The 122,135-nt window shown below is 48.2% G+C and overlaps 7 protein-coding genes across 23 annotated transcripts; 5 read left to right on the top strand and 2 right to left on the bottom strand.

Moving 5' to 3' along the window:
• Positions 1 to 13,042: 13,042 nt before the first annotated feature.
• On the top strand, positions 13,043 to 14,026 carry LOC138434556 (olfactory receptor 2S2-like). Its single transcript, XM_069579375.1, has one exon. It carries the CDS (start codon positions 13,043 to 13,045, stop codon positions 14,024 to 14,026), a length of 984 nt encoding a protein of 327 aa, XP_069435476.1.
• A 10,134-nt stretch (positions 14,027 to 24,160) lies between these two features.
• LOC138434557 (olfactory receptor 13C4-like) lies at positions 24,161 to 25,144 on the top strand. Its single transcript, XM_069579376.1, has one exon. The coding sequence runs from the start codon at positions 24,161 to 24,163 to the stop codon at positions 25,142 to 25,144; it is 984 nt and encodes a 327-aa protein (XP_069435477.1).
• Positions 25,145 to 27,503: 2,359 nt separating this feature from the next.
• TMEM8B (transmembrane protein 8B) lies at positions 27,504 to 52,513 on the bottom strand. Of its 6 annotated transcripts, none has more exons than XM_069576204.1 (13): positions 51,744 to 52,513; positions 47,254 to 47,443; positions 46,681 to 46,888; positions 39,880 to 40,013; positions 39,323 to 39,488; positions 38,399 to 38,724; positions 35,334 to 35,427; positions 35,055 to 35,178; positions 34,837 to 34,979; positions 34,457 to 34,635; positions 29,384 to 29,530; positions 29,135 to 29,251; positions 27,504 to 28,905 (listed from the first exon to the last, which is right to left on the bottom strand). In XM_069576204.1, the coding sequence occupies exons 6-13, from the start codon at positions 38,675 to 38,677 to the stop codon at positions 28,570 to 28,572; spliced, it is 1,419 nt and encodes a 472-aa protein (XP_069432305.1). In that variant the 5' UTR covers positions 38,678 to 38,724; positions 39,323 to 39,488; positions 39,880 to 40,013; positions 46,681 to 46,888; positions 47,254 to 47,443; positions 51,744 to 52,513; the 3' UTR covers positions 27,504 to 28,569. The 6 variants fall into 6 exon arrangements, 4 of the variants coding, with proteins under 4 accessions (XP_069432305.1, XP_069432302.1, XP_069432303.1 ...); XM_069576201.1 differs by having other exon boundaries at positions 27,504 to 28,901; positions 39,323 to 39,591; positions 51,744 to 52,499; XM_069576202.1 differs by having other exon boundaries at positions 39,323 to 39,591; positions 51,744 to 52,499.
• Positions 51,650 to 61,654, top strand: FAM221B (family with sequence similarity 221 member B). 6 transcript variants are annotated; one of them, XM_069576214.1, is made up of 8 exons: positions 51,650 to 51,838; positions 52,883 to 53,302; positions 55,352 to 55,994; positions 56,143 to 56,286; positions 60,475 to 60,585; positions 60,715 to 60,912; positions 61,103 to 61,222; positions 61,366 to 61,654. In XM_069576214.1, the coding sequence occupies exons 3-8, from the start codon at positions 55,352 to 55,354 to the stop codon at positions 61,545 to 61,547; spliced, it is 1,398 nt and encodes a 465-aa protein (XP_069432315.1). In that variant the 5' UTR covers positions 51,650 to 51,838; positions 52,883 to 53,302; the 3' UTR covers positions 61,548 to 61,654. The 6 variants fall into 6 exon arrangements, with proteins under 6 accessions (XP_069432315.1, XP_069432317.1, XP_069432314.1 ...); XM_069576213.1 differs by lacking the exon at positions 51,650 to 51,838 and adding an exon at positions 53,606 to 53,676 and having other exon boundaries at positions 53,219 to 53,302; XM_069576216.1 differs by lacking the exon at positions 51,650 to 51,838 and having other exon boundaries at positions 52,470 to 53,302; positions 61,578 to 61,654.
• Positions 61,655 to 65,064: 3,410 nt separating this feature from the next.
• HINT2 (histidine triad nucleotide binding protein 2) lies at positions 65,065 to 67,676 on the top strand. Of its 2 annotated transcripts, none has more exons than XM_069576251.1 (5): positions 65,065 to 65,499; positions 66,850 to 66,990; positions 67,088 to 67,192; positions 67,297 to 67,369; positions 67,491 to 67,676. In XM_069576251.1, the coding sequence occupies exons 1-5, from the start codon at positions 65,392 to 65,394 to the stop codon at positions 67,580 to 67,582; spliced, it is 519 nt and encodes a 172-aa protein (XP_069432352.1). In that variant the 5' UTR covers positions 65,065 to 65,391; the 3' UTR covers positions 67,583 to 67,676. The 2 variants fall into 2 exon arrangements, with proteins under 2 accessions (XP_069432352.1, XP_069432353.1); XM_069576252.1 differs by having other exon boundaries at positions 65,081 to 65,608.
• A 558-nt stretch (positions 67,677 to 68,234) lies between these two features.
• SPAG8 (sperm associated antigen 8) lies at positions 68,235 to 70,772 on the top strand. Of its 3 annotated transcripts, XM_069576208.1 has the most exons (7): positions 68,235 to 68,497; positions 68,601 to 69,444; positions 69,547 to 69,721; positions 69,906 to 69,951; positions 70,036 to 70,150; positions 70,289 to 70,351; positions 70,460 to 70,772. In XM_069576208.1, exons 1-7 carry the CDS (start codon positions 68,460 to 68,462, stop codon positions 70,634 to 70,636), a joined length of 1,458 nt encoding a protein of 485 aa, XP_069432309.1. In that variant the 5' UTR covers positions 68,235 to 68,459; the 3' UTR covers positions 70,637 to 70,772. The 3 variants fall into 3 exon arrangements, with proteins under 3 accessions (XP_069432309.1, XP_069432308.1, XP_069432310.1); XM_069576207.1 differs by having other exon boundaries at positions 70,289 to 70,772; XM_069576209.1 differs by lacking the exon at positions 70,036 to 70,150 and having other exon boundaries at positions 70,190 to 70,351.
• A 94-nt stretch (positions 70,773 to 70,866) lies between these two features.
• On the bottom strand, positions 70,867 to 89,343 carry NPR2 (natriuretic peptide receptor 2). 4 transcript variants are annotated; one of them, XM_069576196.1, is made up of 23 exons: positions 87,819 to 89,311; positions 87,349 to 87,450; positions 86,771 to 86,976; positions 80,839 to 80,952; positions 80,410 to 80,545; positions 80,072 to 80,166; positions 79,701 to 79,833; positions 79,385 to 79,469; positions 78,680 to 78,800; positions 78,443 to 78,517; positions 78,154 to 78,231; positions 77,818 to 77,922; positions 77,629 to 77,700; positions 74,876 to 75,035; positions 74,546 to 74,701; positions 74,301 to 74,469; positions 73,991 to 74,137; positions 73,378 to 73,501; positions 73,120 to 73,188; positions 71,869 to 72,043; positions 71,699 to 71,797; positions 71,339 to 71,430; positions 70,867 to 71,208 (listed from the first exon to the last, which is right to left on the bottom strand). In XM_069576196.1, the coding sequence occupies exons 1-23, from the start codon at positions 88,483 to 88,485 to the stop codon at positions 71,143 to 71,145; spliced, it is 3,246 nt and encodes a 1,081-aa protein (XP_069432297.1). In that variant the 5' UTR covers positions 88,486 to 89,311; the 3' UTR covers positions 70,867 to 71,142. The 4 variants fall into 4 exon arrangements, with proteins under 4 accessions (XP_069432297.1, XP_069432299.1, XP_069432298.1 ...); XM_069576198.1 differs by lacking the exon at positions 87,349 to 87,450 and having other exon boundaries at positions 87,819 to 89,343; XM_069576197.1 differs by lacking the exon at positions 78,443 to 78,517 and having other exon boundaries at positions 87,819 to 89,305.
• Positions 89,344 to 122,135: the final 32,792 nt, after the last annotated feature.

Here is a 122,135-nt window from a genome sequence, read left to right on the forward strand (position 1 = left end):
CTGATGCTCTTCTGCTTTGTGTCCACAATATTTCATAACAATGTGGGTGCCTCGAGGGCAGGACTCTTTAGAGGCTTTTCTCTACAGCTCCACAGAGCTTTCCCAACTGGTTATTGAACTATCACTCAAATACAGAGATGACACCACCCTATTGGCAGAAATTGAAGAGGAACTAAAGAGCCTCTTGATGGTGAAAGAGGAGAGTGAAAAAGCTAGTTTAAAACTCAACATTCAAAAAACAAAGATCATGGCATCCAATCCAATTACTTCATGGCAAACAAACGAGGAAACAATGGAAACAGTGACAGACTATTTTCTTGGGCTCCAAAAATCACTGTATATGGTGACACAGCCATGAAATTAAAAGATACTTTGCTACTTGGAAGAAAAATTATGACAAGCCTAGACAGCATATTAAAAAGCAGACACATTACTTTGCCAACAAAGGTCTGTCTAGTCAAAGCTGTGGTTTTTCCAGTAGTCATGTATGGATGTGAGAGTTGTGCCATAAAGAAAGTTGAGCAACGAAGAATTGATGCTTTTGAACTGTGGTGTTGGAGAAGACTCTTGCGAGTCCCTTGGACAGCAAGGAGTTCAAACGAATCAATCCTAAAGGCAATCAATCCTGAATATTCATTGGAAGAACTGATACTGAACCTGAAGCTCCAATATTTTGGCCACATGATGCGAAGAACTGACTCATTGGAAAAGACACTGCTGCTGGGAAAGGTTGGAGGCAGGAGGAGAAGGGGAAGACAGAGGATGAGATGGTTGGATGGCATCACCAACTCAGTGGACATGAGTTTGAGTGAGCTCTGGGAGTTAGTGTTGGGTGGGGAAGCCTGGCCTGCCACAGTCCATGGGGTCACAACAGTTGGACACGACTGAGAAACTGAACTGAACTGAACTGAACTGAACTGAACTGTCACTCAGAAGCCCTCACATGTCACACCTGGGGACCTGATCCTGTGCTGCTCCAGGCAGTCAGGGGCTTAGTCTGAACATGTGGACAGACACAAGTGAGGAGCAGAAGTATCTTGTGGCCACAGCCCTGCCTTCTAGGAAGTCACTGAAACAAGTCAGGAGACAGCCAAGGACCACCATTTGGGGAGCCAGGAGACCAGGGTTCCAGACCTGGATCAGCTGCTCTCGCCGGCAAGGTCTTCCTGCTGGCCCTTCCCCTCCAGGAACACAAAAGGCACATCATGCTTAAAGTGCCCACAGCTGAACTCATCCCTCTGCCCCCAAAGGTCTGTAACCCTCTCAGGGAACAGCACCAACACTTCCTAAGTCACCAGCCAGAAACCGGGCAGTCATCAGAGGCGTATATATCTCACACTCACCACCCTACACATTCAGTCCATCACCAGGGCCCAGAGCAGCCACCTCACAGCCACTCCTGGTCAGTCGTCTCCTTTCTCTGATACCGCCATCACCTTCTCTCTCTCTCAGATAGTGCAACAGCTGTGCCAGACTCTAAAATCCATCCTCTGCACTAACTAAAAACAAACAAACAAACAAAAACCTGTCTGAAAAAAAAGAAAACAAAAAAATCACACCAATCTGATCATACTACTCACCTGCTTAAATCTCTCCAATGTCACCTTTGCTCATCTCCCCTAGGATAAAACCCAGATCCCCTCTACTGACTCAACCTCATCACTGCTTGCTTATTTCCACCACACTCCATCCGCACACCCATTCCAGACACATGGAACTAGTCCCAGTTTCCCCATGAACATCATGCCCCTTCCTGCGCCTCTGTCTCCCCCTTGCTGTTGCCTCTCATGTCCAGACACCTCTGGCCCTTTAGCTAACTTACACTGGACACTTATCACACACCATCCTGGGCACTATGCTGGGTTCTCAGGGCTTTACTGGCTGGGGACCAGAGGGGATGATGCAAACCTCAGGTGAGGAGTGCAGTATGCACACTAGGGCCAGAGAGACCACCTCCCCAGCATCATGGCATTACGGGAATTCACTCAGTCCTCACCCGGTGCCCACACCCACCCCCTTCCCGAAAGCCCCTCTGATCCCTCCTTCCTGGGCGGGGTCTGTCTCAGCTCTGTCTCCTTCTTCAGGGCCTTCTGTGCTCTGCTGACTGTGTCCTGAATCCCAGCTATTTAAGTTATGGGTACCAAGATAACATAGTCAAAAGCAGAGATATTACTTTACCGACTGAGGTCCGTCTAGTCAAGGCTATGGTTTTTCCTGTGGTCATGTATGGTTGTGAGAGTTGGACTGTGAAGAAGCCTGAGCGCCATAGAATTAATGTATTTGAAGTATGCTGTTGGAGAAGACTCTTGAGAGTCTCTTGGACTGCAAGGAGACTCAATCTGTCCATCCTGAAGGAGATCAGCCCTGGGATTTCTTTGGAAGGAATAATGCTAAAGCTGAAACTCCAGTACTTTGGCCACCTCATGTGAAGAGTTGACTCATTGGAAAAGACTTTGATGCTGGGAGGAATTGGGGGCAGGAGGAGAAGGGGACGACCGAGGATGAGATGGCTGGATGGCATCACTGTCTCGATGGACGCGAGTGCGAGTGAACTCTGGGAGTTGGTGATGGACAGGGAGGCCTGGTGTGCTGCGATTCATGGGGTCGCAAAGAGTCAGACACAACTGAATGACTGAACTGAACTGATGAATCAAGAGATTTCAAAATATCAAACCTTCTCACCCAACCCCTATTTCTAGGAATTACTCTGAGAAAATTACTAGAGGTGTAAATATTTATATATGGGTATTAATCTGAGGGTTATTTGTGGCTAAAAAAAAAAAATTGTAAAACTCTTCAAGCACAATCATAGCAGAATGTTTAAATAAATCCTGATGGAGCCCAGTGATAGATGGTGAAACAGCCATTAGAAATCTTATCTTTTGAAGAATATTTGATGATTTTAAATGCTCACACTATAATTAACAGAAAAAAAAACAGAACAAATAAGTTTGTATTCAGTATAATCCAAGTTTTTAAAGGTATTTTTCTTATGGATATAAAAATGTCTATAGAGAATTATGGAAAACTATAAAAAAACATTAGCCAACAGTTGATTCTCTGGGAGATGGGATTAGAGAAAAAAATACTCTTTTCTTGATTATTCTTTCCAATAATGGTCAATACTTCTAAAATGAACATTATTTTGAATTTTTAAAAATATTATCTTTGAGAAATGGAATATCACGTGGCTTTAGATAGAGCACAGAGTAGAAAGGCCCCCGCCCAAGGGCAGAAAGTGAGGAAGCACAGATGGGGCCTGACTCAGGTGGGCAGTCAGGCAAAGAGGGTGGAGCTGAGAAACCTTGGGGACAGTCAACTGATGGCAGAGGTGGCTGAGGGAGAAGGGGACTGTAGGGCCGTGACAGGCTTCTGGGTTATTTGGGTGGATAGTGCTCTACCCTGAGAGACACCCTGAGAGACTGGGAAGATAAGAGAAGTAGGCTGGAGGGTGAGGGAGTGCTGTCAAGAGCTCGTTTGGATGTTTGTGGGCATCCATGGGGTGCCAAGATGGGCCTGGTCCTGAGCAGCTGGAAAATAAGTGGTGACGAATGCTAAGATTTTATTTGACCTGTGTTTTGACAAAAAAAAAAAAATCCAAGAGAAAAATCATAGTAAATGGGAAGTTTGCAATTGCTGCAGTGGTACTTAAGGCTGCTCTTTAAGCCCTGAGCTGAGTCAAGTTATCATTGTTCCATGAGAAGGAAAGAGAATGGCACAGGAAGGGAAAAAGGAAAGGGGACCCGCAGAAACTCACCCACCCCCTCAGTCCCTGACTTCACATCCCCAACAAGTGTCTAGCGCTGCACCCCCTACAGCAGTTCACTGTCCTTAACCTTTCATGAGTGCAGGTCCCCACAGCACTCTTGCCAGGAGACACCCAGGACACCCAGGCCGAGGCCACAGAGTCACAGCCCTCGAGCCTCAGGTCCAGGGGGCAGGACTGGAGTGAGACCCAGTCTTCAGATTCCTGTCCAGGGTCTCTCCTCTACCCACCTCACCCAGCCAGGCCCTTCGGGGGCAGCACAGGGAACCTTGGGTCTCTGAAGCCCCATCATGCCAAGTCTGCAAACTTGTGTCATTGCAGAATCTGAACTTTAAATTGGGCAGGGACTGCGAGGTCCTCGAGGGCAGGGAGCAGGAGAGATGGCTACGTGGCAGGGGACCAGGAGGCTGGGCCTCAGGGGCTCGGGGCCTCGATCCTGCCCACCCCAGCACAGTGTGTCTTCTGGTAATGAACTCAGCACTCCCTCACCCTGCTCTCCCAAGCCTCAGGTCACCTTACCTGGCAGCAGCTCAGCTACCTGCCTGCGCTAATGTCATTGCACAACAGGTAGGAGGCAAGGAGAATCCATCTAGCATGTTGACTATTCTCATGAAATCTTTTTTAAACTTACTGAAACCAGAATATCTACTTGGAGAAGGGAACATAATGATATTAATAATATCAGTTGCCACTTACTGAATATTCACCCTGTGCCAAGCTCTGTGCTAAGACCTTTCACTGGATCCTCAAAATCATCCCATAAGGAAATGCTACTCTTATTTCTACGGATAAGGAGGCCTAGGCTGAGAAAGCCATTAGCATGTGGCAGGTCTCAGACTTGGGCTTAGTGGTCTGACTCCAAAGCCCACACTCACCGCCTCTGCCATCATAGTGAGGAGGAGAGACGCGGGAATCCAGATGCAGGCACTTCTGGGACATTGTAACAGGAGCTTCTTCTTGTGCCACTCACCTTCCTTTAAAATCATTTCTGAAGCTTAAAATAAGAATGAAATATTTCAAACTAGGATTACCAGCCAATGAAATGGACAAAATATTTACCTGGGTTGGAAGTTGCTACAAAGGTGAGGGAATGTTTTGATGATGGTACAGAGTACCAGAGGTCACATAGTGAATGGCTCCACTTCACACAAGGAGAAACTCAACCAAGGTTGTGCAGAAGAAAGGGAACAAGGGCAAGAATCAAACCTGGATCCCTCACTCTCAGCCTGGGGCTTCTTCCATGGCATCACCCTGCCTCTCAGGAGGAGTAAAACTGAGGAGAGAATTAGACAGTGATTCTCAGAGACACTCAGTCTCCTATCACTCTGTAAACCTGATTTCCCAAGGCATGATGGAATGAGAGACCTGTCAGACAGAAGCTAGAGTGGTTTCCTGAGTCTACTGCAAAACACCACTGCACCAAAATGCTCTGCAGCATGTCTGGTGCTCTGCCTCTGGGCATTTGTAGGATTACACAGGGCAGCAGGCTGTGGACAGATGGGACACCTCTCGCTTCTGTGTCAGAGCATGACCTGTCAGTGTGAGACGCTCTGCTGGGTTCTTCTCCAGCTGTAAGAACTGGTGATGTCCCAGAGGGTGGAGCCAGGGTCTCTGAGGATGAGAGACCTAACCTGGAACAGAGTCCCCTGAAAACCTGCAATCTACATGAAGGGTGAGAAATAAACCTCTGTCCTGGTAAGGCACTAAAATCGTGAGGCTGTGTGTTACTGCAGCAAGACTCTGCTCATCTTTTGTTTTTTCTCACTGTAAGATCTTTTTTATTTTAAACTTTAAGCTTTTTATTTTGTATTGGGGTATAAACTGATGAAAATATTGAGGTAGTTTCAGGTGAACAGGGAAGGTACTGAGTCATTCGCCCCCTACCCCTCTGCACCACCCAGGCTGGCACATAACATTGGGTAGCGTTCCACGTGTTGTGCAATATGTCCTTGTTGGTTATCCATTTTGCAAATAGCAAAAACTCAGTTCATCTTAATTGATGGACCAAGAGAACTACAGTTGCTGTCTGTAGCGCCAGCCTGAGCCCATGTTGCCTTTCCAAGCTGGCAGTAACTGGGTAGCATGGTGTTTTCTAGACACAGCCTTATTTCTTTGAGGTCACAAGCTTACAGCTTTATGGGCTGTTCCTGATTTCCATGAAAATGTTCTGATCAGGTGCTTAAATTACATAGAAACCCACCTGTGTCCTCATTTAGCTCTTGAGAGAGAGCAGTTGTTCTTGCATAAAGAAAATGGAACCCCCAAATCTCTCGTCCCTGTAGTCACATCCTGTGTGTGCATGGGGGAAAAGGGAACGAGGGTGATTTCAAGGTAGGAAATCCGGGATCAGGATTTTAGCAGAAGGAAAGCACCACCTCAAATGGCAGCTCCTGTGAACAGTGCTGGAGGGGTTGGGGGTAAATTGCACACAGCCCTGTGATTTCTGCAGCTCAGAGTGTGAGAGAGAATGACACACACACACAACAAATTAATCGTGCTAACAGCTGTGAGCATCACGTTGTCAGGATGGTCAGTGCTGAGGAGACGTCTGAGAAGGTGACCCCACAGAGGAGGTGGGTGTGAGCTGAGCCTTGGAAGATGGATCAGAGAGAAAGGTGCTCCGGCCTGAGGAAAGCATGAGAAGAGGGAGGAACAGGAGCCTGTGGGGTTTGTCCACCAGCGGGCAGTGGTCTGCTGAGGCTGGAGTAGGCCACCACAACGGGATGTGTAGCAGGTGAGGGTAGGCACAGGCCACGGCCGGATGACAAAGGCCTCCGATGTCCATGCCATTCCCACCTAGTCTCCCTGATGGAGACGAGGGTGTTGAAGAAAAAGCAGAGTCAGGTGGTATCCTGCCTTTTATCTCCCTAAAAACTCTCCCCATTCCTGTATCCGGGGTCGCTGTTGGAGGTTACCAGTTCTTTTTGCAGCAACACACCAACAAAGACCAAGTTCTTATAATTGAATCTTAACTTAAGCAGCAGGATTAATCAAGCCAGCCACATAAAGTCATGACCTAGGCACCCTTTTAACTTCTGCTTCCCAGACCTCAGGTTTTATTTTGTCTTCACATCCTAGACTCAAAGAGAATCTAGAGGTTTCTAAAGCCCAGAGAGAGGAAGGGATATGACCAAGGTCCCCAAGGGACAAGGGGATGACTATAAACAGTGCAAGGGCAGAAGGCCCTATTTGCCTCTGCTGTGCTCCCAGCACCCAGCGCATAGGCGGTGCTCAATAATAATTTGCTGGATGTGTGGATGAATGAGCCATTGTACTCAGGCAGTTCTTCACCTTTTTTGCCAGACTTCGGCAGGAGGATTCCTACCTTTAATGTTTACATGGATAAGATTTATGGTCAATGATTGACCCAGATTAAACAACTACCCTTGTATGTTTCATAAACTCTCTTAACAATCATGCTGATTTAGGCTGGAGGAAGGAAAATCAGCATTGCCTCTGGGGAGAGAGAGGGTCATGGCAGATGCTGGAGCTCTTGTCCTGGAGGCAGGGAGCACAGGTTCAGCAGGCATCAATAGCTGAAGGTGCAATCTCTGATGGAGCCTTGCTGCTGGGTGGATCAGCAGCCTTTTTCTTTGTGAGTCTCATCTGCACTACACAGAATCCCCCCCTTTTTTTTTTCAGAAGGAAATTGAGTCTCAAATTCTAGTGACTTGGTCAACATCACACAGTTAGGCTGGTGATGAAGCTGTCATGCAATGATGGTTTTTTCTTAAGTATTTTTTTATTGAAGGATAATTGCTTTACAGAATTTTGTTGTTTTCCGTCAAACCTCGACATGAATCAGATATAGGTATGCATATATCTCCTCCTTTTTGAACCTCCCTCTCATCACCCTCCCCATCCCATCCCTCTAGGTTGATACACAGCTCCTGCTTGAGTTTTCTGAGCCATACAGCAAATTCCTGTTAGGCATCTATTTTACACATGGTTATGTAAGTTTCCATGTTACTCTCTCCATACATCTCACCCTCTCCTCCCCTCTCCCCATGTCCATACATCTATTCTCTCTGTCTGTTTCTCTACTGCTGCTCTGTACATAAATTCTGCAGTACCATTTTTCTAGATTCCGTATATATGTGTTAGAACACGATATTTATCTTTCTCTTTCTGACTTCCTTCACTCTGTATAATAGGTTCAAGGTTCACCCACCTCATTAGGACTGACTCAAATGCATTCCTTTTTATGGCTGAGTAACATGTTCTTTGGAAGGACCAATGTTGAAGCTGAAACTCCAGTACTTTGGCCACCTGATGCAAAGAGCTGACTCATTTGAAAAATCCCTGATGCTGGGAAAGATTGAGGGCAGGAGGAGAAGGGGATGACAGAGGATGAGATGGTTGGATGGCATCACCAGCTCAATGGACATGAGTTTGGGTAAAACTCCGGTAGTTGGTGATGGACAGGAAGGCCTGGCATGCTGCGGTTCTTGGGGTCGCAAAGAGTCAGACACGACTGAGTGACTGAACTGAACTGAACTGAATATTCCTTTGTGTATGTGTACCGCAACTTCTTTATCCATTCGTCTGTCAATGGACATCTAGGTTGCTTCCATCTTCTAGCTATTGTAAATAGTGCTGCAATGATCAATGGGATATGTGTGTCTTTTTCAGTTTTGGTTTCCTCAAGGTATATGCCTAAGAGTGGGATTGTTGGGTCACTTGGTGGTACTATTCCTAGTTTTTTAAGGAATCTTCTTACCATTTTCCATAGTGGCTGTATCAATTTACATTCCCACCAACAGTGCAAGAGCATTCCCTCTTCTCCACACCCTCTCTAGATTTGTTGTTTGTAGCCTTTTTGATGATGGCCATTTTGACCGGTATGGGCTGATATCTCATTGTAGTTTTTTTTTTTTATGAATAATAATACTTTTATTTTCATTTTAGAACTGATATATGGAACCTTCATCAGAAGACTTACCTGCAGAGATAATATACCACCACTAAAATTACAAAAATAAAAATCACTGCACTGGTTTTCCAAATGTAGTAAAGATTTTATCAACTCAACAGCTTCACTTAAGCATTAAATGAACATAAAATATTTTACTGACAAGTTAGAATTCACTTATGAAAGGGGAGATGACATTCATGGAGGTCTACTCTTCTAGTCTAAGGAGTGAGAGATTTATTTCAAAGTTATACAAATAAGCAACAAAGAAATGAAATTTCTAGAAGCAGTAGTGGTATCAAATTAGCAAAAACAAGATGAATAGAATGTTAAAATTTTAGACAGGAAACCTACATATAAAAAAATTCTATTTCTAAAATTGGGAAATAAGGCTATAGGTCCTACATGACTACATAAAAAGTGACTAGACATGCAGATGTCCTAAAGAAGGACCTGCAGGAAGTGAATAGGAGACTATATTTCTTTTCGGTGAAAGTCAAAGTGAAGTCACTCAGTCGTGTCCGACTCTTTGTGACCCCATGGACTGTAGCCTATCAGGCTCCTCCATCCATGGGATTCTCCAGGCAGGAATACTGGAGTGGGTTGCCATTTCCTTCTCCACTCATTGTAGTTTTGATTTGCATTTCTCTAATAATGAGCAATGTTGAGCATCTTTTGATGTGTTTGTTAGCCATCTGTATGTCTTCTTTGGAGAAATGTCTGTTTAGTCTTTTTCTTACTTTTTGATTGGGTTGTTTGTTTTCCTGGTATTGAGTTGTATGCATGGCTTGTATATTTTGGAAATTAATCCTTTATCGGTTGTTTCATTTGCTATCATTTCCTCACATTCTGAGGGTTGTCTTTTCACCTTGCTTATAGTTTCCTTTGCTGTGCAAAAGCTTTCAAGTTTAATCAAGTTCACTTGTTTACTTTCGTTTTCATTTCTGTTACTCTAGGAGGTGGGTCATAGAGGATCTTGCTTTGATTTATGTCATCGAGTGTTCTGCCTGTGTTTTCCTCTAAGAATTTTATAGTTTCTGGTCTTATATTTAGATCTTTAATCCATTTTGAGTTTATCATTGTGTATGGTGTTAGGAAGTATTCTAATTTCATTCTTTTACATGTAGCTGTCCAGTTTTCCCAGCACCAATTAATGAAGAGGCTGTCTTTGCTCCATTGTATATTCTTGCCTCCTTTGTCAAAAATAAGGTACCCATAGGTGCATGGGTTTATTTCTGGGCTTTCTATCTTGTTCCATTGGTCTATATTTCTGATTTTGTGCCAGTACCATACTGTCTTGATGATTGTAGCTTTCTAGTATAATATGAAGCCAGGAAGCTTGATTCCTCCTGCTCCAAGCTACTTCCTCAAGACTGCTTTGGCTATTTGGGGTCTTTTGTGTTTCCATATGAATTGTGAGATTTTTTGTTCTAGTTCTATGAAAAATGCTATTGGTAATTTGACAGGGATCACACTGAATCCGTAGATTGCATTTGGTAGTATTGTAATTTTCAAAATATTGATTCTTCCTACCCAGGAACATGGACTATCTCTCCATCTGTCCACGTCATCTTTGATTTCTTTCATCAGTGTCTTATAATTTTCTGTGTACAGTTCTTTCCTCTCCTTAGGTAAGTTTATACCTAGATATTTAATTCTTTTACTTACTGTGGTGAATGGGATTGATTCCTTAATTTCTCTTTCCGATTTTTCATTGCTAGTATATCAGTATCAGTATCAGTTCAGTTGCTCAGTCGTGTCCGACTCTTTGCAACCCCATGAATCGCAGCACGCCAGGCCTCCCTCTCCATCACCATCTCCCAGAGTTCAATCAGACTAATGTCCATCGAGTCCGTGATGCCATCCAGCCATCTCATCCTCAGTCATCCCTTTCTCCTACTGCCCCCAATCCCTCCCAGCATCAGAGTCTTTTCCAATGAGTCAACTCTTCACATGAGGTGGCCAAAGTACTGGAGTTTCAGCTTCAGCATCATTCCCTCCAAAGAAATCCCAGGGTTGATCTTCAGAATGGACTGGTTGGATCTCCTTGCAGTCCAAGGGACTCTCAAGAGTCTTCTCCAACACCACAGTTCAAAAACATCAATTCTACGGCGCTCAGCCTTCTTCACAGTCCAACTCTCACATCCATACATGACCACTAGAAAAACCATAGCCTTGACTAGACGGACCTTAGTCGGCAAAGTAATGTCCCTGCTTTTGAATATGCTATCTAGGTTGGTCATAACTTTTCTTCCAAGGAGTAAGCGTCTTTTAATTTCATGGCTGCAGTCACCATCTGCAGTGATTTTGGAGCCCCCCAAAATAAAGTCTGACACTGTTTCCACTGTTTCCCCATCTATTTCCCATGAAGTGATGGGACCAGATGCCATGATCTTCGTTTTCTGAATGTTGAGCTTTAAGCCAACTTTTTCACTCTTCTCTTTCACTTTCATCAAGAGGCTTTTCAGCTCCTCTTCACTTTCTGCCATAAGGGTGGTGTCATCTGCATATCTGAGGTTATTGATATTTCTTCCGGCAATCTTGATTCCAGCTTGTGTTTCTTCCAGTCCAGTATTTCTCAAGATGTACTCTGCATATAAGTTAAATACCCAGGGTGACAATATACAGCCTTGACATACTCCTTTTCCTATTTGGAACCAGTCTGTTGTTCCATACCAACATGTTCCATGTTAGTATATAGAAACGCAAGTGATTTCTGTATTGATTGTATATCCTGAAACTTTGCTAAATTCACTGATAGGCTCTAGTAATTTTCTGATACTATCTTTAGGGTTTTCTATGTCAACAATGGGTTTTTGAATCGTGTGTTGACTATCTGTTGTGGGAATGCCATTGGCAGCACTCGCTTTATGAAACACAGGAGGGAGGTAGACAGACAGATCTGCTCTCCGGAGTGGCAGAGGAGACAGGTGTGCAGCATAGGAACAGGGAGGATGGCCAAGGGCTGTGGGAGGAAGAAGGGAGCAGGTAACTCTGCAGGGGGCAGGTGGGAGAGGAAGAGAGATGAACTGGGTTCTGAAGAGGAGGAGACCCCCTAATGGGGAAGCAAGGAAGGACATGCTTTCAAAAGGAAACTTCATGTGCAAAGATGTAGCTCTGGGAAAAGGCATGATTTATTCAGAAAAGGGTGGGCCCACTGGCCTATATTATTTGATAGATACATTCTAGCAGGAGAATTCAGGAATATAGCCAGTCCTGAAGGAGAGACCGGGCTTTAATGTTTTCACAGGACACCGGCCTTAATCATCTAGGTGTGAAGGTATGGAGGGAAGAGTAATTATATCTTCTGAAAGATTAAGATTCACTTTATCAGTTCCCATTCCTCCCCTGGAACAGGCATCACATGGGCCACAAGACAGCTTTCATCTGACACTTGACACTTGGCTCCCTCCAGACACTGGCATTTCCCAGGGGGCTGAGACCAGCTCAGAAAAGCCATGGAGGCTCCTGGGCTAAGACTGTGGCCGCTTTCCACCTTCCCTTTATAGAGCTGGTCAATGACCCAGGACATCTCTGCCAGATTAGAACCTGCCTTTCCCTCCTGTGAAATATTATTATCAACATCATTTATTCTAAAAACGGAGGCCAAGAGGAGACTCACTTGCCTTTAGGACCAGGATTAAATGTTTTGACCAATGGCTCTACTGGGATACATATGTTCTTATATACTCTTTAAAAATCAATGCATGGTCTCTGATCTTAAGGAGAGACACCTGAATAAGGCTTGTACAACCTATGCCATAGAAATGTTCACCCTTTATGCCCAAAGGAATGGGGTGACCATCACTCATCACCCACCTGCCTTCCCAAGCTCATCCACCTTAATTTGAGAAAGAGGAGCAACACTTATTACAAATGTGGCGTGTTTTGGTCCACGTAGTTTTCTTACTGCTATAGCCCAGCACCTAAACAACACCCAGCACAAGGTAGACACTCAACAAATCCTCAGTGAGTGAATGAATCTGAAATCCTACTAGAGTCATTAGCCATGAGAAGTCCTAACCTAGAAAACGTGCTTCCTCTTAAAAGCCAAGAACACTGCAGATTCAAAAAGAGCTCGAGAAACATGAATTTATTCTCTTGTCTCCCCTAGGTCAGCCTGGGGAGAAGAGAGAAGAGCTTAGGAGATTAGAATGGACCCCATCTCATGAAAGTTACACCAGAACGACAGAACTGAGGGGGCTGGCTTGCAGACCTGAAGTCCACTCTCATTGTACTGATGGTGAAACTAGTTCCAGAGGCAGGGCTGACTCACCCCAGGTAACACATCCACGTTGCTTGGCTCCCAGGCCCACTGGTGCTTCATCCAACATCTTCGTGGTGCAGATGGGAAAAGAGGGAGAATGAGATGGATGGAGATTGAGATGAATGGGGCAAACCAGACGATCGTGACAGAGTTTGTCCTGCTGGGGCTACACGACCACCACAACCTAGAGATGGTGCTGTTTGTGCTCTGCCTGGGCATCTACTCTGTGAATGTGCTGGGGAACGCCCTCCTCATCGGGCTGAACGTGCTGGACTCCCGCCTGCACACCCCCATGTACTTCTTCCTCAGCAACCTCGCCCTCATGGACATCTGTGGCACATCCTCCTTCGTGCCTCTCATGCTGGCCAACTTCCTGGAAACTCAAAGCACCATCTCCTTCCCTGGCTGTGCCCTGCAGATGTACCTGACCCTGGCGCTGGGCTCCACAGAGTGCGTGCTCTTGGCCATGATGGCGTGTGACCGGTACATGGCCATCTGCCAGCCGCTTCGCTACTCAGAGCTCATGAGCTGGCACACGAGCATGTGGATGGCGGCGCTGAGCTGGGGAGCAGGCTTTGCCAACTCCCTTCTCCATTCCAATCTCACCTGGAGCCTCCCCTTCTGTGGCCACAATATCATCAACCACTTCTTCTGTGAGATCTTGGCGGTGCTAAAACTAGCCTGTGGGGACATCTCTCTCAACACGCTGCTAACAGTGGTGTCTGCAGCTGTCCTGACTCTGGCCCCGCTGCTGCTCATCTTCCTGTCCTATGTGTTCATCCTCACTGCCATCCTGAGGGTGCCCTCTGCTGCCGGCCGGCACAAAGCCTTCTCTACCTGCTCTGCCCACCTCACAGTGGTGGTGATTTTCTATGGAACTCTCTCCTTCATGTACTTCAAGCCCAAAGCCAAGGAACTCAACTTGGATAAGCTTATTGCATTGTTCTACGGGATCGTGACCCCCTCATTGAACCCCATCATCTACAGCCTAAGGAATGCAGAGGTGAAAGCTGCCGCCATAGCTCTGCTGAGGGGAGATCTCCTCTCCAGGAAGATGGCCCACTTTCCTGTTGTTCTCTAAGTCCATCAGGCAGGTGTGTGTGTGCTGAGTCGCTTTGCTACTGCTGCTAAGTCGCTTCAGTCGTGTCCGACTCTGTGTGACCCCATAGATGGCACCCCACTAGCCTCTTCCGTCCCTGGGATTCTCCAGGCAAGAATACTGGAGTGGGTTGCCATTTCCTTCTCCAATGCATGAAAGTGAAAGTGAAGTCGCTCAGTCGTGCCCGACTCTTAGCGACCCCATGTACTGCAGCCCACCAGGCTCCTCTGTCCATGGGGAGTCGCTTTAGTCCTGTCCAAATCTTTGGGAACCTATGGACTCTAGCCTGCCAGGCTTTGTCCATGGCATTCTCCTGCCAGGAATACTCAAGTGGGTTTCTGTGTCCTCCTCCAGAGGATCTTCCTGACCCAGGTATCAAACCAGGGTCTCCTATGTCTCCTGTATTGGCAGGGGGATTCTTTACCACTAGCGCCACCTGGGGAACTAGATATTCTGTGGCGTAACTTCATAACTGCAGAGGCTTAAAAATACAAAGGTTCATTTTCTTGCTCACTCTCCAGGTCCATCAGAGATGGATGGGGGATCTACTTCATCTTTTTCATCCTTTGGGCCTCAGATGACAAAGTATCTGCCATATGGCACACTGCTGGTGAAATGGCAAAAGAAGAAGAGAAGATGACAGAGCCTGTGTGGATTCCTGCAGCTTCCACTCAGAAATGGCCTCTTACTTCCACTTCCACTTCATTGCCCAATGTGAGGTACAGGCCAGCGCTGACACCAAGGGTTGGGGATGCCCACCTACCCCACATCTGGAAAGAGGGGGAGGAATGAGGAATTCCTGAAGAGGCTGGTGACAATGCCACTAACCTACAGTCACCCCAGGAGCTACTGGAGATTTCTAGAGCTTCCATTCTCTGGCCAGCTCTGCTTCACTGGCTGCTTCCAGGTTAATCACCCCAGGGAGCACTGGTTAGCTGGCTTGTGTGACTCTGGACTGGAGTATCCAGCTAGGTTTCAACCGGCCCTCCAAGAGTTTTCCTCTCAGGTTCTGCATTCAGGTTGAGCACGAGAGAATCTGGAAGGGATGAGAAGGTGGAGGCAAGGCCATGCTGAGGTGGTGGAGCCCTCACTTGCTGTCTGTGCAGCCCCTCTGGCTCCTGCCAGGCCACCTGCAGCTGCTCTGAGGCCCGAACGAAGGGAGCTCCAATGCAGAGAGTGCCGGCTCCTCCTGCGGGTCACCAGTGTCCCTGAGTCCAAGACAGTGAGGGACAGACACGGGTTCCAGCGTGTCCTCCTGGGCGCTGGTCTGTCCTCACCTGCCCCTTCACACCACCCAAGAGCAGCTTCAGACCCGACACCAAGCACAGAGGCTGAGCGTGGCACAGGCTTCTCCTACAGCTCCCACAAATGACAGCGCTGTTCTCCACAACAAAGCCTTACATCGCTCACACTGGTCCTGCTACTTCGACCAGATCCTGGCTGATTCACCGGCTCTGCACCCTGTCAGCCCGACACCCCATTCACCTCTGCACACAGTCGACCCCTCACTAGTGTCCATACTGTGTCGCATCCTGGTTTGTTGCTCGTGCTGTTCTCTGGGGAGACCTGGGACTTTTTTCAAGCAGCTTAGACACCATCTTTCTGACATAGCCTTTCCTGGCCTTTTAAAGGGGTTCTCTCTTTTGCGTCCCACAGCACTTTGTTGGAACCTTTCCCTTGGTATCTGTCCCTGTCTCCTTTGCACCCATGATATTTCACAACATATCATGGGCATCTCAAGGGCAGGACTCTGTGGGGACCTGTTTCCTCAGGTCCTATGAGCTTTCCTGATAGAGCGTTACTGAACTGAACTGAACTGTGACTCAGAAGCCGTCACATGTCACACCTGGGGATTGGATCCTGTGCTGCTCCAGGCACTCAGGGGCTTAGTCTGAACGTGTGGACAGACACGAGTGGGGAGCAGAAGTATCTCCCGCTTTCCAGGAAGTCACCGAAACAAGTCAGGAGGCAGCAAAGAACCACCGTGTGGGGAGCCAGGAGACCAGGGTTCCAGACCTGGTTCAGTTGCTCTCCCAGCAAGGTCTTCCAGCTGGCCCTTCCCTTCAGGAACCCCAAAGGCACCTCACACTTAAACTACCCACAGCTGAACTCATCCCTCTGCTCCCAAAGTTCTGTCACCCTCTCAGGGAACAGCAGCAACACTCCCTAAGTCACCCAGCCAGAAACCGGGCAGTCATCAGAGGCATATATATCTCACGCTCACCACCCCACACATCCAATAGGTCACCACAGCCCAGAGCGGCCACCTCACAGCTGCTCCTGGTCACTCCTCTCCTTACTCTGATGCCACTGTCACCTCCTGTCTCTCTCAGATCGTGCAACAGCTGTGCCAGACTCTAAAATCCATCCCCTACACTAACTAAAAAAAAAAAGAAAAGAAAGAAACCTGTCTGAGAAAAGAAAACAAAAAACCACACCAATCCAATATTACTACTCATCTGCTTAAATCCCTCAAATGTCACCATTGCTCATCTCCCCTAGGATAAAAGCCAGATCCCATCTACCTGCCCAGCCTCATCACTGGCTGCTTATCTCCACCCCACTCTACCCACAGACACCTTCCAGACACAGTTCCCCACGAATATCAGTCTTTCCTGCCCCTCTGTCTCCCCCTTGCTATTGCCTCTTACGTCCAAACACCTCTGGATCATTAGGTAACATATATTAGACACTTATCACACACCAGGCTGGGCACTATGCTAGAGTTCTGAGAGCTTTACTGGCTGGGGATCAGTTGGGGTGATGGAAATCACAGGTGAGGAATGCAATATGGACATGGGACCATAGAGACCAGTCCCCCAGCATCATGATAGCATCATGATAACTCATTCAATCCTCACTCAATGCCTCCACCCCACCCCCCTTCCAGAAAGCCCCTTCTGATCCCTCCTTCCTAAGTGGGGTCTGTCTCAGTTCTGTCTCCCTCTTCAGGGCTTTCTGTGCTCAGCTAACTGTGTCCTGAATCCCAGCTATTTAAATTATGGGTATGAATCAAGACATTTTAAATTTCATACCTTTTGACATAACACCTTACTTCTAGGAATTACTTTGAGAAAATTACTAGAGGTGCAAAGATTTATGTAAAGCATATATATGGATGTTAATCATAGAGTTGTTTGTGGTAACAAAAATTGGTAACTCTTAAAGGGCAACCATAGAGGAATGTTTAAATAAATCCTGATGGAGCCCAATGATAGACTGTGACACAGCCATTAGAAATCTTACTTTTTGAAGAAAATTTGATAATTTGAAATGCTCATGCTGTGATTAACAGAAAAAGGTAGTACATGTAACTTTATACTCAGTATAATCCTAATTTTAAAGGTATTTTTCTTAGGATATATGAATACATATGTATATAGAAAATCCTAGAAAAATAGGACAAAATATTCGCTGACAGTTATTTCCTCTGGGAGATGCGATTACAGATAAATACCATTTTCTTAATTATTCTTTCCAACATTGCTCAATACTTCTAAAATGAACATGACTTTGAACTTAAAAGATAGTATTGTTTTTGAGAAATGGAAGATCACGTAGCTCCAGATAGAGCACAGAGGAGAAGGGCCCATGCCCAAGGGCAGGAAGTGAGGAAGCACCCATGGAGCCTGACCCAGGTGGGTGGTCAGGCAGAGAACGTGGAGCTGAGACCTCCTGGGGACATTGGGCTGATGGCAGATATGGCTGAGGAAGGAGGAGACTTTTTGGTTTGGTGCTTGAACTTCTGGGTTATTTGGGTGGATATTACATCACCGTGAGAGACACTCTGAGAGATGGGCAAGATGAGACAAGCAGGTTGGAGGAGGTGGGAGGACTGGAGAGAGCTTGTTTGGGGCATCCACAGGGTGGCAAGACAGCCCCAGTCCTGAGCACCTGGAGAATAAGTGGTGACAATTTTCCAATATTTTATTTTGATCTGTGCCCTTTAAAAAATATTCCAAGAGACAAATCATAGTATAATGGGAAAATTTGCAACTGCTGCTGTGTTATTTAAAGCTGTTCTTTAGTCCCTGAGCTGTGTCAAGTTGTCATTGTTTCTTGTGAAGGAAAGAGAATGGCATGGGAAGGGAAACAGAAAAGGGGACCTGCAGAAACTCACACAACCAGCTAAACCCCTGACTTCACGTCTGTCACAAGTCTCCAGGCCTCACCCCGTACAGCAATTCACTTTCCTTAACCTTCCCCGCTGGTTCAGTGGTGAAGAACCCGCCTGCCAGTGCAGGAGACACAGATTCGATCCCTGCATTGGGAAGATCCCCTGGAGAAGGAAGCAGCAACTCAATCCAGTATTTCTGTGTAGGAAATCCCATGGACAGAGTAGCCTGGTGGGCTACAGTCCATGGGTCCCATAAGAGTCAGACACAACTTAGCAACTAAAGTATAACAACAACCTTTCATGAGTGCAGGTTCCCACAGCACTCTTGCGAGGAGACACCCCATTTCATAGTCCAGGACTCCCACCTGAAGGACACAGGGTCACAGCCCCTGAGCCTCAGGTCCAAGGAGCAGGGCTGCAGTGAGACCCAGTCTTCATATTCCTGTCCAGGGTCTCTTCTGTGCCGACCTCACCCAGCCAAGTCCTTCTGGGGCAGCACAGGGAACCTGGGGTCTCTGAAGCCTCATCATGCCAAGTCTGCAAACTTGTGTCATTGCAGAATCTGAACTTTAAATTGGGCAGGGACTGCAAGGTCCCTGAGGGCAGGGAGCAGGAGAGATGTCTACGTGACAGGGGACCAGGAGGCTGGGCCTCAGGGGCTTGGGGCCTCGATCCTGGCCCAGCCCAGCACAGTGTGTCTGCTGGTAATGAACTCAGCACTCCCTCATCCTGCCCTCCCAAGCCTTGGGTCACCACACCTGTCATCTGCTCAGCCACCAGCTGATACCAAGGTCACTGGGTCAACAGGTAGGAGGCAAGGAGAATCCACCTAGCATGTTGACTATTCTCATGAAATCTTTTCTCAACATACAGAAACCAGAATATCTGCTTGGAGAAGGGAACATAATGATATTAACAATATCAGTCGCCACTTACTGAATATTCACCCTGTGCCAAGCTCTGTGCTAAGACCTTTCACTGGATCCTCAAAATCATCCCATAAGGAAATGCTGCTCTTATTTCTATAGGTAAGGAGGCTGAGGCTGAGAAAGCCGTTAGCAAGTGGCAGATCTCAGACTTGGGCTTGGTGGTCTGACTCCAAAGCCCACATTCACCGGCTCTGCCAGTGAGGAGGAGTGACATAGAAATCCAGATATGGGCACTTCTGGGACATTGTAACAAGAGCCTCTTCTTGTGTCCCTCACCTTCCTTTTAAAATCATGTCTGAAGCTTAAAATTAGTATTAAATTGTTCAAACTAGATTTACCAGCCAACGAAACTGACATGATATTTACCTGGGTTGGAAGTTCCTAGAAAGATGAGGGAATGTTTTGGAGATGGTACAGAGTACCAGAGATCATATATATTGAATGGCTCCATTTCACACAAGGAGAAACTCAACCAAGGTCAAACAGGAAAAACGGAACAAGGGCAAGAATCAAACCTGGATCCTCACTCCCAGGCCAGGGCTCCTTCCATGGCATCACCTGCCTCTCAGGAGTAAAACTGGGGAGAGAATTAGTGATTCTCAGAGACACGCAATCTCCTATCACTCTGTAAACCTGATTGTCCAGGATTTGATGGAGTGTAAGACCTGGCAGACAGACGTAAGAGTAGTTTCCTGAGTCTAGTGCAAAACACCATCGTACCCAAACGCCCTGCAGTGTGTCTGGTCTTCCTCTGGGTGTGCAGTAGGATTATACAGGGCAGTGGGCTGTGGACAGATGGGATGCATCTCGCTTCTGGGTCAGCGCAGTGATCTGCTGGTGTGAGATGTTCTGCTGGGTTCTTCCCCAGCCGTGAGAACCAGTGATGCCCCAGAAGTTGGAGCCAGGGTCTCTGAGGATGACAACCGGGGAGAGAGCCCCCTGAAAACCTGCAATGGTACAAAGGGTGAGAACTAAACCTCTGTCCTGGTAAGTCACTAAAATCATGAGGTTGTGTGTTACACAGGAAAACTCTGCTCATCTTTTTTTTCTCCTCTGTAAAATCTTTTTTTTATTTTCAGACCTTAAACTTCTGTATAGGGGTATAGCCGATAAACAATATTATGGTAGTTTCAGGTGAACAGGGAAGTGACTCAGCCATATGTACACATGTAGCCACTCACCCCCAACCCCTTCCTGTCATCCAGGCTGTCACATAACATTGAGTAGAGTTCCATGTACTGTGCAATATGTCCTTGTCGGTTATCCGTTTTTAATATAGACAAAACTCAGCTCATCTTAATTGATGGACTAAATGAACTACAGCTGCTCTCCCAGACTGAGCCCATGTTGTAGTCCAAGCTGTCAGTAACCTGGAAGCATGGTATTTCCTAAACACAGTGTCTCATTTCTTTGGGGTCATAAGCCCATTGACTCATGGGCTGTTCCTAATTTCTGAATGAATGTGTTCTGATAAGACTCTTAAATTGCAAGGAAACCCACTGCTCTCATTTAGCTCTTCAGAGAGAAGTTCTTGCATGCAGGAGAGGGCACCCCCATGGCTGTGACCCTGTGACCTCCACATGGGCATCCTGGGCTCTGAAATGGGGTGTATCCTGGCAACAGTGCTGCGGGAACCTACACTCATGAAAGGTTGTTGTTTTAGTCCTCCCAGCAATCACATCCTGTGTGTGCATGTGGGGAAAAGGAAAGGAGGGTGATCTTAAGGTAAGAAATCTGGGATCAGGATTTTAGCAGAAGCAAAGTACTGGATCTCGGACGGCAGCTCCTGTGTGGGGCACTGGAGAGGTTGGGGGTAAACTGGACACAGCCCTTTGATTTCCGTGGCTCACAGTGCTCACGTGATTTCACAGTGGCTCGCAGGAGCGAAACACACAACAAGCCAACTGTGCTAACGGCTGTGTGAGCGTCACGGTGTCAGGGTGGTCAGTGCTGTGGAGATGCCTGAGAAGGCTGCACCGTGGAGGAGGTGTATATGAGCTGGGCCTCAGAAGACGGGTGGGAGAGAAAGGGTGCTCCAGCCTGAGGAAAGCAGGAGAAAAGGGAGGGGCAGGAGTCTGTGGGGTTCGTCCACCAGCAGGGAGTGGTCTGCTGTGGCTGGAGCAGGCCAGCACAATGGGGTGTGTAAGAGGTGAGGGCAGGCACAGGCCAGAGCCTGATGACAAAGCCCTCTGTTGTCCATGCCATTCCCACCTGGTCTCTCTGATGGAGACAAGGGTGGGGAAGAGAAAAGCAGAGTCAGGTGGTATTCCGCCTTTGATCTGCCTGAAAACTCTCCCCACACCTGTATCCAGGGTCACAATTGGAGGTTGCCAGTTCTGTCAGAGAAGGCAATGACAACCCACTCCAGTACTCTTGCCTGGAAAATCCCATGAACGGAGGAGCCTGATGGGCTGCAGTCCATGGGGTCGCTAAGAGTTGGACATGACTGAGTGACTTCACTTTCACTTTTCACTTTCATGCATTGGAGAAGGAAATGGCAACCCACTCCAGTGTTCTTGCCTGGAGAATCCCAGGGATGGAGGAGCCTGTGGGCTGCCGTCTATGGGGTCGCACAGAGTCGGACACGACTGAAGCAACTTAGCAGTAGCAGCAGTTCTTTCTGTAGCAACACACTCAATAAACACCAAGTTCTTATAATGAAATCTTAAATTAAGCTGCAGGCTTAATCCAGGCACATGAAGTCATGACCTAGGAGAGATACTTCCTTTTAACTTCTGCTTTCCTGACCTCAAGTTTTATTTTGTCTTTATATGCCAGGTTCAAAGAAAATCTAGAAGTTTCTAAAGCCCAGAGAGAGGGATATGACCAAGGTCACCAAGAGACAACGGGATGACTGTAAACACTGAGGACTGTAAACTTCGGAGGGCAGAAGGCACATCTGCCTCTGCTGTGTTCCCAGCACCCAGCACATAGTAGGTACTCAATAATAATTTCCTGAATGAGTGAATGAATAAGCCATCACACTCAGGCAGTTACTTACCTTTTGGCCAAACTTCAGCAAGAGAATCCCTACCTTAAAATGTTTACATGGATTAGATCTATGGTTAATGACTGACCCAGATTAATCAACTACCCTTGTATGTTTCATAAACTCCCTTAACAATGATCTCGATTTACGCTGGAGAGGAAGAAACAGCACAGGCTCTGGGGAGAAGGGGGTCATGACAGATGGCTGGAGGTCTTGTCTGGAAGGCGGGGAGACGGATCCAGCATGTGCCCCTGGTTGAAGGTGTAGTCTCTGATCTGCAGCATTGCTCGGAGACTCATCAGACCTTTCCTCTGTGAGTCTCATCTGGACTACACAGAATCCCCATTTTTCTAAAGGAAACTGAATCTCAAAGCCCAAGTGACTTGGTCAACATCACACATCTGGTTAGTGCGGAACCTGTTATGCAATGCTGGGTTTTTGAATCATGTGTGGACTATCTGTTGAGGGACTGCCCTTGGCAGCACTCACTGTGTGAGATGCTAGAAGGAAGGTGACAGAGTCTGCTCCAAGTGTGGCAGAGGGGACAGGTGTGCAGCACAGGAATAAGGACGGTGGCCAAGGGCTGTGGGAGGAAGAAGGGAGAGCTAACTCGGCAGGGCTCATGAGGCAGAGGAGAGATGAACCACGCTCTGAAGAGGAGAAGCAGCACCTCCACTGGGTAAGAGATGGGTACCTGCCTGCAGAAGGGAACTTCTTGGGCAAAGATGTAGCTCTGGGAAGACATGGTTTCTTCAGAAGAGGGTGAGCCCATCGGCCCCTACAATGATAGATGCAACTGAGCAAGAGGAATGAAGGGGAGCTAGAGTAGGAAATGGCAACCTGCTCCAGCATTCTTGCCTGGAAAATCCCATGGACAGAGGAGCTTGGTGGGCTACAGTCCACGGGGTCACAAGGAGTCGGACACAACTGAATGACAGCACGCACGAGGGGGAAAGATCCAGCACCAAGAACAGTAGGACTCTACTGCTTACGGGACACTGGCCTCACAGGCAGTGTAGCTGTGAAGGGACTGAGGGAGGGGTGATCTGATCTTCTGACAAGTTAAAGTTTACCATCAGCTCCTGTTTGTCCCTCAGACCAGGGATCACAGGGGCCACAAGACAGCTTTCCATCTAACACTTGACACTTGGCTCTCTCCTGACACTGGCATTTCCCAGGGGGCTGAGACCAGCTCAGAAGAGCCATGGAGGCTCCTGGGCAAAGACTGTGGTCTCTTCCCACCCTCCCTTTATAGAGCTGGTTAGTGACCCAGGACACCTCTGCCAGATTAGAACCTGCCCTTCCCTTCTGTGTAATATTATTGTCAATATCATTTATGCTAAAAAGCTATATGGAGGCCAAGAGGAGACCAACTTGGCTTTTAGGACCACGGTTAAATGTTGTGACCTGTGGCTCTATTGGCATATGTATATTGTTGTATATTATTTTAAAAATCAATGCATGGTCTCTGATCTTAAGGAGGGATACAAGAATAAGGCTTGTACATCCTATGCAGTAGAAATGTTCAACCTTTATGCCCAAAGGAATGAGGTGACCATCACTCATCACCCATCTGCCTTCCCAAGTTCATCCCACTTGAGAAAGAGGAGCAGCACTTGTCACAATTGTGGCATCTTTTTGTCCACGTATTTTTCTTACTGCTATAGCCCAACATCTAAACAACACCCAGCGCAAGGCAGGCACTCAACAAATCTGCAGTGAGTGAATGAATCTGAAATCCTATGGGCATCATTCAGTCACATGAAGGCATAACCTAGTAAACGTGCTTCCTCTTAACAGCCAAGAATCCCGTTCTATTGTCTCCACAGAGCCCTCCTGGGGAAAAGAGAAGAGCCTAGGTGATTAGAATGGACCCCATCTCCTGTAAGTTACACCAGAACTACAGAACTGAGGGGGCTGGCTTGCAGACCTGAAGTCCACTCTCTCATTGTACTGATGGTGAAACTGAGCTCCAGAGGCAGGGCTGACTCACCGCAGGCAACACATCCACGTTGCTTGGCTCCCAGGCCCACTGGTGCTTAATTCAACATCTTCGTGGTGCAGATGGGAAAAGAGGGAGAATGAGATGGATGGAGAGTGAGACTAATGGGGCAAACCAGACGCTCGTGACAGAGTTTGTTCTGCTGGGGCTACATGACCACCACAACCTAGAGATGGTGCTATTTGTGCTCTGCCTGGGCATCTACTCTGTGAATGTGCTGGGGAACGCCCTTCTCATTGGGCTGAACGTGCTGGACCCCCGCCTGCACACCCCCATGTACTTCTTCCTCAGCAACCTCGCCCTCATGGACATCTGTGGCACATCCTCCTTCGTGCCTCTCATGCTGGTCAACTTCCTGGAAACTCAAAGCACCATCTCCTTCCCTGGCTGTGCCCTGCAGATGTACCTGACCCTGGCGCTGGGCTCCACGGAGTGCGTGCTCTTGGCCATGATGGCGTGTGACCGGTACGTGGCCATCTGCCAGCCGCTTCGCTATTCAGAGCTCATGAACCGGCAGACATGCGTGTGGATGGCAGCACTGAGCTGGGGGGCAGCCTTTGCCAACTCCCTTCTCCAATCCATTCTCACCTGGAGCCTCCCCTTCTGTGGCCACAATATCATCAACCACTTCTTCTGTGAGATCTTGGCGGTGCTAAAACTAGCCTGTGGGGACATCTCTCTCAATGCACTGCTAATAATGGTGGCTTCAGCTGTCCTGACGCTGGTCCCACTGCTGCTCATCTTCCTGTCCTACGTGTTCATCCTCACTGCCATCCTGAGGGTGCCCTCCGCTGCCAGCCGGCACAAAGCCTTCTCTACCTGCTCTGCCCACCTCACAGTGGTGGTGATTTTCTATGGGACCATCTCCTTCATGTACTTCAAGCCCAAGGCCGAGGACCTCTACTTGGACAAGCTTCTTGCATTGTTCTATGGGGTCGTGACCCCCTCGCTGAACCCCATCATCTACAGTCTGAGGAATGCAGAGGTGAAAGCTGCTGCCATAGCTCTGCTGAGTGGAGATCTCCTCTCCAGGAAGATGGCCCGCTTTCCTGTTGTTCTCTAAGTCCGTCACGCGGGACAGGCTAGTTACACTGTGGTCACGACTTCAAAATTTCAGTGGCTTAAAACCACAAAGGTTTTTCTTCTTGCTTACGCTGCAGGTCCTCAGAGGTTGGTTAGGGGATCTAACTCATCTTCTTCATCCTTTGGGCCTTAGGATGATAAAGTAGCTACCACATTACTGGTCAAAATGGCAAAAAGGAAGGGAAAAATGACAAGGCCTGGGAGGATTCTTAAAGCTTCCACTCAGAAGTGAGGTGTTACTTCAACTTCCACTGCATAGGCCAATGCAAGGCACAGGCCAGGGAGGATCACAAGGGAAGGGGATGCCCACCTACCCCATATATCTGGAAGGAGAGGAAAGACTATGGAATTTCTGAAGGGGCTGGTGAGGACCCCAAACCCTACAGTTCACCCAGGAGCTACTAGAGATTTCTAGAGCTTCCATTTCCGACCAGTTGTCCCTCACTGGCTGCTGTCAAGTTAATCATCCCAGAGAGTGCTGGTAAGCAGGCATGTGGAGACTCTGGATTGGGGCATTCTAACCAGGTCAGATCCAGGCCTCACAGAGCTTTCTTTGCTCTCAGGTTCTGGGTTCGGGTTGAGCACGAGAGACTCTGGAAGAGATGGGAAGGCAGAGGCAAGGCTGCGCTGAGGTGGTGGAGCCCTCACTTGCTGCCAGTGCAGCCCCTCTGGCTCCTGCCAGGCCACCTGCAGCTGCTCTGAGGCCTGAGCGACGGGAGCTCCAATGCAGAGAGTGCCGGCTCCTCCTGCGGGTCACCAGTGTCCCTGAGTCCAAGACAGTGAGGGCCAGACACGGGTTCCAGCGTGTCCTCCTGGGCGCTAGTCTGTCCTCACCTTCCCCTTCACGCCACCCGAGAGCAGCTTCAGACCCGACACCAAGCACAGAGGCCGAGCGTGGCACTGATTCTCCTGCAGCTCCCACAAATGACAGCACTGTTCTCCACAACAAAGCCTTACATCGCTCACACTGGTCCTGCTACTTTGGCTAGATCCTGGCTGATTCACCACTCAAGAACCTATGTTTGCCCCCCATTATTGGAGCAGGAAGCCCAGATTCTTCAACTGAGTCCTCAGAACTGGAAAACCCGGCTCTGCACCCTGTCAGCCCGACACCCCATTCACCTCTGCACACAGTCGACCCCTCACTAGTGTCCATACTGTGTCACATCCTGGTTTGTTGCTCGTGCTGTTCTCTGGGGAGACCTGGGACTTTTTTCAAGCAGCTTAGACACCATCTTTCTGACATAGCCTTTCCTGGCCTTTTAAAGGGGTTCTCTTCTTTGCGTCCCACAGCACTTTGTTGGAACCTTTCCCTTGGTATCTATCCCTGTCTCCTTTGCATCCATATTTCACAACATATCATGGGGGCCTCAAGGGCAGGACTCTGTGGGGAGCTGTCTCAGCTCACACAGAGCTTTCCCAACAGAGGGTTACTGAACTGAACTGTCACTCAGAAGCCGTCACATGTCACACCTGGGGACTGGATCCTGTGCTGCTCCAGGCACTCAGGGGCTTAGTCTGAACGTGTGGACAGACACGAGTGGGGAGCAGCAGTATCTTGTGGTCATGGCCCTGCCTTCCAGGAAGTCACCAAAACAAGTCAGGATACAGCAAACAACCCCCATTTGGGGAGCCAGGAGACCAGGATTCCAGACCTGGTTCAACTGCTCTGTCCGGCAAGGTCTTCCTGCTGGCCCTTCCCCTCCCTAAAGACACCTCACATTTAAACTACCCACAGCTGAACTCATCCCTCTGCCCCCAAATGTGTGTTACCCTCTCAGGGAACAGCACCAACACCCCAAGTCACCCAGACATAAACCAGGCAGTTATCAGAGGCGTCCTCTCACCCTCACTGCCCCACACATCTGATCCATCACCATGGCCCAGAGCGTCCACCTCACAGCTGCTCCCAGGTCAGTCCTCTCCTTCCTCTAACGCCACCATCACCTTCTTTCTCTGAGTGTACAACAGTTGTGCCAAACTCTCTAAAATCCATCCTCTGCACTACTAAAAAAAAAAAAAAACCTGTCTGAAAAAAGAAAACAGAAAACCACACCAATCTGATCATGCTACTCATCTGATTAAACCCCTCCAATGACACCATTACCCATCTCTCCTAGGATAAAGGCCAGATCCCATCTACCTGCCCAAACTCATCACTGACTGCTCATCTCCACCCCACTCCACCCACAGACACCTTCCAGACACAGTTCCCCATGAGTATCAGTCTTTCCTGCCCCTCTGTCTCCCCCTTGCTGTTGCCTCTCATGTCCAAACACCTCTGGATCTTTAGCTAACATATATTAGACACTTATCACACACCAGGCTAGGCACTATACTAGTGTTCTGAAAGCTTTACTGGCTGGGGATCAGATGGGTGATGAAATCTCAGGGGATGTATGGGATATGCACACTTCTGACCAGAGAGGACACCCTTTCTACATCTCAGCATTATACAAAACCCTTGGGACTTGGCTGTGACCTTTGTGGAAAGAGAAAAATATCCAAAATGATAAAAGATTGTTTCTGGCACTGGGGCAAAATGGGGGTTACAGTCTTGTGATATTTCTTGCACATCTGACATTCGTACCAGCTCATCCCATCTCCTGAGCCCTCAGCTTCCCTCCGTTGGGTGTGGGCACCACAAAGGAGGTCTGTCTCACTGATTAGTATCATCTCATCAAGTATACACACACACACTCACAACTCCGTACTCCAAGCTGGTACAGCCTGACATAATAGGGCAAAAGCCTCAGGCAGCTGCTCCAGCAGCTCATGCCAGCTGGGCTGCGTCACCCATGCCCCTCTCCTCAGGGTCCATCTCTCCCTCCTCTTCCCCACACCCTTGCCCGCAGGAAAAAGAGCAGCACAGAACCGGGAAATTCTTCATTGGAGACACACCAGACTCCATCTGTATCACACCAGGGTACCGGCGCCCCCAGCGCAGCCCCGCCCTGCCTGTCCTGCACCCCCTCGCAGTGCAGCACGGCCCTGACACTGCCCCCGGGAAGGAAGCCAAGGCCAGAGAGGCTGCGCTGCTGGGAGATGGGGGACTCAGTTTCCCCAAGATGGGCTCCATCTCCTTAGGGACACGGCTGTGTCCTGTCAGGGCTGTCTCCATGTTCTCAGCGGGTTCCACACCCTGGGCAGGGCCCCTCGGTCCTGAAGGGGCTCGGTGGCCCTGCACAGGCTCCAGTCCTGAAGATGCTAGAGGTCTCCTGGCCCTCAGGAAGTTGCCAGGTCCCCAGAAGAGTTCCGTGTCCTTAAGAAAGACTCCATGTCCTCAAGAAACACAACTTGTCTCTTAGCCCTGAGAGGACTCCATGCTCCCAGGAGGAACCCCAGGAAGGGCTCTGTGCCCTGAGGAAGGGTTCCAGTTCTCCCAGGGCCGGCCCTAAGCCCCTCTCAGCTGGCACAGATGCTGCTGACAGTGGCCCCTCCCGGGCCCACAAGGCCCAGCTCCTCCTGCTCATTGATGCACAGCTGGTACCCACAGCCCCGAGCCCGAGCTCCGGAGGGGACCCGGCGGTCAGTTTTGGCACGAGGAGGCAGCAGGAAGCCCACACTGCCAGCGATGAGCATGTGCCAGATGCTGTGAATGTAGAAGTAGTTGTCTCGGGTCTCCACGAAAGCATACAGCAGGATGGCACTGCCCGCGATGAGGCTGCCCGGGCACAGGCAGAAGAGCCAGCGGCGCCACGTGGGCGGGTAGCAGTGTCGGCGGCGGACGCTGCGTACTGTCTGGGGGAGGCAGAGAAGGGAGGCTCAGGAACGACTCCGGAACCCAGGCCAGAGCCGGTCGCTCTCAGGTGTCCCCTGAGCCCTGGTGGTGACCCTCGGCGTCTGCCGAGACGAGTTCGGCCCTGTGAGCAGCACAGTGATGACAACAGGGTCTGGGCCCACCTTAAACTGGAAAGCGGATACCCAAGTCCTGCTGGGACCTCCCCTCCCCCAGCCCTCCCAGCCTTACCCAGGCTGTGGCCAAGATCCCCAGAGCAAAGAGACTCGGTCCAAGCAGGTTCCAGAGTCCATGCCGGTCAAGCTGCAGAGCCATGGACAGCAGCATCGCCCCCAGCAAGTATAGCACCTAGAGAAAGAGGTCTCCAGGGGCTGGGCCAGAGTGGTGAGGGTGCTTGGCCATGCCCCCGGGAGAGGTTGGGAAGTGAATTTCAAATAGATTTGGGCAATGGTTGTCCCCCAGGGCCCTCTCCAGACTGACCTGCTTGACCACAGGCTGTAAGCGAGCCATGGCAATGACAGTGACCCACACGGACATTAAGGAGCCTAGGAAGTCACAGAACTGCAGCACATCATAGTCCATGATGCAGAAAACCACAATGCCAGGCTGGTCACAGGCATGGTAGAACTGGAGGAAGAAAGGACAAGCATTGAGAGAACTCAGGGCAGAGGGCCAGTCTACAAAGCTGGAGAAACAGGCCATGGGGTGGAATGCTGTTGTCAGAAAAGCAGAGGGCAGAGGGTACCAACTGAGCAGAAATGGGAAATGCCTGACTCCCCACCCCTGAGAGTATGGTAAAGAGGCCCAGTCTGTGTCCTACTTTGTATGTACCCGGCAGCCCTGAACCTCGGCCTCACCTTCCTAATCTTCCTGCTTCCAGAATGTCCTGCGAGTGCACCAGGCCTGGGGAGGCCAGGACTCTCAAGCTCAGGCCAATCCTTGCCTATATCTCCTTGAGCTCACACAGGGTCCCACATGTAATCCTCAGCCTGACCCAAGCTCTGGGGCTGGACTGTGACCTCTTGGCCAATCCAAACCCCAAGCCTCATTTGATAGCTCAGACTCTTATTATGTTTCACCTTCAGATCTTGGACTAACTGGTCCTCTGCATCCTTTCCCACCCAGTAACATGGAGGCAGGAGGCAGTAATAAAAAAGGCAGTCTCTAAAGCCATGGAGAAGAGCATGGCACTTTACACCCTGGGGAAGGGACAGTGTTCACCTACCCTACACTGTGGAAACACAGCAAAGAATAGAGTACTAAGGAGTTTAAGAGGGGAGCATGCTGGGGACACAAGGAGAACTGGAATAAGCTCTCTAATATTCTATGACTGATCTATGACTGATCCAAGTATACTAAAAGGTCAAAGAGATTGTTTAAGTTGCAGAAAACCCACAGGGGTAGACTTAAATTAAAGCTTCAGGGTGAGGTGAACAACATGATCCACATTTCACCAGTCCTGACCAGGCCACCGTCACCTCTCAATGCCCACAATGCCATCAGTAAAGCCCATCACGGACTCCACCATGCAGCACAGTTTGTTAGAGGAACAAGCCAATAACTTGTGGCAGCTCACTTTATTAAAACTCCTCAACCTAGAGGAGACAGCATCTTGTCATCATATATTCTAGGCATATATCTGTCTCTTCTACCTGCAGGGCTTCAGCCTGGTTTGTTATTCATGGAGCAGAATCCATTATCAATTGCCATCGCACCCATTCACTGCCACCTCTAACCAGGAGACACAATTTATAGTAAATAAAGTTAAGCAAACTTCACTGGTATAACCATTTACTCATCACCTAGAAGCAACTAGCTGTACCAAATATTGGAATGAGCTATAGCATTCAAAAAACTAAGATCATAGCATTGGTCCCATCACTTCATGGCAAATAGATGAGGAAACAATGGAAACAGTGGCAGACTTAATTTTCTTGGGCTCTAAAATCGCTGCAGATGGTGACTGCAGCCATAAAATTAAAAGATGTTTGCTCCTTGGAGGAAAAGCTGTGACCAATCTAGACAGCATATTAAAAAGCAGAGACATTACTTTGCCGACAAAGGTCCATCTAATCAAAGCTATGGTTTTCCAGTAGTCATGTATGGATGTGAGAGTTGGACCATAAAGATAGCTGAGTCCTGAAGAATTGATGCTTTTGAACTGTGGTGCTGGAGAAGACTCTTGAGAGTCCCTTGGACAGCAGGAGATCAAACCAGTCAATCCTAAAGATCAGTCCTGAACATTCGTGGAAAGGACTGATGCTGAAGCTGAAATGCCAATACTCTGGCCACCTGATGTGAAGAGCTGACTCATTGGAAAAGACCCTGATGCTGGGAAAGACTGAAGGCAGGAGGAGAAGGGGACGACAGAGGATGAGGTGGTTTGATGCCATCACCGACTCGATGGACATGAGTTTGAGCAAGCTCCGGGAGTTGGTGATGGACAGGGAAACCTGGCATGCTGCAGTCCATGAGATCACAAAGAGTTGGACACGACTGAGTGACTGAACTGAAGGCTGGGTTATGTATGGTGGCACCTGGGAAAGACTACCTGAAAGTCTGGAATACTCTCCTATATATTTGGCACACAGTATGTGCTCAATAAATGTTAGTCATCTTATACTTTATATCATGCATATTCATGGGATAATATCCCCACACTAACAGACTTTCCCCTATAAAAAATATATATATATATAGTCTCACAGAAAATTGTGGACTAATTTTTGGTTAGTATTCCTTTTGCATTACCAATAAAAAGAAGTGGTAGAAATAACACAGAAAGACTGGGAGATTTAAGAAAACAAATTCAGACTACAAACTGGCTCCCATCAGTATAATCTAATTTGACATCTTCCTCAATTTTGGCCATTTGTTTACTTATAAGGTAATTTTGGAAAATTACCCTAAATTGTTCTTTCTTTGGAATTTTATATTTTCATAACATAACTCTATAGCTCATCTAACGCTCCAAATAGAGTACCCTGGCACTACAGAATTTTAAATTGAAGATGCAAATATATTCAATCTGTACGAAGACTGGAATATTTGTACTCAGGATAGACTGAAACTTACTGCTGTTCTCTTATTTTCTGCTTCTGTTTCCTCTTGGAAACATCATGGCATTTTGCCAAGGGCCACTGAGAATGATTGTGCTGATGTGAGGAATAGGAGAGGAGGTGGAACAATGAGGAGGTGGGCTTGCAGCCAGGATCTCAGTAATCAGCAAGGAAGGCTGCCGGGGCCCCAGAATGCCAGCTCTGTCTGGGTCTTACCGGATCCAATTATGAGGTCTCTAGCACTGGGAAGGACACATCGCATGAGCTGTATGAGCAAGATGTACAACCTCCATGTCTTATACATTTTCCCTGTCCTTTCTAATATGTGGCTTGGACGTAATTTCTGACCTTTTGGCTGGCTCTCCTTTAAGAGTTTAAGAACTACTAACCTGAGGTCGTTAGTATCTCCACATACTCCTGGGCTTCTGAGATGCTAAATTCAGGTTGGGAATGTATGCACGCATGCTCATTGCCTGGGGCAAGGAGAGCCCTACAGCTCAGTGAAGACATGAGAGGGACCAAGAGGCAGGCTGAATGACAAGTCCGGTTCCTCCACTCACCTCAGGCCTTAACCAGAGTATTTAAACTTTCCTCATCTGCAAAAAAAGGATGATAATAATAATAGCAATACTTCTCCATTGTTACAGTGCTATGGGAAGGATTCAATGAGCAGTGTCTAACACAGAGCCTGTATCAGCAGATGCGGTTTTTCTGTTATCGTTATCTGAACTATCAGTTCAGTTCAGTCGCTTAGTCGTGTCCGACTCTTTGCAACCCCATGAACCGTAGCACGTGAGGCCTCCCTGTCCATCACCAACTCCCGGAGTCTACCCAAACCCATGTCCCTTGAGTCAATGATGCCATCCCACCATCTTATCCTCTGTTGTCCCCTTCTCCTCCTGCCCTCAATCTTTCCCAGCATCAGGACTATCAGCTACATACAAAATCAAGTGCTGGGTTTGTAGCCTGTTTCGTTTTTTTTTTAAACACATTTACATTTTGCATTTTAAACTCCTGGGTAACAAAGCTACTGTCTGCTTCCAGGCCCTGGACAGGAATCAACACACTACTCCCAGGTGCAGACTGTCCTGGATTTAGGACGGGAGAAGACTGCCGCCTCCGGTGCTGGTGCTGACACCTGCAGTAGGACCGATGGGTCCTTATGCGGAGACTGCTGAGGAATGAATGAAGTCTACGCTAAATAAAGAACAGGAAAGAGGGATAACAGGGATCCTGCCTGGGAAAATGGAATCACAAGTAGCTGTACACTTTGGCACACATGGGAAAAGAACAGGAGTTAGAGCAGGACTTTAGGTAACCCCTCAGAGCCTGTATCTTCTCTGTGATCATTTGCTTACTGCTTTATTTACAAAAGTGGAGGCATTGTACCTGGGACCAGGCACTTTTGGCTCCCACAGTGTTCCTACTAGGGGAAGGTATTTTCTTTTCAGGATGATATGCCATCAAACCCAGATGATGAGGAGTCATCTGGTACTGAACACCCTGGGGCCAATTTTCAGGATGCCTCGTGAAGTGCAGGAGACTGGATAAACTCTCCTCACATGATCTAGGCTCCTGACTCATTTAGATATTCTTACTAATTGTGAACCACATTATGTCTGCACACAACTAAGAATATACTGGTGAAACCGCTGTTGCTAGAGGATTTGGTGAGCAACAGTATAAAGGACATCTGGCAATAAAAAAGAAAGAGGAGAATATTGAATATAAAAGTATAATGGAGCATTGTCAGAACCGGTCTAAAAGGGAGGCATTCAGACAAAAATGGGGTGTGCTGTTCTCATGCAGCTTAAGGGGCCAAGGCCTCACTGCATGGCACAGTTATAACCACTGTTCCTCACCTGTGGAGAAGTATCCAGGACCTCAGAACATGCCCCCCCCAGTCCCCACTTCCTCCTAAGATGAGAGGTAGAATTTTTGTGATTTGGACAGAGGTCTGATCTATTAATACTGGACAACAGGGAGGCATGTACTGGTTTCTGTGATATTCTTGTTCCTAAGAAACATGGAAGTGTGAATCCATCTAAGACGTTTGCGGTTCTCATAGGCAGGCACTGTACATCACACGATGCCAAGAGCCCACGGATGAGATGAACAGATCCCTAGATGTAAGCATCTCAGGGGAATTGTGTAGACACAGTTCCGTATTGTAGGTCTGAGCTTCTGGGCTGGCGTGTTGAGGTAAAGGTCCCCTCAGCCCTTAAAGTGGACAGGTAGGGTGCAGGATGCTGAAGACCCCATGCTGCCTGCAGTGGCATCATCTTAAGTGGCAAGCAGCCTTGTTCATTTATTCCCATGTGTCTTATTAAAATGATCGTGCTCTATACATGCCATGATGGGAAGCGGCGGGGAAGCCCTGCTGCAGAGGACAGCGAAGAGCGACAGCTCTAAACCCGGGAGGCCGGTGGTGGAAACACAGACCCTCACCCCCCACCGCGAAGGACTGGGTGCAGACACTGACGGCACCGCATACCGTGGAGAAGAACATGGTGAAGGTGTAGACAGCTGCTTCCAGCACATATCGACTCCGAATGGCCAGGACCACCGGTGGCAAAAACATGAGGTTGCTCAGGCAGAGCAGTAGTGTGGACAGCAGCTGGAACCCGTAGGTGAGCGCATCCGCACTGTCCGTGCAGCCCCAGCCCCGCCATCCTGCAATGGGACGGGCACAGGGTGGAAGATGTCAGAAGGCAGCCCAGGGTTCAGCAGACACTCCTGCTGGCCCTCCTGGTCAGGCCCTACTTCACTGCCAGGGAAGGGCACCCTGACCCCGCACCACCCTCTCCAAACCCTGCTACACAGGTTACCACCTCGCGCCCCAGGTGGACTCCCTCACCAGCCCAGCCTGCTCACCGGCCTTGCACTCGCAGGCCGCGTACAGGTAGTTGTGCGTGCGCAGCAGCTTGCACTGGCCGTAGGGCCCGCAGTCATCTACACACGGGGACAGGAAAGTTCGCAGCCGCACCTCCGCCGTCGCGTTTCGGCATCGCACGAACCTGTGCACAAATTCGCGGTCACCTGGCACTCAGGCGCATCCTTCCCGGCCGCCACTGAGGCCCCGCCCTGCTCACCGAGGCCCCACCCCGCACAGGGAGCGCAGGGTCAGGAACCAGGTCCCCGTCTGCGGAAACGGGATTCTCAGCCTGGCCACTCTGGAGGCGGCACTGACCGTGAGCAGGAAGCCAGCCAGGGACTCTGAGGGGACAAGGGAGAAGCCAGTGTGGGGTCAGGGCCTAAGGAACCCTCACCCACCTGCCCCCAGTTCCCAGACGCCCTAGCCCATCTTTCCTCCATACCCTACCCCTGCCCTGGTCTTCCAGCCCCTCTTCTTCCCCTGTTCCTCCCCCTACCTTTGGAACAGGTCACTGCGGCATCCCCCAGGCTCAAGGGCACCTCATGAGTCAGGCATCCAAACACTGTCACATTTTCCTGGCGCAGGGAGCTCTGGGCCGGCAGATACAAACATGAGGCTGTCACATCCTCTAGGTCTTCCCACCACCACCCCCAGATTCCTCCACCTCTTAACCCTTCCCTAGAAACTCCTCCAGGCCCTCACCTAACACCCCTGGTCCTATAGGTGCTCCCACAGGAAGCACACCCACCCCCTTCATTCTTACAACCAAAAAATGGGGAAACACCATCATAGAGATCATAGCAGAGATCTTTCAAAGACTGATGAGAAGCCAAGGCCACTTCCAAACCCTTTCTTTGGGCAGAATTGTTTAAATTCTGTCTAGGCAAGAGACAGCACCCACTTTTTCAGTCCTACCTAGCTTTTTGGGGGGTGGGGGGAGAGGAAGAGCACTGTTGCTGGATGTAGAAACTAGCTGTGAAAAAGGTCTGCAATTGTGTGGCTCATCAATCATCATCACATCTTCACATAAGCCTGAAAGCAGGTGTGTAAAGATATGCACGCTTCCTCAGGTGAAACGATTCTATGTACTAGTGGTAAGAGAACACCTGTAGGATTAAATGTAGCAACCTGGCTGGGATTAAAAGAAACTGGATACCCACAGGACTAAATGAAAAGGGTTGTCTACAAGAATAAAGGTAACAGGATCCCATAAGCTCACCTCATTCGAGAAGGATTTGGGGCAGCTTATTAAATACAAATAACGGGACAGAATCAATGCATGAGGGAAATTTATACATCAGGATAAGAAAAGAAAGTCTGTACCTAGATGTGGGCCATATATTTGACACTGACTTTCAAGCAACCAAAGCAAGGAAACATGAGTTACCACGTTTGTGAGTCCACGCAATAAGTTAATCAGGGTCTTGGGAGAAGCACTGCACCCAAAGGGATGGTTCTCAGTTAAATTCATATCAAAGCAGCACTGTGTGCTGCCCTGTCTCCAATGCTTAGCTGCAAGAGTGAACTTCATGCAACTTGCTCCTAATTTCCCTCAACGCAAGCCCAGAACACACCAAAGTTTTATTCAGCAAAAGCCATTCTGGTGGGAACCAGAAAATGTCCTCTAGGTGTGCAGTTCTCTGTTCCAAATGCCCAGTTCTTGATGCAAGGGAAAACATCAAAATGCTTGGAGGGAAAGATCAGAGTAGGTGTGCCAATATACCTCTCAGAATAAACAGAACAGGTGCTCTGAGGTATGTAGCAGTGTCACAGCATGCAGATGATAGAATGTAAGCAAATGCCCTTTAGAGAAAATAAACAAGAATGCAGAGAGTGACAGGGCAAGACAGTAGGGGAGGCAGGCCTCTCCTTTCCAGAGACAGAGGAAGAGAATGCATGTGGCTGGGCTCTGACACAGACTCTACAGTTTCAAGGCCAAATCAAGGCTTCACTGTCATTGCCCAAAGGCATGGCAATAAGCAAACACAAAATATGTAGTCTTAGCCAGAACACCATCAGAGAAAATTTGAGTATGAAAATAAGGAATGTCTTGGGGTTGAAGAATCAGCTCTGTCCTAACCAGCAGGATCACTAGAAAGCTCTGAGCCATGTCCCACAAAATACCACCTCAAGTCACAAACCAGGTATCAGATGGACTGATAGGAAAATGGTCCCTGCCCCAGAGCTGAGGAATAGTAAAGTTAAAATGATTCATGATTCTTGGCTCAGGGAACAGTAGATAAATAATTAGATCAATGCCAACCCAAGACAGTTGCCAAAGGCTTGAAAGGGCTCTGCTCTCAGCCCAGTCTTGTTCAGTGCTGAAAATAATGACTAAGAGTTTAGAAGTGTGTGAATTACACAAAGTAGTAAAGACCCACAGTTCAAACCAATGTTAGGCAATGCCTCAAAGATGAACATAAATTCTTCCACTCAGGTTAAAAAGTGCACTGCAAAAATACAAGATAGGAATTGGCAGCTGTTCACATGAACCATGCTCAGAGCATGAAAATGTGTGTGGTCCTTGGTTACAACTAGATAAACACATCAGTTACTGTGGATAAGGACTAGGACATATAACGAAAAAGCTAAGCAGTTGTGTTACGGGGGCATCTTCCTCTATTTTCCAAAGCTTTTATATGTGATCCTATCATTTTTATAATAAAAAAGCAAATGTATGTAACTGTTTTGAAGCAAAAAAAAAAGGAAGAAAAACGATCCAGAGGTCTTAGTCTACCATGAGCCTCAGGTGAGGCAGCAGCTGAAAGAGGCACCTTGCTCTCAGGCTGCACAAACGCTGCCTGCCACCCAGGTCAGACCGCCTGGGATCACTTGTTTCAGAGGCATGATAGCCAGAAGCATGGCCAGAGGGGACAGCAGAGGAAGAGGGGCCTCGGATGTGGAGGCTGCTCAGCTTTGGCAAGGCTGAGAGGCACCTGAAAGGCTGGGCAGGGGTGCAGCAAATGTACCACACTAATATAAAACGGAAGTAAAAGGGGAGACTGCGTGGGGAGAGGGGAGGACTCAACTTACTTTCCTTGATTTTCCTGTAAGCCTGAAACTACTCTGGAAAATAAAGTCTTATTTTTTTTATAAAAGGACAGGAGTAGACTACTGGATATAGCTTCTAGGACAAAACAAAGATCAGTGGGTAAAAATCCACAGAGACAAATTTTGATGGAATGCCAAGAATGCCTCTAGCGATCAGAGCTGTCTAAACATGGACTGCATGGCCTCAGTGAGTGGTAAGCTCCCCATAACAAGCAATACGTGAGAAGCAACGAACACCTGCCACGGAGAGAGGCCTTTAGGGAGTGGCAGGTAAGCCTATAAAACTAGGGAAGTCTGAATCCCTCTGCGCTGCCCTGGCTGACCCAGCCCATTTGCAATAAATGCTCAGAGCGCATGTGTTGACCAGAAGTGGGCTGAGGGATAGTCTCTAACCATAAACTGGAAGCAACCTGGACGGGCTTCCTGGAGGAGGTAAGGGCCTTTCACCCCTGACATCGTCTCCTTCAGGTTCCCCCACAGGGTGACCTCCCTGCCCTCCACAAAGAGTACCACGTTGAGCTGGAGCTCCAGGCTGAGCACACCTCCGCTGTCCAGCACTGGCAGCAGCCTCAGGGCAAACACAGCCGGGCGCTCGGGAGGGAGGGCCACGCTGGGGCCAAAGAAGACGTAGAAGTGGACGGAGAAGGTGTCCAGTTCATTGCGCAGCGTCGGGCGTACCGGCCAGCAGTGCTCAGGTGGGGACGTGGCCCCAGGCCCCTCGGCAGGGGTCCCGAGGGATGGTGGCTCTGGGGGCAGCGGCTGGTTGCCCAGTGACTGGGGCATGTTCATGGCAGCTCCGGGGACCAGGGCACGGGACAGGCTGGGCTGTGGGCACTCTGTGGGGCAGAAGAAATCTGAGCTGTGGCCTGCCGCCCTCCCAGTCCTGCAGCCCCACCACACACTGGATCTGAGCCACATAGGGTTTAAGAGAGGGTGGGGTGGGAGAGGACTTGAAGCAAATATCCCTGTGGTGTTTGCCATCTAAAGTCACAGGACTGGGTCCAGGCACTTCCTAGAGGTCACAGCTAGTGGAATGTCATGTTGGAGGGACTGAAGGTCATCTCTCTCTCCCCAGTGGCAGCGAGGGCACTGCTGAAACAGAAGATGGACCCTCTCACTGACCTGCAAGGGCTCTGGCAAGAACCATGTCCCAAAGGTCCTAGCTGTCCCTGCCTGCCCCATTACACTGGGAGGTTAGATCAAGGAGAGTAAGTCCTTTAGTAAGCCTAAGTCAGGTACCAAAAGTGACCTGAAGGCCTTCTCATGACGTGAAGCTCCAGGTGGGAAGGCTTTGGGGAATAAGGGAGCCGGATGGTGCTGGGGAGGTCATAGGGACATGGCCGAGGACCAATGGGCACAGCCATCATGCCTAACTCTTCCCAGTCACGATGTCAGCACAAGCCAGGTGGCTGGGGCAGGTGCAGGGCTTCTGACCTTGCAGCCACACGCACAGCTGGAAGCGGACGGTCCTGCCGGGGCCCCGGGATGGTGTCTCCACACGCACGTAGACCCAGTGCCCCCAGGGGGGCAGTGCCAGCTCCAGCTGGCATACTGAGGCTCCTCCACAGGCCACAGAGCTTGAGTTGTGCAGGGGTGGGGCCTTGGGACGTAGGCGCAGTGTCAGGGGGCAGGTGGATGCCCCACGGCCCCCTACACACACCAACTGTGCTGAAACCCTGTAAGTGAAGCTGGGCACGAAGACCCTGGGCAGAGGGGAGGGTGGAAATGAGAAAAGACAGGGTACAGAGAGGTGAGAGGGACACAGGATGAGGGGAGCACTGGGAATAATGGAGGGTAGGGGACAGAGGAGAACAGGAGGCCTTTTCTGGTCTTCCCCTCCATGCTAGGAGAGAGGGAGGGGTCAGACCCCCCCTGGGGTTCTGGGTGGCCCAGCAGTCTAGGCTGGCCAGGGGGAGCGCAGGATCAGCAGGCAAACTGAGGCCAGGGAGAGAAGATGGGAAGGGCCCCAGGTGGGGGAGCACTCGACTTACTTGTACAGGGCTGAGCGATTGTGGGCGGAGAGGGTCTGCTCAGAGGGTCTCCCAGGCACCAGCACGGCCACATCCAGCAGACGCCGGACAATCAGCTGCGGCTGGAGGAGGTACTGACACTCATCCTGGAGACCCTGAGGCACAAGCAGGGGTGGCAGGAGGGGAGAGACCACAATGCTCTACTAAAGCGAGGCCAACAGCCTGCGGAGGTGGGACAGACCTCCTCTGGCCCTCCTGCTTCTGGGGCTGTGACTACGGTCTCTCTAAGCTCTGGGTCCTTCCTCGGTCTGCAGGGTCTGCTATGATCCTCAGCATTGGCTGAGGATTGGGGTTTTGAGGGCCTCAAACCCCATTGAGGTTTGGGGGCTCAAATTCAAGCCCCTCCTGACAGGCCCTGCCTGCCCCTCCTTCAGTAATCCCTCCTGCACACCCCCAGACAGCCCATCAAGGTCATTTCAAACCAGCCCATTCCCCTACCAAGGCCACAGGAACTAACACTCTTTGGGCACTAGCATGCCCCCAAATAAAGTTCCTTAAAGGCCTCCAGTCCAAACCTCCCCACTTCCCCCATCTGAATCTCTCATTTCCTTTATTTTCCACCTGCCCTTCCCAAGTGTCAATACCTGTCCAGCCTCTGCTTTAATACCCCCAGGGAAGAGTCACCCTACCTCCCCAGGCAAACTCCAGACTACGGGTAACTTGAAAACAGAAACCTGGTCTTATTTTTGCTCCTCCAGACACAAAGCCTAATGTAAAGTGCACACCTCACAAATGAATGTTTGCCGAATAAATGAGTAAGTGAATTAACCCAGCTGGGGCAGCTGTGACTTTTCTGAAGCCAAAGCCTATCTTCTGTCTCCCCATATTGCTCTGCCTCAGGGGCCCTGGATACATCCGCTCCTTCTGTCTAAGCCTGGGTTCCTTCTGTCACTGGGGGAGAACCACCACGTCTCCCCGAGCAGCTCTTCTGGATAAAATCACTAACACTTCTCTACTCAGGGGACACCACCTGGGCCCAGGCAGCTGCACCATCTCCAGTGAGGACGGGCTTGTTAGTTCCAGCATCTGCACCTCTCTGGCCCTCAGTCCCAGCAGTTCAGGGGAGCAGGGTGGAGAGGTGGGGGGGCCTTACTAGGTTTCTCTCATCTTCTGGACAAATTGCCTTACACTAGCCCAATAAACTAGAGGCGACGGTTCACTTTTGTGGTTCTTCTGACCAAGACATACCATTAGCCTTGATCTGGGACAAGAATTCCAGGCTCTGACATCCCACTGAGTCCCTTGTCATGGAACAAGCCAGCCAAGGCTTGTTTGTTGACTTGTAGCAAAGTACTCTTGCCTGGAAAATCCCATGGACGGAGGAGCCTGGTAGGCTGCAGTCCATGGGGTCGCTAAGAGTTGGACATGACTGAGCTACTTCACTTTCGCTTTTCACTTTCATGCACTGGAGAAGGAAATGGCAACCCACTCCAGTATTCTTGCCTGGAGAATCCCAGAGACAGAGGAGCCTAGTGGACTGCCATCTCTGGGGTCGCACAGAGTCAGACACGACTGAAGTGACTTAGCAGCAGCAGCAGCAGCAGCAGCAAAGCTCCACAAGGCTGGAAGGGGGACTTGATGGGTGCCAGTCCAGAACATCTTCTTACCCTCTGCCTGGAATTTTCCTGTGCCTTTTTTATCACTTCATTCCCAACAACTATCACACCCCCCAGCACATACTAGGTGCTAGAAAATATCTGCTGAGTTAAAGAACAAGTGTCAAAAGAAGTCCCTTCAGAAAGCTCCTAAACCAACCTTGTTGCTCAGAAACCTCCATCTCTGATATACAAAGCAGATGTCCCTCATCTTTGGTGAGGACCAGAAATACTCTCATGAGTTATTTTACTGACCCCACTTCCTAAGGTAGGAATCACCACCATAATAATCTTGCGGTTAATGAACCTGAGGGTGGGGACTCACACTCAGGAGATAGCCCGCATCCTTACTAGACGGTCCAGAAGGAGGAAACACCTTGTTCCATGTCTTGCTTGCTGTTGGCCTAACAAAGGATCAGTGGACATGACCTCTCTGGTTAAGATGTGCTTCTTCCTGAAACTGTATCATGTGCATGTCTAACACCTCCCTTATTGTGTGGATTCAAGTGTTCAATCAGTGGAAACCAGGGAAGGTGCACAAACTTTCACCCTGACACAGAACCACAGAAAGGGCACCAGAAATCAGGTCTCAAGAGCTGCCGAGACAAAAGTCAAGCGAGAGCATCCAAACTCTATCAACAGCAGCAGTCATGGAAGGAATCAGGCCAAAGCGAGGCAGGCTGAGAAACCAGGAGGGCCCAAAGTGAGGAGTGGAGTGAGAAGTGATCTGAAAGAAGCTGGCGTGGAAGACCTTCAGTTGATTCCTAGATTGTACTAGTACAGGTGGGCTAAGTTTCTATAGAAGCACCTGAGCCTCTGGGTGAGGCTTGCAGGCTGAAGATGCCCAAAGATCTTGGTCTCTGTGGCCATCTCTGTGGGAATATTCCAGCGTTCGGGACAGCTCCAGCCCACAGTTAGCTGGCACCAACCAACATGGAAGCAAATGAGGGCTGGACACATGGCAGGGGGCAGGAGTGGAAGCAAAAAGGCCACTGAGGAGGTTACTGTGACGGCCCAGCAGATGGCTGAGGGAAGGTGCTAAGAGTGAACAGAGAAGTAGATGTATCCAGGACATGCTTTAGAAAGACAGTCTCAAGACTTTTTCTTTATGGATTAGTTGTGTGAAAATAAGGAAAAAGAAGAATCAAGTATGACCCCTAAATGTGGGGCTTTGAGCAACTGGTGACTGACTGGTTGTGCCATTTACTGAGAAGATTAGAGAATGAAGAGGCTCAGACTTGGGAGACATGAATTAGGACTTCAAGAGATTCTTGACTTCAGGCTTTGTTTGGATGTGTACTTGTTAAGTTTGAGACAGGTCTTAGACATCGGAGATGTCAAGTAAGCCACTGGGGATAAAATCTGAGAATCAAATAAATTAGGGCTCGCTTAAAACTCTTGGAAGACATGAACTTATAGATGGTATTTAAAATGACTGTGCTGGAGACACTTAGTAAGAGAATGGAGAAATAAAAAGGAGTTATCCCAGGACCAAGCTTTGGGTACCACAACACAAACAGATCAAGCAGAGGAGAAGACAGGAAGGGAGACAGAGGAGGGAGTGGTGGGCAGGAAGAAAACCAGGACGGTTCTGTAAAGTCACAAAGGACAAGAGGAGAAAATATTTCAAGAGGAAAGAGGTACTAGGTAACAGCTAGTTACTAGTTAACTCTGGAGAGAGAACATGGGGACTGAAAGGGGATGAAGGGAAGAGGAAGACTTACTTTTCACTGTATGCCTTTTGTACCTTTTGAAAGTTGTACCAGGTGCATATATTACCTATTTGAAATACAAACAAAATAATTTAGAAGGAGGAGGAAGAGCAGAAGGAAGACGGTTCACAGATCTGAACCCCTTCAGTTGAGAGGCTGAGTGAGCCACACTTAAGTCCGAGCTGGTTGAGTCAACTGAATCTGCTCCTTTCTTTTCCTTATGGTTGTTTTCATTATTTTATCTGCTTTCACTTGCTTTCAAATCTTGGAGCTGGGAAGAGGAAGCATTCAAGGAGAACTGTGCCCCAGGCATTTGGAGAACTTCTCCTAATAAGGCACTTGGATGCCAGATGTTACCCAAAACCCAAAGGCCAGCCTTTCAGGACAGACTGGCAGCTGGACACCACAGGATGAATACATGCTCCAACACAAGACAGGCAAGGAGATGGAAGGCAGAGGTTAAGACAGAAGAGGTTGACGGAAGGAAGGATGAATGATACCGGTTTCAGAAACATGAGTTTGAGAAGATGGCAGAAGGGCAACAAATATTTGCCAAGCCCCTACTATGTGCCAGGCTCTGTGCTGGGTGCTAGGAACACAGTAACACAGTAACAAAGTAAAACTAACACACACAAAGGGCCACAGAAGTATGGGACCAGAGCCCAGGAGAGTGGCCTGGGCTAGATAAGTCACCTTCCTTTTACAACATGTTAAGGCTCCCTATCGCTCTCAGGATAAAGCTCTAACTTCTAGACCCTTCCTGATCTGGCCCCTGTTCACCACTCCAGCTCCCTCACTCACCCTCACACTGAACCACTTCAGCTCTCCCTTCTCACCTTCAGCCCATGCTACTCTCAGCACCTGGAATGACCCCTTCCCTGCTTTCTCAACATCAGATCTCACTTCCTAACAGTTTCTTAAAAGCTAAAACCACCTCTCCACCACACCACCCAGCTGAGTTATAAACCTCTCCTTTGTCCTCTTAAAATGCCTTCCATATCTCACTAATATACATCTTATTTATCTGTGTCTCTAGCACCCAACCCAAGGCCAGTGATAAAGCCGGTGCGCAAAGACTAAGGTCTAAAGGGAGCTCATCCCCAAAGCTGAGGAACACTGCTGCCTTCTTATTGCTGGCACCCTTCAGTTCCCACCCAAGGATATCCCTGAACCCACATAATTTCCTGGGGTTGCTAAGCCTCATGGGAAGTCAGGACCATGGGACAAGGAGGAGGCAAGGCAAGAAGTTGGAGTTCTAGAGGAATGCTCTGGACAACCCTCCAATAGGCTTGCTTCTAGAGAATTAACCAGAGAACTTAAGAATCCTTACAGGCCCAGGACTTCCCTGGTGGTCCAATGGATAAGAATCCACCTGCCAATGCAGAGGACATGGGTTCAATCTGGTCCACATGCCTCAGAGCAACTACTCCTGTGCACAACTACTGAGCCCAAGAGCCACAACTACCGAAGTCTGTGATCTGCAGCAAGATAAGCCACCACAGTGAGAGAGGCCCACGCACAGCAACAAAGTGTAGCCTCCACTCATTGCAACTAGAGAAAGCCCGTGTGCAGCAGCCAAGACCCAGCACAACCAAAATAAATAAATTTTTTTAAAAATACACTTTAAAAAAAAGAATCCTACAGGCCCATATGAGATTCCAAAAGATAATCAAATTTTTAGAGGAAACATAAAGAAGATCCTTGCCTCTCTTCCCCCAACCTCTAAAACAGGGCTGACTGGAGAGCTCCAGCTGTCATGGGGTCCACTCACAGCTGCCACTCCCTGGCAAGGTATAACTGTGCCCATTCTCTCTCACCTCACCACACCCAGAGATCTCTCCTGGCTAGGACTCCGGCTTGCAGTACCAAGCTCCTCAGGCCCCACTGGCTATATCTAGATGCACATGGGCACATCAGACCTGGTTCTGATCTTACCTAACCAGGCTTCAGCTCCCATAATCGCAGCCCAGGCCTAGACGCCAGGTTCCTCTGGTTTAATCAGAAAGGTTGTTGGGTAATTACAGCATGGCTCCTGAAGGATTTTCTCGTCTCACAGAGAGAGTCAAGGATCACAGCTGGGATCACAAACAAGCTCTCTGGGATTTGGCCAAAGACTTAAGAAGATATTCCTCCTAATATAAGAGACCTTGGATCTGACGGGAGTCAAGAACCTAAAGCCCAGAGCCACTTCCGGGCAAGTTCCCAGCCTGTTCTCACCCAGAGGGCTGCCAGGCCTGGAGAGGAAGTTCTCCTGTCCTTCACTCTCAGGAAAACCTATCACTGAGGGCTCAGCCTGAGTTCCCATCAGCGTGAGTTCCCATCTCTGGCAACAGCAGGGCCAGCACACTTGTCCCTGTGTAATTCTCAGCTCATTCAAAAGCACTATAAAACCTCTGAACGCCGGGCCTCAGCGGAAGGGGAAGGGGAGTTTGACACAGTCCAGAGCGCCTGTCCTCGAGGAACTCACCCTGGAGAGAGACATCTGGTCGAATCCTCACCTGACTGGGGATTTCTGTTCCTCCCAGTTCTCAGAGGCCAAAGCCCACTCACTTTCTTGTTCTGTGTCCTGTTCTTTAAATCCTGCTCAGCTCACACTTGTGCTAGGTCCTCTGCCGTTACCGCTGGCACCACACACCTGGCCATCCCACTCTGACATGGCCACCGTGTCCCAACCTCCCTTCCTGCTAACAGACAGGAAGAAATCCTCTCCCTGTGATGAAGAGGGCCAGCCTGCCCAGTATCTGAGAGTGGCAGGAAAACTCAGCAGCATTTCCTTCCCTTCAAACCAGAACACAGAAGCAACCTGACCTTGACCCCACAATACTGGAGACCTTTAAGAAGCTCTGATCTATGCAATCACTGATATCTGGGGGAAAGGAGGGCAACAGTCAGATTGGACACCAGTTGCCCAAAGCCTCCTCTTAACAGGAAAGGGCTTGCCTATCACTGAGTGTTCTCTTACCCTCTTCATAAGGTGTAGGGACTGAAATTATGATAGAAGAGGAACATGTACTCCCAGAGGGACTAATGACTGGGCTGCAGCCTACAAGACTCTGCAGGGCTATCACCAACCAAGACGTAGATCACCAACCAAGAGGTAGAACAAGACTAGCCTTGGGTTTGTGCCGCAGCATCTGACCAGTCCCTGGCTGGCTTCTGACCACCGTGATTAACCCTGCATCTTCCAATAGGAAGAGACACCACTCCCCAGTACCAGGCTTCTGATGACAGGCTCTGGACTTTCCCTCTAGCTTACCTGGACCCACGGTGTCTCCTAAGGGTCCCAAAGTGCCTCCTGCAGATTATGGCCACCAGGTAACCTGCTGACCTCTAGCTGTGCCCCACCCCAGCCACCCTTAGGCTCTTTTCCACATTGGCACAAGGCTGGAATGCCAAGTAGCCCAGAGATGGAGAAGCAGCTCTGGCCCCTCCTGCCCTAGACAGCATCAACCCACCTTGACAGAGATGTGGCCATGGGCCTGGGGAAGGTGGGCAGCCAAGAACCAGTCCCCAGGTAAGGGGCTGCTGACATTAAAGATGCCGGAGGTGCGGTTGGGCAGTGTCCAGCTGAGAGTCAGTGAGAAAACTCCAGGCACAGCTGTGTCCCCTGGGAAGTGTGTGTGCAGGGGATTGATGACAGGGGGTGCCCCAGACCGGAAATATCTGGGGGACCAGAATGAAGAGAAAGGGAAAGCAGGCAATGGGGTAAGAAATGGGAAATGGGGAAAAGAAAGAAATGTCACTCATCGCCAGTGAAACAAATGGATTCCCTCTACTGACCCACACAATAAAATGTTTCCAGGTCAGGGGTCAGACATAAGGGGAAAAAGATCAGCTTGAGCATTCATGTAGTCATACAGAACTCAGGAATGGTCCAGAGACAGAGGTCTTGGCCTTCAGCCAGTCACACTTCAATCTGGACAAAGGCCAGGGGTCGGGAGGGCAGCTTAGGTACTCATAGGTCTCATTTTAGTATGGAGAGTGGCCTGGGGTTGGCACAGGGTCAGGAGGTTAACTCAGACACTCACATGGTCACACTTTGGTCTGGGCAGTGGTCCCCAAAGGTTCCTCCCTGCTCTTTGAAGATGATGAGATTCCACACGGCCAGGAACGTGTCTTCAGGCACATGGAAGTGGAAGAGCTCGGTGCTGGCAAAGGAGCGGAAGGGACTCAGCTTGCGGGGTGAGCAGGTGGAGTAGTCAGTCAGGAAGAGGCCTCCTGGGGAGCAGACGGTAGAGAAAGGAGCAAAGTAGGACAGGCCATTCCCAGCCACCCCCAGGCCCACCAGGCTGCAACCCCACAGCACCCACTCAACAAACTGGGTCTTGTGCTGCCCTTGCCATCGTCTGCTTTAACCCTTACCCTGACCTTGGGGAAAATGACCTTTCTTTACAGGTAAGGAAACAGGCTCAAACCTTGATCTGTCTCAATCCAAAACCAGAACCCTTTTTATAATCCCCATGGTTGCCCCTCACTTAGAAGCCATTGTTCTCCTCTTACCAAGCCTAACAAAACAGGTGCAGACGGTGGGCATGAGCACGTGCGTTACGCACGTGCATGTGCGTGCACACAGTGGCCTGGGTTCCCAGGCTACCGAGCAGCCTGGAACTCCACCTGTGGGCTTGGGAGTCGGCATGGGACTGTGAAACTTCCTTGTTTATTTTCTTCCCCTTTCTGTTCCCCTGTGGTCAGGAGCAATAAAAATTCTCTGAAGCTTCACAAGAGCTGTCTGTACACTGGCTCAGGGCAGCAGTGGGGAGGGGAAGTGTGGTGAGGCTGCAAGGGGCCTGCTTGGGTGGCAGAGGCAAGGACAGGAGCTGGCAGGCCACACGAGAGCCCCAGCAGAGGAGTAAAGGAGAGGACAGCAGGGCCTCCAGGATTCAGAAGGGGGGGCTAGGGATGCTTCCCAGAGGGAGGCCCAGGGAAGCAGTCAGGTGGTGAGACAGTAGAATCTCAAACTGCTTGGGAATAGTCATATCCAGCAAAACCAGGGGTGAGAGGTGGGGAGGATGTGGTCCTCATAGCTGAAATGCCTAGATACTTGATCATGGCCGTTAGGAGCAGAGTGCAACAGGTGAGCAGGACAGTCTGGTGTAAGCATCTGCCAGGCAAACAAACAGGCACCAGGGCTGGTATCACAGTGAAAAGAACCCAGTGGCTCAGCTGGATAGAAAAGGGTCCAAAAGGACAAAAAGGGCCCCAAAGGACAAAAAGTTCTGGGGAATCTGACTGCTCTGCAGACTGAACACCAGCCCCAGCGAAGCCCAGAAGGATGCCCTCAGGACAGATGAAAAGGTCGGGGACTTTAGCAGCTTCAGAACAAGAGTAAGGGCAGTGGGTGAGGGAGACCCTGAAGTGGATTTTTCAGCCACGGAGGAAATACTCACGGGCCTTGCCTATGCTGACAGTCTCTCCCTCTGGAGATGGGAGATATAACTCCAAAATGAGGCATGTGAAATAACAGAGAAAAAAGCATCTGGAAAGGCAAGCTGCGGATGGAGGGAGCATGGGTCAAGGTTGACCCTACTGAATTTCAACAACCTCAAGTCACCCTGCAGAGAGCCGTCCTCTGTAGGTGGAGGTCACTGGCCCTAGATGGGCCTATGCTCTTCAAAAGTCGCAGTCACACACAAGGCTCAGATCACATAATCGCAGTTCAGATCACATAATCGCTCTCAACTGTCAGCAAGAAAGACCTGCCACCTTGCAAGCTGAGCACTGCCCAGGAACCGAAGAGGCTCATAGAGCAGCAGTGATGTATTCAAAAGGGATGAAGGGAAATGAAACAAGTGATGGGGAAGAAAGGTTTCCTAAGAGCCCTGGCAGGGACAACAGTGAGGCAGAAAGCCAAGAGATGAATAGCCTGGATACTATTATTACAGGAAAGCAGAGTACTGAGCATCCCCTGCTGGAATTAGGAAAGGGCTCCTCCTTCTTCTTCTCTGGTACCAGGGATAGGTCATTGGATGGGCCATTGCCAATGTTAGAAAAAATGGTGGCCAGGCCCCCCAGTGCAGGTTCTCAGAGAGTTGATGGTGAAAGTAGCTAGTGACCTTTAGGAAATAATGGACAGATATCCACAAAGAGCCCTGTGATTAAAGGAACAATGGCATGGCCTGCAAAACTGAGGAACTAGTTAAGCCACCCACAAGTGGCTAGGGCCTACAGAGGTCACAGAATAGGCTGGTGGGAAAGGGGAGTAAAAAGCACCTGGGGATGCTAGGAGGAAACGAGAAGTTCTGAGGGCAGATGTTTGAGAAAGCACCTAGAGCCCTGTTCACTGCAGGGTTTGGTTTGGGGTGTCACTAGGCCTACAGCTCTGTGTCCCAGAGGAAGCAGGAGGAAGGCCCTCACCAAGCTCAGATAAACCTGTCCTGGATGCACCAGCACTTCTAAATGAGGCTAGGGTGATTTTCCATCACCACCTGAAACACACACAGACACACACCCGTGGGCTCAGGCTGGCCCTGCTAGTGACAGCACTCAGTAGAACAAAAAGGTCATTTGCTGTAATGGCAAGGCATGCCTGGGTTATGCAACTGCAGTCAGACAAGTCCAAGGAAAAGATCCAAGGGTGTGCAGAGACTGACAGTGCCATCACAGTCCCGTGACACTGCCGGTCCCTCCTCAGGGAAACCTCTCCCCATCACCAGGTCACAGAGCAGCCCTGCAGGCCAGTGACCATTAACTGTACTCAGGGTGGCCTTGCCTGCTGTGTGGCCTGTCAGTGCTCTTTCTCAGCCTCATTATAATCCTCCCGAAGCACTTGAACCTGCTTCTGGGCAGTCATGTTTTAATCCACATCTTTCAACTTTCTATAGCTCAGTGACTGATAATCACCTTCCTCTCCTAATGGCTCACAAAGAAAGAACCTAGAGCGGCAGAGATAGAAACTAGGAACTGGGCTCAACAGAGTGGACCCGCCCTCAATCAAACTGAAAAACTGACTTGGCTTTTGTCTCGGCTGAGTGCCCGCTCTGCCAGCAGCAGTAATCAACCCTGAGCAGTTACCAGCACTGAGCCCTTCAAGGAATCTGGCTAGGGACAGATGGATTACTTATATATATTGCGGGAGGCACCCAACACTGCCTCCAACCAAAGAGCTATCCACTTGGAAGTGATACTTTGGTGATCTGTCTGTAGGAGGAGCAAGAAGAGCTGAAGAGGAACATGCATGGGCCACAACACGTACCTCTCCCTCACACAATAACACAGACACTAAGGACACACAAGCTCACACCACACAACATACGTATGCCTGTGCTTACCAACACACAAGCGTGCACACACTACACATGCCCGGCATTCCCACAGATCCCACAGGTACATGCACAGACACATAAGCACCCAGATACCCGTGAGAATCTACACAGAGCTCGCACTTCTGCAGGAGCAGCGACCTTTGGCGTGCATTGGTCTCCTCAAGATTATACTCTGAATGCAGCCTGCTACCTCCAGCTGCTCTGCTAGATGTTTTTGCCAAAGACTTCCTCAGGCACCCCCACATCCCCTCCAGAGTGCTACCCACCAGAGACAGCTGGGGGCTAGGGCCATGAAGATTCTTTATCATGGGGCCATCCTTATGGCCCATGTCCTACAGCCGGGACCCCCTCCCCTACCCACCTTCCACCCATTAGGAAACTGGTTATCTCCTTCTCCTGTCCCAGTCACTTCCTTACTAGATGGTGGCCCTGGGCTGACAACTAGCGGAGGAGGAAAGTTTGTGGATGAAGCCCCCTTGTGGGCAGACAGGGGAGAGGACAGGTTGTGCCTGGAGCCTTTCTGCACTTGGATCTGTTTTCCTATTGGGCATATATTACAGTAAAAAACAACACTAGGATAGGGTCGGAATCAGGAAGCTGTTTTCTAGCCCCACACTGTCACTGACAACATGTATGACCTCGGGCCAATTGATCCCTTGCTGTGCCTCAGTTTCCCCATCTGTAAAATAGACTCCAAGTTTCAACCCTGCTCTAAAAGTGTCAGACATAATTCCTATGAAAATCAAACTCATTTGGAACGAATTTCACTACAAGAAGAAAACTCATTATAATGGCAACTAACCCATGGCCATCTGTTTGCTACACGTTATTTTCAAAACTGCTTTCTTAACCCTGCTTCAATGTATGCCCAGTACATCAAAGATTTAGGCCAGATCTTCCCACACTTGACTAGAAGTTCTCTGGTGGGGGACTCTCACCCCCATCAAACTTCACGAGCCGGTACAAAGCACTCAAGACTTCCTTGGAAAAGAGTCAAAGTGGAGTCCAGATAGACCCTCATAAAGAAAACCGTGCAGTCTCTGTCAGCCACCTGCTGAGCTCAAGCCCACAGCTGCAGCTCTTCTGACCCTGCCAATTCCGCTCAGTTATGTAAGTCTTCTCTCCTCCTCCCTATTTCTCTCTGCTTCTTCCCCAGCCATCTGGTTGCCAACGTCCCACCTCTCTTGAATCCCTCCAGTCCACCCCTCCCTGCCAGAACCCCATCCCTGCCTCATTCTTTCCTGCTCTGCACTCACCAGCCCCTGGGCCAAGGACAGACAACAGCAACAGCAGCAGTAAGGCTGACGGCAGTTGGAGCCCAGACCTGAGTCGAGGCTGGTAGAGCGGCGGGGTATGAGAGAGAGGGGTGGGCAGTGGGAGAGACTTGGGTAAACACAGAGATGAGGGCACAGACGGGGATAAAGAGTTGGGCTGGGCTGGACACAGGGACTTATGCAAGGGTAGGGGGTGTGATGGAAGGAGGGGCTGTGATGGGGACTGGAACAAGGGCAGGCGTTGGGCCCCGGGCTTAAGCAAATTTTGAAAATGGGGCTGGCACAGGGGCCGGGCTGGGATTTGGGAAAAGAGGTGAAACAGGGGCTGGGGCTGGGATGGGGCCCAGGTCAGGGACTGGAGGGGGGGCCTGAGCTGGGACCTGGATCTGGGCATTCGCTGGGACCCAGGCGGGAACTGGAACCGATTTGGGAAGCGGGGCGAGGGCGGGGTCGGGGGCCAAGGCCCAGAACGGGATAGGACAAGGGGCCGGGACAAGGGCTGAGCCATGGCCCGGGGCGGGGGCGGGGCCGGACAGGCCAGCGCGGGCGCTCGCTGAGCTGACCCGCGGCTCCGCTCCCACCCCCCAGGGGTGGCCTCCGGTGTCTTCGCGGGCCTAGGGCCGAAGTCGAGCCGGCTGGGGCCAGGCCGGGGACTGGGTAGGAGTTCAGGCCTGGGCGACTCCGGGATGCGCTGGACAGGCGATAACCAGGCCCCGCGGCTGCGGCCTCGGCCTGACGTTGTACGACGCTCCGCCCTCCGATTAGGCCGACTGGTCCTTCTCACTAAAGCCCGCCCCCGGCCCTGTTCTATTGGTCTCCTACTTGGCCCCCGCTGGGCTCGAGGACAGACTCCGCCCCAGTCCCCGCTACCCGAGTCCCCGCCTCTCTCACCCCAACCACCGAGTCCAGACACCCCCATAAGGTCCTCACAACCCTCACTGACCAACTCACAAACATTTCATAGGAACCCTACAGAGACCTTCACAAACCCAGACACCCACGGACGTCCCCACAGATATCCGCAGACCCTGCCCAGAGACTCTCAGAGTCTCAGAAAGATCCCGCAAAAAACCACTCACAGAGATCCGGCGAAACCCCCTTAAAAGAAGTGAACCCTCTAGGTGTGTCCCCTCCGGATCAACGCAGCCCCCTTAGAAGACCTCACTCACCGAGGAGGTGACCAGACCGCTGTTGCCACGGAGACTACTAAACGTTCCGGTTGCCCTGGTGACGGATCCTCCACTCCGGGGCAGGGTTCCAGAGGCTTCAGTCAAGCCTCTCCCTCATTCGGCCCTGGACCGCCTCGTCCCTTCCCCTCCCCCACTTCCTCAGAACCGGCCCGAACTCCCTCACGAATTTCTGCAGGTGTCCAAGTTCCTTCCCCAAGCTGTAACTTGTAGGCAAGGCCTCAGCACACAACGCCTGCTGTCAGGACTAGTCCACAACCAAGTGCCTTCTCTCCCTCGGGGCCAACCCTTCCCGGTCCACTTCAGACAAGACCCTGACCTAAAGACTTGTAACAGACGAGACAAAGCCTAGAGGTATGTAGTCTCTCAAGTGGCCCCTCCTCCAAATCCACATCCCACTCCCTCCTAATACCTTCCTGTCCCTTCCCACCTCACTCCAACCCCCTCCCATCCTCTGCTTTTCATCCTTATCCTCTCCCTCCCCGACTTTTCTCCACTCAGGTCCCTCCTCCCCTTTTTCCCCTTTCTGCTCCTCCCATCCTGTGTGATTCTTCACCCTCAGGCCCCCTTTCTCCTCTTGCTGAATGTCTGACTATCTTCCTCTCCATCATCCTACTTCTCCCCCTACTTTCTGACACAAACTTCCTCTTTGGAAAGGCCCTGATGAGTTTAAGAAATGATAAATGTAGTATTTGGGGAGCATGGACCAAAGTAGAGAGCAGGAGAAGGTAAGGATGGAATCCTTAGGTATTGCTGCAAATGATGACAGGCCTTGAATGTCAGGGCCAAGAAATTTGGACCTAATCCTTAGGCTGAGTCACTTGATTGCTTTTAGGCAAAGGAATGCCATTTCAGAAAGGTCTCACACCTGGGTCATTAAGAAGGACTGACACCCTTTGTACCTGGGCTTCCCAGGTGATACTAGTGGAAAAGAACCCACTTGCCGATGCAGGTAGACGTGGGAGACGTGGGTTCGATCCCTGGGTTGGGAAGATCCCCTGGAGGAGGGCATGGCAACCCACTCCAGTATTCTTGTCTGAAGAATTCCATAGACAGAGGAGCCTGGCAGTCTGTAGGGTCACACAGAGTCAGACACAACTGAAGTGACTTAGCATGCATGACCCCGTTTGGACATCCTTCCAAGATAAATTAGGCACACCCCAGTCCCCACAGCATCCTGGGCTTACCCCAGCACAACACCAACTCATTTGTATTGTCATTTTGGTTAACTGGTCTCCTTTTCAGATTCTTTCAGCTGAGTCCAGTGCCTGAGTAAAAGTGTTAAGATTAGGCTCTTTAAAAGCATAAGTTACATAAATCAATGAAAGAATGGACGATTGGATTAATATGCTAGGGAAGGCAGCAGAGGAGCAAGGGTATTGCATAATCCAGGTAGAAAATAATGAGAATTTGAACAAAATTGGAGGGAAAGGAGAGGAGAGAATGGACTTGTGGGATATTTAGAAGATAGGAAAGATAGTCTTTGGTGCCCATTCTAAGATGTTGGCTGAGAGGAAAGAAGACCACGATAATTCAGTTTTGATGACCTGTGGGACATCAATTTAGCAATGTGTAGCAGACAGTTGGGTATGACTGCGAAGTTCAGGGTCTGAGCTGGAAATACGGATTTAGGGGTCATCAACATACAACTGGAAATAGCTGAAGCACTGAACATGAATGACATTACCAAGGGCAGGGAGGGGCCCTTAGACAAGACTTGGCTGTGGTCACTGCATCCTTCTGCACTCTTGGGAGCAAACCTCCACTTTGCCTTGGTCTTCCCAGTCTCTAGAACTTCACAGCCTGACCTCTATGGTGCTAAACTACACCCAGAACCCTGCTCTCGGACTAGCCAAGATGCTATGTTCAGGATCCCTTCTCTGCTACCATCTACTGATGGGATTCTGACTGCTTCAGACTTTCAGTACGCAGTTTGGGTCTAGGCACGTGGATGAACCTTCTAGCACCAAGCCCTGGCCCAGAGCTCATCTGGCTTCCCCCAAGTCATATCTCAGGTGCACTAAAAACTTTATCTTAATTCCATAGCCCCCTGTGAATCCTGCCTTGCTGCTGCTGCTAAGTCACTTCAGTCATGTCCGACTCTGTGTGACCCCACAGACGGCAGCCCACCAGGCTCCCTTGTCCCTGGGATTCTCCAGGCAAGAACACTGGAGTGGGTTGCCATTTCCTTCTCCAATGCAGGAAAGTGAAAAGTGAAAGGGAAGTCGCTCAGTTGTGTCCGACTCTTAGCGACCCCATGGACTGCAGCCCACCAGGCTCCTCCGTCCATGGGATTTGCCAGGCAAGAGTACTGGAGTGGGGTGCCATTGCCTTCTCCAGAATCCTGCCTTGCAGACCCTCTAATCCTAACCTAATGAAACATGTACCCTGTTCTACCACTAGATGGAAGCAGACAAGGTCACAGAAGAGCCTCCTACCACCTTGGATGCAGAAGAGAGCCTTTCTTCAAAGGACCCCTCTCCTGAGGACTCACAGGAGCCCCCTATCCCTGAAAGCCCCTTAGAGCCTGCCCTCTCTGAAACCCTGTTAGAGTCCCTTGCACCTGAATCTCCTGTGTTGCCCTCCACTTCCCAGACCCCTTTAGACATCCACACCTCTGAAACCCCTGTAGAGCCTTCCACCTCTACCACCCCTTTAGAACACTCTGCCTCTGAGGTCCCTTTGGAGACCCTTACCCCTGAGACCCAGTTGGCAACCCACATCCCCAAAGTCCTAGATCAACAACTTGCTTTTCAGACTTCGTCACTAAACCGTGCCTCCCCTCATAATCCAAAGGAAGATTTCTCTGAGTCTTCCTCCAGCGAGAGCTCATGGGCAAAGAGGTCCATCCACACCTCTGAACTTGAAGTCTTTCCAAAGCACTCCCTTTCAGGCTCTCCATCCCAGGTCTACTTGGACACATCTACAAAAGTGAAGGAAGAGGAAGAAGAGGGCGAGAAAGAGATGGATGTCGCTGACAGTAATGCTCACGCAGCTCAGCCTGAACACCGGCTGGGCAAGAAGAAGGGGAAGAAAGGAGTCAGCCGTAATTGCTCCTGCTCATTCCCCTTTTCTCAGCATCATCTTTGACCTGCCTCAGGAGGAGGAGGTTGGGTTACTCTGTGACCTGGCCCCTTCTCTTAGATTTGGGGCCTCCTCACTTCCCCTTAGTTACTCAGCCTTTCCCTCCTCAGGTTACACCATCCACCCAGTGGTCCCTGCTAAACAGGCAGACCTGGTGGACATGGCTAAGTCAATGCACAGAGAGAAGTTTGGTACGCAAGTGAATTATCTTTTCCAATGGGAGAAGGATGCAGCCCTGAATGCCATCCAAACAGGTGAGACCAGGCAGCCTTTCAGGGGCCTGTGAGAGGCCCATGGCCATCCCTCTATCCAACAGGATCTAGGAACCTGCTCCTTCAGTGGATAGCCCTTGTGGAAAACGGCACCACCACATTCCTGGAATCTGGGAGGGGAGCAAATGGGTAGGCCAAAGTAGATGAGGGTGGATGCAGACAAAAAGTGAGGATATTCATATAAAGCCAAGCAGGAACAGGTAGCTGAACTAGGGCTCAGGTAACCTGCACCAAACAGATCCTAAAGCAGAGATGGCCCAGGACCCTGGACAGTTTCCAGGGGACTTGTTGCTCTAACAAGGCAAAAGGCCTTAGTCCCCTTGGTGGAAATGTATTAAAAGGCTGTCATGGGGACTTCCCTGGCAGTCCAGTGGTTAAGACTCTGCACTTCCACTGCAGGGGGCACAGGTTTGACCCCTGACACTGATGTGGGGGAACAAGGATCCCACCACATGGTGCAGCTAGAAGTTAAAAAAAAAAAAAAAAGGCTGTGATCCCTGCATGCCAGACCCATGATCACCTGGAAATCCAAAGCTCTAAGTCTCCTCACCAAAGAGAACCATGTCTTCTAGTCCCATCAACTCCAAGTCTCAGCCCAGAAGTAGTATTCTAGACAGTCCTGTTAATGGCATGCCGGGCTTCACTATCTCTGTATATAAAGGGTGTGCATATGAACCATGTGAGCACACACCATTCTGTGTATGAGCACGTGAATCTGTGTCACTGAACTTCATGTCTGTAGGAATTCGGTAAGAAGGTCACCTGACCTGTTATGAGGATTCTGGGATTTCGAGACTGAATTCAATAGGTATCACTGCATTTGGGGGGAGGGGGTTTATTTCCCTAATGATGGGAATAGAGTTATGTTCTAACCATAAGAGATGTTATCATGCAAATGAGACTGTGTGATCATGGAAATGAATGTATTATGCAGTCAAAATGGCATCCCCACTAATGTCTCCTCCCCAGTCCTCGTCCAATTATAACAGGAAGAGGGTTTGGAATCAAGGCAGAGTAGAAGGCCCTACTCTGGAATGCAGAGCCCACTCTGTATTGTCCCACATTAAGGGGATTATAGAGTCTGAGGTATAATTGCCATTCCTCTAGCTCAAACTTCAGTCTTCTTCCTCTGAAAGATGAGCAATGACTCTTGACAACAGTGCTTGAACTTGACTCTCCCAGGCCCTCAGGCAAGGCCTTGATCTATGGGGCATTGCACAATTGCACTCATCTCACACGTTAGTAAAGTAATGCTCAAAATTCTCCAAGCCAGGCTTCAGCAATATGTGAACTGTGAACTTCCAGATGTTCAAGGTGCTTTTAGAAAAGGCAGAGGAACCAGAGATCAAATTGCCAACATCCACTGGATCATCGAAAAAGCAAGAGAGTTCCAGAAAAACATCTGTTTCTGCTTTATTGACTATGCCAAAGCCTTTGACTGTGTGGATCACAATAAACTGTGGAAAGCTCTGAAAGAGATGGGAATACCAGACCATCTGACCTGCCTCTTGAGAAACCTATATGCAGGTCAGGAAGCAACAGTTAGAACTGGACATGGAACAACAGACTGGTTCCAAATAGGAAAAGGAATACGTCAAGGCTGTATATTGTCACCCTGCTTATTTAACTTACATGCAGAGTACATCATGAGAAACGCTGGACTGGAAGAAGCGCAAGCTGGAATCAAGATTGCTGGGAGAAATATCAATAACCTCAGATATGCAGATGACACCACCCTTATGGCAGAAAGTGAAGAGGAACTAAAAAGCCTCTTGATGAAAGTGAAAGAGGAGAGTGAAAAAGTTGGCTTAAAGCTCAACATTCAGAAAACGAAGATCATGGCATCTGGTCCCATCACTTCATGGGAAATAGATGGGGAAACAGTGGAAACAGTGGCAGATTTTATTTTTTTGGGCTCCAAAATCACTGCAGATGGTGACTGCAGCCATGAAATTAAAAGACACTTACTCTTTGGAAGGAAAGTTATGACCAACCTAGATAGCATATTCAAAAGCAGAGACATTACTTTGCCAACAAAGGTCCGTCTAGTCAAGGCTATGGTTTATCCAGTGGTCATGTATGGATGTGAGAGTTGGACTGTGCAGAAAGCTAAGTGCCAAAGAATTGTTGCTTTTGAACTGTGGTGTTAGAGAAGACTCTTGAGAGTCCCTTGGACTGCAAGGAGATCCAACCAGTCCATTCTGAAGGAGATCAGCCCTGGGATTTCTTTGGAAGGAATGATGCTAAAGCTGAAGCTCCAGTACTTTGGCCACCTCATGCGAAGAGTTGACTCATTGGAAAAGACTCTGATGCTGGGAGGGATTGGGGGCAGGAGGAGAAGGGGACGACAGAGGATGAGATGGCTGGATGGCATCACTGACTCAGTGAACATGAGTTTGAGTGAACTCCAGGAGTTGGTGATAGACAGGGAGGCCTGGTGTGCTGCAATTCATGGGGTCACAAAGAGTCGGACACGACTGAGCGACTGAACTGAACTGAACCCTTGTTCAACTCGGCACCTCACCTGTTCATGCACTGGATCCTGCTATTCTAAACAGAGTTCAGAATTCCTCCAGTGGAATCCCAGCCTCCACCCAACCCCATTGTGACTCGGTCTAAACTCTACCCCTTTTCAACCAAGCTTCCCTGGTGTGATGGGGCACTAATACAACGGACTGGCAGTGTAAGTCAGAAGCATCAAAGCCAAAAGCCACATCTGGACAGGCTCCAGATCCTAAGAGACCATGGGTAAGACAAGAAAACCTAGTTTGACAGGCACGGAATTGTGGATTGTGGTCCTGGCCAGAGTCAAAGAGCAGAGGACACTTGACTCTTTCTCATTCTCCTTATGGAACTTCAGGGCTTTACCTGGAATACTGGGTCTCTCTTCCCTCCTAAAGAAAGTTGCTCAATCGCTTATTCAATCAAGCTTCTATGTTCTCTGAGCACCTTTTTTGTACCAGGCCGGCCCTATGTGAGGACTGAAAACAGCGATGAAAAGACTGACGCTTCCTTAGAGGAACTCACAGTTGAAGGAGAATATAAGTGAACAGTCCACTAGAATGCACGGTGCTGTGACAAGAGTAGCACAAGAGTCATGGAAGGCAGGAGGAGAGGGACTCCTAGACAGAAGGGGAAGACAACTTTTAGATGGAGATGACAGTTCACTGGAGCTTTTAAATAGGATTACGAGTCCTAGAGCTGAAGGCCCCACTCCTGGGGTTTTGGGAGGGTGACCCAGGATTGTTGACTTCAAGTTGGGATACTCTCAGCTCTCACAAAGGATGAGAAAACCTGAGTGGGAAATGCTCTGGATCTCCTCCCACATTTACTCAGTACCACCCTTGCCTTGTGGTGAGACTAACTGTGAAGCCAGACAGTTTCTCATCTCAAGGGCAGCAACCTCTGGCCAGTGCCTGCTCTCAGGGATACAGCTTAGGCTCATCTTCCTTCCCATGCCTCGTTTCTTAGCCTCACAAGCCTCTATTTTTGCTCTTCACCCCACTCATGACTTCTGGCCTCCCCTTTTCTCCTGAACCTTGGGGAACCATAGACAGCCCTTCTCAAGTTCACAGAAGGCATTAGTTCAGTAACCTCAGGAATGTGGAAGGGACATATGACAGTGCCAGCCTGAAGAAGTGAGGGAAGAGCCTGCCTCCTTCCTTGTGGCACTGGAGCTGCCCCACCTCCGCCTCTTCAGGTCCCTTCACCACTACGCTCCTTAGGAGCCAGTCTCCACCACCTACTCTGCACCTGGCCCATCATCTTCCTTTGCCATCACCTTAGACACTTCAAGGAAACCAAGCAAAGGTGGGCTCAGCGTTGGGAGGGGAGGAGATGAGAATCCCACAGTCACAGAGAACACACCGAGATACATGTGTATCATCACACAGAAGCTCATTTATAATAATCTTCCTGCTCAGAAATGAAGGCTGTCTACAGTCCCCTCTGACAGGCCGACACAGGTGGAGTGAATCCTCGGGTGGGACGGGCTCTGAAGACACTCACGAGGTGATGAAAAAACCTTGAAGAAAAAGTCTAAAGGGGCAGGGAGGAGGATGTGTGGGTGGCGACAGAGACATATGGAGGGTGCGGTAAGAACACTTTGCGGGGAGCTTAGGCTATTTTTCCCTGTTACTTTCCCTTATTACTCAATCCTTCCATACCCAGGTCTCTATATTGGCTGGCGCTGCCCCCATTATCTATGGGACTGTTTCCGGATTGGGGATGAGTCCAAGTGCTTTTGTGGACACTTGCTGAGAGAGCACCAGATCATCTCAGGTGTGGAGGGTAACTGTCTTCTGTCATGTGTTGAGATGTGTGAGCGCATGTGTGTGTGTATTGGTTTTGGGGAGAGGTTGACATGGGAAGGCCAAGCCCAGTCAAGTGTTGGTCTAACCCTCTTCACAGACATATCCGTGCCCTGCAACGTGGGCCAGTGCCGCTGCCTCATGTTCTGCTTCATCCCATCACGCCCAGAGGAGGTGGGTGAGTTCTGGCTCAAGAGACGGGCCACTTTTGACCCCAGGGCTTGGAGGGCCCAATGTCGCTGCAAACACAGCCATGAAGACCACACAGCTACCGGGTCCCATTCCTGCAGGGTCAAAGGTACCTTCTTAAGCAAGGGGAGTGCATGGGTGGGCATCGGTTGGGATAGGCTGCAAGTAGTTTGGGGATGCAGATGGGGAGCTAGGAGGAGAGACTTGGGCATGCAGTTGGTGAGGAAGATGTGAGGATGTGGTCAGCCCCTGGGGAAGTCCCAATTCCCTGCACTCTCCTTGCTGCCCCCTTGTCTTAGGCTGTTGCTGCAGCTGCTTTGAGTCTAATTTCCTCTGTGCGGCCTGTGACCGGCGCTGGGAGGAACATGAGACTTTCTTTGAGACTGAGGAGACCCGGCGGCGAGGAGGGAGGCCACACGGTGAGAGGGCAACCTGGGATCAGGGCCCATTTAAGAGTCTATAATCAGCCAAGCTGAAGGCACTCCTGCCCTCAGCCATCCCACCCAGGACTACTTTGCCCCTCCTTCCTGCAACCCACACCCGCACTGATTTATACCCCCAGGAGCAGACTATGTGCCTTTTGCAGAGATGCCTACCCTCCGAGAAGCCATCATCAACAACTCTGACTTCAAGGCCCTCCAGAAGCAGGGGCTCTCTGGCCATCCCAGCTCTTACCCTAGTCCCCCAGGGCTCCCTAGCCCACGTGATGTCCAGCCTGGCCTTCCATCTAAGCCCCATATCTGACCTTTTCACCTCTGCTCTTCCCTTCTCCAGGGACAGACACTGTCAACACCTGGTGCAGGCCTCTGTGAGCTTGGCCCAGATCAGCAATAAAGAGAAAACCACTGGAATCTGACTGACTCTGTATGAGGCAGATAGAGCCCAGCCTGGGGCAGACATCCTAGGACCTTGGAGTTAGCACCTCCAGGGGGGCAAGAGACTGGGTAGATCCAACCATGTAGGTGTGCCTCCACTACACCTACATTCAAAAGGCTATTTCTGGCATCAGGAAGAGAGAATGGCTTCAAGGAAGCCAAGGAGGGAGGGATTTCAAGAAGGAGCACTGATGTCAGATATAGCTGGGGGCTCCAGGAAGATAAAGACTGAAAGTGTCCATTGGATCTGCAATTAGAAAGTCTTTAGTGACTTCAGAAAGTGCAGTTTCAGCGGTGCAGTGGAGAGAGTAACCAAACAACAGTAAGTGTGAAGGCATTTCTATAAGAAACTTAGATGAAAAGAGCAGGGAAGAAGTCAGACAATATCTACAGGGGGATGTGGAATCAAGGAAGCAATTTTTAGTTAGGAAAAAAGCCTTTTTAGTTAGGAGAGACCAGTAGAGAAAAAGACCTTGAAGGATACAGTAGAAAAAGAGAGATGCCTAGGGAAGCCAGATCCCAAAGACAAAAGGAGAGGATGAGGTAAAGGCAGAGGTGAAGGGATTCAGTCTGGACAGGAGAAACACCACTTCCTAGGACCAGGAAGAAGGAAGAAAGGATGGGGCCCTCACTGAGTTGCAGGGAGTAGAATTCTGTGGAAGTTCCCCTGTGAACATAGGAGACAAGGTCAGTTTCTGGTGGCGGAGGAAAGGGATAAGAGTTGGGGGGGGGGGGAGCAGGTAGGAGACAGGAAGAGGGATAAAGGCTTGGGAAGGCTAATGACAGGAACTGGAGAAAACCCTGATGGGTGGGTAATTGAGGATTCAGGTATAGTTGGAAGCTGGAACCAAGTCAGAGAAACAGAGAAGCAAAATATTTAGATTAATGGGTGGTGATGGGAAGTGTCAGGGAGGAAGAAAATAAGCCAAAAGAAGGCTTGAGGATATGGAGGGAGCTGACCACACAAATAAGAAAAAAAAAAGTAAAGCAGGATGCAATCAACAGATTTTTTTTAAAAAGGGAACAGAAGTCTCTAATGAGGCCCAGTAGCAGATGCAATGGTAGGGATCAAAGTACAGGAGACAGTGGCCAGAACCCACAGAGTGCTGCAGCTTTCAGAGAGCAGCTACAAGTGATCACAAGGGCCTGGAGCAGAGAATCCAGGGGCCAGGGGCCAGAATGGGTGAGTGTATGGGAGTGACTAGGAAGCCCTTACATGATTCTAATGGAGAACAGCAGATTCTGACAGTAATGGGCTCTATGATCTTAGGCCAGTCACTTTCCCTCTCAGAGCCTGTTTCTGGGTCTATAAAATAGGATGACCTATGTGCTACCTGTCTTTAAGAACCCAAAGAAATAACCAGTTTCCAAGTGTTTTGTACTCACCTACCAGTCCTGGCTGGTTTCCTCTTCCTACATCCCAGCACCTCTTATCACTTGCCCTTCTCCACAGGCACACAGACTACTGCAGCCTCCAGGGCACAGAAAAGGCCAATGTACATTTCCACACTTAGTGAGGTCATCTAGTCTTCCCAGGAAAGGAATGCAACTTTGACTGCTAGAACTCCTGGGGGAAATCGCAGGGTCAACTGTCTCCCTTGGGAAGGAGAAAAGACTCTCTAATATGGCTATTCAAAAGAAATCATTACTATCTCCAGAAGTAGAATTCCTTATTACTGGTTATTATGGAATTGGCTCAGATGGTAAAGTGTCTGCCTGCAATGCGGGAGACCCGGGTTTGATTCCTGGGTCGGGAAGATTCCCTGGAGAAGGAAATGGCAATCCACTCCAGCACTCTTGCCTGGAAAATCCCATGGATGGAACAGTCTGATAGGCTACAGTCCATGGGGTCGCAAAGAGTTGGACACGACTGAGCAACTTCACTTTCACTTTCATGGAATTAGCACCACGATGACCATTAACTAAAACCAATTCAACTAGCAGTCAACAATAAAAGAATGGTAAACTCATTTAAACTCATAAACCGCGATAAACTCATTTAAAGAAGTATTAATATTATGCAGCCATTACAAAGTATTTATATAGACTATGTAATATTATGGGAAATTGTGAAAAGGATAAGAAATTGTGACAAGAATGTAATTTGTCAGTTCAGTTCAGTTCAGTCGCTCAGTCATGTCCGACTCTTTGCGACCCCATGAATCGCAGCACGCCAGGCCTCCCTATCCATCACCAACTCCCGGAGTTCACTCAGACTCGCGTCCATCGAGTCAGTGATGCCATCCAGCCATCTCATCCTCTGTCGTCCCCTTCTCCTCCTGCCCCCAATCCCTCCCAGCATCAAAGTCTTTTCGAATGAGTCAACTCTTCACATGAGGTGGCCAAAGTACTGGAGTTTCAGCTTTAGCATCATTCCTTCCAAAGAAATCCCAGGGCTGATCTTCAGAATGGACTGGTTGGATCTCCTTGCAGTCCAAGGGACTCTCAAGAGTCTTCTCTAACACCGCAGTTCAAAAGCATCAATTCTTCCGCGCTCAGCCTTCTTCACAGTCCGACTCTCACATCCATACATGATGTAATACATATGTATTATATATTATGCAAAAGGAAATGAAAGAAAACAGAAAATGTTATCCATTCCACAATTAATTCTTGAGCGTCTATATATGTCAGGTCATATGCTTTAAAACAAAAAAGACACAGTGGTGACTTTTGCCCTGTATTACACATCAGACTAAAACTTACCTGGTTTGAGTATATTAGAGTATATTAGCATTTTGTGAGTCCATGTTTCTGATGTCAAAAAATATATATTCCAGCAGAACAAAATATACTTCTAACCTAGCCATAAGGCATTTTCCCTTGTCCTTCGAACCCGCCTGACTCACTGAAAATGTCAGGCACGGAGCTAACCGTGTCACATACTTATTCTGAACAGGAAAGGACACTGGACACATATACCTTTGCTTATTAGTCGTGCAATAGACAGGACACTTCTGCCCCGTCCGTCAAAATAAAAAGAAAGAAAGAAAAGTGCAAAACCGCCCTGAAAACAAACTGCAGAATTTTTAGTCTTGGAGTGAACAAGCACATACACTAAGGAGGAATTGCCCTCAGACGAGTAAGTTAACATGTTTGAAACGGTCAAAGGGCTGAAACTGTTTCTGGGGGAAATGCTGGGTAATTATCCCACCAGCTAAAAAAAGATCACGTCCCTCTTCACCTTCAGCCCTACGCGCCGGGAGTCCCCCACCCGCTTCTTTCCCCTGTACCCCTGCGGTCTAGAACTTCCGTACTAGCGTCCTGGAGCCAATAAGCGCCGAGTGGCCGCCTCTCTAAACCCCGCCCTCCTACTGGCCAATGAGCTTCTGCGAGGCAGGTGACGGAGCACCGCCCCCTTCCTCTCAGCCCACCAATAGGGGCCCGACCCGACTAGGCGGTGTCAATACGGTAAAAGCCCCACTACCCGGGAGCCGCAGCCTAGGATGGGCCGAGTTTGTGTTGAGAGCCAATTGGAGGAAAATCCCACCTCCAGGTGTCTCAGTCCTTCCAACAGAGTGAGAAACTATCTCACAGCGAAAACTAGTGAGGGGACCCAATGGTATAGGAACTTTCACTCTGACCAGAGGACGAAGCCAATGGAGTAAAAACTTCACCCTCGAGTTGGCACAAGAAGCCAATGGGATGAAAAGATTCCGCAAACCACCGTGGCGGCGGAGCCAGTGGCGTGCCGGGCCCAGGAACGCTACCCAATGGGACGACGGAGTTCGCTTCCGGCCTCGGCCGGAGCCAATGGCAGTGGCTCGCCGGCTCCCCGCTGCCCCACCTCAGCAGGCTGCGGAGCTCGAGTGCTGACCCAGGTGGGAGCTTCCCGCGGCCGAGGGAAAGATGGCAGCGGCAGTGGTGCTGGCCGCCGGGCTCTGCGTGGCGCGTCGGGCGGTGGCGGTGGCAGGGCCTCGGGGGGTGCAGGTGAGAGGTGGCTGTGGGGCAAGGAAGGGGTCCCGCGGGCTCTGACTCTCTCCAGGGCCGGGGACTGCATTCCTCCTCGGCTCCCACGGCTAAAGCAGCCCTAAGGCCTCGCGGGACCGCAGCCTGAGTGCCCGGCGGGGTACGTTGCCCCTCCCGAAGCGCAGGCTCCAGGGCTCTGCGCCGAGGTCGGACTGATGGTCCCGGTGGCCTCTCTTAAAACCTCGCCGCGGGAGAAACGAGCCGGCGATGACCAATGCTGTACACAGTCCCTGGCCCCGAAGTCGACACAAGGTCACTGCACCATGTGCTGCCCTCTCCCAGCCAACCGAAGGCTTACCCACCCCCACCCCACCCCCGCAGCTCCTCAGTGCGCCCTGCAGAATTAGAGGGAGCCATTTTTTACCCCCGTCCTGGAAGCCATTCTCCCGGTTTACTAGAACGATTCAAGGAGTCAGATGCACCTCGTCCCTTTCTCCAACAATGTGACACATCTGACTTCAGCCTTCTTTCAGCCCCTGGGAAACTGGGACTTACCCTCAGTTCCCTGGGGCTGGGATTGTGTGGACTCAACTCCTCCCTCCTCTGATTCAGGAGACTGGAAGCAAAATTCACAGTAAGAGGTCAGGTGTGACACCCAGACGCCCTTGTGTCAAACAGGGTAGTTGTATTAAACCTCAACAAAACAAGTAAGACAGCATAAAGATCAGACAAAAAGTAATGGAAGTGGAAACTTATAAACAAAGAGATCCAAAGTAGTCTTAAGAGATGATAAAAATCACCCCTTTATATTTGATGCTGAGAGAAGGGATTTAGCTAAGGTAATTCAGTAGTCCATGAGGTCACAAAGAGTCTAACAGGACTGAGCAACTAAACACACACTACGAAACAAAAAAATGTAGTAAGATAGGAACCAGGATGTAAGCCTCCGGGTTCTCACTCTGCACCCTTTCCCCTGAACAGGGATAGGTTTCCTTAGTGCTTCAGGGGCAGCACTCCATGCACTGCTGAGACCTGCACTGTAATACTGCCTGTTATATAACCAGGCCCAGCATTATCTGGGCCTACTCCCTGCTGCTGATACTGTGAAAGTGAGGAACTCTCTCTTTTAGTGGGAACCACTAAAAGGTTCTTAGAAGGGTGAAGTTAATGGCTGTCAGAGTCCAGTCTCTGCCAGCCCCACCTAAGTACATGAGAGAGGTATTGCCAACTTCCTCCTTTGAGTGTGTCTGACCCACCTGCAGGTCCGAGGAGCTGCAGGTGTGACTGATGGGAATGAAGTGGCCAAGGCCCAGCAGGCAGCTCCTGGGGGAGCAGCCCCAACCATCTTCTCCCGGATCCTGGATCGAAGCCTCCCAGCTGACATCCTATATGAGGACCAGCAGGTGCGGTGCCCTTAGGACCCACCCCCCTAAGAATTTCATAAATACCATCCAGCCGGTTGAAGTAACATGGTGGCCTCTGGCCTGTCACTGCTCCCAGTGTCTCGTATTCCGGGATGTGGCCCCTCAGGCTCCTGTGCACTTTCTGGTCATTCCTAAGAAGCCCATTCCTCGGATCAGCCAGGCTGAAGAGGAAGACCAACAGGTGGGAAGGACAGGGCCAGGGTTTGGCTGGGGGAGCCCTGTATTCCTCTAGAAATTTTGCTGCCTGTAAGTGAAGCAACCTATCTCCCTCCCCTTTCCCTGTAGCTTCTTGGACACCTTCTCCTTGTGGCCAAGAAAACAGCAAAGGCTGAGGGGCTGGGTGATGGATACCGACTTGGTGAGTGATGTTTGGCCCCTGAGCCCTTCCCTCGACTGTGAATTCTCACACCTGCCCCTCTGTGTGACCATTCTTTGACCTTCCCATAATCCTCACCCCCTAACCCAAAACTCCATTTCAGTGATCAACGATGGCAAGCTGGGTGCACAGTCTGTGTATCACCTACACATTCACGTACTTGGGGGCCGACAGCTCCAGTGGCCTCCAGGTTGAACTTACCAAATGACCAGGGACCCCTGACTTGGATGTTTGGATGAGATGGGGGAAAACGGCACCCTGTGAAGCTAATAAACTTGCTCTCCCTCAATTCTGGATCCTTGTCTTAACTATATGAAGATTTATACTACAAATAGGAAAGAAAACTGATTCAAGACTATGATCCCCCTTGACTATGGTCTGAGACACTTAAGGAAGCCCATTCTGTAAAGGAGTATTTAAATACCTATATATCTCTGAGCTCAAGACTGGTGGTCTACCTGGGGCAGGCTTCTAGAAAAGTAGGAATTCGCCTGAATGAATAGGAAGAGACTGAATCCCAAGACTTGCCAAGCCACATTCTAAGCAGGGTCTGTAAGGAGGACTGTCAGTGTGAGGGCCTTTTACTGGAAGAGAAATAATCAAACCCCAAAAAAGTGGCCACCCTTTGGCTAATCCCCATGTCTCACCATTTTGCTTTTGAGCTACTTGTCTGATGCCTCTTCATCCTTAAAAGCTTTGAAAAAATGTTCCTCCATAAATACACGAAATAGGCCTTTGACTGATACCTCAGCCCTGTGCCTGTTCTAAAACACAAAGAACCACCTTCAGTTCAGTTCAGTTCAGTTCAGTCGCTCAGTCGGCCTCTTTGCGACCCCATGAATCGCAGCACGCCTGGTTAGTTATGGAGGCCAGCGGAACTTTAAGAGCCGGGCTGACGCGGAAGGGAATCCGGACGGAAGGCAGCCATTGCAAACCACAGCGGGTTTAAGACTTCCGCCCCGCAGAGAACTTGTCAGCACCCTCACCCTCCACGTCCGCCTAGCTCTAGTTCTGCGCAGTCTCCTGGCAAGGTTTGCCGTCTCTATGGCAACCCAGTAGCTGGCGTCGGAAGATGGAGACCTCTGAGTCTACTGACAGATCGCAGTCGCGGTGAGAGCCACAGCTCTGGCTGCAGGCGGAAGGGGACAAGGAAGTTTACAGACTTTGCTGTGCTGACAGCTTTGCCGCTTTCACTTTTTTTTTTTTCCCCCAGATCTTTAGACTTACAGCCCAGCTCGGACAGACTAGGGTCCAGTTCCGATCCCTTTTCTTCTTGGGATGGCCGTCATAGATCGGCCCTGGTAGCTGCAACCGCAGCAGCTTCAGCAGCTGCTACAGCCGCCTCCACTGCCAGAGCAGCTGCATTATCGACAAAGAGCCCAGCCCCCTACTCTCATGGGAGCCTGTTCACGGAGCCCTCCTCTGACAGTCTGACAGAGCGCTACACTGGACCCGGATTTACCCACAAGATAAGCCACGGGAGACTCGGCTTTCAGCCTGTCAATGTTTCCCATGTTGCTCGGAATTCCTATACTACAAATGACCTTAGCTCTAGTCGTGGCCCTGTTCCTGGCTCCAGTTCTGGCCCTGTTCCTGGCTCCAGCTCTAGCCCTGGTCCTGACTCCAGCTCTGACCCTGGACCTAGCTCCAGTTCTGGTCCTGGTGGTAGCCCTGGCGGTGGCTCAGGTGGAGATCCTGGCCATGGCCCTGGTCCTGGTAGTGGCTCTGGTCAGGGTCCTGCCGGTGGCTCTGGTCAAGGCACTGATCTTGGTCCTGCTGTTGATTCTAGGCATAGCCCAGGCCATGGCCATGGCCCTAGGTTCAACTTCTCTGCTCCTGTAGGCTTCAGAAACCCCAGGGGAGATCTTATCCCTAATTATACTGGCTGCAAACACCACTGTCACTGGGAGCCGCAGAAACAATCCTGGAAATTTTTGAAAGTCTCAGAACCTGGTGCCCGAGGGCTGTGGAAGCCCCCCGACATTGAAGGGAAGAGTACGGTTCTCAGTGAAACACTGCCACGGGGCCAGTGCCTTCTCTACAACTGGGAGGAGGAGGTATTAAGGTTTGACCTGCTCCCTTTTCTTGAAGGCTGCCCTCGGTTGATGGGGGTGGGTTACAAGGAAGGATATCATTGTCACTCAACTTGGGGCCTACAGAGAGCCACCAACTACCTGGATCAAGTCCCAGTCATGCAGGATGGCTCTGAGAGTTTCTTTTTCCGACACGGACACCGGGGACTGCTGACCCTGCAGCCACAGTCACCCATGTCCTCCTGCACCACCCAGAAAGACTCCTACCAGCCCCCAACAAGCCACTGTCAGCCAATTCGAGGTATGAAACATGAGAGAATGGGCAAGAATGAGTCCAGTAGAGAAAAGAATATCAGGTGGGCCTATGGTTGTCTGAGGGGTGTAAGGACAAAACCCAATTTTTCCTCCTTTCCCCAACTTTGTTTCTTCTGGGCCTGTTTCTTAAGCAGCCTCCTCTATTCTGTCCATTTCCTGACCTCCCCCAGGGAAGCGTGAAGCCATACTGGAGATGCTCTTGCGCCAACAGATCTGGTGAGAGGCTGGGTGAAGGGAAATGGGGAGGGGGAGGACAAAAGTCAGGGGAGAATGCCCTTGACCCTCCCCAGGCCTCTGTAGTAAAGAGGTGCAGGCAGAGCAGGAACCCACAAGGAAGGACTTTGAGTTCGAGTCTGTGACACACCACGACTACAAAAAGGAGCTGGTGCAGGCAGGGCCTCCCGCCCCAACAAAGGTAAGAACGCAGTCACCCCCACCCCTCACCCTTGTACAGCTGGGTTCTGACAGGCTGTGGGAAAGCAGCCAGCCCAGAGGCTGAAGAGCTGAAGAGTCAACTCTTCAGGCCAAGAGTTACGCAGTATTTCCCTCACAGCTCCATGACTACCGTACAGAGCAGCCTGAAACCTTCTGGCTAGAGAGGGCACCTCAGCTACCGGTGTGTAAGAGTGACCGGCTGTTGGGAGTGGGTGAAAGGAGGGGAGGAGGCTGTTCTGTCCTGGGTTGGGGCAGAGCAGGCCCCGTCCTCATTCTGGCATTCCTCCAGGGTGTCAGTCACATCAGGACACTAGACACACCATTCCGGAAGAACTGCAGTTTCTCAACACCTGCGCCTTTGTCTCTAGGGGAGCCGTTGCCCTTTGAACCTGAGAGTTATTCCCAACAAGGAAAAATATCTTCCCTTGCCTGTCAGGGAGGGGCGCAGGGTGGTGGAGGGGGTTGAACTACTCCTGTCTAAGGGCTGAGGAGGCAAGTAGATGTGGAATATGGAATCTCCTCTCTGTACTGGAGAGGTGGGGAGGAAGTGAATTTGGTCTGTACTTGGTGACAGGGTTTTACATAAAAAGTGTTCTCTCTCATCCTGAGACTGCTGATTCAGTGATTCTGTGAGTTACTGTGTCCATACCCCAGAACCTTGAAGCCGCCCCTTACACAGACTATGTCACCCATAACTGTTTTTGTTTGTTTGTTTTATATTTGGCCAAAATATTCTGGTTTAGATACAGATATTTACAGAAGGTAGGGAGGAAGGGGACCAGGCCAGAGAGGGACAGGTATATGTACAAGACTGAGCTGCAAAGGGTAAGTTTCCATATAAGGTGGGGGTTTTATGAATGTTGGTTTCCATCTCATGTGACAATGTCCACTTCTGATGTGTGGAGAGATGATGGCTACTGCCCACCCAGGTACCAGCAGCAGAGGATTGTCTGGCTTGAGAAGAAGTAGGGTTTATAGGAGCCCAGCAGGTCCTTTCCGCTCTCCTAGGAGCCAGTAAGTTCGCATCTTTCCTTTTCCCTGGAATTGGGAGAGCAGAGATAATTCAGATTCTTCTGTTATTCCTCGTACCTCCCTCTCTTCCCCCACAGCCTCCACAGTCACATTGATCCTCCCTTTCCATGACTCCCTTCCTGTGGCCTGCCATCACCTTCATCTCCACATCCCCTCGAAGCTCTAGCTGGAAGCATCCGAGCTCATCCAGGGCATCCTTGGTGGTAGAGGAGACATGAATCTTCAGGGCTGGGGCAGGACAAGAGAGATGATGGAAAGAAGAATCAAAGAAAAGGCAACCAAAAAACTGCAGTATCAGAGAGACCTTTACCCAACCACCATCCTTCAGGAGGGTCTCGGTCTTCCCAGGGCACATGCACTAGAACCAAAGCATGTCCAAGGACAGGGCAATCAGGAACTGCGGTCTATCCAACTGAGAGACTTGGAGAGACTCTGAAAAGAAGGAAAGGCCAACCCAGGGGGAGGCTGAGGCTGAGGTTGAGGGTTGACATCTCACCTTGACCATTAGACTCCATTCGAGAAGCAGTGTTCACTGTGTCTCCAAAGAGACAATAGCGGGGCATCTTCAGGCCAACGACCCCAGCACAGACGGGCCCTGTGAGAAGAAACAGGTTGGAAGAGCCTGGGGAAAGTGGATATGAGGGCAGGAGGGAGAGTCAGCCCTACCTGTGTGGACCCCTATGCGTAGCCGCAGTTGGTCGTGGGGTCGGTGGCGGATGCGGAAGGAAGAAACTGCATCCAGTAATGCCAGGGCCATACGAGCAATTTCTGGGGCATGACGCTGACCATTTCTCCCTGGGAGACCAGATACCACCATGTAGGCATCTCCAATCGTCTCTACCTGATTGAGAGGGGGATAAAAAGGTCATCTCTATCTGTATCAGTGGGCGTGGGGAAGAGTAAGAGGAGACAAGCTGAGTACTACTATGAGTCATCCTGGCAGCCAGGAAGCCAGACATTGACTGGCAAATAAGTGCCCCGGTCCTGAGTATCTGGGAGAAGCAGGCCCAATGAAATGAGCCCTACATAGCCCAAAGTGTCAAAGGAAAGAAAGCAGGCACTTGGCTTTGTTAACTGTACTGAAGCTGTGTAAGAGAAGGTCCTGGTTTTTAGGAACTACACACAGACTTATTTAGGAATGAAGGGCCACTGTGTCTGCCACTTACTTGCACAAGGTTCAGAAAATAATTATATGGATACATATATATAGATTTTTTTTTTAATAAAGCAAATGGGAAATACAAACAATTGGTAAATCTGAATAACGGGTTTATGGGAATTTTTCGTTATGGTAACTAAGAGATGGCAGAGTGAATCCAAAGGGAAGGGAGAAGAGTGGGCATTTATTATCTACACAATGTTAGGCACTTATTCACAATAAGTCTATTATTCCCAATAAGTCTATTATTCCCATCATACACATAAAACATCTGAGGCTCAAGGAGCTTCTCTTACTTGCCCAAGGCCACACAGTTAGCTACAAAGTCAGATTGTTTTTTACTCCAAAGCACCATAAAGCCTACCCTAAATGACTCAATGACTTCAACAAAAAGCTTTCACTACAGAGCTTGTCCTTCATCCCAATATATCATTCTATACCCACATCCTGTATGCTTCCTCCATGTCTGGAGGGGATAAAGAGAAAAGATGGCTAGACTCTGACCATACCCTCAGGCAAAAAGTGGCAGACTAGATCTTGTGATGGTTCTGACTAGGGAAGCCACAAGGATTCACAAGAGTTTAGACTGGGATGTACAACTACAGTGCCAGAGCCTCAGCTGTCTATAAGGGACACTCCAGCACTAGAATGCTGGAGACTCAAACAGGAAAACTAACCACAGGGCAGGTAAGGCACGTGTGGTTCGGGGAGACTGGTTTTTAAAGGAGTGTCAGTGGAAGGGCAGCCCCAGCTCTCACCTTGTAGACGTCAAAGTTGTCAATTATGGCATCGAAGCATGTATACAGATCGTTAAGAAGTGTCACCACCTAAAAGGGATGGGAAAGTAGAGGCCTTAAAACTTGTGCCTGACTTTCTAAGAATTCTTAACAAACGAGCCGTGGCAAGATATGGAAACTCCAGAACAAGCTAGTCTTTCCTGTTATCAAGGAACTCTATGCCCCAGTTAAGCTTCCCTAGGTCCCCACCCCGTCCCTGGCACCTAACCTGTCTCTCACCTGCATGGGGGTGCTCTCTGCCGACAAAGCTGTGAAGCCAACGATGTCACTGAAGTAAATGGTAACGCTGTCAAAGGCCTCAGCCTGTACAGTCTCTCCCCGTTTTAACTGCTCTGCCACTGAACTAGGAGGCAAGGGTACAGACCAAGCCAGACTCAGAGAAGGGGGCAAAGGGAGGGGAAAAGAGTGTATGGTTGGAGCAAAGATGGGTTCTAACATGAAAGCTGAGCCTGGGGGAGGAGAAGGAAGGTGGCTGGGAAGTCATGACAGTCTAGGACAAGATAGGGTGGACACGTGGTGGGGGTTGGAAGAGGATCCCTGGGGCTGCAGACCAAATGTCCTGAGATGGGACTGTTCTACCTACACTCACTGGAGTGAAGCTCTGGTAGAGCAGCATCCTAAGAAGAAGGGATAGGAGGCCAGGAAGAAGGCAGCACAGCTCATTTGGAGACAGAATGAAAAACATGGTCTAGAGCCAGAATGGGTTCACGGTAGCAAGATGTGACAAAGCAGGGTTCTGAGGGTTGGCAAGGGAGTTGTCAGGAGCTGGATGAGGTAGAAAGCAACAGAGCAGATATGAAAGGAAAATTCAGGAAGGGATCAGAAGTCTCACTGGGGTAGAATTTGGTAGAGCAGAGCCTCAGCCTTGCGTTTCTCCTCCAGGTAGGCCTGTGTGCGCTCCTCCACCAGCTTCTCCAGGTTGTTGGCATACTGCTCCATGCGCAGCAGGAGGTTGTCCAATATACTGGTGCCACCTTCCCTGGAAGGAGGCCACGATATGGTACCTGCTCCAAGACGGTCAAGACTCCTGGGGCTTTCTACCCAGCCCACCTACCCTCTTGGCCCCACCAGCCCCACCTCAACCACTAAGGCTGATGAGGCCTCTATCCCTGGGGAGCCCCTGCCTCGTCATGCCCTCTCACTTGTTAAAGCGGCGAATGAAGCCCTTAATCTGTCCAAAGTCTGGTCGTTCAGCTGGGTCCTGGGCCCAACATCGCTCCATCAGCAAAACTAGCTCTTCATTCAGTTGGGTCCGGTCGATACTTGGCCGGAAATAAGGCCGCTGACCATTCCGGACCTTCTGGACAATCTCTGAGGGTGACAAAGGCTTGGTTGAAGAAAAGGTCCTCCAGGTAGGGGAAGCGCTGGGTAGTAGATTGACTCTCACCTTTGGGGCTGAGATCCAGGCCCTCCAAGTAGAAAGGCCCACTGCGAAGTGCTATCTCCTGTAAGATGATCCCAAAGCTATAGACATCAGCCTTCTGCATGCCTGTGGTCGGCAGGGGGTTCCCACTGAGCAGTTCTGGGGCAGTCCACAGCTTCTCTGAAAAGAGGGAACCAGGTCCTCACAGATGGAATCCCCAAGCCCACCTGGGCTCATTCGCATAATGCTCGCCACAGTACTGCCACTCCATCTCCCTCTCCCACCCTCCCTAAGTGGAAATGATCAGGGCCAGGGGAGGGCAATGTAGAAGTGGGTTGTGGGGAAAGGCCTCACTGGCATAGAGGGCATGGCTGTCATCAGGTTCAGCGGTTGATCGGAAGCTGGCCAGGCCATAGTCTGTGATTTTGAGCACGAAACGACTATCCACCACACAGTTGGAGGACTTGAGACTCCCATGGGATGCAATAATGCTGTTATGGAGAAAGGCCATGCCCTGCAGGATACAGATCAAGTCATAGGATTGGGTCATATCTGGCTTAGGATACCCCCTCTCCATGAGATGGGCATTAGCTAGCTGTCTAAAGATCTCAGGGCCATGAAAACAATATGCTAATTTTGGAAGGCATCCTTTGTACAGTTTCCACTCAAAGAAGCAGGCAAAAATAGGAGAGTCATCTCTTCCATGGGCTTCCCTGGTGGCTCAGATGGTAAAGAATTTGCCTACAATGCAGGAGACCTGGGTTTGATCCCTGAGTTGGGAAGATCCCCTGGAGGAGGGCATGGCAACTCACTCCAGTATTCTTGCCTGGGAAATCCCATTGACAGAGAGCCTGGCAGGCTATAGTCCATAGGGTTGCAAGAGTCCGACACAACTTAGCAACTAAACCACCACCATCTCTTCCTGGTATCTTAAGCAGTATATCAGCACCTAAGCACCAGGGCCAGGAGACATGCATAAGTAAAGGGACAAGGGGAGTTATCAGTTATTACCCTGGGAAGGGCAGTCTGTCTTCCGAGTAATAAAGGGAACAGAACCATGAGGGTGAACTCCAAGAATACTACACCCATGATGGCCTCAAATGCTTGGCCACTGCTCAGGAAGGCGTGCTTTGAGATCCAGGTATTAAGACTACCTAGATGCACCAAGGAAGATAAGCCAGTTGGAAACTTTAACATATAATCGTAAACAGGCAGGCAGGTCAAGATGGAGAAGAAAAGTGATCTACTAGAGGGAATGTGGACCAGAGAGAAAGTGGAGAGGATGGTAAATGAGGAAAACCTAGGACTTCCCTGGTGGCATAGTGGATGGGAATCTGCCTGTCAATGCAGGGGACACAGGTTCAATCCCTGGTACAGGAAGATCCCACATGACCCAGAGCAACTAAGCCTGTGAACCACAGCTACTGAAACCTGAGCACCCAGAGCCTGGGCCCTACAACAAGAGAAGCTTCTGCAGTGAGAAGTCCATGCGCTGCAGCAAAGAGTAGCCCCTGCTTATGGCAACTAGAGAAAGACCATGCAGCGACGAAGACCTAGCACAACCAAAAATAAATGACATTTTTTTAAAAAACCCTGGAAAGTGGACCAAGGTAGGAGGTAGCTGCCAAGTCAATCCAGAAGCCTGAAACTTCTGACCCCACAAGGCCAGACAGGAGAGAACCTTTGCCTGTGAAGGACTCTAAGGCAGGTCCTAATAAGAGGATAGAGTGATGCTTCCACTGGGAAGTCAGTTCAGGTGGAATAGAAAAAGGATACAGTGCTAACCAAAACTCCTCTAAATGTTTAGCTCTGGGCCTAAACAATTCAAAACTCTACTCTCTGTGAACTCTTCTTATTTGTTTCATCTTGACATCAACAAACCTTGGGAAATCTCCAAACTTGTGAATATAGATATGATTAGACTTCTGGATTTGTTACAAATCACCTTTCTATCAAATCATTGTTCTCTTAAGAGTCATGTTTTTCTTATAATTTATCATCACACCTCCAGAGCACCACATCAACGTTACCTAATAATTTCTCTCTCATTTGATGGCAAACTTTACATTACACACAAAATTTTTAAAATAACTTCATTAGAACTAAATAGAATAACCAAAGCCAACTTCAGGTGTGGTACAGGTGATCCACTAGGCTAGCTCACTGACCCAGGGACTTGCTTCTAAACACCTGTGTGAGATGCAACTTTATACCTCCACAAATCCATGGACCTCTGGGTCACTTGAAAATAGCTGAAGCCTAGTATCTTAGAATGCAGAAGGTGATGGCACCCCACTGCAGTACTCTTGCAGTGGAAAATCCCATGGGCAGAGGAGCCTGGTGGGCTGCAGTCCATTGGGTCACTAAGAGTCGGACACGACTGAGTGAATTTACTTTCACCTTTCACTTTCATACATAGGATAAGGAAATGGCAACCCACTCCAGTGTTCTTGCCTGGAGAATCCCAGGGATGGGGGAGCCTGGTGGGCTGCCGTCTATGGGGTCGCCCAGAGTCAGACACCACTGAAGCAACTTAGCAGCAGCAGCAGTATCTTAGAAGATACCAAATGATCAGCATAGTTTTCCTTGGCTTCTCAGTTTTATTTAGAGAAGTAAGTAAAACTTACCTTTTTATGTAAATGTAAACTTTACATTTACTTAGTAAAATGTTCTTTTTGAATTTCAGTTTTTCTGAACAAAAGAGCAGATATGCCAAATATTGGCTAGAAAGTAAATGACAGAGAAAAATGAGGGTAAAAAACCCAGAAGATAAGTATGTTTGGAGACCCCATTATTTTTCCCTGCTAAGAGATTTTAATATAAACTCTTGGAAGTTAAAAAAAATAAAAGGATGATGGAGAGAGATTTGAGGTGTCTAGTGTAGGAAAATAAAAATTTTCTACGAAGACTCTCTGTGGCAAATAAAACTCATTCCTCCCAATTAAAAGCCCCAGATCCCCTGTTTACCCATTATTACTCAATCTTCAGAATAAGGGGAAGTGGAGAGAATGGAATTTTTAGAAGACCAGGAAGAGAAATCCTAAGCAAAGACAGAAAAAAGGAGGCATTATTAAAGTGGATGAACTCAAGGAGCAGGGAAGACTCACCTTAACAAGGTCATTAATGAGTGAATAACGAAACATCCAGTCCAGGTTGATGCTGTCATTTTCCAGAATATCCTGGTAAGTGACATGGGATAGATGATGTGACTATCCTAGCCCCACTGTCACCCACACAGTTGATGTAATTTGGGGTCTATCTCCCTTGCCCCCATAATCCCCACCTAGATCCCACACCTGTAAACTCCCCCGAGGACAATACTCAGTGACAATGCAAATGTTGGGAGGGTCTATGCAGGCGCCAATGAAACGAGTGAGATGGTTAAACTGAACATCTCTCATCTAGTCAAAAGAAAAAAAAAAAGGAAGAAAAGAGAATTAAGAGAGCTAAAAATTAGATACAGAAATCTACCACTAAAGGAGAGGACCTTTCTCTTAATTGTACTCACAACTCAAAGTCATTTAAAAATGACCCACTTGCCCTCCCAGCCAGTATTACTATTCCCTAGTCCTCTCCTTCCCCTTCCACATCGGAGTTTATCCTGGGCCCTCAACCCATACACCATGACTTACATGTTTGAGTTCAAACAGAACCTGCCGGGTCAGCTCGATGCGCTTCTTATTCACATGTTTGATGGCCACAACATTTCCCTGAGAGTGGGAGTGAAAGGGGAAGAGGAACATTAATTTCTGAAGGAGCCTCTGGGTGCTGGGAAAGACTAGAGAACTATGGGAGCAGCCAGGAGCTCAGCTGGACAGAGAGAGGAGGCTGACGAGGGGCAGAGGGTCACGGGAAGAGGTGAAAGATGAGGATGAGACAGGATGAAATGGTGGGGACCAGAATAAGCAGATGACTGTTCACCTTGAAGTGACCGGTGTTGGCAAAGATCTGGTATTTCCCATGGGCTGTCATGAGCGAGCCGTAACTGGATCCCCGCTGGGGCCAAAGGCAACATGGAGGCGGAAGGATGAAAGGAACATTAGATGGTGGTGGTGGTGCAGGCGCTATCATTACAGGCTGATGTGCTGGGAAAGGTCCAGGGTACGAAAAGACAGGCACTCAGAAGAAAGCGGAGGAACAGCTGAGAGAAGGGCTCACCAACGACAGTGTGAGGCGACTGCCTGCACCCTTGTGGCATCGCTCTGAATTGCCGAACTGCAGCTCTTCCCAGCGGATGCGCCACAACATGCTGGCCAGCTCCTTCTCCAGCATCAGTTTTCTGTAAGGACTGCACCCCTCAGCTGACTGGCAAGCCTGATCCTACCACCCCAGAGGCCAGCTGTGGGGTGGCGGGGGCTTCCCGGCAGCTCTTGAGGCTGCAGTCGTCACACCAAGAGACAGGACAGAGAGAGACTGAAGCACTCTCTGTGGGTCAGACACAAGCCCTGTGCTTATGTAAAAACACAGAGGCTGAAGATAAAGTACCTTCTTAAAATGCTGCCCGACTCTTTGCAACCCTATGGACTACAGCCCACCAGGCTCCTCTGTCCATGGGATTCTCCAGGCAAGAACAGTGGAGTGGGCAGCCACACCCTCCTCCAGGGGATCAAATCCACATCGCTTACATCTTCTGCACTGGCAGGGGGGCTCTCTACCACTAGTGCCATGGTAGCAGCCATGGAAAGTTCACCTTTGCCCATAGAAGACCCCACTCAAAATCACTAATTCTAGACTAGTGTACCCAGTCTAGAGCCAAAGTCGGGGAGGGGAAACAAGTCCAAGGCTAAAAGACAACTGACAAGAAAGGCTAGAGACGGTGGAGTTACAGCTAAGGGAGCCTGTCAGCGGAATCTCAGAACTCACCGGAAAATGAGGAAGCTGGAAACACCGAACATGATGAAGGTGATTCCTGTGCCCAGTGCCACAATTGCCAGAGTTGAGAGTGGAGCTGAAGGGGAGAGGGGGGCCCTGAGAAAGACTGTGTGTGGCCTTGGGAGCCAGAAGGGGGCGATGCTCTTAGGTGCAGGGAGCAGACCCATCTCAAGGTAGAGAGGAGGGAGAGAGTAGAGGAGACGAGGTGAAGCAGAGCTAAGAGTCGGAGGCAGGGGGGCATGAGGAGGAAATAAGAGAAAGAAAGCAAAGGGAGGAAGGGCTGCTCCCAGTCCCTGCACACACCCACTTTTATCACAGGATGGGTCGTCCAGGTCAAAGGCACAGGGGGGATTGTCCAGGGGGGGGGCCCCCTTCACCCAGGGGATGGGCCGTCCTGTCCACCAAATCTGCTTCTCGGCTCCCGAGTAGTGGGCTGCAGGCTGTGAGGATGGAGAGAACGGGGCCCACAGGCCTGCTCCCACCAGCCGCCTCGCCCCATACCCAGCTACTTGGCTGCTTTTCTCCCCAACCTGCTGCTCCCCCCACCACCATCATGCAGCTCCAGGAGAGAAAGTAAGGCCCTGCCTCCAGTGCCTTTGGTTCTGCCCCCATAAGAACCCTAAAAGCTGGGTTTGTGGGCCCCACCCGCACTCACTTCCCTGCCTCCTCCCCCATCACCTGAAAGTCCCCGGAAACCAGGTCTCCCATGGCCCACAGGACAAAATCGGTCTCCCGGTCATTGTTCTTGTCCATAACGACCAGTCCAGTCACACCTAAGATGGAAAGGAGCACCCCTTACTTGGAGATCTGCCCTTGGTCGCTCTCCTATCTTCCCAAGCCCTCTAGTTACCTGGCGGTCTGTCCCCGCCCCCGTCCTTAGCATGTGTCCACCTCAGCCGGGTGCTCTGGCCCCAGCTGACTTTCTCTCCTGCCCCTGGTGTCTGTGTTTGCCTCTGCCCACTCCACTCCTGAGCCTGGCAGCAGCGCTCTGGCCCTCATCTGACCCTCTCCATTACCACGGTATCTTCGTCCTTGCATCTTCTCGACAATTCGAAGTCCGTCTTCCCGGGTGCCTCCCTCCTGTATGGTCTCGTTCAGGACTTCGGCATACAGAAGGATCCCATCGTAGAAGCAGCCAGCAATGAGGTTCATCTGGGGGTGGTAACTTCAGCAGTGCTCTCCAAAGGTCCCTCCAGGCCCCTTCTCCAGCCCCCCTCCCATCTCTGAGGTCTCCTTCTTCTCCTCCTCCTGGTTTGCTTTCTTCCCTCCTCCCATAGCTAAGGGGCCATCCCTGCCTCACTAGGGCAGAAGGGAAAAACCCAGATGGAAGCCATCCAGCCCCCACAGTAGGGCTGGCTCTGTGGCCAAGGTTGTATTCTGAGTTAGGGAGAAGAGCCTTTCCTCAAAGCCTGGTCTGACTCTCAGGGAGAGAGAGATCTGCTTACCAAGGAAGGGGCCAGCTCCACACCAAAATCCTCCCGTGCTCTAATCAGAAGACGATTCTGGAATTCCTGGTACTCAGGATTCGGGGGTTCTCGGTATGTGATGACCAATACCGTCTGGACCCACAGCACATGGGAGAGTGAAAAGGATTCAAGATGGGAATTAGGGGAAGAGAGGAAGCAGGAGAGAGAAACATGGTCAAATACACATGATATAAAATGTACATGAGTGACCCTGAAGGCTGAGAGGATACTAAACACTATGTGTGTTGTGTGTGTGTTTAATACACCTGGGAGAAGGGACTCCTTCATACAAGATAGATAGAACCATCTGTCTATGGATGGTTCTGGGAATGTGGAGACTAAGAAACAGATAAAGTCAACTCCATCCCCCAAATGGGCTCTTCATCTTCCTGAAGCCCCTACTATCCCTCACAGCCCCTCGGTCCCTTCCTTTCTGGGTACCTGTTATTGGCAAGGACAACCCTGAGCAACAGCTCCTCTCCCTGGTGTTAATACTGCTAATGCTATCAGCACAATGCTGGCCCAGTGCTCCCACCCAGTGAGGTCCTATGACCAGTGGGGGAAATACCTTGAGACAGTGATTCCATCTGTAAAAAGCCACGAGCCCATTCCTTTAATGTGTGTAGGACACCCACTATATGCAGTACTGCCCTGCATTCCAGCCTAGTCCCACAAGTCATGAGTCACAAGGAAAGCACACGGTCCCATGCCCACCCACGCCTCACAGGTAAGCCAGTGACACATGTGGTCTCAGCTGTGCACACTGCTCCCTGGCCACCGTCAGCACTTCTCCGTCTTCCACGGGAGTGCCTGCTTGGCTCCCACCGCCCTCACACACTTCCCCCTTCCTGGCCTCTGCCTGTACCTCAGGCCTCCACAGTCACTAGCCTCTCTGCCTTGGTCAGAAAACTGGCATGGCAACTTTGGGGAAAGACTTTAGATCAATATATTTTGTGAAATGATAGACTAAAACTAGTCATTTCTAGCAATTGTGTATATCCGTGTCTTTAATCCCTAAAGTACCATAGAGATACTAGATATATTACTTGTGATCTATTCTAGATCAATTCACTCCAGGTACGACACAGTGAAGTCAGTTTATAACACACATTCAATATACAGACTAGAGTTTGCCTACTGAGGTAATTATTCTTACTGGAGTATGTGGATGCTTGACCACACATTGCTAATACTCTCCCACTGTCAGGCAGAATTTAAAAGGAGAGGGAGACTGAGGGTGGGGCTGGAAGGGTTCATTCAGGAACACTTGTTCAATGAATAAAATAAAAACAGAAAGGTAGGATATGGTTGACAATGTAAAAAGTTAGTTAAAAGACTTGAGGGACTTCCCTGGTGGTCCAGCTGTTAAGAATCCATCTGCCAATGCAAAAGATACAGGTTTGAGCCCTGCTCGAGAAGATCCCACATGCCACAGGGCAACTGCGTCCACGCGCCACAACTGCAGAGCCGACGCTCTAGAGCCCGTGCTCCACAGCAAGAGAAACCATTGCAACGAGAAGCCTGCACACAGCACCAACAGTAGCCCCGACTCCCCACAACTAGATAAAGCCCACACGCAGCAATGAAGACCCAGCACAGCCAAAAATAAATAAGTAAATAAAATGTTTTAAACATTACAAAAAAAAAAACTTGAAAAGATCAGGCTTCACACAATTTATAGTTCAATACAAATGTCAATAATAGATTTCCAGTGCTGTTTAAAAAGTAACTCCCTAGGTTTATTCGTTTGCTAGACCAGCAGTTCTCAAATGTTTTTGATCTCACAACCCTTTACTACTAGAAATTACGGAGGACCCCAAGGAGTCCGTAATTTGGATTACATCTATCAATATTTACCATAGGAGAAATAAAAACTGACAAAGTTTTAAAGCACAAGAATACACAAGCACACCTTCTATAGCTGCCAGAGTGATGACATCATCTCACATCACGTAGCCTCTGGAAAACTCCACTGTACAATCATGGAAGAATGAGAGTGACAGAGGCAAATAACATCTCAGTATTTCTAAAATAGTTTTGACCTCATGGTCCCCATAAAAGGATTCCAGGGGCCCCCAGGATCCCAAGACCACACATTGAAAACTGCTATGCTAGACTCTTCTGCTGTGGTTACTAGCTACTAAAAAAGAGAGAGAGAAGCAGAAGAACCTCCAAAGAATTGCTGTTCTTGCTCAGGGGCTAGAGAGAAGGTAAAGGTAGGTCTCTGTGTCCCATTTCATGGGGGACCCCAGGTGGAAAAAAAAAGCAAAGGCTGCCAAAAATGAGTGCAGCAGTGATGGAAGCTAGAAGGGCACCCAGGAAATGTGGAAGGGCAGCAGACACCTGGCTCAGCCTGCTGGCCCGCCCATACCTAACCCTGATCAATGGACAGAATGGTGGTCTCCAGAAGAGATGCTGCCCCACACAGCCCTTGCTTTACTGCTAACTTCCATTCTTGACGTTGGAGTCCCCTCTCTGTAACCCAGTCTCATGCTGGTCACCTAGGTGGTTGCTTCTGCCTGGGTTTCTGGGCCAGTCTGTCCAATGTTCTAAAATGTCCAGACAGAGGCTCTGGGTCCTTAGAGCTAAGCCATTTGTTTAGCTCCACCGTACCTACTTATTTTTCCCTCTCCTGGCTGATCATCTCGGTTTATAGTATCTGCCAGCTCTACTCCTCTCTAGAAGAATTCCTGACTCTTCCTCTCTTCCCAACACACACCTTGATTCAACTCAGTAAACAAGTGCTGGGCACATGGACTACACAGGTAGGCATGATTCCTACCCTCTAGGTTTAATGAGGTTTAAAAATCATAGCAACATACTTAATTTTAGGGTCTTCTTCCCCACTCTAGCTAGTATACAGCACGAGCCGGGCCCCTTTCCTCGACACCTGCCTAGAAAGCCGTGGATATCTGTATCAGGGGCTCCTCGCCTCTGTTGCCGCCTTCTCCAGGTTACTCCAGTCCAGGACCACAGTGGGCCAGGTATGTCTGGGGCGTGGCCTCTCTGCTCTTTCATCTTTGTCTGAAACTGACCACATAACCTCCCTAACCCCCTGCCTGGCTTCAGGATCAGAAAAGGCTAAGAAGAGCTTTGTCAGAGGATACCCCATCACCCTCTCTCCCCACCTCACCACCTTGATTTTCCCTTTGGCATGTTCTTGACTGCCCCTTCTCTTATACTGTAGCAAAACCTCCCTCTTTGCTTTTCTGTCTGAATAATGCCTACAGTGAGTGGGAAAGCTGAGAATTCATTTATAGTCAGCCCTTGAGCAACATGGGTATGAACTGCATGGGTCCACTGATAATGCGGCTTTTTTTCCCAGTAAACACAGACCAAGGTACTGTATGACATGGTCGGCTGAATCCACAGATGTGGAACTTCTGATGGGGAGGCCTGACTGTAAAGTGATGCTCAGATTTTTGACTGCATGGAGGGGTGGGTGTCCCCACTTCCCACAATATCCAAAGATCAATTGTCTGTAACTAATTGTTAGTGGACTATATCCCTCCTCCCCTATCCTAAGTGCTGGGGCCGCTTGGCTGATAGGAATTCTCCCACAAGAGAGAGAAGTGTTCCCTCAACAAAGAAAATGTGGCCCAGAAGGCTGTGGAGTCTTCCCATATGGGGGGGGTCAGGGAGACCTTCCTTGACCACGTTAGCTAAAGCACAATTCTCTTGTTACTCTCTTCTCAAACCACTCCATTCTTTTTTTTTTTTAAGTACCATACCACATCACAATTTGTTCTATACTAGTATTATTGCTTATTTGTTTATGTTGGTCTACTCTACTGAGTGTGGACTCCAAAAAGGCAGGGACTATATCTGTCATGTTCTCTGCTGTATGCTAGTACCTAGCCCAGAGACTGGGAAGTAACATGTGCTCAATAAACTCGAATAGAACGAGCCAGCCTTCAAGTGACTCAAACATTGACTGAATAGTAAGTTCCAGAGAAGACAGTTAGGCAAAGAGTGGGAAATTCAGTCCAGCCTGAGGATTCAGGGATTGTTTCTAGAAGGGAAGATAACTGATCTGAGTCCTAAAGAATGCCTTATTCAGACAGACAATAGGTAAGAAGGTCATTTTAGGCAAAAGTTACAGCATCAACAAAACCTGTCCTGTCACTGCCTGGGTTCACATGTGACAGTCACAGACTCATACTCAGGAGTGCAAACAGATATGTCATTCACAGTCAGACACAACCAAATACAAAATCACAGCCACAGCCACAGGGAGCTCAACCCAGTGCTCAGTGACAACCTAGAGGGGTGAGCTGAGGAGGGAGATGGGAGGGGTTCTCAGGAGGGAGGGCACATGTGTATGCCTGTGGCTGATTCCTATTGATATATGGCAGAAACCAACACGAATCTCATAAGCAACCATCCTCCAATTAAAAAAAAAAAGTCATGTAAAACCTCACTTACTGGAGAAGGTGGCCAAACAAGTCCAGCACTTATACATACCTACTTAGAGTCAAACAATCTAAGGGTTGAAAGGACCTTAAGGTTATCCCATATGCCACCTCAAATCCTTTTGGGAAAAGGAGGGATATGCACAAATATGTTAAAAAAATACTTATGCACACAAATCAGTGAAAGACTGGTGGGAGAAGGGGGGAGCAATTCATGGGTATGCTTTTAAGAGGCAGAGATTTGGGGTGAAGGGAGGAAGAGCACTGTGAACAGGAGCAGAGAGCGTAAAGATGGGGGCAGCGTTTGGTCGCGGATTTGAGAGAGGTCTAGCCGCTGACGTACTCAGCAGTACTGGAAAGTAAGATTTTAAAAGTGGGTTGAGAACAGACTGTAGAAAATCTTAAAGGTCATGATAAGGAGTCAGGACTTCATTCAGTAGGAAATCAGTCATTCAAAGTTTTGAGCAGAGAAGTGAACAGAGTCCTGTCACTTCTCCCTACAAGTTGTTTCTCACATCCATTTCTTTTCATTCCGGCTATCATCACCACCCCCTGGAGAAGGAAATGGCAACTCACTCCAGTATTCTTGCCTGGAAAACCCTGTGGACAGAGGAACCTGGTGGGCTGCGGTGCATGGGGTTACAAAGCGTCAGCAGACACAAATGAACACACACGCATCATTACCACAGTTCAAGCCCATAGCTCTAGGCCTCATTCTAGCCTATTACATACAGATGGCCTCACTGCCTCCAGTCTTCTCCTCTTCCAATCCAACCTGAATTCTGTCAGTATACGTCTCATCACAACAAACAAACAAACCTCGAAAACCTGGCCACTCAAGTCCAAGCACCTCAGTCTTAGGTTCAGGGCTCTTCTTAAGCTGAGGCTACCCCTGCAACATTATTTCTCATAATCTGCCCCAAGTGAACCACTCTTTCTCGTCAGGTCAGTTTGCCTTGGACCCCCAAACAGGTCCATTCCTGTCTTTTTCTCTTAGCTGCCTGGATCCTCTTTCCCACTCTGACTAGGAAAACAACATCTGTCTTTAAAGTCACAATGGAGTCTTGCTTCCTTTATAAAAGCATTCCCTAAACCCAGCCCACAGTGACTCTCTCCTCTGAACCACTCACGTTCTTAGCATCTCTTCCAGGACCTATAATCACATCCTATCTCATACTTATATCTAACTGTACTGCAATCATGCCTCACCTCTTCAGAAAGGGTGGAAGCCCTCCCACGGGCTGGGACTAAATCTTCTCCTGGACTTTTCTCCCTGACGGTATATCTACCATTGGTACTTAGGAAAGCCAGCCATTCCAGGATCTTAAGAGGTGGCCTTGGCAGACTCACTGAGAAAGAGCCACAAAGGTGAGACTAGGCTAGAAAATCCTTTGTCCATTTCACCTCTATAGTTTACAATTCTCGCCCTGTCTTGTGAGAGAAAGAGAATCCCCCAAAATTTCCTCTCCCCCTTCCTTCAAGATTGATTCAGATGATACCTGAAATGCTTCTCTGAGGGCCTGGGCCTGTTCCAGGGTGCGATTATCCTGCCAGGGCCGGCCCATGGAGCGTGTGGGGCCCGCACGGAGGCTCTCCCCAAAGACATCCAGGTAAAAGAAGACGTAATCCCCGTTGGTCAGGTTCTCCCTCTGGGCCTGCAGCAGGATCTCATGCAGCATCTCCAGAGGGCCACAGATGTACACAACTGGGGCAGGTACATGACAGAGGGGCCCCTGAGAGAGGGGCCAGGACCCTGAACAGCCCTCTTTCTGACCGTCTGCATTTCCATGCTTAGCAAGGAATAGAGGCCCTAACCTATCAACCACCCACCAGATGTCCCCCATCCCTCCCCTTGGGAGTCTATGTCATAAGTACCCTGGGGCTATAAGGACCATCTGGCAGAAGTCAGAGCCTGACTCCAGACTCCAAAGGAAGGGAGCTATCCCTCGAGCCCCTCCCCTTCCCAGAGCCCTGCCTTCTGCTCCCACCCAGACCTCCTCACTCCCCCACTCTGCCCTGCCTCTCCCTAGGCTCAAAGGCACTGATTGCTCAGAATTTCTCTCAGTGTGAGCTTTACCTGTCTTTCCCCACCAAATCTGCTGTACCTCAAAGCCCATTAACAGAGTCCTCACTCTTCTTATGCCTCCAAGGGGTCTTGGCAGCCCAGTCTGAGAAGTCTCTGCTCACAGACAGGCACACATTTTGGAGTGACCATCAACTACATTCACTACTCCAGGGCACTCACATTGCTCTCCAGATTCAATGCCCCCCAACCCCACACTCTCCCTGACCCAAGCTTCACCCTCCATGCTATCTTATTCCTTGTTCACATCTACCTGTGAACGGCCACCAGCAGCGCCCCCCGCCCCCCACCCCAATACAATGCCTTGGGCCTCTCCCAGGGGCTCCATCCACCTCTGCTTCTTGATCCCAACCACCACCATCAGCTCCTCAACACCCATCTACATCTACAGCCTCCCAGTGCCCAGCCCCAGGGACACCACGACCCTCCTCCCCTAGCCCTAACACAGCCCGGGCCACACTCACTGCGCCCGTTGGCCCGGATGAAGTGGGTGGCCTGCTCAGGGCCCCCCGGCTCACGGGCATACACCTGATGCTGTACACTGAGGTTGATGCCCTGCAGGGCCTCAAAGACGCCCTCGATGGTGAAGTAGTGAGGCCGGTCATCTGTGCGAGCATCCAGATACAGCAAGGCAGCACGGGCAGTCCAATTGAAGTGCCCGTGGAGCGTCACTACAAACTCACCCAGCTTGGGAGCAGAGGGACCAGTGCGCACCAGGGTTCGGTAATGCTCACTCTTAGCCGAAAAACCAGAGGCCACAGCACCCGCGGTCAGCAAGGGAAGGCGCCAGTGTGAGGCAAAGCGAGCCACAGAGGCAGCGGGGTACACGCAACCCGGGCCCAACAGAAGGTCGGGGTCATGGTACAACTTGAGATCCACAGCGCGCAGAGGGGCCAGGTACTCAGAGCAGGCGCCGTCCAGCTCAGAGCTGACGAAGCGGAGGTCCACGGGCAGCGCCCGGCCCAGCGCCTCCACGGCAAGGGCCACAGCTGGACCCACCCGTGGCCATGCCCAGGCATAGCTCAGGTTGTGTTCGGGCAGCACCACCGCCAGCGTCAGATTGCGCGCCCCGGGAGGACGCACCCCACCTGCCAGGGCTGCCACCACCAGCAGGAGAGATGGCAGTGCCATGGGGAGAAAGCGGCGGCCCCACTGCCCCCAGAACCCAGGGCCAGGTGGGCCTACGGGGGAGACACCAGCACCACCCAGCCTGGAACCAGGGGAAGACCGCCAGAAGAGAAGTGATGATGAGCCAGGAGGGCCGGGACACAGGAGAGGGGCAGGGACAGGCGAGGAAGAGGAGGGAGAAAGGGAGCCCCAGGGAACGGGTGAGGACTGGGTCCAGCAGCCCAGGGCAGGGACTGAGGAGGACTAAGGGTAGGGTGGCAGGAGGACGGAAGGACCGAGGGGGCCTGTGACTGGGATGTGGACAGTGAGGGGTGAAGTCGGCTTATGAATCTCAAGCTGAGGAGGAAAAGGGGATCCGAGACTGGGATGGGGTGGGGGTGGGGGGCAGGCTGGTACAAAGAGAAGGCCTGGGGGACACCTCACAGCCGAAGGGGCCAGGAGGGCAGAGAGCTGCGGAAAGGAGGACCAGGGGGATAAGGTGGGAGGGGGCTGGCGCGGCGGAAGGACTGGGACCATGGGCGGCGGGGAGCGAAGCGAGGCCTGGGCCGGAGGGGAGGGAAGGCAGGGGTGAATCTCCCTGAGAAGGCTTCTCCCGAAGCTCCTGCTTGGACTAACGGGCCCAGGGCGCTGGTCCCATCCGGAGCTGCGGCGGCCCCGCCCGTGTCCCAGCTCCTCTCTGCTCCGCTTCTCCTGGGCCCGGGCGGCCGGCGCAGCCCCGCGCTTCCTCCCGCCCCCTGCCTGGGCCCCCGGGCGCGCCGCTCGTCCGGGTCAGGTCGCCGCGGCCCGGCCGTCTCCGCTCGCTGCGCCGGCGGCAGCCGAGTGCGACTCCCCGGGCGAGCCGCCCGCCCCCGCCCCGCGCCTTCCCCGCCCCCTCCCCGCGGCCCCTCCTTCTCCCCCGCCCGGCCCCACCCTCCGGCGCCTGCTGTCTCCCCCAACCCGCCCCTCCGCACCCCCACCCCTGCCCGGCCGCCCGGGGGCCTCCCAGGTCTCACACCCACCCAGGGGGCGCCGCGGAAGGGCCTCCCAGGCCGGCGAGGTTCCGGGCGTCCCCTCACTTTGAGGCCTGCCCGGTCTCCTCCAGGCCCCCCGGGCCACCCCAGCGCGCGCTGTCCATCTCACTCCCAGGAGCCGGGGCCTCTCTACACTGCCCTCGCACATCCCGCTCTTCTTAGGGTCTCCTTTCTCAATTTCCCCGAGTCCCTCAGACACTCGTTTCAGGAAGAAGTCTGGAACCCCCACGTACTTGGTATCCTCACTTGTCCTCCACCTAGCGAGCCACACCACCCTTCTCACTGCCGCAAACTCTCTCTCCCCTTCACCAGCAAAACATGCTTGCTCCCTGAAGAACAGGCCCCTCCAGGACCAAGGCGTCCCAAGGACCGATTTTTCCCGAGTCCTTACGGAGTCCATGAGTCTCCCTTTTCCTTAAGACTCAACTCTCCAATCTCTCTCTTCCTGGCCCTACGCCCCGTCTGTGCCCTCCCGGGTACTCAGAGGCCACCACAGCCCACTAGGCTTCCATCACACCATCTGCTCCTGGGCAGGACACCAGAACAGCCTCTTCTCTTTGTCTCCCTTCACTGCCCAGGCTCGCACCCAAGAAAAGCTCAGGGACTGACTCAGCAGAACAGTTCCAGCAGTGGAAGCCCACTGTGTCCTCTTTGGGTTCCACCTTCCCTCCTAAGCATCCAGCCTAGAAGGCTCACCCCAGACACCCCAGATCTGGAGGAGCTGATCTGATTGCGAGGAACAGCTTGGGAGGGATGAAATCATGGTTGCTGGGAGGAACTGCCATGGGACCTTAGGGAGTTTTCCTCAAATTGTCATTAAGGAGATGCATATCAACCCATTTTCCTCCCCCCTGCCAAGAGCCACAGTGAGTCTCCTGCTTCAGGCCGCTTCTCCAGCAATCACAATTCCAAGAAGCTGAGAGCTCCCGGAGTGGAGCGAGAAGGGTGGGTGTGCAGGGAGAGGAGGGGTCTAGTTTCTCTGAGGTGGAGGCGACACCTAGTGGTTTGGGGATGGAACTAAAGGACAATGCCATTTTATTCTCAGGTACAATATTTCTTTATTGAACAGTCTGCCTTGCACAGGCTTTGGGGGTGAATGCACAAAGCTGAATGCTACAGGCTTACCTTTGAGGAGCATTCATTTGGAATCCCTTGGGCTCAGAGGCCAAAGGCAAGCCCCCCAAAAACCTCTTTTGCCCTCAAGCCAGTAGAAATGGAAACCTTTGGATAGCTCTTTAAACCAGACATGTAACTCCAGTTCCAGCTCCTGACACTGTTAGTGCAAAGAAACTTCATCCTATCTGAGCAAGCAAAAGAAGGATAGACCAGACAAAAGGGTAATGGGACAACCTGAGAAAGACATGACTCTAGCTTCACATACAGTCAACCAAATACTTTTCAAGCAACTACACACATTTTAATCAGAGAAGCAAATCCAAATGACACAATCTCTGCCAGAATCACAGAATTTCAGTGCTAGGAGGAATCTTATAAATATATTGTTCACTCCTGTCATTTAAAGATAATTGAAAACTGAGTCTCTGAGAGGGAAGTCCCATAGCTTCCTCTCCTGCCCCTCTCCCCCAACTCTACATGTTTTTTTTTCTTTTTTAAAAAATTTTCTGCTCAGGGTCTTAGCTGAGGCACACAGGATCTTTCATCTTCCTTGCAGTGTGTGGAGCCTTTAGCTGCAGTATGCCAACTCAGCATGGCATATGGGATCTAGTTCCCCGACTAGTGGAGAATGGCAACCCACTCCAGTATTCTTGCCTGGAGAATCCCATGAACAGAGGAGCCTGGTGGGCTACAGTCCATGGGATCGCAAAGAGTCGGACACGACTGAGTGCCTAACACTACACTACACTCCGTGACTACAGATTGAACCTGGACCCCCTGCATTGGGAGCGTGGAGTCTTAGCCAATGGACCACCAGGGAAGTCCCCTATGTGGCTTCTTTATAGCGAATCAGACAGTAGAATACAGGTTTCCTGGTCTCACAATAAACTGTGGAAAATTCTGAAAGAGATGGGAATACCAGACCATCTAACCTGCCTCTTGAGAAATCTGTACGCAGGTCAGGAAGCAACAGTTAGAACTGGACATGGAACAACAGACTGGTTCCAAATAGGAAAAGGAGTACATCAAGGCTGTATATTGTCACCCTGCTTATTTAACATATGCAGAGTACATCATGAGAAACGCTGGACTGGAAGAAACACAAGCTGGAATCAAGATTTCTGGGAGAAATATCAATAACCTCAGATATGCAGATGACACCACCCTATGGCAGAAAGTGAAGAGGATCTAAAAAGCCTCTTGATGAAAGTGAAAGAGGAGAGCGAAAAAGTTGGCTTAAAGCTCAACATTCAGAAAACGAAGATCATGGCATCTGGTCCCATCACTTCATGGGAAATAGATGGGGAGACAGTGGAAACAGTGGCAGATTTTATTTTTTGGGGCTCCAAAATCACTGCAGATGGTGACTGCAGCCATGAAATTAAAAGACACTCTTTGGAAGAAAAGTTATGACCAACCTAGATAGTATATTCAAAAGCAGAGACATTACTTTGCCGACTAAGGTCCGTCTAGTCAAGGCTATGGTTTTTCCTGTGGTCATGTATGGATGTGAGTTGGACTGTGAAGAAGGCTGAGTGCCGAAGAATTGATGCATTTGAACTGTGGTGTTGGAGAAGACTCTTGAGAGTCCCTTGGACTACAAGGAGATCCAACCAGTCCATTCTGAAGGAGATCAACCCTGGGATTTCTTTGGAAGGAATGATGCTAAAGCTGAAGCTCCAGTACTTTGGTCACCTCATGCGAAGAGTTGACTCATTGGAAAAGACTCTGATGCTGGGAGGGATTGGGGGCAGGAGGAGAAGGGGATGACAGAGGATGAGATGACTGGATGGCATCACCGACTTGATGGATGTGAGTCTGAGTGAACTCCGGGAGTTGGTGATGGACAGGGAGGCCTGGCGTGCTGCGATTCATGGGGTTGCAAAGAGTCGGACACAACTGAGCGACTGAACTGAACTGAACTGAACTGAACTGAACTGAAGGTGGGCTCTGTACAGATATTTGTTGACTCATGGAACTTACCATGTGAAGCTGTGCTTAGAGTGTAATGGCCACCAAAGACCCAGAAGAGTCTCTCTAGAACACCTGCAGACCCAAGTGAGGAAGGATCAGACACCACTGTTACCCAGACTCTCCAGATGAGTTCGAATACATGATAGGAGTCAACTTTCTCTCTGGAGGGTTGGTAATGCCTCATACTACTTTGCAGACACTTTCTATAATTTCTTCTGGGACAGGGCCAGCCGAAACAACTCATATCTGATCCAGAACTAAACTGTGGAGCATCAAAATAGCTAACTATTAAGGAAATGGCAACCCACTCCAGTATTCTTCCCTGGGAAATCCCATGGACAGAGAAACCTGGTGGCTTATAGTCCATGAGGTCGCAGAGTCAGACATGACTTAGCGACTAAACAACAACAGAAGCTACAGTAGTTTCCAAGTTGCTCTGTTCCTTAGTACAAAGAAATCCTGAGGCCTGTCACACTCTGGCCAAAGGAGCCTCAAGACCCTTGCTGAGTTCCGAAACCAACATGGGATTCAGGCTTATGACAATCTCCATGTTAAGCCTTGATGCCCCAAACAGACTCTCAGTTTAGTACTAAAATTGTAACTTACCTGATTTCACAGCTAACTCTGGACCCTCTAGCCTGCTGTACACCAGATTGTGCCTCCAAGCCCATAGGATTCCAGAGAAACAAAACACCTTGCCATTTTTTTCTCTGCTTCAGTTCAGTTCAGTTCACTTCAGTCGCTCAGTCGTGTCCGACTCTTTGCAACCCCATGAATTGTAGCACACCAGGCCTCCCTGTCCATCACCAACTCCCAGAGTTCACTCAGACTCACGTCCATCGAGTCAGTGATGCCATCCAGCCATCTCATCCTCTGTCGTCCCCTTCTCCTCCTGCCCCCAATCCCTCCCAGCATCAGAGTCTTTTCCAATGAGTCAACTCTTCGCATGAGGTGGCCAAAGTACTGGAGCTTCAGCTTTAGCATCATTCCTTCCAAAGAAATCCCAGGGCTGATCTCCTTCAGAATGGACTGGTTGGATCTCCTTGCAGTCCAAGGGACTCTCAAGAGTCTTCTCCAACACCACAGTTCAAATGCATCAATTCTTCGGCGCTCAGCCTTCTTCACAGTCCAACTCTCACATCCATACATGACCACAGGAAAAACCATAGCCTTGACTAGACGGACCTTAGTCGGCAAAGTAATGTCTCTGCTTTTGAATATACTATCTAGGTTGGTCATAACTTTTCTTCCAAAGAGTGTCTTTTAATTTCATGGCTGCAGTCACCATCTGCAGTGATTTTGGAGCCCCAAAAAATAAAATCTGCCACTGTTTCCACTGTCTCCCCATCTATTTCCCATGAAGTGATGGGACCGGATGCCATGATCGTTTTCTGAATGTTGAGCTTTAAGCCACCTTTTTCGCTCTCCTCTTTCACTTTAATCAAGAGGCTTTTTAGATCCTCTTCACTTTCTGCCATAGGGTGGTGTCATCTGCATATCTGAGGTTATTGATATTTCTCCCAGCAATCTTGATTCCAGCTTGTGCTTCTTCCAGCCCAGCGTTTCTCATGATGTACTCTGCATATAAGTTAAATAAGCAGGGTGACAATAGACAGCCTTCACGCACTCCTTTTCTCTGCTTAACCAACCTCATTTGCAGAAAAATGCTTTGACTTATACGTGCTTGTCACCTGCACACAAGATAAGTCCAAGAAAACTTGCTGAGGACAGAGAGCAGTTATGGAAAGTAAGATAAAATAAGACAGAAAAGATACATTTTCAAATGCAGCATTTTGGTGAGGGAGAGGAGAAGGCAGTATGAAAAAAGAAACATAGTGGAAATTCCCTTGCAGTCCAATGGCTGGGACTCTGCACTTTCACCGCAAGGGTGTGGGTTTAATCCCTGGTCTGAGAACAAAGATCCCACAAGATCCCACAAGCCTTGTGGCTGCAGCCAAAAACCAAAAAAAGAAAAACATAATAGTGAAACATATTAAAGGCAAAAAAGACCTCACTATAATTCTACATTATTTCTTATAGCCCCAGGGAGGGAAGGAGACAATCCGGAAAACAAGTCAAACCCCCATTTTTGCTCATGTGGCCCACTCCCATCCCCCTCCTGACTCCCCTCCCCCTCCATACAGCATGGTTCTAGACTTTGAGGTCACCTTCTCATCATATGGAGAAGGCAATGGCACCCCAGTCCAGTACTCTTGCCTGGAAAATCCCATGGATGGAGAAGCCTGGTAGGCTGCAGTCTCATCATATGCAATATTCTCCAAGAGCTATTATTGTTTAAAAGGTCAAAGGTTTTTACTTTTAATTTATACACAGTTTTCTAAGTTAAAATGTTTTAAAATATTTTCAAGTCAAACCCTGGCTTCTAACTTACCTATCAGGATATGTATCCTAAAAGCTGAAATGGTACATACTGTGAGGGTCACAAACACAAGTTTTGTGAAAAGATAGTGCAGAAGAATAGTTTTTTCCATGGAAAATGCTTCTTGGAGAGCCAGTGATTTCCTAAGAAGCCATTTAAGAATTGTCAGGAGAAGCCACCATGCACTTTTATCTCTGTGATGATTCAAGCTCCAGGTGAACCCATTTTTCACCCATCTGCTCCCTCCAATCCTGGACTAGCTAGCACCTGTGTGGGTGGCCAAGAAGGTCCCAGTGGTTCCCATTGCTCTTCTACACTTGGCCTGCTCCCCCAGGTTCATATACTGCTTCCCTATGTTCCTATTTCCACTCTTCATCATTGTTACTAGCCCCGGTAATGACTTATCACTCCTTGGGAGTTTCTGATGCCATAAAGTCTTAAATATTTTCAATTACATTTCTTTCTCCACTATACTTAAAATTCTATTTTCTTCACAAAATCTTTCACTGAGAAAAAGTGGCATGTGTCCCCTCACTTTTTAAGTCCTGCTCAATTTACGAAAATCTCACATAAAAAGAAGCAAAGGAAACACGATCTTCTAGATCTAAACAACAGCTTCTACAGAATGGAAATGTATTAATTTCTATTTTAATCTTCTGCTATGCTTAGGATTTTTCTGGAGAAGCCAAAGACTGGAAGAGGAGGAGAAATCTGAACCAAGGTTTGATAAAACTGTACTCTTTTTGCATGGCTGAATTATGTCATAGAACATAAAGAGTAGCTACAGTGGCAATGTAGGATTGGCTGGCAGACAGACTGAAAGCAAGAAAAGTTAAGGGAACTCACCTGGTACATACTGTGAGGGTCACAAACACAAGTTTTGTGAAAAGATGGTGCAGAAGAATAGTTTTTTTCATGGAGAGCCAGTGATTTCCTACGAAGCCATTTAAGAATTGTCAGGAGAAGCCACCATACACTTTTATCTCTGATTCTCCATGGAAGCTGTGCTTTGTTTTTAGCAGCAAAACCCTGCCTTCAAACACAAGTTTAAATATAAAATGGAAAAGAAGCCCAGGTGCTCCAGATGAAGTAGCAGTTAAGGAGTTTTGGGAGGGTAAGGAGTTTGATTATCAAGTAATGTGATCACTTGCTTGTCTAGAGTCCCACAGTGAGTAACGGCAGAACCTGGACTCAAAACCAGAGTCAAAACTCAAAACTCAAAACTCCCAAACTCCTTACCCTCTGCCCTTAGCGCCTCTCAGACAGAGCTCCTAGGCCCTGAACCTCTGGGCGGAAGCTTCCAAACAGGGAGAGGACAGAAGGATGTTCCACGGGCCATGTCTGTACAGATGGTTTCAAGGGAACTCATTTCCAGATCCTCATCTTCCATATGTACTGTTTCCAAAACTTCACCTGCCGGAGAATGAACTTGTGCTCATACAGTCCTTACCCCACTTGACAAAAGAAAGGCCTGTCCCTCACCCCACCAGACTTTACTATGATGAATTGTTCTAGAGTGTAAATACACCCAACAAACAAGTATGTAAATGAACACATTGGTCTAGGGATTCATTTAAAGGCTAGTTAGTGCCTTAAACTACTGGGGCTTCCTGTCTTCCTCACCAGATACAGACTTCTATTATGGATAAAACCTGGCATTGGAAATGGGGTGTTAAGCCTATTCTGGGATTTCCTACAATCGGCATAGCCAAAGGAAAATACATTAGTGACATACTTTCTTTTAAAAGTAACCAGAGTACACATTTGGATTTTACCATCTATAAATTATACCTCAATAACCTGACTTTAAAAAAAAACAATAAAAAATGTAATTGGAAATTTTTATGGGCCACCAAAAGATTCAGATACACTGAAAAATATCTATGGATAAAAAGTTCAGTAATTTATTTTGTATTTGGCATGAGTTATTCCATAAGATAGTTAAAATCCACTTCATCAAATCATCATGAAATATTTCTTATGATTACAATCAGTCCCCAACTTATGAAGTGATTAGTATTTTCTGTCTCCTATTAACTTGAATAGTAAATGTGTAAAGCTGTGTAAGGAGGTTATTGCTATTTTAGGGAGCGCGTGAGCAAAACATCTGAGCTCTGTGGCTTCAAATAATAGTTTGGAAACCGATGGCTACCAATGATAGTGGCTCTTGATCCTATCAGACCTGTCTCCCTTCTTCTAACAAACATTTTAAATAATAGCACCCTTACTATCCTAGAATGGAATACATAAGTGATCTATACACATAATTTCAAAACACCAATACAACGTCCTAAATCTAACACAAAAGAGAAATAAAAAAAAATAGCTTATAATGAAATATAGAAGACTTACTGAAACACTCAGTTTCTTGTACCTAATTGTATGGAATGAGTAAGTTAGGGTTTACAAGAAGTAAGATCAGAAGCCATATCGTTTAAAAAATATACTAGATTATACATCAATATTGAATTAGTAACAATAGCCCAGATTCAAAATTATGCTGAACTCAGGACATTTGACATCAAAAACATATTGCTAGTGTTGAAGTACAAAGATTAACAGGATAAAAGTCCTTCTCAGACTTTGCTAGTGGTCTGGTGGTTAAGACTCCAGGCTTCCACTGCAAGGGGCAAATGTTTGACCCCTGGTCAGGAACTAAGACATGCTGTGCGGTGTGGCAAAAAATAAATAAATAAAAGTACTTCTCTCATAAAATATATGACCTAGTGGGAGAAGCAGATATCTACTTTAAAACAATATATTCTTAACTATGCGGAACTATTCTCACATTGTAGAGTCTAGCATCTGTGGCCCCTAACTACTGAAATACCAGTAGCACCCACCTTCCATCACATCACAATGAAAAATGACCCACAAATGTCCATAGCGCCCTTCCCAGGGCAGTACCATTGCTATGAAGAACCATCATCTACAGGATAGGGGACAAGCAGGTTAGCCCATCAGGATCTGCCTCCTGCCTTTCTCTCCAGCCTCCTCTGCTGCCAAGTCTGCCTTCCCAACACACAGAACCGTCTGTTGTTCCCTAAGTGAACACAGTCCATGTAATCCATACCCACTGTTTTTCCATTAACCTGAAATGTCTTGTCTTCTTTTGCTTTCTGACCACTATTCTTCTTTGAGACCTTCCAGCCCACTTTTAATAACCCTTAATACATTGTTTTTAAAGCAAGTAGTTACCTTCTACTCTACCCCACTAATCTGTGCATTCCACAAGGGAAAGAATTCCTTCATGTTTAACCTTTGTACCTCAACACTGGCAATAAATTTAAGACATCAAATAAATGTTCTCTCAATGAACAAACAAGAATACAGATGAAGGAATTCACTTTACAGGAAAAGAATTGTTTCCTCTTAGACTGCAGGGGAGGATGGCACAGTGGATTCAAGGATGGGTTTAGTGATAGATCAATGTAACTGTTGGTTGAGCATTGAACTCAGATGGGTATAAACACTCCCACCCACCCCATAAGAGTCTTCCTCTGTGCCTTGACATGTCTCACAACAGCACAAACAGATTCCACGTCTCTCTGCTCCCTTTTAGTTATGTGAAAGCTTGGTCCAACCCAACTCATTTAAACTCCAGTCTCAGATCCAACACAGAAATCATGTCCTTCCCTCTTCCAGCCCAACCTGAGCCATGGCTGAAGGACCCTGAAGTAGAGAGCCTGTTCCCTCCTATGGCTTCTCCACCTCCTCTTCTACTTCTCTAGAAGGTTCTCTAGAAGGGGGTCTAGCTTCTAGGTAATTGTTACTGCAGACCACTGTTGGCTGTGGATAACAGGCCAGCCCAGCCTGTTGTTTGACAGACATCAAAATGCCAGACCTCTTATGGCACTTGTGAGACCTCTCCACGAGTTGTGCCCCAGTGTAGACCATCCTGCCCCTTTAACCCTCTTAGCCTCTGTCCAGCAGGGAGCCTCTTGCATGGACTACCAGCAGAATGGCTCAAGTCCAGCTATCTTCCTCCATGTCCCCAGAACCACAAGAAACTCACATGCCCATGCTAAGACAAACAGAAGGAATGCAGGCTATTCTGCTGCTAAGCCCCTTCTCTGTCTTTCCACACTTAATTGCCTTTCTTCTTAGATAAATGCGGAGCTAAATAAGTCCATTGTCCAAACAGAGAGTCTAGCCAGGGAAACAGAAATTAGTCTCTTTCTGTAGACTCTCTGATACCCTCCTGCTTGGTCTGGGGGGCAGAGGGGGGAGGTATTGGCTGCTCGGCTCATGACTTCCTCCCTTGAGTCATCGAACACCTTACACAGACTGGAATCGAGGTGAGGTGATGACGTGATGAGGGATGGGTGGGGTTAGTGCTTGGAGGTACCAGGACCAGTTTGGCTACCTCGAGAGGGTGGCTGACCCAGGCCATTTGCACCTCTCGCCAGGATGTGTGATGCTTAGTATTTCTTTGTCCTCATTTTTGACCCTAGTCACCAATTCCAGGGCAATAGGAACTCAATATCTTCTACAGAATGCTGAAGTGAAGGAAAAGTTATACGAAATAAAGAGCTCAACTGCATTCCAAAATGAAGATGCAGAGCTATCTTTTGAGTGAGGGAAAGAAATGGGAGTTGAAGGTTTAGGCAGAATAAAGAAAGAAGACAGAGATAGGCTGGGGGCAGAACACTGAATGAAAGCCATGGACACCTCTCCTCACCCCCACCCTCCCCAAAAAGGCACATATACATATTACACACAAAATTTTGCATGATCATTTTGGGGATGCATGGACCCAGGATCTTCTGAAACCCTTGAAGGCCAAAGTACCCCAGATTAACAAATCTTAAGCTAAGAGAAAGCAGTCAGGAAGAGACAGTTCATTGTTATATATGTAGGATGAAGGAGTGGTATCTGTGCAGATAAAGCAAATCCTGGAAGGTCAGACATTTAGGGACGGGCATACACTCAGAAGCAGTCTGTGCTAGATGTCAGTTTTCTAAATGAAATGTTTAATCCAAACTATTCTGATTGCTTAACACTATTCAACTTATTTTTCAGTATCATGCCATGATATCCACTTACATGCAGATTTTTTTTTTCAGTTATATTGGTACTACAGTACTACACAGTTGGTTGAAAGCACAGATGAGGAACCACACATGGAGGGCCAACTATATAGTTATGCATGAATTTTAGACTGCCTGCAGGGTTGACTCCCAAAAGCCCCACATTATCCAAGGGTCAACTGTACATATATACATATTTGGATGAGAATAGGGCTCTAAAAACAACAGGTGTGCTTTATATGACTGCATAGACTCTATGTGAGTATATGAGACAGTCACTACCCTCAAACACCTGCTAGATCTGAGAGAGAAAGATGGAGCAGTAATGTGATTCCAGTCTCTCCCACCAAACAGCAGCTGAGAACACGACCCACCAACTACTGAGAGTAACCAGACTGTCTGTTAAAAAGGGCGAGAAGATGGTCCACCATCTGTGATTCAGAAGAAAACAAGAAGAGAACCCTGGTGTTTTTCTTTCAAACCTAAACTTTATGGTAATCTGACAGAGGACAAATAAACGGATTCCAGGATCCCCAGATTAAAACCTACTCGTGATGAAAATAAATGTAAAAGTGTGTTGTAAGTTGAATAGCTTGGTATACATGTTCATTATTATGGTAATCATTACGGATATTTCCTACCCAAAGAAGAGGAACTAGACCCCAGCATCAGCAGTTTGAGGTCATATTCTGGAAAGGTGAAATCTTTAAAAAGAATGAGTCTGCTTGTTTTCACAACAAATGTGCAAAGGTTTTCAAAATTTTCATCTCCTCATTGAAAAGCCTAAGAAAAGGAGCCAGTCAGTGATAACGTGACCAGGAGTTAGAAACTCCAGTTTAAATTTGGTTCAATATAACAAATATTTCATTGAGAGGTCTTCAGAGGACGCAAAATTAAGTCAGAATATAGCTCCCTGCCTGACCCTCCTACCCGCCACAAGAAGTGTGCTAACTAGGAAGGACAAACACCAGTTGGTGCGGCAAAGTGCTGACATGCTCCTTCCTGCCCTACTCACCCCTTTGTCCTGGCCTGTTTCTTATCAGATCCACGCCGTTCCCTCTTCAGCAAGTCTGGCACTCACAGCCTGATCCCTTGGCTCCTGGAGTCCCTGCTGAATCCCGTCAGCGAAGGGCACTGGCAGAACAGAACTCAGTAGGAAGTGAGAGAGCGAGAGTACTTCCTTCCCTTCTCCTTCCACCTTGGCCAGCATCTTCTGCAGAAGCTGTGTGTTCCCTGTGGCTGCCGCTGCCCTCAGGTAGGTGCTCCGAGTTCCAGCTTCTAACTCATCCTTGTTCCCCCAGCCTAGGGACGACAGAAGATTCCTGCTGTTGCTAATCTCTGGCTTGCCTTGCCTTCCCTTGAATAACATCCCAGGTCTTCCTTCACTTGTATAGCTAGTTCTCTGGATGAAATTCCCTCTAATTAAAACACTTACAGAAGTTTCTGTTCTCCTGGCTGAACATGACATGTGGCAGCTAAACCAAAAGTGAACTGACTGCTATCAAGAGCAAAGACCCTGATTTCACCATTGCTAAATTCAAAGCTCACTGCTATTGGTGTGGGTCCAGACTGAATTACACAGAGGAATGAAGAGACAGAACTGATTTTCCTCTTCTCCCAAAAGAACACACAAGAGTAAGAGAGAAAAAGAATTGGGGGAAAGAGAGAGGAAGAAGCATTATGGACTTACTACTTCCCTGTCCTCAGGATAATTTGGGGAAGAGGCTGCTGACAAGGACAGGGAATATCTCCCTCGCTCCTAAAATTCCGATAAATTAAAGAGAATGGACCTGCACACAGCTAGCTTAGGGTCTTTAGAAACCCTAAACACTAAAATTTAGATTATGGTATTCCAACCTGCCAAAAGTCAATCCTTTATACTTATAATACAACACAATGTAAGTGTGAATATTAAGTACAATAAATTTGACTTTTTCCCATAGTAACTGCTTGCACATTAAAAATATATATATATGTATATATCTCAAAATCTTTTCCTCCAGATCTATTTGGGGACCCTGCTTTGTCCTAAGCACACACCTCATCAGCCCACTAGATCATCCAGTGATGGGCCTGGGCAGCCTGCCTTGTCCAGAGCTCCGGTGGCCAGCCTCTCAGGGATGGTGCATGTATTATTATGGGGGTGTGAGGTGCTAGAGGCTGAGTGTCCTGAGGACCCAGGAGTGTAGAGAATTCTTAAACTCATATGTGCCTGGGAAAACTGAAGGCTTTAGAAGGGAAAGTGAGCCGGAGCGCTAACCCTAAGAGTCTCTGAAAGAGCGAGAGGATGCACAGGGCTCACCTGCCGGTGGTGAGGTGCACAGTGGATGTGTCTCCAAGAGGTTATCTATGAGCCCTCCATCAAACCACCACTGGCCATCATCTTCTTAGAATCAGCTATGGGTACTCAGCCATAAAAAAGAATGAAATAATGCCATTTGCAGCAACATGGATGGACCCGGCGATTGTCATACTGAATGAAGTAGGTCAGACATAGAAAGACAAATATCATATAATATTGCTTATATGAGAAATCTAAAAAAAACTGTACACATGAACTACTTACAAAACAGAAATAGTCACAGATGTAGAAAACAAAGTTATGGTTACCAGGAGGGGAAAGGAGGGAGGAGGGATAAATTGGGAGATTGGGATTGACATATATATATATATAAATAATACTATATATTATCTATTATAATATTATATTAATAATAATATTAATATAATAGTATAATACATTAATATATAAAGTATGTAACTAATAATGACTTATATAACACAGAGAACTCTTCTCAATACGCTGTAAGGAACTAAATGGAAAAAGAATCTAAAAAAGAGTAGACACATGTGTAACTGGTCCACTTTGCTCTATACCTGAAACTAACACAAGATCGTAAATCAACTATACTCCTATAAAAATTTTAAAAAGTATACTATACTCAAACATTAAAATTCACACAGCCCATTAAACACCATTTCAGAGATGTATGATATCAAAATTGTTCACCATACATCATTACATGAACACAGAAAGTTGAAAAATGTATGGAATGAGCCCAGCTTCATTAAACATGCACACATATACATACCTAGTAGAAGCTTGGGATGAATAAATCAAAATGTTAAGGATGACTATTCTGGGGAGATACTATGTTATAATTTATAAATTTTATGTATAACTTAATTTTCAATGATTATGTATCACTTTTTTAGTAAGAAAAAATTATATGAGGAATTAAAAAAAAAAAAGGTACCATAGGGATGAAACAATACCAACAGATGTTCTTTAAATGTCACTGAACTATGTCTGTAGTTTGCATTTAACCAGTACATCAGTCAAAGTTGATGGAGTTTTTAATTTACAAGTTAACCAGGAGATTTATTTATAAAGACATGTGACTTGGGACTTCCCTGGGGTGCAGCGGTCAAGACTCCAAGCTCTCAAAGCAGAGAGCCTGGGTTCGATCCCTGGTCAGGGATCCCTAGATCCCACATGCCACAACTAAAGATCCCGCATGCCACAACTAAGACCTGGCACTGCCAATAAATAAGTAAAAATAACCTTTAAAAAAAAAAAAGACATATTACTTTAAGACACTTTCTGCCTCTTTTATACAACCCCACCACAGTTAGTATGCAGCTCAATAAATACTTGTTGAATAGAACTGAATCATCTAGTGTAAAATTTTTATAGATGGTTGAGATGAGGAAGAGCCCAGTGAAGTTCATACTTTACAGATGACAGTGAGTTCCTCCATTCTACTTCAAACACACCTGGCACTGTCAGCATCACCTTCTTGTCAAATCTCTTACCATGGCTTCCATCGCAGCTCATCCTCCCAGTCATCCTTCCTTTTCAGTGTCCACTGATCACTCACTGTGGTGGGGATCCTCTTCCTCCTTGGAACTGTGCTCTTCCGCTCCATGCTACCCGCATGCCCTAGCCTGCCGCTTTCTGCATTCTTCTTCCCATAAATCATTTCCTCGGTGAGTTCATCCACAGTCATGGTGTTATCTATCACCTCTGTTTCAGGTGGAACATGACCTTGTTTCCCTGGGTGTGCGCTAGTGTGCTGTCATTGTTACATATACAAGGCATTTTGATATTGCACAACGCTGATGATTAGAATTTTACAGTATAACTCACCAAGGAAAAGACTGTTTGGAGGATCTGAAGAAGAGTTGTTGGCATCAACAGCTGTAAACTCCTTCCTCCATGCCATTAAGTAAACCAAATAACAATACACAAATAGAAAAAGTCAGCAAAGCATGTGTTTAAAACTCTCGGGTTAATGATATCATACTTTATTTGGAGCAGGAAGAAACTAAGTAAATGAAACAATTAGCCAACAAAATATTTTTTAAAGGCCTTAGATTCTGTATTTATAAAACTCACTTATTTTAAAGTAAAATTTTTAAAAACTCACTTATATGAACAAAGTATATATTTTTCTTAATCATAACTCTGGTTTTTATTTTTATGGTGGCTGGTCCTAGTTGGCTGACCACACTACTCTTATGGATTCAGCTTCAGAACAAATCTCCTTAACTGCCTCCGTCCCCTTCCAACCAGATTTCTTCCCTTAAGATTCTATATAGAAATTGTAAGCCACCACTGGGCTTATAGATTCATTATTTAGACCCAGAGTATGTAGATCATAGGTCCTGAAATAAGCTAAGGGTTACAGGCATCCCTCAGACCCAGTGCATGGAACATAGAGATTATAGACTTTTGGAATAGGAGGATGGCAATTTGGGGCCAATTTTTGAATAATCCTGGCAGGAAATAAAGCACATGATAGAAAGCGCCACACAATACTACTACACAGGAAAAGTCATCAAAAGCCTTAAGGCCATGAGTAAGACTGAGCCCACCTAACCTTACACCTAAAGCAGTTAGAAAAAGCAGAACAACACCTCCCACAAAGATCAGAGCAGAAATAAATGAAAAAAGAAATGAAGACTGGGCCCAGATACTAATCCAGATTAATAGATATAAAAGCCAAGTTTCACTGAAAGGTAGAACCACTTTAACATAATAAATATGTTTCAATCAAGCAAAACAGAAGAGGAGATGACTGAGAATAGAACTATCAAGGCCCAGAGCCACCAGCACCCCCAGAGAGGGTAAAGGAAACATCTACATTACCTAGGCCCATAGAACTGGGCTGTGCTCTGCAGTGACTGCTCATTAGGGGTGCATAAGGAGGTACCTTCCAGGGCTGGCCAGCCAAGCAGAGGGGTTATTAGAAATAGGTATATATGTACACACTGCTCCATTTAAAATAGATTACCAACAGTACCTACTGTACAGCACAAGGAACTCTGCTCATTAATAGCCTAACGAGAAAAGAATTTGAAAAAGGATACATGTGTATGTATAACTGAATGCTGTACACTTGAAACTAATACAACATTGTTAGCCAACTATACTCCAATATAAAATAAATTTTTTTAAAACAGAGAAGTATGTATATATGGAGGCTACTTCTCAGAAAGGGCAAGCTAGCTAAACTAAATTAAAGATCAAGAACCAAGGAGAGGACTTCACTGGTGCCTCAGTGGTAAAGAATCTGCCTGCCAATGCAGGAGACTCAGGTTTGATCTCAGATCTGGGAAGATCCCACATGTCACAGAGTAACTAAGCCTGTGTGCAAAATAAATAAATAAAATTATTTTTTAAAAAAAGAATCAAGGGGAACCAACTGGGCATCAGGTCAGAGTGGTGAAGACAGAGAAAAAAAAATGAGAATACAATTCTAGGAAGTGATAAGAATGCAGCAAAATCTGTGGGAGGTCTCAGGTCCATAGACCGGGATTCACTTGATTCTTCTGAACTTCTCACCAGGTTAAAGGCAGAGCCTTGAGAGGCACACACCTGTGTGGGAATGATTTCCTTCTTCTGAGTCCCTGCTATCTCCTGGAGTCCAGGTTTCTTCAGATTTGACAGGCAGAAGGCTGCCAGGCCACTAAGGTAGGCAAGGAGCTCCAGCTGTGCCCTTCTGGTCCTCTGTAGGCCACCTACCCCATCAGACATTATAGGTAGCCTCAGCACCTTCACAAGTCCAGCCAAATGCTAACAAGTCTCTAGAGTCAACTATAATAGCACACCTTCTGTGACACCACACTGCAAGCTTCTTCCAACTAACAGGCAGTTCTCTCCCAGTTTCTAACTGACTCTTCCTTCTCTTGGGTCGATTAGTGTTTCCTGAGGCTCTACTCTGATTTTCTCCACCCAACCCTCTGTCTACAATTTTATCTATACTCATAACTCCAATGACCATTTCTACATGTTTAGGATGAATCACCAGTCCATTTCTGCCACATCTAAATTAATATATCTAGTTGTCTGCTGGATATCTTCGCTTGATGGCCTTGCAAGCACTTTGAACTCTGATGTCCAAAACCTGACATGATTTCTTCACCAGATATCTTCCCACCAGAGTGTTCTTTTACTCAGTAAATGATACTACCATCCACTCACACGCTCAAACCAAAAACCCGAGTTATCATTGAATTCTCCACTTCCCTTACTTTCCACATCCATGTCTTACTGGATATACCCTCAAATATGTCCTCAAATCCATCCACTTCTCCATTGCTTCTACCCTATAGAGTCCAAACCACCATCATCTTTAACATGGACTGATGTAACAGCCCCTCAACTTGTCTCCCAGCATCTAGTGTTGATCCTCTCCAGTCCTCTGTGTGTAACACAGCCAAAACGCAGTGCTGGCAATGTCATTCCTCTGCGTAGAACAAGGATGAACTACAAACACCTACTCATGGATCTCACTGTGCACCATGATCTGACCTCTGCCTACCTCTTGAGCCTCATCTCACATCATATCCCTCCCCTCCCCGTCTAGACTCCAGATGCACTGAACTTTCATGCCTTTCGTATCTGTCACTGTTGCACATACTGTTCCCTCTTCCTGAAGCTTTCTTCCCACCTCTCACCTGATCACCTCAGAATCACTCCTAAGATCACAGAGTAAACATCACTGCTTCCTTTGTAGACAAGATCCCCCCCAAAAAAATGTGTATTCCAGTAATGTTCTGTGCTTTCTCAGTAATATTTTCCAAACCTAATATTGCTCAAACTTTATTATAGTTACTTGTGCTTATTCCCTTATCTCTTACTAAAGGTTATATCCTCAGTGCCTAGCACACTGTATGGTATAAAAGCCTCAGTTAATATTAGAATAAATGAGAAAATGAGTCAGTGACAAAATCTAAGTAATTTGGATATGACTCCTCAAAAAGTGGGCTCCTCAAGGTGAGTCAGATCAGATAAAAGGTAGATGCCAGTGGAAATAGCAGATCACAGGAAGCTGTCCTCCTGTGTCTGACCAGGCTAGGTGAGTGGACGTGTTCCAGCTGTATGGTTCTTCCTTGGCGATGAGCGCACCAGTGCTGAGTCACTGGTGGTGCTGAGGCACATGCACATGGGTAGGCATCTGAGCGCACAGAGCATCCATCCTAACCTACCTCAGATGGGCCCAATCAGCCCCTCATGGAAACATGTACACAGGCCTGCATCATCCCACAATCAGTCCCGCACTGCTCAGGCTTCCCCGGTGGCTCAGTGCTAAAGAATCCACCTGCCAATGCAGGAGACATGGGTTTGATTGCGAAGATCCCCTGGAGCAGATAATGGCACCCCACTCTAGTATTCTTGCCTGGTGGGCTACAGTCCATGGGTTTGCAAAAGAGTCAGACACAACTTAGCGACTGAACAATAACAAAGATACTGCTGAGACTCTCTTGAATGAAAATATCTCCGTCTCTCACACAGTTGCCTCTCCCTGCTTCTTTAACCAGAGATGGATCTGGATGTTAGATGGGAAGGGGACTTCATAGCAGCAGGATAGAGTTGAACTCCTTGAGCAGGTGATCCTCTGGCTTCCTACATCTCTAGGACAATGTTCCTTTGCCCCTGTTTGCTGCATATTCTGCTGACTGGTGCAACTCTTGGGTAATTCTGAGCCTAGAAATAGCCTGAGTAGCACCCTCTGGCAGACTAAATTGCACTGTCTTTCCCAGCACTATCTTCCTGAGCCTGGTTGTAAAGCCTATCACAGTTCTCAGATACTTGCATTTTCAGCACAGATGCAACAGGAACCGTTCACAGTCTCTGTACCAAGGGCTTCTCTGTTCCACATGGAGATGACCCACATCTTAACCTCCAGGGTCAAACATTTTCACTGAGCTTCTCTCCACTTAATGTCTACATTTCCCCCCTTATTATACAGTTCCAGTCCTACTGGGCTGTGTCCAGGCTCAGTAAGAATGAGGGCCACAATGGTCTAGACATCCACTATTGATAGATGAAGGCGACTGATGATAACACATGGTGTGTGTGCTGGTCCTTAATCTCTTCTTTCTTGAATCCTCTAATCCAAATTAATCAACCCTCCTTATTGATATCTGCCAAATTCCTACTTATCTTTCAGGTCTAGTTCAAGATTTGTTTCTTCTTTAAAGGTCAGCCTAAGCCACTGGTCACGTATGGTTGTGAGACCTGGACCATAAAGAAGGCTGAGCACCAAAGAATTGATGCTTTTGAACTTTGGTGCTGGAGAAGAGTCCTGAGAGTCCCTCAGACAACAAGATCAAACCAGTCAATCTTAAGGGAAATCAACCCTGAACACTCATCAGAAGGACTGATGCTGAAGCTACAGTGTTTTGGTCACTGGATGTGAACAGCCAACTCATTGGAAAAGTCCCTGATGCTGGGAAAGATTGAGGGCAGAAGAAGAAGGGAGTGTCAGAGGATGCAATGGCTGGATGGCATCACTGACGCAACGGATGTGAACTTGGGCAAACTTCGGGAGATGGTGAGGGACAGGGAGGCCTGGCGTGCTACAGTCCATGGAGTCGCAAAGAGTCAGACATGACTGTGTGACTAAACAACAACAAGCCAGAGTGATCTCATTCTGCTCTGAATTAATACCACTTCCTCTCTGGTTATCTAATGTTAGTGCTAGTTTATAAATGTTCATAGTAAGCGGTAATTATTACTGATGTTTGCAGTGGCTTGAACAATGGTAGAATAATTAACAGAAATAAATTATGACTAGTTTTAAAGGACATATGAATGGTTAGTTATAGAAGATATCTGGCTCTCTGGCTATCAGGAAAGAGATTGAAGAGTTATTTGAAGATACAATTACTGAACTCTTTTGGCAAAGACATCAGAAGTAGGACTGGAGACAAAGATACTCCAAGATACTGTTCAGCTTAAACCAAGGCGGAGAACGTTAAGTGCAGTCACTATGCCTTAGTAGTAACAGGAGCGCGAGCCCGCTTACAAGTTTCCTTCCTGTGTGGCATTGTAGCAGGCTGTACACAGCCTGAGATTCCCTTTTCTCTACAGATCAATGACCCTTTGTGGAAAGAGGTTCTTGCTCAATCATATAATAAGTATATTGCCAAGGATCTAATACTTGAGGAATCAGAGATGGAGGCAGTAATGTTTTCTTGACTTTGCCATGCACACAGTGGCTACTCACTGAAACACAGCCTCTCCCATTAATACGTGAACTCTGTGGAGCAAGGATGTTGTCTAGTGTGTTTACTAATGTATCTCTAGTGCCTGATTCACACAGCAGGTGATGATACATATTTTACTAGTGAATAGTTAGTACACAATATTAGACGAAGACAACAAGACACAGAAGAAAAGTTTAATAATTCTGTCCTAGAGTATATCAGTTTTTGAGAGAGGTCTTTATTTTAGATTCTTCCTTTCCTACTGCATCTGCTGTGCAGTGAAGACAAAGTTAAGAAGTGACCAAAATGGATCATAAACATCAACAAACCCAAATGTGAAAGTTAAAACTATAAAACTTCTAGATACAGAGGAAAACACAGGAGAAAATCTTTGTGACTTTGGTATAAACAAAAAATTTTTATGCAAGGCACAAAAAGGACTAACTAGATAAGGAAAAAGTAAGAAATTAGACTTCATCAAAAATTTAAACTTCTGGTCTTCAAAAGATACCATAAAAAGGCAGGTCACTAACATGGGCAAATACTTTCAATTCATATACTCACAGAAGACTTGTATCCAAACTATTTTAAAACCTTTATAATAAAAAGAATATATAAAGAACTCTTGCAATGCAATAACAAGAAGCCAAACATTCCAATTCTTTAAATGGGCAAAAGATTTAAAAAGACTTCACCACATTTAAGATAGGTGGCAACTAAACACATGAAAAGATGTTCAGTATCATTAGTCATTGAGAAAATGCAAACTAAAACCACAATGAGATACCACTACACACCTACTAAAATAATTTTTTTTTAACTGACAATACCAAGTGCCGACGGAGATGCAGAAACCTGGAATTTTCACAGAATGCTGGTAACTATAAAATCGTACAGCCACTTTGGAGAAATTTGGCAGTTTTTATCAAGCTAAACATTCATTTACCACAGGATCTAAGATTTCACTCCAAGTTCTGTCCAAGGAAAGTGCATACATATCCACAAAGACTTATATGGGAATGTTCAAAACTGGAAGGTGGAAACAAATGTCCATCAACAGGTGAATGGATAAACTGTGGTATATTCAACAATGAAATACTACCCCACAACAGAAGGGATGAACTATTGATATACACAGAAACATGGGTGGATATCAAAAACATAACGCTGAATTAAAGAAGCCATACACAGGATACATACCATATGATTCCATTTATATGAAGCTCAACAGTAGGCAAAACTCATCTGCAGTGAAATCTGATCACTGGATGTCTGGGGTTGGGCAGAGAGAGACCACTGCAATGGGCAGAGGAGATTTGGGGAGGGTGACGGAAACGTTCTTCATACTGACTGCAGAGGTGATTACACAGACGTAGATACCTGTCAAAACTCACTGAGTACACATTTAAAATGGGTTCATCTTGTTTGAATTTTTCACAGATGCGTATTACTTCTGTAATTTAAAAAGATTTGTTGTCCTTTTAAAACTCTTCTAACTGGTCAGGCTTGGTTAGTGAGAGAAGCAGGTTTTTAAGATGCTTATATAAAAGGGATTACCGTGAGTAATTATATGAAGAGACTATAAGCACTGAAAGTTGGCTATGAGCCACCAGATATTACTAGCATGTTTTTCTCACAAAGTTAACAATACTTCTGTCACACTCATCTGATAGACAATTTAAAAAATTTTAAGCAAAAAAATAAAATAAAATAAAAAATAAAATGGGTGCATCTTGTATGTAAATTATATTTCAATAAAGTTGAAAAAATAATTATTTTACAACAGTTAAGGAGTTAAGTCTTTTTTGTTATCAATAGTGGCTGGCCAATAAGTCATTACAAAAGTTAATCAGTCCATTGTAGGATAAGGGTATCCTCGATCCATCAGCCTCTGAAACATACCAGAGAAACAGATTCTCTTACCAGCAGAAAATCAAGGAATTTGCTTTGCAATTCACAGAAGTTAGAGTGTGAATTTGTACACCCTCTTGGGATTAACTGGAGTTAATTTTCAAAAAGTCAGGCCTGAGCTATGTTAAAGTGAAAGTGAAAGTCGCTCAGTCATATCCAGCTCTTTGCAACCCCCTGGACTATACAGTCCATGGAATTCTCAGGCCAGAATACTGGAGTGTAGCCTTTCCCTTCTCCAAGGGATCTTCCCAATCCAGGGATTGAACCCAGGTCTCCCTCATTGTGGGCAGATTCTTTACCAGCTGAGCCACCAGGGAAGCCCATGTTAAAAAGTGAAGAAAGGTATTTTTTATCAGGTTAATGCTTCAAAAGTAAAGAATCCCCACTGTGAGAAAAAATTCTTCTGGCATATACTCTGACTGGCGCCTGGACCTTCCAAAGAGGGCAGCACACACACATGGCAGGCAGATGGACAGAAATGCCTCCCTGACCATACTCTATGTGGTACACAGTGGAAGAATAGTTTCTCCATCAGAGGAGCAGGTTGTTGGAATAGCCAGAGGGATAAGGTTTTTATTTGTAATTAGGCTCACAAATGTTTGTTATGATCTTTAAAAAAAAAAAAACAAAAAAACTGTCAGTCACTGAAAAGGCTTTCTCTGCAAGCACAGAAAGGGAAGAAAGCAAAGTAAATCTGCTAACTTCCCTCTCCACCTGCCTTACCTTACTCTTCTCCTTTCCCCCATCCCCTTAACTCATTACTCCTCTACTAGTAAAGGTTAAAACCACACCAGGGGGCTTGGTTGAACCTAAAGAAAAGGAAGGCCTAGGATCTGGATATATTGATAGATAAGAAGTGGGGGAGGGTAACTGAATTCAATGAACTCTTGTCATTTCTAGTTTCAGCATCTTGCTGCTGCTGCTGCTGCTGCTGCTGCTGCTAAGTCACTTTAGTCGTGTCTGACTCTGTGCGACCCCCAGACGGCAGCCCACTAGGCTCCTCTGTCCCTGGGATTCTCCAGGCAAGAATACTGGAGTGGGTTGCCATTTCCTTCTCCAATGCATGAAAAGTGAAAAGTGAAAGTGAAGTCGCTCAATTATGTCCGACTCTTAGTGACCCCATGGACTGCAGCCTACCAGGCTTCTCCGTCCATGGGATTTTCCAGGCAAGAGTACTGGAGTGGGTTGCCATTGCATAATAGTACACTAATGTCCTGTCCAGCAATTAACTCTTCTGCTCTGTACAAAGCCCTGTTGGGAGAATAAAATTAAATGTCTGTCCTCCCTTGACAGAAACCAAGGGATATGTTAGGGACTCCTTCCCCTAGACCCTTTCTCTCTCTATCCTGATAGAGATGGCCCTTGACTTAAGCTTGGCCAATCAAATAATCTCACGGAATTTTATTTCTTTGCAAGAAGCAAAGACATGGCTTGCAGTGGAGCCAGGCAAGACAACCAAGCAGTTTCTTTCTCTTGTCAGTTCCAAGCCTCGTTCCTTAGGTTTCCCATCCATCCTGTGAGGCTTTCCTCCGTGGTGAAATACATATTTTAAGTTTCCCACCTCCCTCCCCTACCCCTCATCCTTTTTTAATTGCCCCCCACATCAGAGTTAATGTCTGTTACCAGTTGGGGGGTGTTGTTGTTACTGTTGTTCCAATTTCTATATATCCCTTTTTTGTTTTTAAAAAATGCAAGTATGTGTCATATAAATTGGATTACATTATACATGTTGTTACACAACATGCTTTTCCTGGGCTGTGATCTTCTATTTCTTTTGTATCATCTCATCATTTCTGATTAAAGATGTACACAAAAATCATACCAAAGTTGGAGTCTATGGATAGGGTGGGACTCAGTTAATCTATTACATAGCCCATTTATTACTCATAAGAGAATGGGCTCAAGTTCATCTGGCTGAACAAGGATGCTAACGAATGCCAACTACGTGTGAGGCTCTGAAGTTCTTACAGGCAACATAAGGGTTCTTGAGCAGAGAAATCTCATGATGAAGACAATGTTTCATGAAGAATAACACGGCAACAGCAAGTATAATAGACAAGAAGGAGACCCCGGACAGCAGGGAGACTAGTTCAGTGGCTTATAGAGGAGCGGGTCTAAAGAAATAACTCTCTAGATTACAGTGGTGGTCAGAAAAACGGAGAGAAATTTTACTGAACTCTTAAGAAGGTAGACTAGTAGAGTGGAAAAAACAATGATTGGAATTAGAAGAGCTAGACTTCAGTTCCAAGACTGAAATTTATTAGCTGTGTGATATTTGGTAATATACTTTCGTGCTCCATATCTTTTTCTCTGTCAATAAAATGAAGAACCTCGAATAGCAGGGCTTTAAGTTTCAGGGTTTTTATTTCCCAGCAAAACCCCTGCTCCTCGCATAGGGACAGGGTTCACAGCCCCAGCTCTCCTTAATTATACCTCCCAGCCACTTCGTTATACCTCTGAGGCATTCTTGAGAAATCAAGAGGACTAGGATACAAATTTGAGAAATCTTTAAAGGCTCTACTTAACTCTAATATTCAATGACTCAAAGGGGTAAGTTTGGCAGAGATGTCTAGACAAACAGTAATGATTTTAATAGTTACCACAGAATCAAATTAGAAAGGATGAACTGACTTCTGATATCTACCTGTTTCTCTTTAAACACAAATCCAGCTTAACATCTACATCTTGTGCAAATGGTAATCCAACCTCTATGCGAGCAATACAAACAATTCACTGCCTAACAATTCCGCTCATTCCCATTTGAGATCCTCTAACTGTTCAAATGTTCTTCCCTGTTAAATCAAAACTGGTTCCCCATCACTGTCATCTGAAATGAAGGTCCTTATTCCACCTTGTGAAGCTCAGTTCAGTTCAGTCGCTCAGTTGTGTCCGACTCTTTGTGACCCCATGAATTGCAGCACACCAGGCCTCCCTGTCCATCACCAACTCCCAGAGTTCACTCAAACTCACGTCCATCAAGTTGGTGATGCCATCCAGCTATCTCATCCTCTGTCATCCCCTTCTCCTCCTGCCCCCAATCCCTCCCAGCATCAGAGCCTTTTCCAGTGAGTCAACTCTTCACATGAGGTGGCCAAGGTACTGGAGTTTCAGCTTTAGCATCATTCCCTCCAAAGAAATCCCAGGGCTGATCTCCTTCAGAATGGACTGGTTGGATCTCCTTGCAGTCCAAGGGACTCTCAAGAGTCTTCTCCAACAACACAGTTCAAAAGCATCAATTCTTTGGCACTCTGGCGCTCAGTCTTCTTCACAGTCCAACTCTCACATCCATACATGACCACAGGAAAAACCATAGCCTTGACTAGACGGACCACTGTTGGCAAAGTAATGTCTCTGCTTTTGAATATGCTATCTAGGTTGGTCATAACTTTCCCTCCAAGGAGTAAGTGTCTTTTAATTTCATGGCTGCAATCACCATCTGCAGTGATTTTGGAGCCCAAAAAAATAAAGTCTGACACTGTCTATGCTCTCTTCTTGAGAAGAGCTCTCAAGTCTACTTTATTCCCACCCCCCACCACCCCACTTATTCTCTCTTGTTCTGGCCTGCCAGGAATGTTCCACAAAGGTGGCTAGCTCCACTTCTGGATCAAATCAACATTTTCTAAGCATCTACCTAAAAGGAGATCTGCACTTCTTCAAGGCTTTAAAGAGTTAATCAAATCAGATGGTCTTCCTTGAAACAAATGACTAGCTCTATAATAAAGTGTAAATAGAACCTACATTCATTATCTGGAAACCATTATTTTCTTACTAAACTTAGAAGGAAAGTTATGACCAACCTAGACAGCATATTAAAAAGCAGAGACATTACTTTGTCAACAAACGTCCATCTAGTCAAGGCTATGGTTTTTCCAGTGGTCATGTACGGATGTGAGAGTTGGATTGTTAAGAAAGCTGAGCACCAAAGAATTGATGCTTTTGAACTGTGGTGTTGGAGAAGACTCCTGAGAGTCCATTGGATTGCAAGGAGATCCAATCAGTCCATCCTAAAGGAAATCAGTCCTGGGTGTTCATTGGAAAGACTGATGGTGAAGCTGAAACTCCAATATTTTGGCCACCTGATACGAAGAGCTGACTCATTTGAAAAGACCCTGATATTGGGAAAGATTGAAGGCAGGAGGAGAAGGGGATGACAGAGGATGAGATGGTTAAATGGCAACGCTGACTCAATGGACATGAGTTTGGGTGGACTCTGGGAGTTGGTGATGGACAGGGAGGCCTGGCATGCTGCGGTTCATGGGGTCACAAAGAGTCGGACACGACTGAGCGACTGAACTGAACTGAACTGAACCGAACCATTAGCTGGTCCCAGTATGTCAGAAGTAGATTGCTAAATCTTTTAACCCAAAGCAAATTGTGAAAACATCTAGCTAGGGATTCAAAAAGATCTAAGACTCAAGCTCCAAAGAAACAAGTATAAATAACATAAATAAATGGAAGCAGCATGACTCCAAGCTTGTAATCTCATCAGTCCTCAGGGGAATGTAATTCTCACAGGTAACAAAATTTAATCATCACCAAGGTGACCTGGAATACCAATGTTAGTAAGAAAGCTTCATTCACAATTCTTCATCCACCCATTCCATATTCTACCATGAGGTCTGCAAAATCAGGGTGTGTAGCTTAGGCCTGTGTTTCTTCCAGTCTGGGTAATCTGGGGATGGGGATTAGGAAGTAGGACCGAGTCCCTAAGGAGAAAGCAAGCTGGCATAGCCAGTCTGTGATGCCTGTGGGAGTGCTGAGACTTTATGGTTTCCTGTGCCCTGGTTGTCCTAGTAACCTGAGGCCTCCCTATTTGTGTTGGCATTGTGGGGCCAAGAGCGGAAGCAAAGCTGAAGTACCAGGAAGACTTGCAGGGAAAAAATGCGGGTAATGCAGCAGTTATGCCACAGAGGGTCAAGCCTAGGGCATAAGAATTACCAGACTTTGGGGAAAGGGGGTAGTATCTTATAAAAATCAGATTTCCAGATTCTACTTCTAGCGTTTCTGATTCAGGAGATATAGGAAGAGCTCACGAACCTGAAATTTTAAGAAGCTATCTCCTAAGACAAAGATCACACTTTTGAAAACTCGGGCTAAGCAAACACATCAGCAGTTGAGGAGAAAAAGTATCACCATTGATCAATTTCAGAAAGCTGATATTCTAGCATGGTAGTTCTAGCATGTATGTGGTGGGAGTGAGGGACAGAATTTCCCTCCAGGGAACACTTGGCAATGTGTGGAGATGCTTTAGGCTGTCACATCTGAGAAGGTACCTCTAACATGCAGTGGGTAGAGGCTAAGGATGCTGCTAAACATCCAACAGTATACAGAACTACCCCTGCAACAAAGGATTATCCAGCCCAAAACAGCAATGCCATGGTTGAAAGGATATTCTGCCCCTCAACCCCGTCACCTCCCAATCCACAGAAATCAATGCTACCTACATATTCTTAGGTCATAGTACAGAGACAGATGAGACCCCCTGGAATCACTTGAGACCCCTAAATGATTATTTTAAATAGTGATTTAAAAAGAATGCAGATGGGGAGGTGGGCTTCCCAGGTGGTGCCAGTGGTAAAGACCCCGCCTGTCAATGCAGGAGTCATAAGAGACACAGGTTCGTTTCCTGGGCCAGGAAGATCCCCTGGAGGAGGGCATGGCAACCCACTCCAGGATTCTTCCCTAGAGAATCCCATGGACAGAGGAGTCTGGCGGGCCACAGCCCATGGGGTCACACAGAGCTGGATATGACGGAAGCGACTTAGTACACACACAGATAAGGAGGAGATGAAAATAACAGATGATAAAGAGAGGCAGGTATGGACGACAATGGTGAGCTAAGAGGGGAATCAAGGGAGGACAAGGCAGAGTGACCACAGTGGGAAACGAACGCTGCACTCCTGGTAGATGTAGGCCATGAAGACCAGGAAAGAGAAGATAAATCTATCAGAATATCATAGAAGCAAAAAGAAAGAAGATGAAGAAACTGTGAAGAAGTAGTTTTAGAATTTGCCAAGAATAGATCTGGAATGAAAACAAAATGTTAGAGACACTTCTTCTAAACAGTGATAAATAAGGATTTCTCAGCAATGATTAAAAAAAAAAAGAGAGAGAGAGGACCCTTAGAAAGAAATCAGGAATTATGTGAAGAAAGGGAAAATATAATTATTTATGACCTTCTAGCCCTAATCACCCCCCAAGAAAGCTGGATGCAGAAAAAGTTCCCTGGCTTCACTGAGCAGAGACAATGAAAGGGAAGGGGAGCTGGAGGAAGTGCACGCCCAGGAACCCTTCTTCAAGGAGAAGGGGGCAAAGGTGGTGCTCTAGGAGCATGGAGGAGCAAGGTCAGAGAGGAGAAGGAAGGGGAAAGGTAAGCGAGAGGGACTTCAGGGGCTCTCGGGGACAGAGATTAAAGGAGGGATTTTTGTTTTCATTGTTGCTTTTGAAATATAGGAGATGAGATATAACCTTCCTCTTCTATGTCTTCTAAGAAACGTCCAGTAAAACTGACATTACTCATCAGGGCTTTGGGGTTGGGTTTGTGTTTCTTTTCCAGTTGTGACCACATGTAAGACTGGCCTCCAGACAGATAAAGAGCTCAGTTACACATGTTTTACTGTGTCTGAGGTGACCATAAGATTCCTGGAGCAGCCGAAAGACAGCCAGTTGTGTGACAGTGCACTAACTTGTGGAGTTTGGAACTACACTAACACAAGAGTCACATCTGGCCATTTAAATTTAAATTAACTAAAATTTAAAATTCCAGTCCTCAGTCACACTAGCCACATTTCAAGTGCTCAACAGGCACATGTGGCTTTGGCTACTGATTAGGCAGGACAGGTAGAGAACACTTCCAGCATAATAGAAAAGTTCTATTGAACTGTGCGAGAGTAAAGGAAAAATCGTAAATAGCTAACAAAAAACAAACTCTTTCAAATCTTTAAAGAGCTGCTGCATTGAAAGACAAGTCAATTTCCCCATACTGTTTCAAAGAGCAGAATTGTGGGAATGGATGAGATGCTAGCAAGGCAGACTTCGGCTGAACAACCTGAGAGTAACTTAAAGCTAGCTGACCATAGAATGGCCACTTCCACTACAGATGGCAGTAATCCGTTCCATTCAGTAGAGACAGTCAAGCAGAGACCTCCTTGGTCATATTTCAGAGATAATAAAGAAGCAGATGCCTTCTCAGTATCTAGTTTTGAGTCTATAACTTTAAGAAAAGAGCAATTCACAAGTGAGATAAAAATGAAAGTCATAAATGGAATTTCAAAGGTTACTATTATCACAAGTAGACTGTGGGGCAAGGTTGAAAAATTAAACCATCTAAATAGATAAGAAACTCAGAATTAATAGTGTTTAGCTGGGGGTTAATTATTAGTGGTGGAGGGTATCATTTACACAGCAATTCGTAAGCAGAAAAAGTTAAAAAGAAAAATTTGGTAATAGTGCCAATGGTACAGTGACAACACAGGGCAATTTCAATATAGGTTATCAATGGAAACCTGCCTATGGTTGAAATTGGTACTACAACCAAAGAATCTCTATGAGTTGTCTGAGTACAGCAACTATTTATTCTTCAGACTCTGGCCCCTTCATCCCATCCTCTCGCCATTCACCACTGCCTTACAAGTCATGTCTCTCAACTCTTGAAACTCAGTCGCCTTCAAACTGTCCCTTCCTCTCCAGAAGAATGATTCCTCTCCTCCTCATCTTAATATAGAATGGCAAAGGATATTGTCTCTTAACCTTCTATCCTAGCTATGAATCTACCCATGCTCACCTTCCACTCCCAAATGCATTTGGCTTGCTCATAATGTAAAATATACTGAATAGACATATTCATAGTCATATACTGACTTATGGTTCTATCGTCTGTGTACTTTGGTATGTGCATGTATATGAGAACATTCATGCACACACACATGATAACACCTGTTACTGGTAAGAATTTAGGAATCTGGCACCAGGCTAATGAAATGCACTATACACTGCCTAGCACAACACCAAGCTTAAGTGGTCACTCAAGGGACTTTCCAATAATAGCCCAGTCATGCTTCTGGATGCAAAATGAGGGAAGATGAGACTGAAGTAGAAGTGAATTTGAAAACTTCTTTTGTCTTGTAGGAAATACAATGGGCGAAAAAAAGAATCTTGTTCTATATCTACTGGAAGAATGTTTAGTCACAAGGAGAAGGTTGAACCTATGCTGAAAGTAAGCATAATAGAGTGTACAGAATTCAGAGTAAGAAAAAGGTGATAGAAGAGGAAAGAAGACAGAAGTGGATCATGTAAATAAGGCCTAACCCTTTAAAAATCCCAGGTTTTACCAAAGAGAAAGGAAGAAAAAGATTTTCAATATGAGAGAGTTTAGAGTTTAAGATGGAAAAGAGCCAGAAAGGGCTGTAGGCTTAAAAAAAAAAAAAAAATCCATGAAGAAGCAGTGGTGTATGTTGGCAAAGAGAAGTGCAGAGTTGAGAGGAGGGAGAGAATTTATGGTAGAGGAAGTTGGTGTGAAGTTTTCCTCTAAAGATGCCCAGCAGAGCAAAGAAGGAATGAAGGTAAAAGCCACTGGGAATAAGGTAGGGCTGGGGTTGAAACAGCACAGGGGAGAGGAACAGAGCCCAAAGCAGGAAAGTATTTTCTTTAAAAAAAATTAACCGACCCAGATTTCCTCGTTTGGGGCCAAAAGTAACTGGAATTTAAGGATCTTTAAAATAAATTACAACGATCCTAATCCTTGCAATTGCCTTTGACCCAGGATAAAATAAATTTAAAAGATCATGATAGAATTAGTGTAAGTTTCTGACACTGTAGAGTTGATTTTAGAAGAGAAATCAGACTAACAAATTGCTATGTTTATATAAGTATTATTGATAACACAACTTTAGCTGTATCTCTTTTTATCAGCCATAAGGTAAATATAGAAACTTTATCGTTACACACATGTCCACAAAAGATAATAAGTAACCTAACATATATGGTAAAGTTGTTACTTGTCTTTCTATACTGAATGCCAATGAAATGTTTTAATAGATTTAGGATATATAGTTGCAGGTTAAAGGGCTGCACAGACAAAAGTTAGAGTTAAAAATAAAGACCATAAGATGAGGAACAGGAAAAGTTCTATGCCACTGACACAGAACTGAGGCATTAACAACACAAGAATTTCCAGTGGCAGGAACGAGGCATGAAAGCAAGACACAGGATGCCAAGACACAAGACTCGATGCCATGTAACCAACCTTAGAGTTTTAAATCAAATACTGAATCAGATTCTTCAACTTTTCTATTTTAAAAAAATTCAAATAACTTAAGCTGTTTGACAAAATGCAATTTTAAATGACTATAAAAATTAGAGGATCAATGCTTAGCCCTTTGGCAAAGACCAAAGATGGTAGCAGTGCTAGACACAGATAACCTTGCCTCTAAGCTCCTCATTATTACTTAAGAGACCATCGATTCTACCTAAGAGGCCAATCCGAACTCCTTATCTCCGTGCCTTAATCAAGGTCTTTAACGACTGCGTCACAATGGGACCCTTGGAGCCCTAACTCCCGCTCCTCTCTAACCTGCTTCTCACTCTCGGGGTGCACCGGCACCTGGGGGGTGGCCATTTTCCCTTCCCACCTGGGGGTGGCGGGGTGGGGGGGGTGGTCTTCCATCTAATGCTCTGGCGGCCCAAGCCTGTCCAGCCAACAGCGATCTCGCTCCACAGCCCTACACTCCTCGCTGCCCTTCCCGGCCTCTCCTCTTCGACCTTCGCAATTGCCCCTGGGCCCCTCTCCCTCGGTTTGAGTTCTCCCGAGGGTTCGGGAGCTGTCGGGGGGCTGTCGGTGGGCGTCTGTTAGGTGTTCAAGCCCTGGGCGAAACCCAGACCCCGACCCCTCGGGGGCCCTCCCCCCAACTCTTTCTCGGCGCTTCCACGACCCTCCCCGGGCTCCTCACTCCCGGCCGCTCTTTGGGGCTCTGGCCCCCAAATCTCCCCACGGCCGCTGCCAGTCCCTCCTGTCCTGTCCGGCTGGGGCGTCGGAATGCGCTCACTTCCTCCCGGCGCGCACCTGCCTGCCGCGGTTGGAGCGCCGCCCGGCCGGGCCTCCGGCGGATGTTTTTCTGTCCCCGCGTAGGCAGCGCGAGCCAGCCGTCCCTCCCGGCCCGAAAGCCAACCTCCGCGCCCCCCACTACTGGCATCCCCGACAGCCATGCCCCCGGCACGCGCGCCCGCGCGCGCGCACACACACACACACCAGCAAGGGTGGCCCTGGTCCTGAGAAGCTCCACAGGTGCACACATGAGCCGGCACAGCAGCAGGCTTGCAAGCAACCGGTTCAAGCACCACCACCCCGCCACACACCTACCCCGCAACTTCTTGGAGAGGGCTCCTGTCTCCGCCCCAGACTTCCTGCAGAAGCAGCCCCCTACTCCTGCCCCTGTGTGCCTACCTCCTCTTCACTACAGGCGGGAACTCGCAGCCCTGTCCCATGACCTCACACACACCAATCCCCTCTGCCTACAGCATGACCACCACTCCCTTCAAGCTCTCCAGCTCTCTCGCTAGTGTCTGGCCCCCATGGGGCTGGCGGCAGGCTGCAGGAGCAGAAGGAAGTCTATGGTCCAAGCACCGAGAGTGTCAGCTGCTGTCCCCACAAAGGCGGCAGCAGAGCTACTGGCCACTGGCACGATTTCTGGGCCCTTGTGTTGGTCAAGCCTTTGAATCCACCTGCTCCAGCCCAGA

The sequence above is a fragment of the Ovis canadensis genome, chromosome 2 (genome assembly GCF_042477335.2).
Source record: "Ovis canadensis isolate MfBH-ARS-UI-01 breed Bighorn chromosome 2, ARS-UI_OviCan_v2, whole genome shotgun sequence".
Classification (NCBI taxonomy): Eukaryota; Metazoa; Chordata; class Mammalia; order Artiodactyla; family Bovidae; genus Ovis; species Ovis canadensis.

Coding starts and splice junctions, on each gene's coding strand:
- TMEM8B (XM_069576201.1), bottom strand. CDS start 52,269: ATGGCTCAGCCCTTGTCCCGGCCCCTTGTCCTATCCCGTTCTGGGCCT. Junction 46,889..47,253: donor CCAGACCAAAGTGTGACCAT/GTGAGTGTCTGA, acceptor CTGGTCCCCCAG/ATATTTCCGGTCTGGGGCAC. Junction 34,980..35,054: donor CTGTGCGGGGTGGGGCCTCG/GTGAGCAGGGCG, acceptor ATTTGTGCACAG/GTTCGTGCGATGCCGAAACG.
- NPR2 (XM_069576196.1), bottom strand. CDS start 88,485: ATGGCACTGCCATCTCTCCTGCTGGTGGTGGCAGCCCTGGCAGGTGGG. Junction 78,518..78,679: donor GTCGCCTCACACTGTCGTTG/GTGAGCCCTTCT, acceptor CTTTGGCCCCAG/CGGGGATCCAGTTACGGCTC. Junction 73,189..73,377: donor CAGAGAGCACCCCCATGCAG/GTGAGAGACAGG, acceptor CATCCCTTTTAG/GTGGTGACACTTCTTAACGA.
- FAM221B (XM_069576210.1), top strand. CDS start 55,206: ATGGACTGCAGCCCACCAGGCTCCTCCGTCCATGGGATTTGCCAG. Junction 55,251..55,351: donor CCGTCCATGGGATTTGCCAG/GCAAGAGTACTG, acceptor TTCTACCACTAG/ATGGAAGCAGACAAGGTCAC. Junction 60,913..61,102: donor CCATTCCTGCAGGGTCAAAG/GTACCTTCTTAA, acceptor CCCTTGTCTTAG/GCTGTTGCTGCAGCTGCTTT.
- LOC138434556 (XM_069579375.1), top strand. CDS start 13,043: ATGAGATGGATGGAGATTGAGATGAATGGGGCAAACCAGACGATCGTG.
- HINT2 (XM_069576251.1), top strand. CDS start 65,392: ATGGGACGACGGAGTTCGCTTCCGGCCTCGGCCGGAGCCAATGGCAGT. Junction 66,991..67,087: donor TCCTATATGAGGACCAGCAG/GTGCGGTGCCCT, acceptor CACTGCTCCCAG/TGTCTCGTATTCCGGGATGT. Junction 67,370..67,490: donor GGGTGATGGATACCGACTTG/GTGAGTGATGTT, acceptor ACTCCATTTCAG/TGATCAACGATGGCAAGCTG.
- LOC138434557 (XM_069579376.1), top strand. CDS start 24,161: ATGAGATGGATGGAGAGTGAGACTAATGGGGCAAACCAGACGCTCGTG.
- SPAG8 (XM_069576207.1), top strand. CDS start 68,460: ATGGAGACCTCTGAGTCTACTGACAGATCGCAGTCGCG. Junction 68,498..68,600: donor ACTGACAGATCGCAGTCGCG/GTGAGAGCCACA, acceptor TTTTTCCCCCAG/ATCTTTAGACTTACAGCCCA. Junction 69,952..70,035: donor CTCTTGCGCCAACAGATCTG/GTGAGAGGCTGG, acceptor AGGCCTCTGTAG/TAAAGAGGTGCAGGCAGAGC.